The 115,463-nt window shown below is 40.0% G+C and overlaps 3 protein-coding genes across 4 annotated transcripts; all 3 read left to right on the top strand.

Annotated features, from left to right (window-relative positions):
- Positions 1-8,572: 8,572 nt before the first annotated feature.
- On the top strand, positions 8,573-49,229 carry LOC136359957 (transmembrane protease serine 11E-like). Its single transcript, XM_066316841.1, has 10 exons — positions 8,573-8,736; positions 17,204-17,325; positions 18,054-18,172; positions 30,628-30,695; positions 33,867-34,030; positions 42,798-42,836; positions 44,835-45,030; positions 46,548-46,807; positions 47,571-47,713; positions 49,068-49,229. The coding sequence occupies exons 1-10, from the start codon at positions 8,573-8,575 to the stop codon at positions 49,227-49,229; spliced, it is 1,437 nt and encodes a 478-aa protein (XP_066172938.1).
- Positions 49,230-55,589: 6,360 nt separating this feature from the next.
- On the top strand, positions 55,590-83,394 carry UBA6 (ubiquitin like modifier activating enzyme 6). 2 transcript variants are annotated; one of them, XM_066317761.1, is made up of 34 exons: positions 55,590-55,700; positions 55,970-56,097; positions 58,350-58,412; positions 59,315-59,409; positions 60,245-60,273; positions 61,060-61,154; positions 61,667-61,778; positions 62,858-62,938; positions 63,487-63,609; positions 65,330-65,453; positions 66,245-66,348; positions 66,766-66,828; positions 67,281-67,357; positions 68,015-68,081; positions 68,489-68,632; positions 69,312-69,379; positions 69,652-69,730; positions 69,920-70,000; positions 70,363-70,440; positions 71,674-71,855; positions 72,205-72,310; positions 73,015-73,104; positions 73,208-73,288; positions 73,830-73,958; positions 74,810-74,861; positions 74,968-75,031; positions 75,872-75,941; positions 76,575-76,646; positions 77,366-77,483; positions 78,444-78,637; positions 79,793-79,920; positions 80,718-80,805; positions 81,181-81,275; positions 82,505-83,394. In XM_066317761.1, the coding sequence occupies exons 3-34, from the start codon at positions 58,372-58,374 to the stop codon at positions 82,638-82,640; spliced, it is 3,066 nt and encodes a 1,021-aa protein (XP_066173858.1). In that variant the 5' UTR covers positions 55,590-55,700; positions 55,970-56,097; positions 58,350-58,371; the 3' UTR covers positions 82,641-83,394. The 2 variants fall into 2 exon arrangements, with proteins under 2 accessions (XP_066173858.1, XP_066173859.1); XM_066317762.1 differs by lacking the exons at positions 55,590-55,700; positions 55,970-56,097 and adding an exon at positions 58,083-58,226.
- Positions 83,395-86,680: 3,286 nt separating this feature from the next.
- Positions 86,681-115,023, top strand: CENPC (centromere protein C). The gene is made up of 19 exons (XM_066317760.1): positions 86,681-86,753; positions 88,046-88,092; positions 89,250-89,311; positions 89,631-89,728; positions 90,770-90,860; positions 90,963-91,179; positions 92,038-92,241; positions 92,463-92,842; positions 93,540-94,392; positions 94,940-94,978; positions 96,200-96,273; positions 97,348-97,416; positions 99,196-99,300; positions 100,081-100,179; positions 102,766-102,864; positions 103,137-103,291; positions 103,686-103,776; positions 105,216-105,285; positions 114,787-115,023. The coding sequence occupies exons 1-19, from the start codon at positions 86,739-86,741 to the stop codon at positions 114,827-114,829; spliced, it is 2,811 nt and encodes a 936-aa protein (XP_066173857.1). The 5' UTR covers positions 86,681-86,738; the 3' UTR covers positions 114,830-115,023.
- The last annotated feature ends 440 nt before the right edge of the window (positions 115,024-115,463 follow it).

Genomic DNA, 115,463 nt, shown 5'->3' with positions numbered 1-115,463 from the left:
TGCTGGTTAATGAGTCACTCAACTGCTCTCTTCTCCCTCTGTGGTCAGAAGAGGAAGAACTCAGGAGAGGTGATACTGTCCACAGTGCCAAGACAGAGCTGGTCCAGCACGGCAAGCAAGCAAGAACCTTCTTCCAGGCTAGAAAGGGCAAACAGCAGACTTTCAGCATCCTCTTAGTTAGAAGGGCTGGGTGAAACAGGCCCTCACTGATTATAGGATCAGAGGGTCATTCAAGTTGAGCAGCAGTCAGCTGGCAAAGCCAATGGCAGTTCAGGGGCCCCCTCTGGGCTGTGCAGCTCACTGCCAGTGCTGCCAAACAGAGCAGTGATCCCTCCAGAGCAGTGGTAACAGAAGTTCTTTGATTACATGTCCTGTGATCTATTTGTCAGTCCAGAGAACAGTGCTTTTCTAGAGCCTCACTGGAGGTACAGGAATAGTTGGAAGCCCGCAGAAGGTCTACAGCTGTTGTGTGTTTTGTACTTATGTATACCTGGCATTTGTTTTATTTTCCCTCCAGAAACTTTTCTTGTGGAATGTTGTAAGCTTCAGAAACAAACTTGGTGGTTTAATTTCTACACAGGAAATAAACACTGTCAGACTGGTTCCATAGCTGTGAGCCCAACAAATTTAATTTCAGTCTCTTCAGCTGAACATATTTTTCACATATATTACTTGTAGGAGGAAGCTTAAAACTGATATATGACAAATATATATGAAATTTTTTCTTGGTTGTAGCAACCGTCTTGCCAACATGGTGAATAAAATTTTATATTTTCTTCATAAATATCATTACAAAATCTTATGGATTTTCAGTTCTCAAAGCACTTTAGCTATGGTTTTTCAAAGGGTGTAATGGTTTCCCCATCTACTGGATTTCATAGTAACTTGCACACTTCACATTTTTAGGGTTGCAAATACCAAGTTTCTTACTGATTCCCCAAAACAGAAAAGCAGATGTCCAAAAAATAATTTTGAATCTGTGAACTTTCTAATTTGTTTCTTTTGGGTGCTATATCAAAAGCCTTAATTGTTTAGCTGAGTCTCAAGGGCTGGAGTAAATCTCATTCTCCAAAATAGTGCAAACAAAACTTAAAAACTCAACTTGTCATTTGCTTAAGGAACTGCCATTTCTGAGGGTTTACTTGTAGAGATACAGTACCTTATTGCCAATTGCCAGCACAGTGCAGCTAGGAGAAGTGAGGATGAAGAGGACCTGGCATCTACTTGGTGTATGTTTTGTAAGCCTTTATTTTGGACCTTATTTTATTGTGGAGATTCTCATGGCATCTGGAAATTTCCTGTTCCAGTTTCTTCTGGAAGCAATGAGGCCTCTCGGTGATGCAAAGCAGTCCAAATTGTGACTATCAAGAAGAGCATTTGAAGGAACAGACTTCATTCCAAGGGAGTATTGGTGTGGTTGGACATGATGGGCCTGAATGCCTTATTTGTGGCAAAACTACACTGATGTCAACCTTGTCTGGCTTTTCATGGGGGAAATTAAGGAAACCTGAAACCAAATTTTTATTTGGTTTAGGTGGTCTAGCAGACCTGTATTTATTTTAAGCTGCATTTTCACCTATTTGTGAAGCTACAAGCTGTTGTTTCTCTCATATGTGTTTTTAGAGGAATTAGCATCTTCACTCAAGGCAGAAAGGGATATATCTAACTATACAATCATAGATGACACATGGGAATGTAATATATATGTAAATTTAATAAAATATGTTAAATTTACCTTCTGTTTCATGTACTTACTAATTTCCTGCATTACAGTAAGCAGGAAAGGACAGAGTTTACCCATCTGGCCAGCAGTTACCCAAATTTCTGTGCTGGTAACCAGGTCCTGTGTCAACCACTAGAGGGTGAATCGTATTGTACAGGAGGCTTACATCCTTGGCAGCTGGTGGTGCTCTGCTTCAACTCACTAGGGAAGAGCTGGAGGAAAAGGTGTTCCTGCTGCCTTGAAGATGCAGAGATGCAACGCAGTTTGCTTGCAAAATCTGGGGAGGCTGCAGCTGCTTAAATCTGGAAGCTCTAAGAACAGGCATCTGCAGCACTGCGTGAGTTTCAATGCTTCTCCCATGAGAAACCTTGGCATCTGTCTCCCCTCTATGTATGTTAAATACAGTACACTATGGCTGTGAGAGCAAGGGCTGAGCAGGTTTTGTCTGCAGATACATGTCTGTTGTTGCAGATGCAACAACAAAGCCAGAGCTTTGTCCTGTGAAAGAGTAGACTGGAAAGGCACAAAAGGTATTTTTGGCATCGTGGATCAGTTTTCTGTGCTTGTCAGCCTTCTTGCAAACAAGCACAGTAATTTTGAGAACTTGATAGGATAAAAATACTGAGGTTTGCAGTGGCATGCTTTGGTCTCCCATATTGACAATTCCTGATGATTCTTGTAGATTTAAAACACTGATCAGATTTCTTCTTCTCCGTTTACTGTCGTAATGCGAAACTTGGTACAAATTATACCATATTCTGAGCTGGAAGGGAACTACATGTTGAAGTTCATCAATCCTGAATAGCCAGCAGGATGAACTTGGAATTTGAGGTTATTTAAGAGGATAAAAGGGAGTGCAACAGCTTTATTGCAGTATTACAGGACATGCAGTGTCTATAGCCATCTGTGTTGGCTATAGATGGGAAGGTGGCCATTTGTTTGAAAGAAGAGTAGCCCTTTTGTCACATTTTACTGGGTCCAATGCAAGAAAGGGAGTGTTAGAAACAGACTTCTTAAAGGACATAATTTTAACAAATATTTTTTTTTATGGCTTAGAAAACAGCTTTGTGCTGAGTTTCTGACAGAGCCTGTGTTGTGTATGTAACACTTAAAGCATTTATGAGCATTCAGTTATGTTGGTAACTGTGCCATGACCCAAAGATATGCTCAGCTGGCGTGGCTGTATTTGGCTATGTGGATGGAGGTTCTGTCAAAGGGTTTGAAGTGAAGAACTGAAGAGAAGAATAATTCTTGTCATCTTTTGTATGTGTGGCTAAGCAGCATCTTTCTATAAAACAAAGCTGTCAGTATTTCAGCTTGCTGGATATCTCATCTATTACTGCTGCAAAGAAAACTTTTCAAATCTCACCTGGTTAGAAGACGTCAGAAACAAATAGAGCAGGTGGCAGTTAATCTGCTTTATCTTTAATTTTGTTTCTAATTGAACCCTTTCTTAAATCACACTTCCTTTGAAGAATATTTTGTTTGCCATTCATTATTTGTGGCTCTTTCTCAGGTTCCAAAAAATCGTTTTAATTCAGAAAGAGAAAAAGCTTTGAGGAACTTGTCACCCAAAAAATGCAACTCTCTCTTTTATATAAGAATGCGTAGGTCTGAGAAATACAGAGCACATCTCCAATTCACTTGATTAGCTACGGAATTCCTTTCTCCCTGCAGTATACCTGAGTTGTGCTTACTATGAGATGTTTGTCCCTTCTGTGCCTGTGCTTTCCACCTTCCAGTTGTGCCACTGGGCTGTCCTTTACTTGAGGAAGGACCTGCCATCAGCCTGGCATCCAGAGCCTGTTTTAACCACGGATTGTTCTTTGCAGATCAGTAAAAACAAACAGCTATTGTCACACATGCCTGATCTTCATCAGCTTCTTGGGATCATCTGCAGCCTTTGGAGCTGTGAGTCAGACAGTCTGGCACTGTTCTCCAGGCCAGCACATGACCTGCATACCAAAGGGGGCTGTTGATGGCAACATTCTTTCTCCAGTGGACAGACCAGATGAAGGGACTGTGCTAGGAAATAATGTCTCCTAGAACATGATGAAAATGCAAGAAAAAACTTCTTTACTGTGAGAGTACTTGAACTTTGAACCAGGTTGTCAGGAGAAGCTATGGAGTCTCCATCCTGGGAGATACTCAAAACAGAATTGGACATGATCCTGAGTACTGTCATCCTATGCTTGTTTTGAGCAGAGATTTTGCGCTAGATGATCTCCAGAGTTCCCTTTCTGCCTCAGCTGCTCTGTGATTCTGTTCTCTCCAAGTGCCTTAGCAGCTTCAGGGAAAAGCACATGGCCCTTGCTAAGGGGTGGGTACTGTCTCAGTGAACTGACTGTCCCCCTCAGCTGTGTCTGTGACAGCTGAGTGCTCTGGTAGCCAGCCTAAAGAAGCCTGACACCAGGTCCTGTTCATGCTTGACCCTCAGATGCCGTAACAGTGCTGTTGTTGCAAACTTGCCTGCCTGCCATTGTCTTTGAATAATCGATGGGAACAGCAGGGCATGGAGGGGAAAACTATCCATTCTGTGCCACCCAAGTAGAAAGCAAGTTACCTGAGAGAGAGCTCAGACAGAAGATCTCATGGAGGGCAGCTAACCAAGCAGGACCCTTTTTGGTACTCTGCATGTTTCTATCAGAGTGATTGATCTCCTGAACTGTGGCTGAAAATAGAGTCAGAGTTGAAACAGCTGCAGGAGGTCTTGGACATGATTTTCATTATGTCAAACTTAGTCTATGAAGCCTTGAAGGCTAATGCAGTTTATGATAAATCAGGTGACCCCTGACAAGAATGCCATGTAGGATCTTGCATGCTGCTGCAGAGTAAACTAGAACAGGTACTATCTGTGGCAGAAAGCATCTTAGACTCTGGCAGAACCAGGCAATTTAGCTGCTAACAAATAATATGAGAGCAAATCCAAGCTACCTATTTTCTGGGGATGTAAAGATGTAGGAAAAGCCTTGTTTTGCATCTGCGGTCATCTGCAGAACTCTAAGTGCTCTCAGTAAGTCCCTCTAGCACTTCAGATGTGTGAAACAATACTGCTCTTCTTTTGTTCAGTTGGAGTTGTGCCTGTAAAAGATTTATTTGTATTTTAAAGTGCTCCATTTCTTTATAGGCCTTGTCTAAGTCATGGGAAGAACATCTGTCTCTTTGGAGATGCTGTGTGCCTTAACAGGGAGAGGAGGATTCATGCACTGGATGTAGAGAGTGGCTTGTTAGCCTGACAGAAGAAAATGCAGGCTGGCCTGTTTCACTGCACCAAGCAGCAGCTCTGTCTGAGCAGCTGCAGAGGACAGGCACACATTTGCCACCTTTTTGCCTCAAACAGGGCGATGGGCTATGAATTCTATGTTAATGACTCTGGCACTGGGGGACTTCTGTTGTTGAAGGGCGTTGCTGGTATTCTGGGCTGGCCTCCCTGGCTGCAACTCAGACGGGTGTAGCAGTTTCTGTTACAAGGGCCTGGAAAGAGGGACTGTTTGGAAACCAGCCAGGGCAGGATCTAGCATACTTCAGAGCTTGAGGCCATTGCTGTAGCATCCCAAAGTCTCCACGCGCTCAGTATCTCAAAGCCGCATGGGCATGTAATAAAATCTTGCCCCAAATGACTTTTCAAGGCTCAAGATAAAGGCCCTGGCTTCTCTCTCAGCCCTCACATTGGCTCTGGAGAATAATTCTACGTCTCAATGGATTTTCTGCTTTTGTTTTTCTACTTACCAGTTCTTAACTGCCATCAGTTATTAAAAGCCATGGCTGGCATCTCATGTAGCGTAGGAAAGCATGGGATAATAAACTGCTGACCTTTTTCCGTCAAATGAGTAAAGTCATGCAGCATGTCCACAGCTAAAATTAAAAACTATAATGAAATACTCATTTAGAGCTTCTGCTGATTTGTGAAGGCCAAATGCAAGATGTTTTTGTGTTTTTTAGGAGGGGGAGGCCTGAAGCCATAACTGAGCTGTCCAGGTGTGCTGATGGAAAAAGGAGTGGATTTGTCCAAGGGAGGGATTTCCTCTAAATTTACCAGTTTGGTCTTGTCAGATGGTCACGGAGAATCACAGACTAATTTAGGCTAGAAGGGATGTACAGAGGTCATCTTGTCAAACCCCCAGCTCAGAGCAGCTCTAATTAATTCGGGTTGTTTAACATTCAGGCTGTTTAATAGAGTTTCTGTCAGTTCTGTTAAACATCACTGACAGGGACACTCACTTCTCAGTTTAGAAGTAATGATTGATTGCTGTCTTTGGTCTGAAATTCATGGCCTGGCTTGAGTAACTGGTAGACAGTTATGCAAAACATCTTTGCTTGTAAATTCCGAAGATGTTATTGCTACAGGACTGGCCAGTGGTCTTCTCCAAAGGTGTTCCTTGTCTCTAGAGCCCGTGAGGCTGTGTCAGTATGCAAACACAAACCCATGCAGTCTGTTATTACCATTCTTAGGCAAGCAGTCTGTCTGACCGGCTGGGCTGACTTTGCAGGGTTAAACTGAGAGAATGGTCATTACATCTTTTTACACTTTCATTCACAAAATCCTGTGCACCCACATTCTTGGATTTCCACCCCACGCTTTGATAGCTAGTTTCCGTACTGCTTCCCTAGTATTAACCAAAAAAGGTTACTAATTGCCCGGCTTACTGAATGACACCCTAATACCAAGCTCATTGCAACTTGATAATTTATTATGAGGAAAATTATTCATTAATTATTGTCTTTTCTTGATCTGTCTGTACCATTGTTCCTGGGGCACAGGGATGTGTAAATTGATTTTGCATCATCTGAAAGAAACAAGTGTATTTCCTTATTTCACACTGTTTCACAGGACAGTTCATTTTAATGTTTAAATAATTTGCAAACAAAGACAAGCTACTTAAAGTTTTATTAGGCAGGTTGCAAAATATTCTTGATTGTAAAAAAATGAAATAGTTTTTTATCTTTATTATTCATACTCCAGAGTAACAATAGGAATAGTCTGTCATAGTGTGATCTGAAAGTTACCAGAAGTACATTCATGTGTTGTCCAATTCCCTTCCTTTGGCATTTCTTCCTGAGAATCTTTGCAATTCTAATGAATGTTTTTCATTCTTGTTTCAGGGCTCAAGATTTCAGGCAAATGATGTCTCAAAATCTAGTTGTTTACTAAAACCTACTTCTCCTGTAATATGTTTTTTACCTGATCCAGGTGGTCAGAGTTTGCCACTGAACTTCTGCACACATCAGGGAGAATTCTCCTCATCTCACAGGGTAGGCACTTCAAGGGCCACTTTTTCCCAGCATAAAAAAGAAAGAAACAAACAAACAAACAAACAAACAAAAAAAACAAAAAAAAACCCCACCCTCCCAAAGAACAAAAACAAAACCAGCAAAAAAACCCAAACAAACAAACAAATGAACAAATGGAAAAAAGTCCCAACAAGGAATAATTCTGAGGTATTTTCTTGACTCCTGCATTGAATTGATTTGAAATAAATCTCCATCACTGCATCAAGTGCTTGAGTTCCTGTGGGGATGTGTGTGTTTCTGGGTGGAGCTGGGAATCTTTTTTGAGTTTTACTAATTTTGAAAAAGAAAAATAACACGGTGGATGTTGGGAAATAGAAGGTACAGCCCAGGGAGGACATTAGTACTTGTCAGGTACCTGTGTACTCAGTCAAGTAAAGCCTCAGGTAAGGTAGGCAACTGCTACAATTCCCTTTCCACAAGGAGCTCGGAGAAGCCAAAAACCCAGTTGAATTGATTGAAGCAAATGAAGAAATCAATGTTACAGAAACAGCAGATGCAGTTCAGCACTGATCAGCTTTTCCCACTGTCCTCAAAACGGTCTGCACAGACATATCTACAATTGCATTGAAATGCCTGTGAATGGATAACTTTGGGGAAAGATGGAAAGTGACTTGGTATGTTTAGGTCAAATCTTCCTCTTGTCTTTTTTTTTTCTTCTCCTCCCTTTATGCTGAGGCTATTTCTGGAAGACAGTGAATGTTCCAAAAAGAAAATGGCTGAAATCTCGAGACTTCATGGGAAAATCAAATGCTTCAAGCTTTTTGGCACAAATACAAGTGCATCAAACAGCAGAAAACAGATTTGCTTTCTTGTTTGTGATTTTCTTAGTTGGTGATTTTTTTAGTTTGTGATTTTCTATTTTCGATGTAAACGCACATTTTCTCACTAGTGAATCTCCATTTTTCCCCTTTCCAGCTGGCTCTGAAGAATCACATTTGTGCTGGGAGAAGGGAATTCCAAGGAGATTGGTGGCCCTTTTCACAGAGTAAGCATTTTCCACAGGCGGGGTTATGCCAACCATTAAATGACTAACATGTAATTAGGAGCTGGATACTTATAGTTGTCTTGTCCCTGATGCCAAGGGAGTCCCTCACAGCTGTGGATGAGTGAGCACCGAGGTAGATCAGGCTTGGCTGACCAAGCCATTTATGTCCATATTTGTTTTTGTGTTGGCTCTCTCAGAAGACAAGTGACCTAGCATTGTGGACAGTGTGGTGCCTCTCCGTTGTGGGCTTTACAGTGAGCATGTGGTAGAAGGTGCAGCCACTCAGGACAAGGCTTGCTGTAGGGATAAAAGCTGGACAGAAAGGGAGTGCTGGAAAAGGGAAATCTCACCCACTTCCTGTTTCGCTGTAGTGAAGAACAAGTCTTCTTGCTTGGGCCGGTTTATCTGCTCACTCCATCTCTGCCTGGGGAGCTCTTTGATGCGGAGCTGATCGGAAGGTTACAGTCTCCTTATCAACTCCATGCTTACCTCTGTTTGTTTTTATTCTGAAGTTCGTTCCCTCATTTTGCAATAACCCACAGGGTGCTGGGTGTTGCGCCAGCCGTGCCTCAATGAAGGATCTTCATTCAACACCTTTCCCTTCCCGTCACACCAGTCAATGCGACTCCTGCGTTTTCCAGCACCATTCTCTGCGCAGTCCAGACTTTAGTCGAGCCTTTGTTGGTGGGCAGAAAGGCTACCAGGCCTACCGGGACCTACCATGGGATCTTCAAAAGTAGGTGGCATGTTCTAACCTGGCAAGTTTAATTTGGAGGCGTGATGGTGGTAAAGGGTACTGTCTATGGGAAGGACTTAGGGCTTCAAGGCCATAGATCCAGAGGAGAAATCTGGTTTTTCTCTTACCTTTGGTGCTCAGTGCTCTACCTATGCCTCTTTCACCCTTTTAGACCTGGGGTACATCGTGGATCTGTTTGAAATGTGCAGCCTGAAAAGGGATGATAAACAGAGAGAAACTGAACAGGAAATTGCAGGGTGAAAGGGTGGTTTTGGAGGTTGTGGTCTGGATGAAAAGAGTAATGTGGCTGGAGCGAGAAATGCAGAAGGAAATCCTTCTCTAGCACAGCCAGGAGCACAATTATTTACTGTCTGTTTAGAAGAATTAAGTCAAGTTGACACTTATGTGTTCCTCCTCCTGATCATCTTATTCTGCCTGCAGCAGGCTTTTATTGCAGCAGTGCAGAAACCAATAAGCTCTTGTGCTAGTGATGTGATTTTTGAAAAACATGGGGTTTGGTCAGGTGTAGTTGCAATATTATTTCCCCCAAATCTTGCAAAAAATGCTGGTTAAATAAGTGATGACTTAGCATGACTACATAAGGGGAACACTATAGGTGTTCATCATTCTGGTTTTAACCCTTGTATTTTAACGAAGAGGCCATGATTTTTAGGGAGTAATGAGTAATGAGTAGGTGATTTGAATCAGAAAGTATTTTATACAGTCAGAGATGCTGGATAGCCTTAGTTTTATTTTACTATAACAACATTTCAAACAGCACTGGAAAGTTCAGAGTATTTTTACAAAAATAAGTCTTCCAGGTGCAACACTCAACTATTGTCTCTTGGGTCAGAACAGAGATTGGGTTCTAGAAGTACAGGAAACCTCTTGGAATTAGTAATTTCTGTTTAACTCACTGGAATATGGATTAATATGGCAAGAGGGGGATGCTCAGTCTCCCATGAGTTTGGTTTTTGTAGTTGTCTCAGCAGTTGATGAAGGTTAAAAGTATGACCTCAGGAAAACAATTCTAAAGAAATTGAATTATTTTTTAACATCCTAATGATTTGGCTGGATGGTTGAATTTTTGTGTGTGATTGTTAAAGATTACAACATTAATCATCTCTCTGTGTTGCTTTGGGCAAATGGCTGTGGACGATTCCAAATACTACTTATTTTTTCCATCCTCAGTATTTTTAATAATTGGGTTTTTTAAATAAGTTCACGGTATGCTGAAATAAAAACACTGCTTTTGGATGGACAAAACTTATTCTTCATGCCCACTGAAGTGTTGTTCTCATTTTGTGGAAACAATATAATTTCAGTCAATAGTCCTGACTTTGCCAGAAAAGGATGAAGTTCATCTTTTGTGTTCTGTGCTGCTTAGTAGTACCCTGCTCAATATGCAAAGATTTTCTGCCCCATTTAATGTCCATAACTTAAAAGATATGCTACTCTAACTGTCAGGTAAAGAAGAAATTTCCATCAGTTGTGATTACCAGTTTGTGTTTGTTACATTAACAAGGAAAACTAAAAGAGAGTTCACCTAACAGAATGGAATCTACTTGCCATGTTCTTGTGATATCAACAGAGGTGTAAATAATTTTAATGACAGTGTGCTAGAGGGTAGTTAAATGACTTCTGAGTACAGTTTGGTTGCTTCCTACTTAAGGAAGGATTTAATTGTTTAAATGGTTGTTTAAATTACTATAAAATCTAAAGTACATTAGAGGAAATCTGTGTTGGATAGTTAAATATTTACATGTTTGGGAAGGGATGGAAACTGCCTAGTCCTAATCAAAGCCCCTGTGCACCCTGTTAGATGTCCAGAGTACTTTGCTGGGCAGGGATGTGGATCTGAGTGTGTAGCTATAAGCTTTGCTGTTTGATCTCATCCTCTTCCACCTTAGTCCTTTATGGAGTTCACTGTTACCTTTATCCAGTTCCGAGATGCCTCTTTTCAAAGCATTTCAGGCTAAGTTGGAATGTGTGCTCTGTAAAACCCTTCAGGAAGCAAACCTGCTGAGGAAAACTGGGTGGAGTAGACAGCCTTGCTGGTCTTGCCCCACTGTTGTGCTGTGTCCTGCACTCTGGGAAGCAGGTGCAGTGTCCTATCTGCAGCTTCCTTGTGAAGATCTCGTGCCCTGGCGAGGTGAGGTACAGAGTAGTTGGTGTTGTGTATGGCAGTCTAAAAGTGAATATGCAGTAGGAAATGCAGTGCCACTTGCACCAATTTGTCATGCAGTAGGTGGGCAAAATGAATGCAAATTATAGACTGCTGAGGTGTAGCAGGAAATAGATACCAGCCCTGGTGCAAGGACACTCATATGCCACTGGCATTAGTGGGAGTTTACCTTGATTATTGCAGCAGGCAGATGTGGTTCCTGCATGGTGCCAAAGAGAAACTTATTCTGCTCAGTTTGTCCCAGGAAACTCTAGTGAAATACTTTTACTTCTGGTACACACCACACCGGATTTGACTCATATGCAATTGGAACCATTGATGTTTCCTTGCTGATTTCCTTCAGTTTCTGGCCATTTTAGACAGGAAATCTAGAACAAGACAATACCTCCTCCTGAGCCTTAAAATCATGTCATCTTCATTCCCTGAGCAAGCCCCAGTGCAATCCCAGCATATTTTCTGGCCTCTGCTGTTCCTTTTAGAGGCTGTTTCAGAAGTGTTTCCCTTCATTGGTTTTTTTCCATGCAGTTTTATGATTGAGCATTTTGGGTCAGCATAAGTTTTGCAAATCAAGGCATTCTGCTTCCACGCCATACTCCTTCCCTGTCTATGTTTTTTATTACATACAGATCCTCCTTTTGAATGAAGCCAAGCTTGGGATGGCTTAATTTGACATGCTTTTGGTACAAGACAATCTGAAAGCTTCATGTAGTCTGTGGACAGCTTTGGTGATAACAAGGGGACAGATTTTATACAGAATTGAACATGGGAATTATCCAATTTCTCTGCCACTGGAGAGTTGCCTGGGGTTTTAGCACCAGCTGAACCACCTGTCTAGGGAGCTTTCTCTAATTTCAGCAGCATTTTTCCCATGAAGAAATGTGTCCATCTCTATTCAGTGAAAATACATTGCTAGATTACAGCATTTCACTGTTTATCTGCCAGCCTAGCAACAGTTTATTATATATTGTGGTTTAACCTCAAACAGCAGCTAAGTCCCATGCAGCCACTCACACCACATACACACCACCCCTCATCCCAGTGGGATGGGGAGGATATTTAGGGAAAAAAAAGGGTAACAACCAGCAGGTTGAGATAAGAGCAGTCTAAGGATTGAAATAATTAATATTATTATAAACATTAATAATATTAATGATGATGATGACAATGATAATAATAACAATAATAATAATAATAGACAGCAAAAAGACCCCTCAACAAACAAACAAACCAACCAACCAACCAACCAACCAAGAAGGACAACTGATGTACAATACAATTGCTCACCCACTGACCAATGCCCAGCCCATACTACAGCAGGGAATGGCCCCTACCAGCCAACTTTCCCTCTCATTTACATACTGAGCATGAGTCTCTGTAGTATGGAATATCCCTGTGGCCAGTTCAGGACCTGTCCTGGCCATGCTCCATCCCAGCCCTTTTCGCATCTACTCACTGCCAGAGTGTGGGAAACTGAAAACTCCTCGACTGACAGTCAGCACTGCTGAGCAACAACTAAATCATCACTGTGTTACCCACACTAAGCCTAAAACACAGCTCTGTACCAGCTACTAAGAAGAAAACCACCTATATCCCAGTGAAAACCAGGACATAAACTATAAAGCACAGGAATATGTATTATTATCCAGAAATATAAGCTTTTAAACTGCAGAAGAAGGTGGATGGTTTGGGTCATATTCTGAGTTGACATAAGCTGACACAGATGCAAATCATCAGAAGAGCTGTATCAGACTTGCAGTACTCCTTGGGAGTGATGGTAAGCATAGTTTTCATGTACCAGTAACAAGATTTATTTCAGAAAACAAATTGAAGCACATCACTGTCCTACTATTTGTGTATTTTTATATTACATTACATTGTAATGTGATATTAGAACCATTGTTATAATGATTTTGATAACTTATTTTTTCTCAAAGCACCTTAAGAGGTAGGTTCTATATGTACCTTAAAACAGTGGAGAAATTTTGTCAGTGTAAACATGCCTCTCTTATAGGAAGGACTAAAAGCAAAGGACATGTAATAGCCCACAAGAGATCATCTCTAGGTGACTCTTTTGGGTTTGGCTTTTCAGCAGTCTGTCCTGTCAGCACCTTTCTTGAGCAGCCACTGCCAGTGCGTGCGTGCCAAAGCAGAGCCTGTGCTCTCTTTCCTGGTGCATGCTGGCTTAGCTGGACACTGCCTCTGACACAAACCTCACTGCAGGTAAAGGAGGTCTTCCACAGCTGCCCAAATGTGCTTCCAGCCCTGGTGAGGAAAACCTCTGAGGCTTTTCCTCTGAAGCAGACAGTTTTACTCAGAGATGGCAGTTTTAATTCTTCTTCTTTGTAAGAAGTGAATCTAAATTTCAGTAGGTAAAAGACACTAATTTCTTCTATAAACTTCTATAAACTAAGAGTTCCAGGATGCAGTGAGGCAAGTGCATTTATGATTTGTTTAATGTAATGTTTATCATTTGTTTATTAAGCACCCTTAAAAACCTGTGTTAGGATGTTAGGCAATATTTTTAATTTTCCTTTGAGATTAACATTTTTTAAAAATATTCTTTTCTTACTAAAAGTCAGACTAATTAACTGTGTCCTTTTTCTGCCCTCTAAAATGTGTAATGGGAGGGATCTATCTGGCTCTGTATTCATTGGTGTGATCTCCTTGTTGAGGAAAAGTTTCCTGAAAGGCTTCTTTGTGTGTGATGTGAAGGAATCCAAGTACGGAATGCAGGGCTCCAAATCACATACCACTGTTCAGGAAAGTTCTCAGTGGGTATTTCTGGGAAAATGTCAGCTAAATGTCAGTTGAAAAAGCTGAGACAATGTTGAGAATTACCTAAGAAACCAAGAGAGGACAAAGAAGTAAAATTGTTATGTCAATGTAAACAATTCTATGTCAGGAAGTATTTCACTCTTCTTCCTCATTGGAAAAATTTTAATCTGAGACTTGGCAGTCTTCTGTCAAGAGATGAAATCCAGTCCTTGTTTGCAGTGCATTTAAGATTACTGCACAGGCATGGTTTCCTGGGAAAGAGCAGCAGTTTTTTCCCGGGGAAGAGGGAAGGGCCACTTAAGCTGCAAGCAGAAGGGACCTTGTCAGAAAGTCCTCTGAGGTCAGTGGGGAGTTTTCATCCTCACGTATTTGGTTCAGGCATAAACTTCCACTTCTACTCTGGAGGACTTCAGTGACTTTTCCAGCTGGAGTATTTTTAATCCTAGCATGCATTTCTAGGCTTCAGTCCTGTTCCCTTGCTTTGAGCACATGGCTACCATGGAGTAAGCAAAGACTGCATTACTCTTGGTATGAGAAAAATAAATTCACAGCGCTGAACTTTTATTAGCTCTCTCCAGAGTGTTCAAGCCCTGACAAGTCATCACATGGATCTCAGTTGTTTCAATTCTGGCACATTTAGTTCTCTTGTGTGTACTGAATCCACTTGTTTACACAGCGGGACATGTTAGAAAAAATAATTAATTTTTGAGGAATGAACCTTAGAAGGTACAGAAAAGCAGTAATAAAGTTCAAAGTTAATGGGAATAAAAAAAAATTAGTTCAGTAATCTTTGTGGGTTTGTCTCACAGATATTTTTGAAAATCTGGATTAGAAATCCTCTTAGTCTGCAACATATATATATTCAAGACGTTTACCCAGATGGTACAACCTAACCAAGGATATGTTGCTAAAAAATACCCTTTGTTATTAAAACCAATTTTCATTTTTAAAAGAAATTAGGAGCAGAGGATAAAATTTTACAGCTGTTTCTATTTTATGTATAAAAGGAAGGGGGGAAAATTAAGAAAAAACAAGAAAAAAGACATCTAAGTCCCAAACAGCATCTCATCCCCCTGTTCAGTGACTTTCTAAGATGAATTTGTCAAACAGTTTCTTGTTTGAGGAAATTCAGTTTAGAAACTGGTGCTGAGACCTCTCTGCACTTCTTTGAAAGATATTCTCAAACAGGTTTCATGAATTTGGTGAAAGTAATGTGCGTGAGTAGAATTACATGTGTGAGTAACTGTTGTGGACTGGGGCTTCTGTTTGTTAATGATGACATGGAACTTGAAATAGAAGAAATAAACAATAAGAGTTAAAAAAAAATTACACTATATACAAGATAATGCTGAAAAAGTTTCAAATTTGTAGTACTCTATTTAACTGTGTCTCAGCCATGTTATTTCTGGTCTGAAGCTGCTGTTTCACTGATATCATAGGCAGGAATTTCTTCAGGCTCACCTAATGTGGTGCAGAGGTGGCATTCAACCTTTCAAGTGGGCTTCTCCAACCCAGCATTTTGGTTTGTGGTTATGCCAGGATCATTGTAACTGAAAGATCTTCCTAGTGTTTTCCTTCTGTGCGGCTTAATCAAGATAACAGCTTTTTAAATGAGAGTATCTACAAGAATACAAGAGTAGGTTGTCTTAAGTTAAATGCATTTTTGTGTTTGTTTTGTTGGCTTTTCTTGTAACTCAGTCTCATTTCAATCATAATAGACGCATTTGCAAAGCATGTAAGCCGTGCAAAAGACTATTACCCAGAGTGAGGGCAAAAAACGCAACAAACCATAAAACAACAAATGCGGTTGAATGACTTTATGATTTCACCTAAAAGCTACAACTTAGAAATATTCTTGTTAGTGAGGTAGAGTCCTGATTATTTATACTTCCATATTTTTCATTTCTCCAGTTGAAGTTTTATGGCAATTTTCATACAATAGTCTCAGAAATCATTTTGGAGGTGCTCATCTCTGAACTGTTAACGGGACTATTGAATTTCAGTCTTTGTTTTTTGGGGTTCTGTTTGATTGGTTGGTTGTTGTTTTTTGGGGGTTTTTTTGGCATTTGGGGGTGGGCTTTTTTGCTGTGGAGTCACAAATGAGTTTTGATGCAAACTTGAAGAGAGGTTAATGGCTGTTGTACAGGACAGCAGGAGGAAAGGAAACACTAAAAGGACATGTAGAATAAGTCAGAACAGATCCAAGTGAGAAATTATTACTCCCATTTTCACTCAATCACGTACCATGATATTTGGCCTGAGTCAGTGGTTTTCCAAGCCAAAATAGTAAGATTGTAATTGTAAGGCATCACAATGGAATTAGAACGAAATATCAAGATCTGCTTTGGTATTTATGAGCCATGCACAGTTGCTTGCTGTCCCTCTCCTGCACACAGCTGCAGGGGTCACTTGCAATTATTTCACCTTATCTGAATGTATTTAAACTTCTGGTTCGTGAGCTGTGTGTACTTTGTATGTTGGAACTCACTGAGGTGCCTGACACCCTCAGGAGAGGATCCCTGCAGCCTGCTTTTCTGAGGCAGGCTGTACTTAACCTGCAGGTGTCCATGTCTGCATGAGTGAGGTATCTGAAACAGAATGAAGGACTCTTTACCAAGAGTTCTTGTTCTGTGTTTTGTAATGGCTGATAATGTAACAGAAAAATAGCTTTAAGGTTTTTAAGGAGTCTTTGAGTTTATAAACAAAGACAGAATTTGCTGTAACCAACCTTTTTTTCAGGGAAGTTTTTTTAATAATACTGACTGTCCATTAGCTTTCCATGAGTTAATTTGGATTAGTACCCATGTAATTAAGAGCACAGCAGAGAGAAGCATCTGGTGATGTCCCAACTCTCATGTCCTTGTCCTTCTCTGTCATTCTATTACTTCAGCAAATACTGCTTAAAGCAGCACTTATCTTTGTGTTTAAGACAGGAATCAGAGGCTGGCCCTCTGAAATCTCTTTCTCTTTTTTGTTCAGCTCTGTTTTGAAGCCTGAAATGAGCTGAGCAGCTGGAATAATATATAGATATGTACTATACATAGTATGGGGTGCTTCTTACCAATTTTACTGCACAGAGCAGTTTTAGGAGCAAAGGTGCCAGTGTATCTGGTAACTGATTTGCTTAACCTATTGAAAGCTGTATATATTGCTGTGTGAAAACTCACCTAGCTGAAAAACAAGTGTTATTCTTGCAAATTTCTAGTGAGGAGTCACGTTAGAACCTTAATGGGACTCCTATTTGATTTGGCTCTAATAATACTTAAACCCCTAAAACCTGTCTGTGTTCTTTGACTTCTAGCACATCCCAACACCTATTTCAAAATTGTCTCATGTAATTTCTTTTTTATTTTCAGGGCTGTTGGGTGAGAAGTCAATTAATATTGCAGGGAAGAACGAACTAACGTTGAGGGAGAAAACTTCAGCTTAATTTTTTGGGTGGGAGATGGGGGCCTTAAATAGAACAGAATCTCTTAATAATGTCTCTTTTTTCTTATTTTTCCCCAGAATTCATCAGTCAACCATCAAAATCAGACATCTTGAGCCCTGGAAAATTGCTGTAATTGTTATTGGAACAGCAGTGGCAGCAGCAATCACCATTGGTCTGCTAGTTTATTTTCTGGCATATGGTGAGTTTTGCATAATGCATGGCTATTCCTGCGCTTAGTGAATTTCCTCTGTTGTGCCAGATGATGCTGGGAGTTTTCACCCGTCTGTCTAAAGCTTATTTGGTGGAAAAACACCAGCTTCTCTAGAGCTCTCTTTCCTTCCTCATTTAGCATCTTTGCAGATCTAGGAACACTTCCTGCTGTGCAGAGTGATTTAGGGCTGTGGTTTCTGCTGGTTTTTATTTACTTTCACTCGTTTCACATTTTTCACATTATCTATTTCTGGGATGAAGTCAACATGCAAGTGTCTGGTCTCCCTTAAATGAGTGGCAAACAGAGCCTTCTGCATGTCTCTCTGGGGTGTTTCTCTGTTCCTTTCTCCTGATCTTCCTGGCAGGAAGGTGCTAGTGTAGCTAGCAGCTGCACTAGCAGCTTCCTGCCAGGGCTTGGTGAGTGACAGGCCAGGAAGAAAGGTAGCTCAGCAGCAAGGTGCAGCTTGTGATTCTGCATGAGCCCCAAGTGCTGTTGGTTGGCCAGAAACACAACTGCTGGGAAAACCTGGATTAGATCACCTAACTGAATCAAGTGCTTGCTCCTAGCTTTTGGAAGCTGTATTTGAATGGGTTGGATACAGGTAAAGGCTCATCCACTCCCCAGATGTCAGGATATCAGTCACTGTCAGGCGTTTCTCTGAAGTTAATTCATCTTGGTACTTTGAGTATTGCCTATTCCTCTTCTTTCCCTTACAGATCAGAAGCTGTTCTATTACAGTGCCAATGTAAAAATCACCAACATCCAGTACAATAATGAATTTTCCAGACAGTCCTCAGGAAGGTTTAGAGACCTGAGCGAGAGGGTTGAAAGACTGGTAAGTTTGGATCATTGTGCCTTTCCATTAAGGACTGTATGGTAATACAAAAGTCATTAATGTGAACAGCACATTTGGAGACCACAAGGAAGGGTGTACCCTCTGTCCCCCGGCAGGCAGACCCGGGAAATGGACAGCAGGAGAGCCATGATCATACCTGCCAGACCAGGCACTTGCCACTTGGCATCTTCTAGCCTGTCACTCCTCTCTATCTCTGCAGTGGTGAAGTAGATATTTAAAATAATCTCAGCTTCCTCCTGTATCCCTGATCATAGAATCACAAAGTACGCTCGCTGAAAGAGTTTCACAAGGACCGTCAACTCCAGCTCTTAAGTGAAATGCCCATACAGTGATTGAACCCACAACCCTGGTGTTTTTAGCAGCAGGCTCTTATCAGCTGAGCTAGTCTCATCATTTGTGTGTGTTCTCTTTCCATGCCCTGAGCCTGGCTTTGTGATTTATGTCTCATTGTCTCTAAGGAAAGCATTCTTTTACGCCCTCTCCTTTACAGGGTGGGGAACTCTTACCTGTTGGGCTGTTACTGTGTGTTGAGAAAACAACACACAAGCCCTTTTCCTGCGCCTTTGGTATGTTTTGTTGGGAAGCCTTCCTACAAACAGCAGAGGCTGCTGAGTAGCTCTCAGTCATACAGTAGCTATGGAAATAAATAGACACATTGCAATCTCCTTTCTTGTTTTCTCTTTGAGACACTACCCCAGAGATGCTAATTACAGAGTTCAACTCTATACAACAATAAGCATATGATTGTGCTTGTATCTTTTTGTGTTTCATTCATCAGAATCTGATGCATATCTTACCTCCTGTTTGGCAACCATGGCAAACAGGAGGTACCCAGTTAATAGGACAATGCTTTGCTCCCCACTATAATTTAATTTAGGGCAATGTCACTTGTCCATAACAAAATGTGAGCTGTGCTAGACATCACTCTGGAGAAATAGGGTGCTGTGTAGGGACTTTGCAGTGCTAGCATCTCTTCACAACTCCACTGCTGAGGGCTTCAGTGATCTTAGTCAAGTTGTCCTCTTTGTATGTGTCTGTTCTTTTCCTGCCCTCTTTGTCTACCGGGATCTAGACCAGATTTCCCAGATATGCTTTTGGTGAGTATCTGTATGTATGGAGTCTTACACAAGCTGTGTTTGCCGAGGTGCTACCACTTTACAACTATTACCTAATAATTGCAGGCTTTTCACCTTGTGATATAGTACCTTGGAGAGGGAATGTTCTCCTTCACCAAGGAGGCGCTGTGTATTGCTGAGGGGGAAGGAAGGTAAGGACTTAGAAGGAGTCTGAGGAATAACACATCATTGAGTACAGTATCGCTTCCTCCCATTCCACTCCTTCTTCATTTTTTTTAACATGTGCCTCCTTTGGCAAAGAAACATTTATTATAGCTAAGGAGTTCTTTCAGAGTGTCCAATGCAGTCAGATTTCCTCTGAACGTGGCTATCAATTTAGATGCTTGAATGGAAGCCAATGCTTTAGAAACCTCATCTCCTCTCTGGGTGTTGAGCAGTTCTGACAGTAGTGACAGTAAATACCAGTGCAGGTTGAGCAGTGCGAACCATTATATCAGGGCATGTTAATTGTACCTGATAAGTAACATCATAACAAACATACACAGAGCTGTGCTGTCTTTCCTTCATTCCTGTAACTTTTCTTAAGAGCTGTCCTTAATTCAGCCATTAAATTATACGTTCCTCTCTCAAATTTTATGAATTCTTTGCTTATATAAATGCTTCCTAGCATGTTTGACTTTTTGTTGTTTTAGTTCCAGGTGTTCCATTAAAGAAGGATGTATAAGATTGAGAATTGTCCGTAACCTTATTGAAAGCAACTCCATACAGTAGTGAAACAATGTGTTCCTTGTAAATCTGATTTTATAATAGCATAACTCATCCTGCGGTGATAAAAATCAGAGCAATCTTTCCAGACACATGTATCCTCTTGATACCTTGACAGACGGCTGTCTCAGAAAATTTGCGTTTTTATTCTCAGCATCTTCACAGCAACTCTGTGAAAGAGAAGGAGGGAGTTGAGTTCTTTATCACATTTTCTAATTTTTCTGGATTTACCAAAACTCTTTGCAGTCTTTCCCTGGCTGGTGTCAGGGTTTGGATATCCAAGCCTTCCCATTGTCATAGTAGTAAGGATACCTTAAACTCATGTTGTGAAACAGTGAGTCAATGCAGATAAATGCAATGTCTTTCTCAACACTTGGTGTAAAGTGAACAGAAGTGAATCACCTCTGATAATCAGAAGCATTCAAATTACCTGAGTTAGTGCAACTCCCTGCCAAGTGTTCCCTTCTCTGACTCCTTCCTGATGAAGCCCTCCTTCATCTGTCTCCAGAAAGACCCAGAAAAGAGGTCTTTTCAGAGCTGGTGATTCACCAGGAAAAATGTTTTTGCTTCCATATGGAAGTCATACTGTGACTTGGGACCTGCAGCAAATGCCTGATGTTTGCTTTGGTTTCCAGATTTGAATAGAAACACCCATTGTGTGAACAACATTCCTGACTCTTATCTCATTGAAGGTGGGAGGGAATGCAGCCAGATCATGCCAGAGAGCTGATGAAGCTGGTGCACCAGTCAACATCTCAGGGCTGACTGGAAAGTCTGGAAAAAGTCTTCTGGGGTGGAGCTGGGGGGACTGAGGAACAGATGATGAAAGGTCTTTGCTCCTTGACTGGCTTCCTGTAAATGTCTGTGAGTGTTCCCTTTGTGCTCTCTTGAAAAATCAGACTTGACTGAATGCCACTAGGGAAAGAGTTATTCCAACTCACCAAAGCCTCCTCGTTTTTCTAGTTGGACCAGTCCCTCTTCCCTTGCCAAGCTAAAATGCTCTGTGCCAGACTGTCCTCTCTTATACTGGATAAAAAGGACACAGTCACAGCCATATGGCTCCTTCTCCGAGGAGCCTCTACTTTATAGTGAGTTCTCTCATTGTGTAGCTCATCTGCCACAACTTTTGACCACTGTTTTTCTCCATCTCCTTCACCAGACTTGGATTTCTTTTTCTTCTCCCACAAAATGTATTAATTCTTTCAGATTTCCCAAGAATGCCTTGGAGACACTAACTACCCTCTTACTAACAGTATCCTGTGGGAGATTTCAAGGCTCTGCTTTAAGCTTTGCTTCTTCAGCCTCTCTGGCATGCCAAAGAGTGGAGGGAGCTGTGACAATCAGATAGACCTGGGTGACTGGGATGATCCCAGTTGCCTGCTCTGGGCAGCTGCAGGAACTGCCCTGTGTGCAGGAAGGAGGGTGGAGAGGTGTTGTGTCTTGCACAGAAAGTCATCTTTGACCCCAAGGAAAGGGGATGTGCAGTCAGGAGAGCTTGAAATGGGTATCTCAGTCTCAGTGGAAGTTGTCTCACCTGAAGGCTGGCAAGTTTCTAGCTGTGAGAGAGAGGAGGGTATCAAGCAGTCACAGCAGGTCACCCCTTCAGTCCATGGCTGGCTGTAGAATAGAAATAGACATCAACTGTTACCCTGCCTACCAGGGGTTTGTAAATGTACCTGTTAGCTCTTTATTGCCACCATGATAAATTTCTGATACTTCCTCCTAGAAGTGGTGGGCTTTCCCCTCTTTGAGGAGAGCCTATGCAACCCTTCTCCTTTCTCAGGCACCTTGTTGTCTCCATCTCCTTCTCTGGCCAGAGCTGTTCCCAGCCCTGCTGTGTGGCTGCTTCACCCTGTCTAAGTCACGTGTCTCTGCGGAATCTTGTGCTGGACACTACACTTCCCAGCTTCTGGGGCTTTGTCCTGTCATTCCCTACTTGCTCCTGCTCCCATGTGCTGGTAAGCCAGGCTGTGAGCTGGGTGGATTGATGTTCCTCAGCTGTGAGTGTAGCATGGCTCCCTCCTTGGCTGGTTGGGTGGCTGGGGGAGAGTTGAGGTGTTTGTTTTTGCTCCTGGAGTGCCTTGGGCCATGGAACAGACTGACTTGGGTTTTCCCTTTTGTCTCATAATCCAGAAGGCTTCTGGGCTGCCCCCTTGTCCTTCCATCATCTGAAAGCAGCACAGAACTAACTGGCTGGATCTGGGCAAAGGGGTTAGGGATTATATTAAAACAGTACCTGGATGCTTTCCTTGTGAAACTACTGCCTATCCAAATACTTCTATTGAATTAATAGAACTTCATCAAGTATTTTTCACTTCAGAACTCAGCACTGTGTGTCAAGGCATCTCTTTCAGAAACAGACATCTTGCTTCAGCTACTTCAAGTGACAAGAGAATCTTCTATGTCCTTAAGTACAGGTGTTGGGGAAATTTTTTTAATTAATGCAGCTCTTGAAGTTTGTCCTGTCTGATGGAGCTGACTTAGTGTGAGTTTAATTTAATGTCTCCACTGAGTATTGCAGAGGCATTTTAGATTCCACAGTAAAACACTGCACAGCACTTCTGACAATGGTGCCTGTTCTCGGTAGGTTGAAGGGCTCACTGCTGAGTTCCTGTACTGGAACTGGTGAGTAAGGAGGCAGTTTTCACCCTTGGCAGATGATGATTTTAGAGGTTATTAAGACACATCTCTCACTATGAAATGGGTGGAGAAGAAACAGAGGAACAACCTGGTGTCATGCATCTCTTTCCCTGCCCCTAGCTCTGACACCTGATAACCCTCTTTGGTGGAAGGGTTAGCCATCAACAGGATGCCTGTAACTGAAAGGCTCTCTGCATTATACCCAGAGATAAGCTTGCATCATCCCAATATCAGGAAGTATCTTGTATCCTATAAGTTATGAACAGATTACTGTCACATCTGCAGGGCCAAAGGGCCAGTCAAAGTTCTGATTAGGGTTTCCACCTGAGCTGAACTCCAAGGAAGCCTATCTGAAAACACCAAGAACACTAGTGAGTGAGCAGATGAGACTACTTCGCCATTTAGGGTCATATGTGACTCAAGTCTTCCTGGGGAGCAGAAGTGTGTGTATTTGGGAGAGAGATGGTGGTGAAATACAAATCCCTTCAGAGCATGAAGCTGCAAAGCCAGGTGAAACTGTGCATGAGGTGTGTTTGTCACACCTTCCACGTGGGTGTTTAGATAAAGCTCAAAAGGCTGTGGCTTGCTCCATCAGTGCCTTATGATCCTTGGGTTGGGAGGTTAATTCAGCAGGAGCAGATCCCCAAGGCAGCAGGTTTTTGAAACACTCCTGAAGAATATTTGTTCTGGGAGACCAGACTGTGAGGTTCGTTTTAGAGATGATAAGTAAACATGCCCCGAGAAAAGGGAGTGTGCTGAAGATCAAGGGAGTCTTACATGACTCTCATTTTTAAAGCAAATGGAAAAGTGCAGGTATCTACAAGTATCATGTAGCTTCATTTGCTGTGTGAGTAAAACCCCACTTATTTTCCTGTCTTAGCCCCTAAAACAAAAGAAAATGTAATATAAATTAGCCAAATCAGAAATTATGGTATCTGCAGCAGTCAAATCTTTCTAAGGACTTTATAGAGTCTTGCAGCACCCAACCAACTCAGTAAGAATGTTCTGGCTGTAATAAATTTCAAAAGAGATTTGGAAGTGTTTACAGATAGATTTCAAAATCTAAAACCTAAGTCTCTATTTAAACTCCAGTATTCCTAGGCTTTATACATGGTCCCTCAAGTGATTATATACTTGATATAAAGTGAAAAGAGCGGAATTTTAATTGAAAGATTTTCTTGTTTGTCACTAAAGGCAATTTTATTTACAAATGCATCTGCAGTACAAAAGTCAGAATAATTAAGATTTTTTAAATTTAGCTTCTTAGAGACTTTAAAAACAACAGTCTCCTTTTTTTTTTCTTCTGAAAAGCAATATTGTAAAATTGGGAAAAATCTTTTATCTATGTAAAAAAGATTATTTTAGGAACATTTTAAGAAGAAAAATGTCAAAATAAATTTAGGGGATTTGATAATTTTATAAGCTTAATTTTAAGGGAATGAATCTCACAAATAGGAAACATTGCCCTTGGACTAGTGTGGTACAATTGGGGTGCCCTCTATGGGCAGCTGGGGCTAGAAAGAAAGTAGAAAGGATTTTCCATGGTAATTCAGCCAAGGGGGAAGCAGCAATGGATCAGTGGCCAAGATGACAGCCTGGCAACATATTTATTTAGCTCTGGAATTAGAGGTTGAATGCACACTTGACTGTTAGTATGTATATACACAGGTGTGGCCCTAAAGAGATAGGTGAAATGCTCTACAATGACAAAGGAAATAACTCACAGAAAACACCTGCATTTCAATTGTGGTGCTGTTTTTAGAAGTTCCTATTGAAATTAAAAGAAGAAAAAGACCATTGGCATAGGTATATACTGCATAGATTTAAAAACCTTCATGCTTTCTTGATTTTAATCTTGTTTCTACAAAACATGGAAGCAGGGAAAATAGGTCACATGGAAACAGGAAAAACTAGCACAGGAAAAACTAGCACAGGAAATTAAATATTGAAGAAAATATAAAGCACTTTTACATGCTGGTGTGAGTTGATGCAGTGTAGCACATGAAGCTGTGGCTCAGTGCTTTTCATCATCTCGTAGAGCTCAAACTTTCAGTGAGCTCTACCTAAATTTCATGAATTTTCAGGATGAAATTATTAGTTATCAAAAATGTGCCTAATATCCAACTTCTTTTCTCATGTAAAGTCAGTGATCCTTCAACTTGTTTGATTCTTTGACTTACTAATACAATACAATTTTCTCAACTAATAGGCATGGAAGTTGAGTTTTCTTTTTCATTTTTTTTCTTGGTTCATCAAAACAGAAGTAATATGCATGCAGAAATCCAGAAAAATCATAAGACACGTCACCCCAAATAAACAAGTAACTCTAATACTGATCCAGTGTGCATCATTAAAAGCTCTAAAATGTGTACCAGGAGAATGGATGTGAACCTGAGGTGGAAAAAGGTATTCAAAATGAAATAAAGCACAGCTATTGATAGTGTGTGTGATTAAGGGTAGAACCTTATCTTAATTATAGACTCACAATCCAGAATTACTGCATTGTTTGCAAGTAATTATATCAATGAAGTGATTCAAGATGCAAACCAGTGATGAAAATCTGGCTGGTCAAGAGAGTGGCTGCTTAGATCCTGGTGTTGTCCAAAGGGAGAATCCAAATTCAGCACTGAAGTTGCATGGTTGGTGGTATTTGGGCACTTGTAAGCAGAATGCATAACCAATGATCTTCCTTAGATTTCACAAAACTGTTATTTTCCTAAGAGGTATTTGCTCTTGTATTTCAGCTCCTTACCTCTATGTATTGTTTAAAAAAAACCCACAGAATGCACATAGTAATTTTCCTGGGGAAAGTGTGTTATTTTGGGAAGAAGAAAAACCCCAACCACAAAGTCCTTCTCTGGATATTGGCACAGATGCTTTTCTCACCAAATCTGATTTTCTCTCCAAAAATTGGAAAATCCCCCCCTAAGTGGACAAAAATTTAATAGCAGTGTGAAAGTTTTAGGAAACTAATTGCGGATAATTGAAAGCAGGGAGTAGGAATGAGAATACTTAGGTGACCTTAATTCCAGCTGTCACTAATACACATTACTATAATGAAACACTCATGTCATTACATGCCTTTGAAATTGGTTGCACCAAGCATAAGCATGGTACTTTAAATCCTGACGTTATCCCATATATTAGTCCTCTTAATTTCTTTCATCTGAAAGACCAATCTTTTTAGGAACTACTGTACAAGGACAATTATTCCTCTTTTACAGACGTGGCCTCCGGGAACCATCCAGCTGAGCTCTTTATTTCAGTGCAGTTCAGGCAGTGCTCACTCACCCCTCAGCTTTAGCACTCCTGCTAGCTTAAACTCCATAAGAAGTTTGTGATGCCATTTGCTGGTGTTTGGGATCACACAGCCCTTGCCTGCTGTGAGACCTGCTGTCTTTGTGTGTGTGGTTTCTGATGGGAAGGTTTCTGATCCTTTGGCTTGCTGGAGCCGCAGGGACCATTGTACTTGCTCTCCTCCAGGTCTGTTTCCTTCACCTCAGGCAAGGACTGTGGCTGTAGGGCTCTGGTAGGAATTGGAATGTCTGTTTCCAAGGAGAGTGTGATGTCCACATCCTGGTTTGGAACAGTGCCACATTCTTTTTTCTTTTCTTTTTTTTTTTTTTTTTTCTCTCCCTGTCAGTCTTTTTCCTCGTGTCATCTCTCAACCCCTTAGCTGAAATCAGGGCAGTTAAAAATATCAAGTTCTCAAAGGAGCAGCTACTGGATCTGTGTTATGGTCAGCTCAAGGGGTCTCAGCATGCCAAGCTGTAAATTGGGGAGAGTCACTGAATCAAGTGGTATGTTGCAATTAATATTTATGGTCAAAAAGCTTTAAAAATCACTAATTAATAGGCTTTACATCCTAAGTAGCTACTGAGGTAAGAGGAAGAACGTAGTATGAGGATAGCTGTTGAAGGACTAAACGGGCAGGAGGCAAAAAAGCAATACTATTGAGCAACAAGAGGCTTTGTGCTCCCAAGCCTGAACGCTTTTGAATATCCCATGAAAGTAACTCAGTGCATTCAGTAAATATTCCTGAGGAGAGTTCTGTTAAACCAGATTTAAGATAACCTTTTGATAAATCTTGTGACCCAGTGTGTTGTGGCAGAGCAGTGTATGGTGGGAGAGGGCGAGGGCTTGACACAGCCAGCCTTGCTGGGTCACTTCCAGACACAGCCACACATCTGGGCAAGCTCAGCTCATGTCAGTTCCATACTACTCCAGAGTGATGAGATCCCTGTTGTGACCTATTTCCAGAGCTTGGGGTTTTTTTGGGTCCCCAGGGAGGAAGGACATTGTGTGACTCTGAAATCACAAAGATTTTTACAAAAAGAATCACTAAGATTTCAGTAGGTTGCTCACTGAAAGGGCCTTAGAAAGTTGAGCATGGTGCTACACAAGAAAAAGAGTATGATTTGGAGATCTGGAGTTTTTGGGACAGCATAGGAAAAGAAGTCTTGTTCATCGAAGTATAAAACAGCTTCTGACTACAAGGAAGCATTTCCTTTTTGTCTGGGTTTGTACAGGTGGGAATGTTTTGCCCTCCGACTGCATCTTTGGTGCTAGCCATTATTAGTTACTGTATTGTAACTAATGGACCAGCACTCAAGAACACAGTCCAGTTGGTCTAAGAAAATTGTTCTGCATAGAGAGGAGTGTAGTAAAAAGTATAGAGAATGTGAAATTAAACTGAGGAAATTAGAAATGTCATTAAGACAAGCTAGCCAGCATACATCAGCTAAAAGAAAATCTTGTTTGGACAAATGATAAAACAAAGGCTGTCAGTGTACCTCTCACTTGATAGGAGCAGGACTTGGCAGTTGGTTCAGAATGCTCATAAGACCTTGCCTGTAGCAACAGCTGTCACAGTTGAGCTGTTGCTAGACAAGGGCCAGGAAAAACTGTGAGATACACTTAAACAGCAGTGAATTTAGGAGTGTGGTCATGACAGCGTCACTTTTGAGGGACTGTAATCAAAGCAAAACATTTAAAATAAGTGTAAATGCTACTCCCAAGCAGGACCAGGTCACACCTAGTCACTAGAGAAAGTCTTAGTTGTTTTGCTCCCATGGTTGTAACTCAAGTGGAAAAAAAAGCTATAAGCAGGCTGGAGAGAAATGTTTTCTCTTTGGTGTGTGAAAGGCTTCACCAAAAAAAAGAACTGTAAAAATATAAGGCAGAACATTAATCTCTGGAAGTTTTTATCTGAAAGCATCTTCCTACATACTCTCCTCTTACATAAACTCTGTATGAATATTAAGATTACTCTTAATAATTCAGGTTACCAAAATCATGGTTGGAGGAAAGAAGAGATTTGGGTCATATTTGCCAAATGAATTCATCAGCAGGTGAGCGGTAGGCCACAGTGCTGAGGTTTGTCTAGCCTTTCTTTCATGATAAGACACAGTAGATTGTAAAAGTAGAAAATGTTAGCTCATATTTGAAGGTGTTAAAGGCCCTGCAAGGTTCACTGAAAACAAAGCCACCCTTCAGTTATTTTTTTTGTCTGTGGGTGATGTAGTGCTAAGGCAGCTCTTAAGGGTGGGAAAGTTAGTGACAGCATGTAATGGCAAAAGTGTCTACTTTCTCATTAGGTATGAAAGCGTGAAAGAGAATGGAAGTAAAACAAATTTAGTATAATTTTAAATCATATGCTTCCTGTTCTCCCCATGAAAATAACTAACATGCTTCGGGATTGAATGTTCTGAAAACAGTGTCTGTTGCTGATAGTTTAGTTGTATTTGGATTCCATAGATTCTTTTTGTCAAAAGCATGATGTGTTGTTGTGTTTTGTGAGACACCACTGGAATCTCTGTCTCTGCTGCAGCACATGATGTTCCTAATCAGACTGAATGGAACATCATGGAAGTGGTCTAGGCTGAGGAGAAAAGGAGAAAGCTGAACATGTTGGGAGTACAAAAACCATAATCACAGCTACTTAGGCTGTAACAAAGATACACTAAAGAATGGGTGATAGAAGTAAAGACCCCTGTAACTGCTGCAGATGTGCAAGTGGAAAGTGTAGCAAAAACACTTGACATCTGAGACAGTAAGGTATCTTGAAAACATTACTGCCAGGAGGAGATAAAGGATTTGGGAATGCTAAATAGATGCAACCCTCTCTTGCAAGGGATTGCAAATTCTTGCCCTCTGCACTCCCAAGCTGAAAGTCACTCTGCTTTCACTGTACTTGTTGGCAATGCAGCAGCTTGAGGTGTAGCCCAGCTCAAGTCTGTCTTTTGATTGCAAAGCACTCTGCAAAGAAGTCCGTGTCCCAAAGATCTCAAAAGTTCTCAAAGACAATGCAGCTGAAGATAGCACATGTCACTGCATGCCACAAAGCTGGCAGCGTTGCTTAGCCACATGCTTCTGCTTACACAATCAGTGGTGAAGCAGTTAACACTGCAACAGAAATGATAAGCAAATGTTATCATTAAAAAAGGCAAAGCAAAAGTCTCCATTTTTGTTTAAGGGCAACTGCTTCCAATAACCAGGGGAGGTTGTGGTGGAACAGGATGCAGTTACAGGAAATAAAACTCTTTTTAGCTGGATGCATCATAAAATGCAGTGGTAACAGCTGGCAATCTGCAAACCAAGAGGATAAAATGCATATCTACAGCAGCTTGTTGCAGTTGAGATGTCTTTTTCTGTAGAATTTTGTCTGTTTAAAATGCCAAACTAATTGCAGATAACTGCCAGTAAGGGCAAGGTAAAACATCAGCTAACTGTCTGACCTTTAAAAATATTTATTTTTTTCCTTACTAATATATGCTTAAAATCACCTTAAAATAATCATTGTGCAATTTTCATCTTGAAATCATCCTGCTTAAATATCCCTGTGTAATGCCATGAAGCTTCATCTTGTGACACCCGAGGCTGGAAAAGGGGATGTTGTGTTCCTTGGGAGGAATCATCCCCAGATTTCATGCTTACATGCTTGTTTCTGTATCTGACATATTTCAACATACTAGCAGTTTGAGAACCATTATTTTTTCCTTTTCTTTGGAAATTAGAACATCTTGAGATTTGGCTAAAATAGACTGCCTTTACGGGCTAAAAACTAAAAAAGACAGCTTACATGTAGTAGTAAAGCATTTCTGTGCAGTTTTTTTCCTGTAAAGCATTTGATGTTTACAGGATATGTTCAATTTACTAGGTCTTATTGGTAGGAGGAGTTGCTGCATAACTCACCAGTGACTCTGCTATTTCTCAATCCTTCAGTTACCCTGAGCCATTCCTGGCAGAATTTCACGCCATGTTATATCACACTGAGCTATCTTAGACTGATCATGCAATCTTGAGATGACATCTTGACAGGATGTGGTTAAGCAGGAACCAGTAAAGATGTTATTTGGGGATTGATTCCTCAGGAGTCCTAGATTTCCAGTTTCCAATGAGAATTGCTTGGCAATTGTCCAAGCATATGGCAAATCCCAAGGGTGATAGGGGAACATGATAATCAAATAATAAATTGAAATTATTGGTGGATTTGCTATGGATTTCTATAAGACCAAGGGTGAATGCTGTGTCAGAAGGGACCCCTACAAGAGAGGCTGAATGCACTGCAGGGCACAGCATGCTGTATCTGCTCTGTGGGCAGTCTTTAGGAAGCTGTGCTTTGGAAAACTGCATCAGTGTGTTCCAAGGATGTTTATGTATTTCTTGTTACTCCTGGAAGTGGATGAGACAGCACTGCAGTGGCACGCTGATGTGGCCATAGGACCTTTTGAAAAATGAGCTTGCTTTTTGATGGTGTCCCTTTTAGGTTAAATGGGAAATGGTTAAAAAAGGTCTGTGTCAAATGTTACCTAGAGGCTGGGCTGCATTATGTTTCTTGGCTCTTTAAGTCGTGAGTTTGTAACTGAATGCTGCTTTCTGAATGCTCCTTCCAGCAATATGTCTGCTTCCATCCTTTTTTGTTGCTATCTTATATTTTTCTTTTTTCAACAGATCGACAAGACATTTTACAATTCCATTTTAAGGAAAAAATACATCCGTTCACGCTTAATCAGAGTGAGGTATGTGAGATTATAATAAATGCACGCAGCTGAGATAAAATTAAATGTACACCAAGCCCAGCTAGATCTGATCCAGTGAAGTGTATTGTGTGTAAAACCAGAACATAATCCCTAACTGAGCATAATCTGGTTCTGAACCTTGCTCTCCTTTGGATCTTAATGCAGAAGATACCCTTCAGTCAGTCCAAATTCCAACAAGTTTGTGTTCAGATCTTGAGCAAGCTTTAGTTATTAAAGCAGAGATAACTAAAGCTATTTAAAACCAAAAAGGATTTTCAAAACTATTTCTTACACTCTAGTGCAGATGTCATTTCTAGCATTACTGTTGCACTGGGCTTGTCAAGTAAAACTAGGCTGTGCTGGCTCAGAAAGTCCCAGTTATCATTGTGGCTCTAAGAATAGGCATAAGGTGCCCAGGGAACAGTAGCAGTACAACAGATGTGTGGTAACTGCTTCTTGGTATGCTCCCTGCCTCCAGGTATTTACCACTGGGGAGTTCTTGAAGTGATTGTGGTTTGTTTAGCAGCCCTCGATGGAGTTATTTCCCAAGGACTTATCTATTGTCTCCTGGACTCTTCAGCGCTCCTCAGTCCTTTAGGAAGGAGATACTTGTGAAGATCCCTTTCTTTGGATCATTCAATGACCCCTAGGTCTTGTGCTGAAAGAGATGAGGAAAAGTTGATCACTACCCCTCCTCTCCATGCAATTACTGATACTGGACACTCCCATCATTTCCCTTTTCTCTCTTGTATTAAGTAAGATTCACTCTTTTTTTTTTTTTTTCTTTCCCAGTTGGAAATCCCAGTCTACTCAGAATTCTTTGCATTCAAACTGTTTTTTGTCATTCTGTTCCATACATCTCTCAGGTCTGCTGTTCCTGCTTTTTTGAGATGAAGGGGTCAGACCCACAGCTGAGATTACCATTCAGCAACGTGGAGCTGTTTTTCCTCTTTTACTCTCTGTTCAACTGCCAGTAATACATAATGTTCGATTTGATTTTTTTAAACCACTGTTAAGCACTGAAAATGATCATTTTATATAACTGTCTATAATAGTAGTAAGATCTTGTGTCTGAGTGACAGTGCCCATCACTTTGCAAACCTTGAATGTCTTCATAATTGCAGACTAAAGCTGCAAGACTAAGATCTAAAGATCTAATCCTTTTGAATGTGTTTCTCCTTGTTCTTACATGGTTTGTGACATCCTGCCTCTTCCTCTACCTTAGCTTAATCCCCAGTTACACACAAGTCATTATTAGAATCTAGCTTTAAGGATATTTTTGGTTCTGACTAGAGTGTTGCAAGCATAGGCAGGGTGATTTAGGGACCTGAGAGGCCAGTATGTAGGGATAGATGGTATTTTTCACTCCTTCTTGTTCCCAAGGACAGACTGAGGTACTTGTGATGTTTGCTGTGTTGGATGCAAGATTTGTATGCGCCAAAGCTTGTTTGTTTTTTCAGATATACGTTCTTTATGCCCCTTCAAGGGCTCAGACTGCAAGTTCTTTTGAGCAGGGTCATGGTTGTGAATTTACTTGGAAAGGACTGTGCATATCTTCTGGCTCAGTATAAGGAATGCATTAATAATAATGCCCACTGCTCACTGAGAAAGACAATACTAATCTTGACTAGGTGTCTTTGGCTCTGCATCTCTGCTATATAATAAGTGAATCAAGGTGGGCAGTACTTACCTGAGGGTTTCTAGAGGTGTGGTGTGCTTGCAAGAGCTGATACGGTAATTCCAGTGTGGCATAGCACAGGAAGAGGAGTGGGGGGAGAGGCGAGGGAACACCTCAGAAATGCAGAGCAACACCCACAGTTGGATCAGATAATATCTGGAAAATAAACGAAGTGGCAATCACGCTGAAGGTGGAACAAATGGAAAAAACAGTCTGTTGAAAAGTTCACATATGACTTCTCAGTCTCAATTATGAGATCCTTGAGGCAAGGAGTGCATCTTTCTGCTCTCCTATGAACCACTTGGCATGCTTAAAACACATGGCCTCTTTTTTCCCTTCACTGACAATATTAGGAATGTCTTTCAATTTGGTACGTGTTCCTTTCAAAGACTAAAGCCTGATTGCATTAATTCTGGATAAGCTGCCCATCTTCTATTTTTCCTTGATGTAATTACAAATTTCCAAGACAGTGAGATATAACTAGGAGATCTTCTCTTTTCTTTTCCTATCTAAAGACAGAGCAACCTGCTTTTAGCTCTCCCCCTGTATTGAAGTAACTGATTTCATCTGTTGTGGCTTGTGTCTCATTGCTTCTTGGTTCAGGTGGGAGGAGGCACAAGAGAGAAGGTTCCTGGTGCAAGCTCTTACCTTCCCTTTGTGATGACCAGGGATAAGCCACCTGCAAGTACAGAGCAAGATTTACTCTGCCAGATTAGTCAGTTTGATGTTTATAGGCTATCATTCCATCTATTGCAGTATCTGATGCTTTAAGGAAAAAGAAATACTACTACCAGGTAAATTCAACCTGTTCTCCCTTTTCTTTCCTCTGATCTTACATTAAAACTGTGGAATTGTGTGGCTCAATGTGTGTGCTGCTTGCACTTTTCAGTGAGGTGTTAAAGGCCCCTTTTGCGATCCATCTCTTTGACTTTAATAAATAGACTGTGGGTATGCTGCCAAGTTTCATTTATTGTTGCACAACATGAGGTTATTAGGAACATTCTCCAAGAGGTTGCTGTGGTAGAATTTAGGTTGTGTGGTCTCTCCCCATCTCTCAAAAAGGCCCAAATACCTTTTTGATGGTGATTGTAAATTTTATTCCGTGTATGTACAGGGTCTTTGAAAGGTCTGTGTAGATCCCATTAATCATCTACTTCACATTTCTGAAGTGCTGTTTATCCAGCTTTTCACTGCAATCAAACCAGTTCATTCCTTCCTCTTTTCTGTCTCAGGCATACTCTCAGTGATTGCTTTTCAGACTCTATTATTGGTCCAGCCATTTGTTCACAGAAAGCACCATGCCACCTCCTAGCCTATGATGCATTTGACTATTCAGTGTTCTTGCATTTCTTTTGGAAATTCCTTCTCACAAATGTTTGAAAATGTATCTGATCTTTTATGTTACATTGCCACTGCCATTAGAAGATCTAAGATAAAATCTGAGAAATGCATAAATGGGCTGAAGGTAACTAGACTCTTTTGTTGGTTTGTAGCCCAGATACTGATGGTGTGATGGCAGAGGCTTTGCTCACATTCTGGTTCTCCTCTACGGATTCTAGAGAAGCATTGCGGGAAAGAGTTGGAAGGATCTTACGGAGGGGCCTGAAAAGATACACAGGACCTCTGCGAATAAATGTCCGATCTTCCACCATCTCAAGTAAGTATATTGCATTTCTTTTAAAAGTAGTTCTTGCCACTTTCTGATTGATGGGACTTGGTTTTTCCCTTTTGATGATAGCTTTTGGTGTTACTGTGTCTGTGTTTGTGCTCCTTAAGTTAGACCAAAATCAGTGGCAACCCCCGTAAATCTTTAAGAAATATCTTAGATATGGATAAATGGGAGCAGTTACTTTGTGGTTTCACAGTACAGCCTTTCACAGCCTCAGCCTTCCTCCAAACTGCAGTACTGATTTTATATTACTGTCATGGAGCCTGAAAGTGCAGGATGTATACTAGGGTGACGAGGAGAAAGAACCAATGCACTGAAAAAGTAGTATTTGGTGGAAGAATCAAAATCTTTGCAAATCCCCCAGAGGAAAGGCAAAGAAAGGCATAATGTTCTTATCTATATGACTTCTCAGGTACGGATTCTATCCCCTTCTCCACAAAGCAGACATGAATCTGCAGGATATGAACATTAACTGCACTATCTTCTACACTTCTGTTCTGCTACAGAATTTTTGTGCAGGCTTAGAATCTTGTTTCTGTCTTGGCTTCAGTTATATGTAGTCAGCAACTTTTCTGGGTGTCAGACTTTTCAAGAATGAGTTGCTGGTTGACAGGTAGGGCTAGATCCTTGCTCCATTTCTTTTTGCAGAACTGCTTACTTCTAAGTACAAGAGTGAGAGTACAGTACTTAGGGTGGGTGCTTGCTGCTTGCTATTCCATACTGGACTACTTGAACCAGCAGAAATCTACAAAGGTTAGACAGCTGTATTTAGAGAACAAGAAACCTGGGCCAGATTCCATGCTGGATAGATCCAGACTTCCTCCTACCAGAAATGAGCAGAAGCAACTTCTTGTTCCTCCTCTTGGTGCTTGAACTGGGCACACATTTGCATTGTAGTAATGCAATGAAACTCAAATATGAGCTGTCACATCCCCATTGTTTCCTGATGGGCCAACCAGCCTTCCCCTTTGGAATGGCTCAGGATGATAGGTGACATCCCTCTGGGCAAATAATCACCATTTTCCTGCAGTGTTGTTTATATGCCAGTAGTTCCTGTTCAACAAAGTGCACATGTAAATTCTCCCAGATGAAAATAGTGTGTGGGCACCAGAGAGATTCAAAGAGTTTTGCTTTATTTTTACACAGTTGGGTCATGGGTTTGTGAATTTTGAATCCTCAGTTTAATCTCATGCTTTACATAAAGGATAAAGTTGGAAAGAGTACAAAAATTATTGTCAAAAAAGGACTGTGATCTTATCAAGTCAAGCTGCTTTTATTCAGTCTGGTAAATGTGGGAAGCGACTCAAAACTGTTTTAGTTGACCTTGAACTGCACCAGGATTGTTACACTAATGTACTAATAGCTAATTAAAAAAATTGGCTAATACAATTGAATTGCAATGTTTTCATTATATAGTCTCACCAAGAGATGGCATCTGTATTACTTTATCAAAGCTGTGTGACAAACTTTGTGTTGCTTTTCTTGGCTCTCCCAGCCTAACCATAAAACACTGACTACACAGGTCAGCTACTCATTACAGGACATTGTGCAAGTGTTATGAGTGACACAAAGGAACATAAACAATACCTTGGCATTTCTAAGAGACAACAATAAAAGGCTTTCTAAAAAAAAAAATTTAGATATTTTTTTGCTAATGGGATTTCCGAAGTGGTATGAAGCTTAGACAGCTCCTGAATGCCGTTGCCAATTCAGATCGACTCAGGAGAAGAGAGTAGTTAATGGACAGCTCCTGTGCTTTTAGAGGAGATGCTGGTCTCAATTTATAAAACTTATTCCTCACACCAGGGAGAAGGGACAATTTTCAACAGATCCTAGAGGTCCAGAGAAGAATCTAGGTTTTTCTCTCCCCTCCTGAAATATCTTGTCCACCATTAGTATTTAAACCATAGAAACCTAAGAAGCCCTAGATTTTTTCCATGCTCTGCAAGCACCTTTCTAAATCTTGCTTCATTGTACCTTTTTGCCAACTGGAATCCTTATTCATCCTAAGGCATTTTTAAAATGACACTTTTAAGTGGCTTGTAAAAAATCATTAACCTGTTCTTTGTAACAACCTTATGAAAAGATTCTAATTTAGGGGCCACAATACAGCTTAGTTTAGCTAAGCATATCTCACTAGTTGAATAAATCCAGGTCAGGCACTTATCTATACAGCATGCTAGGGGGAGTCTGATAAAGGGAACCTCCTTAAGTCTTCCTCCCCCGAAATAATCACCTTGTTGTTCAACACTATGTCTCAACTTGTGCTTCACTCACAAGTATTTGCCTTGAGAATCAGCTCCAACAAACTCCTCCAGACTGGGTGCTACACTTGGGACCTTCAAGCTGCAGTTCAGGGCAGCACTACAACACTAAGGAGTCTGCCAGACCAGAGGTAGAAATTGTTTGCCTCTGCATTCCTGAGGATTGGGAATAAAGAGGTGATAAAGTCTAAACAGACAATATTTTCTTAGTATTTTTTTTTCTAAAACAGAGAGAAGCTTAATCATACATATGTGAGAAAATGTGCAAAACTTCAAGGAATAAAACATAATACTGTCTCTGGTTTGTCTGTCACTAAACTGTAGATGTTGTTTACAAAAGACTGCAAAAATATTTTTTTTCAGGGTACCTTCAAATGTATTATTCCTGAAGCTCCTTCTTTCTTATTTAGCTAGATATCAGGGTCCCCTGGTCAAGGATGGTTTACATCCAGACATTCCCTTGATTTTGATAGAAAATAAATGCTAGAATTCTCTACATACTTGTGCACAAACCCCACTAGAGGTCCAAATATTTTTCAGAGAACAATTAGCAAACTAATTCCTACCTTCCCTGAAGAGCAGTGCAAGGGCAATCAAAGTGAGATATCAAAGTGTCTGATGGCTTGGAAACACCCATGTTAGGACTTGCTCTTCCACTGGCACTGAAAGAAGGTGTTGCAGTTTGCCTTCTGTGTAGTTCTGGCAATGAAAAGCTCTTCCTACAAGGCTGATATATTTTCCTGAGGGTTTCTTGGTTAGAAGTACAGTCACCTGACAGTCTGGATTGTATTAAGTACAGTGTAGAGCAGCTTGCCAGACTACTTCCCTTTGTCAAGTCGGTTGGAAGTATCCCAAAATGTATTTTTGGGAATGTACTTCTGACGTCAGAAAGCAGCTGGTTGCAAGATCACTGGCACTGTACAAAATGAGTAGGAAGTATTCCCACCTGTTGCACAGCCAAAGGTTTTGACCACGAATAATGAGTCATGAATTGGTTTTGATCAACAAGCCAACTGTTATTGTTTCTATTTATCTGTAATCTGGGGCTTGCTAAAGCTCCTAAGAACTACAAAGTACAGAACCTGGCAGACAGATTCTTACTTCTTTATCAAGCTTTCTGTGGGAGTCATACAGATGAGTGTCTGACAGGCTTGATGAGGAATGCTCCATGTCAAATAATGTATGGAGCAGTCTGGATATTTACTCTTTATCAGCCACAAGAGCATCTCTGGGGAGTGGAACTGAACATGCATCTGTACATTGGGAAATAGTGGAGATCTGATATTCTTCCACTTTGAGATCACTAGTTTGTCACAAGCTGGTACATTTCAGTAAGGGTCTAGAGAGAATGATTGAAATGGGAGGGACTGAAATGTATTTTTAAATTGGTATTTTGCAAAGATATGCTTGTGATAAAGGAATTAAGGAGAAAGTCATCTTGACCTCACTTCTCATGACCCAGATACATTAATTTAATTGATTTTCTCACTCAGACCTTGGTTTTTCCATGCTTTGCCTGCAGTGGTTGAGAGCAATTTGGGCTGCTTTACTGTGGTAAGACATTGATTGCAGTTAGGACATGACTGGAAGAAAAGTAATGCTAGAAATCCTATCTGTTTGGATACCTGCTACAAAACTGGTATGTAGCAGATCCCTCCTCAGGCTGCAGGACAACCAGATGGAGTTGGAAGCATGCTGTGAGGTATGGACAGGATTAAAATGTTGTGTCTGCCCCATGGACAGGATTAAGATGTTGATGGGGGACAGTGGAGGGAACAGAGTTGGGTGACAGGACAACAGAGGGACAAAGCTGTTGTGTCTTCATCAGGTTACTCTACTCTGTTGAAGGAATGAGAATTGCATCACCTGTATCTAAGCCATGTTTTGCTACTTCTACAGGGGTGTATAAATCTGGAGAGGTAATTCCCATGGAGAGAGCAATGAGAACCTTGGAAGATTAGTGGAGAGACATTTCAGGATATATGAACTATGTAACCACACAAGAGCATGCCTTTCCTGCTGAACCCAAGGCTCATGTTTTGCCATCTTTCAGGAAACTCCTGCAGCTTTTAGGTGCAGTTTTGGAACATGACTGAATCTGCTGCTCACTGTTCTCATTCCCATTTCCACTAGTACTTCAGACCTTTGTGGTCTTTACTATAATTAAAGAACATTAGAGTAGAGCTATTATCCCCATGTCTGTCTACACTGCAGGACATGCACTCTGTGACATTCCTCTCAGTTTGCCCAGTTTGGTGACCTACTGAAACTCACCAGTGACCCTTTTTTTGTCTGCATGTGCAGTTGTTACCCTATATAACACTGGGTGAGGCCCTAGTTTCTGATGTAGCTGAGAATTTTGTAATTCTCCTTTCAAGAAAGTTGTTACTAAAATGTGGGAAAGGACAGTGGGAAAAATGCTTTCTCTGCTCCCTGGTGCATTTCCCAAAGCTGTACTTCAAATGTATTTCCAATAATGTGTTGTGAGTATTGAAAAACATACTCTTTCTTATTTTTGTTTACAATCCTTTGCTCCATTCATATTCATTTTAATATAATCTCTACCTTACCTTCACTGTGTGAAAAAATATCTTAGACAAGCAAGGGCTGGGAACTTGATACAGTACAAGATGGAACATGCAGTTTGCTTTTGAGACTAGGGGTTATGTTTTCACCTTTAAAAAATGTATAGGTGTAGAAACCTAAAAAGAAATCCAAGTTTCTTTTACAAATCAATACCTGTGAAAAATTATTTAATTGGTTAAAACATATTTTTAAAGCATTTATCATCTTTAATTTTGCAGCCATCTGTGGCCCTTTATATGCTGAAAATGCATAATATCCCCTAATAATTCATTTGCTTGCCTTGCTTGCAGTATGTTGATCTTATGTCTGATACACTTATGTCACAGAGTTTTGTCTGATCTTTTCCTTTTAACATAAACACTGAACTCTGATAAAATAAATGAGTATAAATAACTCTGATAAAATGAAATGAGACAGTGGACATGACTGATTCCTCTGAGGCAGTGACACTGATACTATTTAGAGATGTAGCAAAGTAGGCACATTTTTCCACAGGAACCTCTGAACCCCTCACAGGTAAGATATCCCATTCACTCTGCAGTTAACCATTTCCTTACATATTTGCTCAAACACATATGTTGAGGAGTAAAAGAGTTCTTTACTGCTAATTTATTAACCTTAAATATTAATTTCAAGTTAATAAAAAATTAAGAACCTAAGTGTGTTTTAGAGTTATATTGTTTAATAAATATGTAAAATAACTGTATTGACAAAATTGCTTGTCCAGGTGGAGAACAGAACCCTCTTCTGAAAGATGGAATCCCTAAGCTGCATTTCAACAGATTGCTGTGATTTTAATTTAGACATTCATTTTCTCATTAAAGTTAAGCAAGCCTGAATTCATTAGCAAGCTCCATTTTACAGGTATTCAATGCAGGTTCAAGTTGAACTTGTTTACAGTAGAAACCTGAACACTGCTTTCCTAAATATGGCACAAACAACTGCTTTTGAAGCCATATGCGGTTGGGACAAGATATGGCACTTTAATTGTTACTAATTGATGCTTTTTCTTGGTAGTGCAAACAACTAGGGCAAATAGTAAGTGAGCAGGGCAGCAAAATTGTCTCTGGTGCCTTACAAGTGATTGCTTCAAGGCAGGCTTGCAACACATTGGCTAGCACAATATGAACATCTGTGCTCTTGAACAGGCCGAAATGAGAAGCTGGTAACAAATGAAGGCAAGCCCCTAGCAAGGTAAACCAGTAAGCAACCTGATTTTCAGTGGTATCATGCAACCCAAAGTGCTCCCTGCCTTTGATGGGATCTGCTGTGGGCTCAGCTTATCTGAAAACAAAGGTCAGTTCCTTCAGTTTTCCAAACACATTCGTGTGCTCTGTGTAGTCTGGGACCCTGCCCTAGTGAATACAGCACTGAATTTGCTGACAGGGTATCACTGGCCTTTTTCCTTCAGCAGTGGGTGGGTAGGAGAGTACAGCACTTGCATCTTACGTACACTGACATTCAAAGCTGTACAGACTGGCAGTGTGCATGTGGAAGGCTTGTTTCTCCAATTACACAGAAGTTGACCCAATGGGTAGAATTTTGCCCATGTGAGGTTTGTACTTTTTTCTAGGTGCCTCACAAAAAGGCAAACAGAGATCTAGACAGGTGCCTTGCAGGGCACCTGTGACTCACAGCAAAACGCCATGCAGTGGGAACATGCCAATTGAATTGCTTCCGGCACTGCACTTGAACAAGCTGGTTGCTCCTTTTGTCTCCTTGATGAGCTTTGCAACATAATGTAAGTGATAATAATTGGCTGCAGGCTTTATAATTATGAATTATGAGGTAAATGTCTCTCCACCCAGAGAAAAGCTAAAAAACATTGTTGTCAATATTGCAATTAAAGGCAAAAGGTCCTCCTTCATTATGAATTACATTGGGTGGTTTCTTACCAGTTTCCAGATATAAAGTATTGGTGTGATTCAGATGATGAATTAGTTCTGAAGGCTGTATGAATTTCTAGGAAAACACTGGCTGCTCATCGTAGTTGACAGAAACAAGTAGGGCCAGATTTTTTAAAGCACTTCTGGCCAATATAAATATATCGGGGAAGGGGTCAAATCCTTAGTACAATTTAGCAAACAGTAATGTTTACACCACTGCAGAATCCCTCTGCTGACCTAGCTTTTGCTCTGTGGTATTATTCCATTTTGATGTAAGGGTTCTAGGAGACAACAAACCGTATTATCCATGGAGATTCACAGAATACAACTAGTGTTACTCAAATGCAAAAATATGTGTCCTGTTAGTGTTTTCCTCCTTTTTTCATATGAATTGAGAAAGTACAGGTGACCATTTTTATTTGGAAGAGGACCTTGGATGTTGTGTCTTGCCCACCAGTGAAACATAATTATCTTCATCATGCTAACAGTTCCTGCTTATAGTGAATAAGACTTCAGTTTCTTCTATAGTGAATAGACTGTGTTGCTATATAAACATCCAATTTTAACTCTCTCCCATCCTTATAAAATAAAGCAGTGGTTGCATGCACACACGGCAGCCCTAGCACTGCCTTTGGTCTGTAACATTCCCTGCAAACAAGGTGCACACGTGCTGAAGTTCTGCTTGTTTCCTTTTGTCTATCATAATCTGCTTACTGTCACATTAAGAAATGAGTGAACACACGTCTGGTGCTGGAGGATTGCAAACAGACAATTCACTCTGCATACCTGAGGAAGTGTCAAGCCTGCAAGCAAAACATGTGATACAAACCCAACCGGTGACAAGTGTGAGCCAGAACCCTTTGCATTCAAAAGAGATTTGTGCTGAGTTGGTGTGGGTTTGGCTCAAAACTATTATTCTGTGTAGCAGCAAATAGAAATGAAGGAAGTGGATAAGGATAGGGATCTGCTGAGAAAACCTATCCAGATACAAAATATGAAGTTGCTAACACTAGTGTAGAATCACTACATAATTTTAAAAAACTGTATTGAAATTGTGATTTTAAAAAAAATTAAAAGTTGTTACAAATGCTGGAAACTACAGTGGTAGGTCTTGTGAAAAATAGTATTCTGGAAGAAAAGAGATAGATTTAAACCTTGAACCAATGCTTGTTATTTTCAGCATGAGCATGCCATATTTTCGGTAAACATACAACATCCATGTTAAAGGAGAAAATGTATTGCTAGAATCTGCTGTATCATGCAATAAATTGCTATGAACTATCTATTTTAGTACTGATAGTGTACCAATAAGATAGGAGAAAGGAGACTGAGCCACTGCTATTGTAAGCTTCCATTGCTGCAGTGAAGTGAGTGTCCTCTGATCTTCAAGAGGCACAGAGTACAGATCTCCTCTGGCCCTCTCTTGGGTGTAATACGTGAACTGGTGTGGGGTTGGGTTGGTTTTTTTTGTTTTTTTTGTTTTGTTTTGTTTTTTTTTTTTTTTTTTTGTTTTTTTTTTTTTTTGTTTTGTTTTGTTTTGTTTTGTTTGGTTTGGGTTTTTTTGTTTGTTTTGGTTTTTGGGGTGTGTGTGTGTGTGTTTTTGTTGTTGTTGTTGTTTTTGGTTTTTTGGTTGGTTGGTTGGTTGGTTAGTTGGTTTGGTTTTTTTTCCAAAAAGAGGAGCTTCAACAATTTCTACCATAAAAATTTCTCCCCAACAAAATTGTAGATCTTGAGTAATACAAGACTTGTTTTGTCTGTACTCCCTTCCAGAAACACTGGGGGCCAGCAGGATGGGCAGGATCAGTGCCTGGTCCTCAGACAATATTGACTGCAGAGGAGGGCAAGAGCCAGCACATGAACATGACCACATATAAGCTACCCTGGTTTTCCTAGCAGCCCCCTCAGCCATGCCTCCATTGTGCCCTGTACTCAAACAGCTGTCAGGGAGATAACCATGAGGGTGGGGAACCTTGTCTGTGCTGGCCTGACCTTACTCTGACTGTTTGCTTTTTGTTTCAGATGTGGACCCAATAAGAGCAGAAGCCATCTTCAATGACAGTAAGTGAGGCTTTTTTTAAACATCAAAAATCTCATCTCCATCTTTTTAAATTAGCGTTAAGAGTCCTTGAGAACTTTTCCAGGCCCTTAAGAGCCTTTTCTCATCCTTCTGTCTAATGAATGTGACCTTGTACTCTCAGAAACTGGGATTATTTAATTTTCTTTAATATGCATTGAAAGGATAAAGGTACCACAAGGAAATGTATAGAAGTTTCATCAGCCTGTGATTAAAATCAAAATGTTCTGGAATTTGGAATGGCTGACAGTATAAAATTGTTCCTCATGGAAATATATGAAAATGTGACTGGTCTTCTCAAAGCATTGCTGTAGGGGTTAGATAGAGAAACTTTGTTTTGTAGAGATGTTTTTTAAGTTTTCAGAGAAAGAAGTCAGCTTGTTTGGAGAAAAAACAGTCATAAAAGCTATCTTTGATTACAAGTTGCGTTTCTTTTAACTCTGAGAAGGTTTGATGTGTTCCTTAGCAGTAAGTTCTTAAACAGTGGAAGATTAAATTACATCACTTTTTGGTCTGATGTAGGTGCTGGTGTTCTGCGGCACTGATGAAACTGGGTTCTTTTCCTGCATTTTGAACATTGACTGCCCAGGTGGTTGATAGGACTGTGCAGTTTTAGGACCAGTTACTAAGGATTACAAGGAGCTTTCAGGAGGGAAATATGTTCGTTCAGAAAGTCTTATGAACTATGGCATATTCTGAAGTTTGTCTTTTACACAAAACTTTTGGACAGGTAGATTTCGATTTCACTCATTTCCTTCATTGTGGTTTTAAATCTCAGAAGAGGGCAGACTCTGCACTGAGCCCATGAACTTCTCAATGCGGTTTAACTTTTCTTTCTTATTCTAAATATATGAACAGCTTTCAGTCTGCTGGGCTATTCCTGCCACTTTTGACCATTAAGTACTGTTAACATAATGTTGTGCAGATCCTAGCAGGGAAGGGATGAGATAACACCCTCTGTGGCTCCAGTTTTTCACTTCTGAGGATTTCAAGGGCCCTGGGGCTGCCAGCTCCTCAGTGATGAATTAACAAGTTCTGCTTTGGCCCTCTCCCGGGTCAATGCCTGGGAGATGAGCTGTGCAGCAATGGTTTGGGTAGTGCAGTCACTGTGCAAATAATTCTCATCTCTGTCTCTTTTTCAATGAATTGGGATAGTCCTGTGTATCAACTTTCCTAATGTCTAGATGAAATTGGGACTTGGATGAAAACTAATGGGTCTTGGTCCGGGTATGATGAATTTGATGCTGTTTGGATGGGAGAAGACGGCTGAAGTAGGTCTGTTCATTGAGGAAGTTTCTAAAGCGATGCAGGAGCTTCAACTGCTCCTGAATATCCTGAGTTTAATAGCTGAAACTATGGATATTTTCAATTTCTCTCTGGGTTTGGATAAAAATGCTTATTTTGTGTCATGGATGCATACCGTGCTGGAGGTATCCATGCCTTTTGTCATCTCTGGTTGAAGCAGTGTGATGCTCTTTGCTTGAAGTGCCTCTCCAGGCCCACTTGCAGACTGCAGTGATCAGTTGCCTGTCTCCAGGTGATATCTTGCTGATGTAATCTGCATGCGTGCATGGTAAAACCCCACAACTTGGATCATTCCCATTTTAGGTTTTGCCTTTTTCATATTTTATCCTAATGAGAAATTACCTGGGACATTAAAGTTGGCATCGCCTCTGGGAATTGTCTTGGGTGTGTGGTGAAGATTTTGACTCCTGAGTCGGGCTGCTTACACAGCTAAGCCTGGATGTTTGACCATCATGACTTTCCATGATAGTCTGTTGTTCATTCAGGCTTCTAACACATGGGTTGTGCATGAGGAGCTCTGATTTTGGGGGGGCTGGTGAAAGGTATGTTTTCTTGTTGATGCTGGTACACTTTTACAGCACATAGGTGGTACGTAATTTCACATATGTTTCCCACAGGCATTTACAGAATTTACTAAACAGACTAATAGCTAATACTCTCTTTGTCCTTTCTGACAGTCTGTGGGTTACGGCAGAACAGATCCGTCAAGTCGATGGCAAAATCCTCATCGCTGCGAATCGTTGGCGGGTTGTCTTCTGCAGAGACCGGGGACTGGCCGTGGCAGGCCAGTCTGCAGTACAATAACATCCATCGCTGCGGTGCAACACTCATCAGCAACACATGGCTGGTGTCTGCAGCTCACTGCTTCAGAGAGTAAGTTGCCATCTTAGAATCTGCAGCAGAATGTGCCCCTTCCGTATCAAGTTGTGTGGCTTTCCAGATTTGCACCACACCCCTGACTCTTTCCCAGAGAAACAATTTTGGAAAAGTCAGGGTTAAGTAGGCCCATCAGCTGGATGTTTCAGTGAGAAATTAAAGACTGGCCCTCCGGAGCAGAACTGGCAATTTTATGAGTGAAAGTCAGTAGTCATTGGCATACTGACCAAAGAAGTGCAGAAAAGCTAAGGTGAGTGAAATGGTAGAGTATTTGTTTCCTGTTAGACATTCCTTAAACATATGCCTTGGTGTTAAAATGGGGTTGTGTGGAGGTGTTAGAAGACACTACACATGGTGGTATCTCATTTGGACTTGGTTGTTTATTATATCTTATCTATGGTACAGACCCACGAGGTGTGAGCTCTGTCTAAAAGGACAAGAAAATGTCTACTTCTACTTTGTTTCAAGGACTTTTAAGCAATAAGCAAAACCAATTAAAACCCAACACCTAAGTTTTTTTTTAATTATAACCCAATTAAAGATCACAGTGCAGTTTTCACTAACCAATTAGAAAAGATCACTCAAACCTGAAAAGAAGGAGGAAGAAGAAAGCAAACAAGAAGGACCCAGGCAATGCCCAAATCCCTCCATATTGTCTCATATATATATTACTATTACATATATATATACTATTTTATATATATATATGTACTATATATATACTACATATATAGTGTGCATATATATATACACTACTAGTGTACTAGTGTATATATACACTACTATAGTGTGTATATATATAGATATACACTATATATATACTACTATATATATACTCATATATATTACTCTTCTATATCCTAAAACCCTTAACCTTAAATATTTCACCCTGTGACATCACTCACTTCTATATAACTGCATACACATACTCTTAGTGCTATCACTCAGTTTTGGAAGCCATTCCCACAGCCTCAAGTTAAAGGCAGTACCCCTCTGAGGATCACCACCTGTCAAAGCAGAAAGCCTGATACTTTCAGCATCCAGGGTTCCAACAGGGTTGCTGCCACTGCAGACTGCTACCAGCAGTTATCATCTCATGTTCCTGTCCCTCTGATCAGCCACGCACTCTCAGCATTTTTTGTTTAAAGCATGGCAATTGTGAAGCTACAATGTGGAACTGTTGATTAAACAGATTATCAATGTGCAAAAAAGTAAGGGAAATGAAGAGTTTACAGCGGAAGAGCTTTTGGATTTGATGACACACCCTATGGCCACACAGTGGTTGGATCAGGGACAAGGAGCAGGGGAGGAGTACAAAACCATGGCTATGGAGAGAATGCAGGAGTGTCCTCTTCTAGAAGCAGTCCACAGTTCTGTTATGGAAAGTGATGGAAGACACAACTGTCTAGTAGGGAGCTGGTTTGAAGGAGTTTTACAGTAAAGGTACTCTGCAAATTTAAAGTCTCAGACACACATTTACAACAAAATACTTACAGCACTCTTACCTTTTTCAGCATGACACACCCTCAGAAGTGGACTGCTACTTTTGGAGCTCTTTTGAAGCCACCAAGCTTGAAGCGATCAGTCAAGACAATAATTATCCATGAGAAGTACCTCTACCCAGAACACGACTATGACATTGCACTTGTGCAGCTCTCTAAACGAGTTGAGTTCACGAGCAGCATACACCGTGTCTGTCTGCCAGAGCCATCTCAGACTTTTCCCTACAATATTTATGCTGTCATCACAGGCTGGGGAGCTCTCACCAATGATGGTGAGTCCTGAGTCCACCAGGTGACCTGTATGGTCCATAAGCAGTGGCTCTGAGTGAACTGATGTCACTTCTGTAGCCACATGTGATGTGACAGCGAGCCTAATGTTTGCAATAGGTTTGTTTAGTTGGAGGCATCAGTTTCTTTTTCTAAAACTACAGTGGATGAAGACAGAACTCCAGTCCACTGGAGCAAAAAATAAAAAAAAGGACTCTTCTGTTTTTCCTGTCTTTCCATTTCATATTGTAAATTCTTAAGACAGGTAGTCTAGCAATGCACGTGTTTATATGGCACCTAAAAAGCTATTTTACCAGCACTAGTCAGAAGCTGTGAGCTTTCAGGTAAAGATGCAGAATGAGCTGTGAATTACTCAAGTTCACACTCTCACCAGACCACACTAAGAGTAGATACAGCAATGGAATCAAGATGTCCTCATTTTGTATCATCTGCTCAAATTGCTAGGTAATTTGTAAATGGGACATGTAAATTATGTTATATGGAACACGTGTAAAAGATATGGCTTTACACTTACAGCACTATGTACCGTGTGATCATTACTTCAGTCTTAATGGTACAGTTCCTGAGTGAGTCTGTGATTCTCTCTACACTCTCCTTAAGGGCCTGACCTAGGCAGATCAGCAAGCAAATGCTTCACATTATACCAAGCCAAGCCAGTCCTCCATAAGAGGACATTAAACACTCGCTGTATATTAACTACTGCAAAGTAATTTTGTTGATAAATGCCCAAATTGTATTTTCACTCAGGTCCAGCCCCAAACGCTCTTCAGGAGGCAACAGTGAAACTTATTGACTCAGACACTTGCAACAGAGAAGAAGTGTATGATGGGGACATAACACCCAGGATGTTGTGTGCGGGATACTTGGAAGGAGGAGTAGATGCTTGTCAGGTAATTGTAGCTGAAAATTAGAAAGGAAAACTATTTTAATGCTGACTGCGGTATCTTAATGGTTGACCAAATCTTCATGGACAGTGTATGAGTCCTTTAAATAGGGTCCATTCAAACAGCAATTTAGTTGTAAAGTGAAATAGCATTTAGTACACATAGTTTAGCACTAAATGATGTTATACTAATTATGACCTAAAAATTGAATATCTCAAGTAGCTGACACCAGACATCTGTAGAGGTGAGAAGGAAGAAGGTTAAGAATGTTAAGAATGTTAATCAGCAAAAATGCACCATCACTCACTGAAATTAAATTCTGGACTGGATCACATCAAAACAGATTTGTTCCGATGTGATCTTCAGTAACAGACTTGGCTCAGTGAAAGGAAAATTGTCTGAAACAAAGATAATTATAAGGAAGGTAGGTGTAAAAGAATGGGAAGGAAACATCCATGCTGCAGGTTTGCAAATGTTGCAACGAAATGCTTATGTTAAAAAAAAATCCATAGTGATAACTTTAAAAAGCATAATTTCTATTTATGTTATTTTTGAAGATTGTACTCTTAAAGTGCTGGTTCAGACTCTTCCCTTAATCCCAGTCCTGCAGATTTTTGCCCAAAGACAAACTCCATGCAGAATGAACCTGGGAAGCTCATTCCTCTGTTCCTGGCTCCTCACTGAAAAGCCCTAAGCAGAAGGATGCAACTGCTGTTTAGTTCAGTAAATGATTTTGGTGAAAGTTGGAGAATTTGGTCTGATGTGTGAGGATTGTCTTTCAGTCTGCAAGGTTTCCAGTTTAATTATTATTACCATGTCATGTTATTAACAATATCAGAATTGAGCCTTACAAAGTGGGCTCCAAATACCTCATGGAGATATCACCTAACTAGAAGACCAAGTTCTTGATGAAAGCTCCAAGCAAAAAGGAGCTCTAAGCTCCTTTTTGAAACATTATTGCTGAAAGTGACTAAAATTATTTATTTTAAGAGTAGCAATTATTATTAAAACCTATTAAAGAAAAGGACCCTGCTGTCTTAGGTTGCTGCCTATACCAGTGTTTCTGTACTCTGTATGAGGAAGAAGACAAGGCAGGTGGGAAGCAGTGTATTACAAAACAGATCAGAAGCTTTTTGTTGGATTTTTTTACTGAAACAGAGGTCAGGAGGTGCCCTGGCAAAGAAGAAAATGTCACAGACTTCTGACTCAAGTTTCAGAAACAGCCTGGATTCAGCACAAATGGCTGCTCCTGAAATACTGCTTGTTAACTTCTCTTATAGGATAGACCCTCCTGTCTATGGAGAAAATTGTATTTTCTCTTCTGATCAATTAAATATTTTTCCCCCTCCTCTTTTTCTAGGGGGACTCTGGGGGACCACTGGTTACTCCAGACTCTAGACTGATGTGGTACCTCGTGGGAATAGTGAGCTGGGGAGATGAATGTGCCAAGCCAAACAAACCTGGAGTTTACACACGAGTAACTTATTTCCGTGACTGGATTACCACAAAAACAGGCATCTAATTCCAAAGTAAAACATGGATTTAACTACATAGACTACACGTAACTCATATTTGTCTGTAATTCTGAAAGGCTATTTTTTTAGTATATATATTCCTATGTAATTTTGGTTGAAGCAACCTTAGTCCACAGCAAGCGCTATCTCTGCTGTCAGAGATCCTAACCCCTTTTGAATTCATGCTAAATGTATGAAACTGTCTGCCTCATCTTTGAGTGTGAAACTTTCTCCCTTACCAGAAATTATGAACTGACATAATTAAAATTATGTTTAAAAGCTACCAATTTACCTGCTTTATAAATCCAAACATTTTCCAGGGGAAAAAAAAATTTTTTTTCTTTAGCCATGGGCAAGATCTGCATCTGAATCTTCCTCCTCCAGTGAAGCAAATGCTGTCATAGCTGTGTTTCTAGCAAAGTGGACCCTTGATGATTATTCTTGTTAAAGACTATCATCTGCACTGACTCCAGCTGAGAACCTGGATGCCCACCTCGCTCCATGGTCTTGGTAACTCAAAGTGGATCAGCAGGACTCAGGTTAGGTCCTAGCTAAGGAAAAGTAGGATTTCTGTGCTTGCAGCAGGTTGGAAGGGGAAAGAGAAAAGCTTGGTGTTCTTATTGCAATGCACATTTTAAACAGGAATGTTTTTGTGGATTCTGTGAAGTTCAAGTTGCTTGAAGTTGCTATTGTGGAAGTGTTTCATCACAACACTGTGCTTCTACCCCTGTACCTGTTGTCTTCTACCTGTTCAACACACAGTATGCTTAAGATGCAGAAACATAAGCTCTACCCAAACTGTTTTCTTTTTTAAAAAATATGCCCCATGAACAACCTCTCTAGAAAGAAATATGGCATTTAAATTTGTTCTAAAGGAAAAATAAATATTCGCCACAAATGAACTGAGAACTACCTTTTTTGGTCAAGAAACAGCATGCTTTTCCAAGGCATGCCAGCCAGTGGAAACCATCTCACTGCAAAGAAAGTGATTACTGATACTTCATTGATGGATTAATCTCTGCTATGAATGAATATGATCCTGAATATGAATATGTCTCATGAGGATGAAGAGTAATTTCATACTAAAGAACAGTCCCAATAAGAACTTCAGAGTAAATGCAATCCTTACACATTGATTAAGCTCTTTTCCTACCTCCGTGCACAACTTCTCACGGACTGCTGGTGGAAGGGGGTCCTCTAGAGCCGAAGCCTTCAATATGGGGATCCAAAATGTCACTCTAGTACTGTCACCTGTATTATTCAAATGGCCACTGGACTGCTTAGGCTCTGAATGCAGGACTCACAGGAGTCTATACGAATGAAACTGCGAGTCCCACAGCTGCACCTACTACAGCTGAAAATTCTGCTGAAGCATCCTGCCTCCCCCATGCTCAGGACTGGATCTCTCCTCAGCCTTCCTACTGTGTAAGCTCTCCAATAATCAGCGTCCCTGGGAATGACATTTGGCATTTCTTGAAAACTCACACCCTGAATAACAAGTCTACATATGAATGGAAAAAGACTATGTTTAAAGCTGGGTAGTGTAGGAGGGGTTGTCTTGTAATTGGGCTACTTCCAGTCATTCTGTATATCTTTTGAATTTTGGTAAAACACAAGTTGCCTTATCTGAGAAAGAAATCTACTGAGGATTTTAGATTAGTTTTAGTTTCAAAATAGTAGTACCTTTATTCTGATTTTCCATGTAATTGCAAAAATGAAAGGATCTTGGGACAGTTAGGAGGATAGTTAGATGCAGCAAGTCCATTTCCTTAATTTACTGATGAAGTTAATAATTTATGCACTTTTGAGTTGCTGCTATTTTTCAATTAAGAATTTACTCCAGGCTGGGTTTAGTTACAAAACAGAAACTTCATGGAGCTTTGAATTAGATAACTTGAACACACTGTTTTCTTCTAGTGCTCAAGTCCCCTTTTTTCAAAGGCATCATTTGGGGGGGTAAAAAAAAGTTACATCTAGTTTTTTGTGCCTTTTATTGCTTTGAAGGTGAAAATAATGAGAAGTGTCCTTTACAATCAGCTGATGAATTGTGACTGAAAATAAACAGGAGTTCACTTTCATAGACAGCTAAGGCTTTGTTTTGCACTTAAATCTCTTTTTGTATAGCAAATGGAGGGGCAACAATAAGGAGGTGAGGCCCAGATACAGCCCCTAGAAACTGGTTCCTACCTCACACAGCAAGTGACATGTAAATGCAATACCTTTAAAATGAGAAAGGCAGATATTATTTCAGATTTTCTCATGAGTGGCTAAATAGCCAAGAGGTGTGTGGGAGAATGTCTACCTTACTCAGGGAGTCCTGAGCCAGCCAGATGCACTTTTCATAAACTTTTTAGCAAACTGTTTGGCCTGGGTTGGTCTTATATTCCATGTCAGTGTTTTATTTATGATGAGTCTGTTTGTCTTCTGCCTTAGAGTAAAACAGTGAAGCTACTATGTGAATAAAGAAAAGGTTTTTTAAAACCTTTTGTTATTGTTGATGTTAAGATTTGGCAAGGATTTAAACAAAATAAAGGCAATATGTTTCGTAACATTAAATGTATTTAAAAACAACTAATTTTTTCTGTCCGTTTTCTTTGCATAATAATAATCAAGCTAAAACCTGAATAGGACACAAAACAGACTAATATTCCTTATTTTACATAAAACTATTCTAAAACTACAGCTTTCTGTCCAATCCCTGTCCTAGGAATTGTTTTGTTATTAACAGCGGTTGAACTTTATAGGTGTTTCAGTGAAGACAAGGTAAGACATTTGCTTTTCTAAAATACTCAAAAGGTGAATTTCAGTTAAGATAATTCTACGCAAATTTGAGAATGGATCTGAAGCTTCATTCAAGAATTCACCACCTTGCTTCTGCCCTTGTGAAAAAACCTGTGTCTGATGATGCATCCTGCAAACTGCCTATGGGGAGCTCTATGCAGCTGGTACCAACTCTCCTGAGATTTACCAGGTAGATTTAAAGCATCAAGAAACGTGTTCCAAACCCCTGGTTATTCAAATTGAGTTGTCTGGGGCTTTTCCAATGCTAATTTTCAGCTTTGAGCCAAAGTAGGAAAGAAAGAAGAGGCTGATTGCACAAGGCCTAATCATGTGAAGGAGGTCTGGTTGAATGACATCAATCTGTCATCAGGATTCCTTAAGTAAGTAAAGCCTGCAGAAAATCCCATTCTGTATCTGCTATTCTTGTTAACAAATTAGATGAGCTGAAAGCCAAGAGTCATTATTTAACCCAATGAATGTTTATCTGGCAACTTGTAGCTGTGATGCAGATTCACAGGCATAGAAAAGCTGGCTCTTGCTTTTGGAAATACATTCATACACATCTCAGTGTGAAATCAGTTTAGGTAATTGGTGCCCTAGTTTATCTGGATTTATCAACATTATTAAGGTGGTTTCTAGGAAAGTGACACTTGCTACAGCAGCTTTAAGTGGCAAGATCCTTTGGCCCACCCTGCTGGGAAGCTGGAATCCTTTTAAATATGCCATCAAAACATTCCTACCCTGCATGGGTTGCCAAAAAGAGGAGACAAAGCCTTGCCAGTCAGCACCTTGCTCCTGAAAGAGCTGAGGGCAAGCCATAGCCTATGGCAGAATGTTTGGAAACCCACTGAAAGATGAAGTAGATTTATGGTAACTTCTGGACTGGCCTGTGTGCTAAACTGAACTGTGTTTGCCTTAGTATTTTCAAATAACCCTTTTTTAGGGAAAAAATTACAAGAGTTTTGTCTGCTGATTGCTTATTAACTAAATCAGTCAGGGAAACAAATGTATGTCCCCAAATCTTCACCATGAAATCCCCACTAAGAATGTGAAATCACACCTGTAAACCAGGAAATTAAAGACTAGAAATACCCAAGTGACTTGGATTTTCCCAGCAGGCTCAAAGGAGATTTGCAGCTATTTCAACTTCAACTCCTTTTGAAAATACTGGCTCTAAAGATGTATTCAATACCTGGATACAGAATGAATTTACAGTGGTGCACATAAACTGAAATTGCAGAGTTTTGGGACATGAATAGACTCAAGTCTGGAGGTGGTGATGTTCTCCTGGCTACAGCCTCATCCTACTCCTTGCTTCAGCAAGTCTGTAAACTGACAGCTCTGCTTCCTACCTCAAAAGTTATAGCTGACTTTACCATGATGCAAATATGGAGCTTGACTGCCTTTAAAATTAATTTGTTTAACCAAATTTACTAACATTTTAATGTCATATGTATTTTTTTAAGACGATGACTATGGGGGAAAAAAAAGGTCAAATGATTCCAGATATTTCAAATTTTGCAGTCTTAGAAAGGTAGGGAAACGCCTCCTGGGTGTTTTTTTTTTTTTTTTTTTTTTTTTTTTTTTTAATTTGGTACCATCAGCCTAGAGAGTTCCTGAGTACATCTGCTAATTGATGCATTTGGGAACTTGTTTCTTTGGCTTGTGGGGTAAACAGAATCTGTCCCTTTCTTTCACTGATGGTTAGTGTTTGTCTGGTTACTGTTAAGGGGTGATGTGGGAATTAACTGGATGTTGCTGTTTCTCCACTTAGGCAAAAGGGTTGTCAGTATTTGCTGTGACTATGCAAAATCTGTTTCATGTGAGATGGCTGTATCAAAGTGGACTGGGTCTTGATAAATGTAATGACCTGGACACAAAGACGTTAAGTAGCAGATTTTTTAAAATTATTATTATTCGTAACACATTTGATGGGTAAGTGCTTGAAAATATAAATGGTTAGGTTACCCTTTTGGGGGAAAAAAAAAAAAAAAAAGTTGATTTTTAAGGAAAGAAACCACAAAAATAACGGTAAAAATCAGCGACAAGACTAAAAATTATGCAAGTAACAAAACTGAAGCTGACTTTTTGGGGTGTCTTTAAGCTCTTCTTCATTCTCCCCCACCTCCGTTTGTCACTGGGAGTCCTGTTAATTCCGTTCATTAGATACATGCACTGCTCTTTGACGTTATTGTGTTGAAATAATGAAAGTAATTCCTCCATGTTCTCATTTTTATGTGTTAGTAAAAAAGCAACAAAGCAAATACCAGGCTTAGCATCAATCCCTTTACTGGTAAGGGTTGCAGTCGACATCCCGAACGGCGTTCTCCGATTATCCCGTCCCTGAGTTCGGCATTCCAGGCTTCTAGTGGCCTCTAGTGGTTCTCCGAAATTTGCCCACATCTTCTCCAATTATATCTGCGAGTGTTAACAGCGGTGTAGCAGACAAAAACCTTCACCCTGATCCTGCCAAAGCCCAGCGCAAGTTGGAACGAGCAGTGTTGTCCAGCTGTTCTTAATCTTTGTTACTAATCAAGTATAAAGGCTGTGTGCGCTCTTGGACTGAGGTGTAAATCTTGAGAGTAGCTAGAACTCTGTTAAAAGCAATGCCAAAAAATGCACTGGATGTCCCACAAAGAGCACAAAACTTGGGTCACCTTACCCTTACAGGCTCCCCAAGCCCTAATCAAGACAGACAAAAAGCTTCCCCCCCCCCCCCCCCCCCTTGTGTACCGCAGGATGCAGGTAGTTGGTCTGTTTTAAAGTTATAAATATTTTAAAATACAAGGTGACTATTCTATATTCACTGGGCAAGGACACTTCTGAGTGGTTGAATCCCTCTCATTCTAGACAAGATGTGCTAATGGTATCAAGAACGATTTAAACTCATCTCACCTACTCCAGTGGTCGGGTAACAAAAGGTAAAGCAGGGTTCAAGGTGAAGGGAGATTAAACTGGATGATGGGAAGGTGGGCTGTGCTGGGAGCTTAATCAAGATTTTGGGAAATGGAAGATAAAATACTGACAGGAGGAGATGTTGGGTTTACGAGGTGGTGTGGTGCTGGTGGTGGAGGCAGCGCCGTGGCTGCCATGGCTTGCTCTCTCCTGCTTCATCACCACCAAAGCAACAAGAGAAAAGGTTTCCACAAGCCTATAAACCACCCGGCACGGGCTGTACTTTGGTTTTGATAACTCTTTGCCAAATCTCCTCTACGGCATTGGCTACTATCTAGTGTTTCGCAGCTGGCTCTCTAGACCCTTTGAATGAAATTCATCCTATTTGTGTGGTCGGTGGCGGCCTGCTGGTGCTCTCCTGCGAGACACAGAGGCAGGTATCGCAGGAGCAGGGCCCGGAAGCGCTCTTCATCGTCTAAAATGGTCATGCTTGAACCTAAGGAGGATTTGTTAATTTTATTATTTTTAACAGCACGGTGTGTCACTTTCCGGGCAGAAAATGGCGGGGATTCCCACAGCTGTAGCGGCTCCGGGCGGGCAGTCGCAGCGCAGCCCCTTCCGCTGCCGAGTCGCGGCGGACGCGCCTCCTGAGGGCGGCGCCGGCCCGGCCCGGCCCCTCGTGTCGGCGCAGGCGGGGAAGCGCCGCGGCACCGGCGCTGCCGCTTCCCTCCCCTTTCCTGCCGCTTCCCCCGCCGCCGCCGCCTGCGCTCGGGCCTGGATCGCCGCGGTAAGGCCGCCGCGGGGTGAGGAGAGCGGGCGGCGCCGGGGCCGGGGCCGGGGCGGCGGAGGCGGGCGGGCGGCGGTGCCCGGCGCCGCGGGAGCGCCCCGAGAGCCGCGAGTGGGGCTGCAGCCGCCGGGCTCTGCTGGGGTCGGGCTGGCTCCGGGGCAGCCCGTGAGCTCTGTCGGGGTCCCCGCCGCAGATCCGAGGTGTCGGTGTACGCGCGTTAGCCCGGCTGGGCAGGAACTGGGTTTGAGCCTCCTCTCTCTCTCTCTCTCTCCGCCGACTGAACAGGGAGCCTGTATCGACTGGGATCAGCCGCTGGAAACTCCGGGTAGGTGGGATGAGTCCAGGCCTCCGTCCCATCCCAGCGTGCTAAACAGTGAGTAGTTCACACTGCTTCAGCCTGCGCTGACTGGGAGGTAAGAACACTGTGAAACCAGCACACCGCTACAGCTCCGGTGCCTTTGCTGCTCTTCAGAGCATCTTACTCCTTCTTGGTAATATGTAGCATCTCGGTTTGTCCCTGGGTTAGGTCATGCAAGCAGCTAGGCTTTAAAAAATTAAGAACATTACTTAAACAGTGAAATATAAGGTTGACATTGAAACTGAATGTGTTGGCTTTTAAAAGGAGACAGGCGAGAGTATAAATGTTGAGCCTCTGGGAAGAACTAGGACATAATGTTAGAATTACATTTTTAAGTGCGTTTCTTTGGAACAGATTCAATACGGTGGAACAAGAATGAGAAATAACTTGGATGCAGAAATACATTGACCAAGTTTGACCTACAGTCGCTTGACCACAGTGTCATTAAATCCTCCTTGTAGGAGGAGGTATTTTGCTCTACCTGATGGGTGCACTGGCAGCATCTCAGTGCTGTAACTATGACTGCAGGTGGAGAATGGGGAATTAAAAAGTATATTGAAAGAGTCACTGTCAAATGAGTATATGTGAAACAGGTGGCTGAGTTTCTCTTGCCAGCTGAGTGCACGTCCTAGTTGTTTACAAAAGACTGTTTGGGAGGGGACAGAGATTGAGATGGCTGTCAGCAACCACAGCAGTGGAAGCTGAGCATTTTTTATCCAGGCGTGGGTCACTATCCCCATTTTAGTACCACAATTATTTTATGTTGTGTAGTCCCAGAGTGCCAGTGCTGTTTGTGGAGGGTGATTGTGGAGGAGCAGAACAGCTCTGGTCTGTTAAAAGATGATGCTGGCTTGCTTTGAGGGGGACTTCCAGTCTTGTGTCTCAGGCAGTGGCTGAAATAAAAGTCCTTACTTAAGCAGGGACTGAAGCCTGTGACTGTAAGATGTGGGGTGTTGCACTCTGGCTTGAGATCTGGCTCTAGTAAAAGGGTCATTGCTTGTCCTCAGCCCATGTGGTGTCAAGGGCATGGGAGCTGCATGGAAGTGGCTGATGGTGTGGACTGTGATAGAGCTGTCTCATGCTGACTGCCTTGAGTGCTAGCTGAAGGGTAGGAGTTAATATGCACACTGTGGAGAAGAGCTTTGGGGATGAGATTTGTGGCCTATATCTGATATAACTCTGTTCCTTGCTGTGCTTTGTCAAAAACCAAAAGGATGAATTTTGGGTGAGAATGTTGCAGTCTCGACGTTGTGACAGACTGCAGGTGCCATACTTCAGAAATGTTAAAATGTTTGCCAAAGTAACCTGAACAGTGAATAGGAATTAATTTTTGGGCAGTTTTGAAAGCTGTTTTAGGGTATATCTTTGCTCTCAAAGAAAAAAAAAAAAAAAAAAAGAAGTCCTTAGTATATCTGGGCCCTTCCTTTTCAGTCTCAGGAGAGAGGGAGGGAGGGTTGTCAGCTATGTGTAATTTCCAAGGCAATTTGTAGAAAGCTGAAATAAGTTACGTGACCCAGAACATCAGTTCCTATCACTACTACAAAAGTCCACACTGTGTATTTTGGTCATCCTGTGTTTGGTGGCAGTCACCTGCCAGGTTCAGGAAGCACAAGTTCCCAATGTGCATAAGTAAGAAACAAGGTGCCCAGGGGCAGCTTGTTCCTAATCCTGGTGCTTAGTTATCACCAACTTAATAATGAAAACATCCTTGTTAATGGCTAAAGGCCTTAATAGCATAAATTATGTTTTTTCTTACCACTGTCTAACTGCATGTCTTAGTTAAATGTTGCAATAATTCGTATCTTTGGGTGTTGGTTTCTTCAGTTGGTTGAAACATTTGTTTCTTAAGGCTTTTCAATTAACATAGAATAAATGCAGCATAAATGCCTATTTTTAGCCATTCAGTGATCTTCTATCTTTTAAAAAAACCTCAATGATCACATAGATGCAAGTTGATCAGCTTGGAGCTCTTCTTATAAAATGAAGTTGCTTTTTCAGTAAATCTAACTGTGGCAAATATAAAAAGTAAGTCTTGCATTTCCTCAGTGTGGAAATTAATGTCTGTTTGTATTTTGAAAGCAGTTATTGAGAATTTGGGGGTTCTTGTCTTCTGGTTGGTATGTGTTTTCCTTACCCAGGTGCTGGGGTGTTCCACAGGCTGCTTAATGTTCAAAGTCATCCTGTGTAAGATCACTTTTTTTTATTTTTCAGTTCCTTTAATGAAGACCTGAATGGGGTGGAGAGGGAGAACCAGCTGTGAAGTTGCATCCATCATAACCAGCTCATTTCTTTTTGTAACCCTTCTAGTGGAAACAAATCACATTGAATCATGGCAGCAGACTCTATGGAAATTGATGATGCTTTGTATAGGTAAGATTGCCTGTTTTTGTTTTTTAGTGTTGCTCCTGACTTTTCAGGAACACTTACATTTACATGCAGTATTGTTATAATCTCATTAATCCCTCAATCTTTGCTTAGCTTCTCAGTCCTCATCACCAATATCTCTGTTACCCTCCAGACTTCAGGGTGTTGGATTTTTGACGGGTTTTTGTAGATTTCAAAAGAAAATATTTATTTCTTTTGGTTTAGTTGTAGTTTAATTTTTTAGCTGGGAGTGTCTTGAGATCACTTGGCATGGTAATAGTTCAGAAGGTCTCCACTGGGACAAATGGTATCCCTGTAAAAGCGTGGTGGGATAAAAAACTTCTTTGTATATCAAAAAAGAAAAAAATAATTTAAAAAATGCTTGTATGCAGAACAAATAAAGCTTCTTTTTAATTCAGTGCAATACTTCTGGTGTTGTGTCACTTTACTTTTTGTCAGTAGCCGCATTAAAGTTGTTCTTTTTCTTTGGTGAAAAAGGTGACATCTAGAATGGTGGAAGTTTAATTGTACAGTTGGAAGTTAGGACTTCTCCAGATTTCAGGATCTGACTGCACAAGCTGTGTTACCCTGTTTTGAAGATTTCTGATGACAAAGAAGTTCCTATGCATGCTTGTGTCATTAATAGTTAATTCCAAAATCTTTGTTTATCTTGAAGAAGTTTTGCACTGATTTAAAAATATAACTTTATTTATCTTCTCTAAAACCTGGCACTGACAAGGTCTGTACTAAATCCATTTTGCTGTATGCATTGTGAGTGCAAATCTTGTGTTTGTTTGATAAACATTTGAATTTTTAAGAAAATTTTTAATGAAGAGGAATTCTTGACTCGCTTCAATATGCTCTTGACTTTGTATCTTGTTTTGATCTGAATTTGTCTTTTGCTGTAGTCGCCAGAGGTATGTTCTTGGAGACACAGCAATGCAGAAGATGGCTCAGTCCCACGTGTTCCTGAGTGGCATAGGTGGCCTTGGTGTGGAGATTGGTAAGTTAGGTAACACTAATTTAGGAAGACACAAGTTGTGTGTAAACATACTGTCCCAGAGTACTTGTAAGCCTTAAATTTAAATATAATAAGCATGTCGGAACTATCTAAGTGAATGTATGTGTGCATGATTCATATTACTAACATTGCAGATGTAGGAAAGATCCTGGACTTAAGTTGTCATTTTACTAGAGCAACATTTCAAATTTTACTTTAAAATGTGCTTCCATGAGCCCAGATTGCTTTACCTAAATCTTGTGTCCTGGATGAAGGTTTAGGGTAGGTAATCCAAACTACTCATTTAGGCATCAGAATCAATGAATGTATTATAGGAATAGCTATAGCCCAAATTTTTCCCATGTATGAAATGGGAGGGTGTGTAGGAGAACAGAACTATTTGGTGAAAATGCATAACTGCCCTGATATAAGAGACTCCTTAACAAATTTCCTTACTCCTCATGAGCGAGACTTGTTTTGGCTGGTTTGTGCCTGGGGTATTACTCCTTCAGTTGGCTCTAGTGGTTCTCTGCACTAGATGCCAGAACAGAGTTGTGGGGTTTTGCAGTTTATTGTCATTACTATCTCTGTAATCACAATTGTGGGATGAATAGCTGACAAATGACAAATGTACAGAGTCTGTTTAACCTTGCTTATGTTATTTTGCTTTCGGGGGTGTTGTAGGAATGCTTGAGCCAAATGTAAAAGAGTAAAAACCCTTAAGCTATGAAGTTCTTAACAATGAAATACTGTCATTGTCCACCTGAAAAACTATGCATTTACAGATTTGCAAGTAATCTGCAATCATCCCTCTCTCTGTTTTGCTTTGTTTTTTCAGCCAAAAACATCATTCTGGCTGGGGTAAAGGTATGTAAAACAGTTCTGTTGTTGGGTATTCTTGGGTAAGCGTGAGAAAAAGGCAAAATGCTACTAGCTAGTTAATCTAAAGTTTCTGAATCTGTTTTTCAGTAGAATGGTTGCAAAACATTTGAGAACTTAGGGGTGAAAACTGGATGTTCTAGTGGTACAGTCAGAATCTCACATTAATGTCCACTGCACTCTGAAATAGTTCATAAAGTATTTTAACCAGCTGCTGATTAGATACTGAATCCTTTTGTACAAAGTGGCTTCTCCTAAATGGAGTGGTCCAAATTTGAAAGCCAAACTATTCAAAATACGTTATCATATTTTGTCATCCATTAGAATCTTTTTGTGTAGACATTAGAATGGTTGGGTGTTTTAATCCAGCAACTGTTTTTGTGCTGCTGGGATTAATTTTATTAGCAAGAAGCCTTTTAAAACTCTTTTTTCCAATAGAAAAAAATCAAATGAGTCCATAAATTTTCAGATCACAATTGCCTCTGTATCACAGTCTGGCAAAAATCATCCTTGATATTTAAGTGCTGTCTGTTACCACTGCAAATTGGGAGGAAAACACTGAATGAAGTGCATGTTGCAGATATGTTTTGCTCTCTCAAACAGTGAGAGTTTTCTTGGGAAAAGAGATTGGAAGAGCTTGTACTTAGGTGTGCTACAACAAAATCTTCTGCAGTGTTAGACCTCCAACATTTTATCTGGGGCTTAATCCATGCCTTTGGGGGCTGTAACCTTGTATATTTCTTCCAGCAAATACTTTTTGACCAACTTTCTTAGGCTCTTACAGTTCATGACACCAAGCACTGCACAAAATGGGATTTGGGGATCAACTTCTTCATCCATGAAGATGATGTTACCAGTCAAAGGAACAGGTTAGTGAAGTCTTTGGAGTGAGAGAGGACTGAGCTTGGCAATCTCATCAGGATCAAAAAAAAAAAAAAAGCAGTTTGTTGTCCAAGAGCTAGTAGTACATATCATAAATACCTGTTAAACCCTTTCTCTGGAGTTGCTGGCTGTGAGTACAGTGCCCAGGTAGATATTAGAGGAAGTCTAGACTGGGACTGAGGTTCAGAGTCACATGTGTCACTGCTTGTAATGCAAATTTAATAGCAGGGGCCCGCATGCATTTCTTCCTTGGGCTTTCTCAGCCCCTCTACAAGACTGGACAACAGCCATGACAGCAGACCATCCGTGAGTCCTGTGGGCTATTGGACACAGCAGTTTTCCTCAGACTTGCTAGGAATTGAAGTGTGAATAAATTAGTTGTTGGTTGTTGCCAGGAGACATTATGAGGGTCTCTTGTAGGGCATATGAAGTATGAAATTCTGTATTGAAAATACAATTTTGTAGATGCATAAAAAATTGAAATTTGCTTTTCTTTCAGGGCTGAGGCCACACTTCCTCGTATTGCAGAGCTCAATCCATATGTCCATGTAGCAGCATCTACTGTGCCACTAGATGAAACCACAGATCTGTCTTTCCTAAAGCACTACCAGGTATGTCACTCTTAAAGCAGTTGTATGTGTATTTGTGTATTTTGCTCAGAGCATACAATTTGGATTTTTTATGTAAGTAAATAGAATTACGAACTTTGAAGTTTATTTTGAGATGGTGTAAAGAAAAAAGTAGGTCTTGTAGTTGGACAGATGAAGTCTTGTACTTGGTTTTTTTCAAGACTGAAACAGTCGGTTTGTGTTCCCACCACGTTCTTAGTACACTTACTATGGAATTTGCTATGACAATAAATAGCTAAGTGGGGTCACTGTGCAAAGCTTTTTTCTTTGAAGCTGAAACTGACCTTTCTTTGCAGCTACGTAGCACAGATGTTCTACATATATTCTGTGTGCTGTATTCCAGGCAGCAGAAGCTCAGGCTATATAATTAGATCGTTCATGTATGTATGTAATGAAATGTAAGTGCCTCTTGGTGGAGTGAGGGCACTTGCAGTTGTTCAGTCAGCTGTCTCCTGCCTGTGTGCATGGCTCAGTCTGAGTGGCTTACTGTATGGCTTACATACAAGCACACCAAGTTTCTTAATGTCTCAGCTACAGCACGCCATGTGTAACTGAATAGGTTGTTGTGCACGTGCCTTGGAACCCAATACTGTCCTAGGCAATAAAGGAATGCGTGTAGAAATTCTGTGTCTGCACTCTTATGACCACAAATACTGGAAGCCTATGCAGACTTCTTGGTGTGCACTGATGAGTATTTTTTTGTATTTGCTAGCTTTAATCCTAAATTTCAAAATCTACATTTTTGCTGAGATTATCCATAACTGTTTTGGTAAATATTCTAATTGGGTTTTGAGTTTCACAGCTTCAGTTAGAAAAAAACCCCAAACAAGCCAAAACCTGGGAATTTGCTGTTCCTGCTCTTACTCATTTTGTTTCCAAAAGTTGTGAGGTAGCAACCAATCTGCTTTAATGAGGAAACTTCATCAGGACTGCTTTCTCTTAAGTGTGGAGGATAGGAGTCAGGATACCTAAGTAACTTACTTTAGGTACTAAGTTTTCCCATAGCCTGAAGATACTGATTACTTTCAGTGTCTTAGAAGTATTTCTGTTCTTGTTCACAGTGTGTCATATTGACTGAAGTAAGTCTGTTGCTGCAGAAGAAGATTAATGACTTCTGTCATGCTCAGCAGCCACCTATTAAGGTAATAGAAAAAATGCAACACATGAATAATCTGTAGAGTGGGTATTCTGGACCTCCAGGGTGTTCTTTCCAAAGATGGAGAAAGCTGGTTATGAGTACATTATTCAATGCAGATGGCATGTTGATGGAGCAGCAGGAGTTTTGGGAGTACAGTGCTGCTGCTGGTATTATCTGGATACCAGCACAGGTAACCACAGCTTGGTCCTTAATTAAAAAGCAGTTGTGTTGAAGAAATAGTTTGTATTGTTAACTCAAAATGGTTCTAAAAGAATGTGCTGAAGGACATGCTGAGGATGGATGTAAGGGAAGTAGAAATGGCAGCATTTCACAGTGTGGTCATGTTACTCCTGTGTTGTAAATGGGCTCAGAAATTCTCCTCTAGGTTCAAAGTCTGTTGTCAGTGCTGTGCTGTGTAGTCAGTGGCATGAGTACACAACAGATATCCACTGTAGAATTAAACCTGCTGGCCTTCAACAAGGTCCATTGTGAGGTATCATCTTTGGCTTGTGCTGTTCTAAGGATACTCACGATTTTTACTTTCTCTTGTAGTTCATCAGTGCAGATGTGTATGGAGTATGTTCACGTTTGTTTTGTGACTTCGGTGATGAGTTTGAAGTGCTGGATACAACAGGAGAGGAGCCAAAGGAGATCTTCATTTCAAATATAACACAAGTAAGGGATAAAAGTTATTGTGTTGCTTTTACTGTTTTTGAAAGCACTCATTATTGGCCCTTTGAAAAGGAGAGTGCCAGAGTGCTTCACTTGAGCAGCCTGCTAATCAGTGTAAAAATGGCACTATAGGAGAAGCAAAGCTACTTTGATTACTTTGTTCTTACCCTTGCCTCCTAGTTGTTACTTACTATGTAACACACAATACCGATTTTTTTAATTGGAGAGAGAGAGAGAAAGAAAATGAGATGTAGAAAGAAGAGGAAATAATTTTGGTGTGGGAATAGGGTAAACCTATTCCTTAGAGGAAGTGTGAAAATAGGTGTGAAGAGCCCTTTTAATAAGAAACTGCAGCACTTACAGATGGGTTACTGGAATAATCAAGGGCATTGAGAAGATATTTTGAAAAGAAATTTAAAGTTATGTTTTAACCTACCAAAGCAGAGGCAATGAGAAGGAGATATTATTGCTAGTACTTCCAGTGCAGAATGTTAGGATGTCCATTTAATCTTGTATTATTGTTTTATAAAGGGAAATTCCTTCAGGTTCTTTTTTCAGTTCTGGAAGTTGAGACAGTAAGCTCACTCATCCAGCAGCAAATCTTTTGTCCTACCTCCAGGCTAGATATAATAATAACCAATTTAGGAGAGGTTGTATAGCGAGTTGAGTTTGGTCTGGACTAAAGCTTATGGTATGATGATTTGGGTAGCCTGTTGCCTGGTGCCTTTAAAAGGGAATGGATGACTTGATTGTTCTCATTAATTACATAAGGAGTACATAACTTGAGTTTCATGGCTTGTGCTGATTACCTGCCAAATCAAGAAATGAATATGTATTTGTATATATGTTCTGTGTTTAATAATCTGATACTTAAATTTTGTTATATCTCCTTCCACTCTGAAGTGTAAAACTGATGAGAATTAAAACTCAGTGCCGTCAAGTGGCTGTTCTTGTCACATAGACAGGGTCAGGGTGGCACTGTGTTCCTAAATGAGAGCAGAATTTTCTCCAGTCAACTCCTTTGCCCTTGTTCATTGTCTGTGGTCTACTGTGATTAAGTGCTATGCTTAACTGAAAACTTTTTCTTACACTGGGTACTCAGGAAGGGATGAGGGAAGACTTTGCAGGCCAGGCTTGCTTGCAGATCCACCAGGTTATAGCCTGAGGTGCAGCACAAGGTCTTGATGAGCTGTGTTCAGACTGCAGTGAGGTCTCTGTGTGCATGGCAGATTGCCATCACATCCCAGAACAGGATGAGATGTTGTCTGAAATTCCTGCAAGTGTAAGCTTCTCTCTAAGGGTATTGGACAGAAAGGAAGCATAGAGTAATAAGGACCATTCACAAGACTATTTTTTAATGCCTCTGAAAATTTCTTTGCACATAGGGACTATTTTTAGTTTGGGAAAAGGGGATAAATCTGCTAGTATTTTAGAATATAACAATGGATCTGACTGATAAGAACTAGCAACTGCAGTTTGCTAATAGACTGAGAGCTGGAAACAGTGAAAATGAGAACGTTTGTGTTATAGAAATAATGTTAAATTGAAAATCATAGGACTGGAAAAGCTGTCATAGGTAACTCTCTTGCTGTGACAGGAATGGGATGTTAAAAGTATTAGAGACTGCAGTTTTAGTAGACAAAAAGCTGTGTGCCTGCAATACAACATGACCCCTTTGCACGGGACACTTTCTTCCTTGCTGACTGTTACTTTTTTATTTCAGTCAAATCCTGGTATTGTCACTTGCCTTGAAAATCATCCACACAGGCTTGAAACAGGACAGTTCTTAACCTTTCGGGAAGTTAATGGAATGTCCTGCTTGAATGGATCCACACACCAAATAACAGGTAAACGGCTGCTGACTCATTTACAAGGTACTTACTTTCTGTCCTGATTTAGCCACAGAAGTGTTAGTTGGTTCCTTTTGGATGCTGGGAATTTTCTAGTTTGCACATCTGAATGTCTGTTTGCTTGGAGCAGAAGAGAGAGCAAGTGGGTGGAGGTTGTTTGTGTTTACCTGTTCTGTGGTCTGAGACAAAAAATAGTACCCTTGAAACATGTGCTTGAATCTGTTTCCTGTGGGGCCTTGCATTTTGCTAGAACTGATGCTGCAGTCAGTTCCTTCCTCCTGTTCATGGCTTAGCTTTTGGTTTTAGTTTTCCATGAATTAACAATTTTTCTGTCTTTTTGCCCTGCCTGAATGATGCGTCCCATGTATGAGGGGGAAGATGTGACAAAATGCTCCAGCTGCCTTTTTGGATTGCCTGTATTTCTCATCACAGGGCTAAAATCCTACTCAGAGCAGTTAATACTGGACACTGCTGTGCACAGTCTAAAGAAAACTAAACGTGATTTCGTTTTTGTTACAGAGCTGTGGTCATCAGAATTCCTGTCAAATCTGCTGCCACTTAAAAAAGCTCATTTCATAACAGATCATGTGAAACTAATACTTTGTCCCTCTGCCAGTTTCTGGGTTAATCCTGTTAGGAGGATCAGCTGTGCTTTTGCTTTCAAAACAAGGTTGCCTGCTGCAAAATTGCAGCACAAAAAGCAGTGGCAAACCACCACTTCGTTGTATACACAACTGCAGCATCCAGTGACACTTTGAATTGTCTGTCACTGTTTATTCTCTTTTCAGTGGTGTCACCTTATTCCTTCAGCATTGGTGACACGTCAGAGATGGAGCCTTACCTGCATGGAGGCATAGCTGTACAAGTGAAGACGCCCAAGATGTGTTACTTTGTAAGTGTGTACTTGACAGAGCTGGGTTCTTGGGCTTTAATGCTCTGAGCACTGGAAGCAGAGTTCAGCATGTACATGTTTTCTAGAACTGTGGAATGTCCTTTGTTTGGAAGGGACTCACAAGGATCATGAACTCCAGCTCCTGGCGCTGCTCAGGACAGCCCCAAGTCACACCTGTTTAAAAATGAATCTTGCCACTAGGATGTAAAACATCTCTCTGACCATTTTTGATAAAACTTGCAGCAGATAATTATTTTTAGCACCTAGTGTGGTATGAATAATGAAGAGAGCAATGGCAATGCTAGTCAGAAAGGATATTTATTTCTTAATCTCTATAGGAAGAGTATTGTTTTGTCAGTAGCAGTGGCTGTTGTGTTCTTAAGTAGTGTGTTGTTGTCATGAATTCTGTTTTTCCAGGAACGGCTCGAGAAGCAGATTACAAACCCATTATGCCTTGTTGCAGATTTTAGCAAGCCTGAGGTAATTAGCATGTGGGGATTTGGGCATAAGTGCTGTAATAGTAGAAATACATGGATTGTAATCTGTAGCTTTATGTTTAGAATAATGTAATTTCTACTTTTTGCCTTTAATGCTGGGCTTTGTTATTGATGTTTGGCAAAATGCATTATAATGTCTAGTTAAAAGCAGATTACTGCACTTGCCAATTTCAGCTTTAAATTCTTTTGGAGACTCTTCAGTTGGACTTAACTGAAGAGGGTGCTGAATGTGTGTGAAGGATGTTGCATTACTGAGCAATAGTATTTAAAAAACATTGATAAAAGTTTTTTCCAATTTACTTTTCAGTGTTATTTTAAAACTTTTTTGAGCACTGTACTTAAAAGACAAGAAATAAAAGAGTTCAGATAGTTGTTTCTGTGTACTTCATTTGTCTCTAGTTTGTAACTGATCAACAGCTATTGTTGTCTTAACAGGCACCTTTGCAGATCCATGTTGCCATGCTTGCCTTGAACCACTTCCAGGAGAACTTTGGTCGCAGACCGAACATTGGGTAAAGCAGCAGTTCTGTGTTTGCCAAGCCTTGGAGCAGACAGATCTCTCCTTTGTGTGTAGTTACTGGCTGGCTGTGCAGCATGCTACCTTCCCTGTCTGGTACCTGATAGACCACACAGAAATGGAAAGATAAAAAATGTTACCTGATGTGTGTCTGGGTGTGTAACAAGGCTTTCCCAGTGCAGCTATGACACTTTCTGGGCCCAGGTAGACAGAAGATACTTCCAGAGGAACTAACTTTCTCTATTCTATTTTTTTCACATTGTGGGATTGATATGGAAAAGTTGTTTCAGTGATCTTGAATTATCTTGTAGTTCATGGATTTAAAAAAAAAGATTAAATAATTTGGGTTTAATTCTCAGTGTTTTTCATTCAGCTGTAGTTTGTGATGTGTGTAATTTTGAGTTAAATGAGACAAAATTACTTAAAAAATAGGAATCTTAAGACTGTATTTGTACATGGGCTTTTCCACTGAGACTCCTGTTCTTGAGCTAACCCTAAAATTTAGAAGTACATCTTGAATGCTCACTGTTAAGGATAATGTGAGATTCCAAACTTCCTGCTGTATCCATTGCTTTTTTCTTCCATTGATTGTGTTTCTAGAAGAACTCTGGAATGTTTAAGTCATCATTATTGTTTCTACCCTGGTGTCTAGATGCCTTGAAGATGCTGAGGAAATGCTGAAAATAGCCATGTCTATAAATGAAACACTGGAAAACAAAGTGAGTAAGGAATCATTGTCATTTTAAGTCACTTTTTAATGTGCTCATTTACTTGCCTAAAGGTCATGCTTTAGTTGTTGGTCCTTGTTCTCGCCTTTGAATCCATCTTCAGATGGATCAGCTGGCTGTTTGAAGGCCATGTGAGAAAATAGAATTGGATTTCAGCATGGGTTCAACTGAATGTTGACCTGACATGTAGGCTGATCCTGTGGCCATGTGAATCCAATTTTTAAACAAATGCATATGACAGATACAGGGTATATGGGGGATCTGTTTTGGCTGGAAACTTTTCTGCTAGCCAAGAGTGAAATAATCTGTCTTTTAGTGAAGAATAATGGTTTGTGAAACTGTCCAATACTGACTTGTTCACTGAGGGGGTAAACCTGTTCCTTTGTCTTACTTTTTAGCCTCAGGTGAATGGAGATGTGGTGAAATGGCTGTCTAGGACTGCTCAGGGATTTCTGCCTCCTTTGGCTGCAGCAGTGGGTGGTGTTGCTAGCCAGGAAGTCCTGAAAGCTGTAACAGGAAAATTTTCTCCATTGCAGCAGTGGGTAAGGCTGTCTTGGTTTTTGGATGGTTATTTTGACATCTTATGAATGGATAGTTGTTTGTAAATGGTGTATGATCAGAGTAATCTGAGCAACTTCTGTAACATGAAACTAAAAAAAAGATTGGAGACTATATTTAGAAAAAGTAGTGGTTTTATATGTACAATGAAAGTGCAGCCAGTTTTAGTTAAAATTTTTGGTTTGGGGTTCAAACAGCACATTGTTTTTCCACACTAGCAAAAAGAGCGTTGGCTTCTCACTGCATGCGTGCAGAGGCATGATATAGTGCAGATACTAGCTTAAGCTACTGTACATAAGAGCAGGGCTTTCAGACTCTCAGAAGAAATGTCGAGTACAGTTGGATTAAAAAATTCACAATCTTCAGAGTTTCCTATGGAGGGCTAATATGCCCATCAGAAGTCAAAAACTTGCAGCAAACTCACCTGTTTGAGTGATGTTTTTTTTTCCCTCTGTGTCTAAGTACTTTCTGCTGTCCACTAAAATTGTCGAGTGAAGTGTAGGGTACTAGATGCTGTGTAGTCTTCTACTGACAGTAAAAAGTTAGTGCTTCTAAATTTCTAGACTCTGTTGTTCATACAAAGTAGTTTTAAAATTAAAACAACATGAATGTTTTTCACAGGTTTTTATTTGATTTTTTTCTCTTTTTTTCCATTTTTTACAGCTATATATAGATGTGTTAGACATTGTAATGCCTCTAGAGAAGGTGGGCTCTGAGGAGTTTCTCCCACGGTAAATATAACTACAATCTGCTGGCTTATTTACTGCTCACATCTGAGTCTCAAGCAGGCATAGATGTCTTCTAAAGTTAATTCTGTGCTGTTTGCTGGAGGGGGCAGGTTTGAGGTTAAGAATGTGTGTCCTATTTCAGCATGGGATGAACAGAAATTGTAGACTCTGTCTGACTTCCTTAGTTCACGTCAAAGTGCAATTTGGCATCAATGGTGCTGCCATGATAAATAGCAGCTTAAAGTCTTCTGTTTTTGTCTCCTGTACCTGCATAGGGGAGATAGGTACGATGCCTTGAGGGCTTGTATTGGAGACTCTCTGTGCCAGAAGCTCCATGATTTGAATGTTTTCTTGGTGAGTATGACTGACAGTGTTACATGGTTTGCAAATGCTTTGTTGGTACAGCTAATGCCCACTATCCTCAGAATACATGAGGGCAGCTCTGACATGTGTCACTGCAAAATAAATGGTCCAGAATTGTAGTGGGAATGTCTTTGTGGTTTCCACTTACATTTCTGATTCTACAAATGTCATGTTCTTTAGGTTGGCTGTGGAGCGATAGGCTGTGAAATGCTGAAAAACTTTGCACTTCTTGGTGTTGGTACTGGGCAAGAAAAAGGATTGGTAAGTCACCTGTTAATCTTATTTCTCATTAGAAATACTGTGACAAGGAAGAATTAAATAAATGGACTACTAAAGTTGTTAAAAAGCCTAAGACTTCTATCAAGTTGATCTCTGCAGAGCATATAGTGGCTTTGGAATAGAAGGGTGTGCAATTAGAAGCAGAATACACTTGGAGCAGTCCTGCTGTATTTTGATTTTTAAAAAAAAATTAGTCAGTCAGTATATGCAGAGCTTTGGCCACAGTGGATGCCAATAGCAGTATTTTGTTTGGACATGTGTCTGTAGCAGTTTCAGCAAGATCATTGCTCCGTGTTACATTTTAATTGTAACTTCAGCTGTTGCTTTTGCCCCTTCTGACTTAGGTTACAATTACAGATCCAGATTTGATAGAGAAATCCAACCTGAACAGGCAGTTTCTTTTTCGACCTCATCACATACAGGTAGGCTTTCTTATTTAGTAATATTTCTCTGCTTCCCTGTCCTGTGTCCCCACAGAGGTCTGAACTTGTGAATGTCTGTATTTCTGTACAAAAAAGACTTAAAAGCTGTAATGAAATGTAGGGGGTTTTTTTAAACAGTGCCTAGAACTCCAATGGCCATCCAACTCATCACTACTATCAGTTGAATAAAATTGGCTTGTCTAATTTGTATTGGTGTTTTTGACTAATGAAATCTCTCAAATTTGACAGTTGGATGAGTACTGTATTGCATAACAGCCTGGTGTGGATTACTATGTCAGAAATGCTCCACTATACCATTGAAATTTGGGGAAAATAAAACAACAAAAAATAGACAGTGGTGGCAGAAGTGTTAATGATAGAGCTCAGTAGTGCTGCTGCTGCTGCTGGAACTTTACCAAAGTCGGTGTCTTTTGACTTAATTCAGTTTTCACAAAGCTGGTAAATAGCTTTGAAATGCCCAACATGTAAATTCAGTAAATGCATATGACACAGAAGCTGTTAATTCCTTAGAAGCAGAGAGAACGTCCTCTTACTCACAAACACAGTACAAAATAAAAAAGGTGGCTTAGATCTTGACAACAATGTGGAAAAAGGTTTCCCCTGCCCAAAAGCCAACAGTTAAATTTTCTGCCTCCTATTTATGTGTAGTAAATCTGGGAACAGATTGCACTTTGGATGATGGGTAGATAAATGGAAGGTGAACCCTGCGAGCTTTCAGAAGCCACAGGCTTGAGTGCTGATCCCTAGATAATTGTGGTATGGCTAGAAGTGTCAAGAACTCTATTTCAGTTTAGCTTCTGAAATTGATTTTGTGTGGAATACCTTGCAGTAATGTGATTATTCACAGGTGATTGATGTCTGTGCTGCACAGTTACTAATGGGTTTATCCTGAGGCAGTCATAAACTGCTCCCTTCTTTTGAAGACATTCTTATGAGAGGCACCACGTGGCATCAGTTTCAGTTACTTGATAAACCATTTAAGCACTTCTACCATGTGATCTCTGAAATACTAAATAAAACAAAAAATAAAAGTAGATGAATTAGATGTTTATCGGTGAGGGAAGTATATGATTAAATATGTAATTTATTGTATGTTTTGCATACTAACATTTCTGTCAGTGGATTTTGTCTGATCAATAAATGAAGTTGGTATTTCTGTGTCCCTGATGTTCTTTGTCTGCATATTGCTGATCTCTGTATTTATGCTTTCAGAAACCTAAGAGCTACACTGCAGCAGAAGCAACTCTGAACATCAATCCTTACATAAAGATTGATTCAGATATTAATAAAGTTTGTCCAGCCACTGAGAACACTTACAGTGATGAATTCTACACCAAGCAAGATGTGATTGTGACTGCTTTGGACAATGTTGAAGCCAGGAGATACATTGATAGGTAGGGGGTGGAAGGGGGAAGCAAGGGCAACTGTTAACTTCTGATGAGGGTGAGAATACTCTGGCAGTTTAAGGCTGAATTATTTAAGCATAAAAATACGTATTTAAATATAAAAGTAGAGGTATTGACTTTTACAGATAATTTCTAATGCTCATAAATCCACACATGCTGAGGCGTACAGTATCCTGGTCTAACCTGAATAGTTCTTACTTAATCTCCTTTTTTCCTGTAAGCTTTCCACTCTGCTGAAAGTGCCTAGAGACACCTCTGGTTGCACTCCAGTAATGTTTGCAAGGCAAGAACGTAGAGATTTTTCTGTACTCTGATAGTCTGTGTCTTTCCATGTCAGTCGTTGTGTAGCAAACCTGCGTCCTCTTATAGACTCTGGAACTATGGGAACAAAAGGACACACAGAAGTTATTGTGCCCCATCTGACAGAGTCCTACAATAGTCATGTAAGTCTTTCATTGCTCACCTTCTGTAGCTTGTCCCGTGATGCCCTCTGATTCTTTGATCATTTTTATGTGTCTTTCTAAAATAAGTGGCCTATTTGAGCTGCTGAAGAGCAGTACTGTTAGAAAATAATTACTTCCTTTCTTTCTGAAGAAAAACTCACAGGAAATAAAATTTGAGCAGTTCTTTGCAAGTGTGCATAAGAGTTCTGCTTGAATGGGAAAGGGGAAAATGAACCTTCAGGCACTATCATTGGTAGACACTACCTGCAGTGTCTCTCAGTTTAAAGTTCTTGCGGAGAAATTCACTGGTTAATACCACCATGAAATAGTGCCATGTGGACACAGAGACAGGATTTTCAGCATCCTAGTTGTCTTGTTAGGGTCTCCATAACGAAGTCTTTCTGGGTGACAGGGCATGTTTAATGTTGAAAGTGTACATGCAGGCCAGCTGCACATCTTGCAGAAAAGCTGGCTGGCAATTTCACCTGTTGTTTATGTTTCACAGTTCAGTTTTGCTTTCCTTATAAAAGAAGAATTGACAATGCTAGCTAGTGTTCATAAAACAGATTTCTAAGCATAAAAAGCTACTTTGTATTTTATAAGAGCAGCACTTTTTAACTTACATGATGTACAAGCTCTTGGTGCTAGTATTAGCAATTAACCTGGATAAACCTGCATTGACATGCAACCCTCCTTAATTACAGCGGGATCCACCAGAGGAAGAAATACCTTTTTGCACCTTGAAGTCTTTCCCAGCTGCTATTGAGCATACAATACAGTGGGCAAGAGATAAGGTAATGGCTTTCTGGCATTCAGCACAACTCCATGTGTGTTTGGAAAGGTGGGCATCTGATATACTTCTTGCATAATGCCACGTTTGTTCTTATTATTTTACAGTTTGAAAGTTCATTTTCTCACAAGCCTTCATTGTTTAACAAGTTCTGGCAAACCTATCCGTCAGCAGAAGAAGTTTTACAGGTAAGGGAATGTTGCCAGGGTAAAATATTGATGCTTTATGGATTTTGTTTGTATTTATTAAGGCCAGTGAGATTAGGGTTAGTTTCTGACTTTTTTCAGAAAACCTGAAGACTTTCTTGTCCAAGTCAGTAGTTGATCATGTGAACAGTATTTCTGGTGTGTCTCATAATTAAAAGCTTCTCCAGTACATGATGTAGAAATACCAGAAAGACACTGCTAGTGGGTGATTAGTGTGTGTCACACTAATGTGTAACTAGCTGGGAAAAATGAAAGTAGGACTGAATTTGAAATTATTCAAGTAGTAATAAATTAGATTGAAATTGTTTACTGTCTTTTTCTTGTGAGTCTGTGATGGCCTGTGGTCCAAAGTGCTGGTCGAAGCGAATGGGGCAATAACCCCAGTGGAGAGGAGCACGTAAAAGATAATATTTCACAAAGTGAACCTCTGTTTTTGCCTGTGAATTACTAGAAACATATTTACTGTTTGAGTGAATTAGAAGAAATCTTGTCTGTTTTAACATTTCTATGTTTCTTTATCTAGAGAATAAAATCAGGAGAGAGCTTGGAAGGCTGTTTTCATGTTATTAAAACGCTCAGTAGAAGACCCCGAAGTTGGACTCAATGTGTAGAACTAGCAAGAGTAAAATTTGAAAAGTATTTTAGCCATAAGGTAGGTAAGACCTATAAATGAGGTAGCACTAGACTGATGAGGATTTTAGAAAACTTGGTGGCCCTAATAACAAGGTGTCCAAGTCTTTGCACTCACTTCCATCTCTTCCTAAATAACAAATTATATTTGAAACTTAAAAAATGCTGCATCCCATTTTACTGTAACACTTCTAGGTCTGGTTTATTAACTCGCTCTTAATACTCTGTTCAGTAGTCTCTATGCAGTTTCTTGGCATTTTTTCCAGTGTTTTCGAGAGTATCAGGATTATCAAATCTGATATCAGTTCCAAAGTATCAGTCTTTTATTAGGCAGTGGGTTTTTATTTCCCACACTGTACTCCCGTTGCTGAACTCATCTTTGTACCCTGATTTTCTCAAAGATTTTTCTGAAATAAGAGCTGGTCTTTCTGACAGTGTGATTGACAGCATTGCTTAAAGTATGTGTGTAATTCTGTAGGAAAGATAAGATTGGGATGCTGTGGATTAATAAACATTCCTGTGCATACAGAATTCCTGGTGGTAGTTGTCACATTGAGAAAATACTGCATTCCAAGTTGTGAATCCGTAAGCAAGAATCCTAAAGTGACAGTAAGGTCACTAGCAGAATGCTTTGCTTCCTGGATTAAATGCCTTGCTTGAGCTTTGTGCAGTTGAGGCGACATTGTCATCTCTGTTCTGTGTATGAAATGGACAAGTACCCTATCTACTAGTACTTGTCTTTAAGCTGTCCATCTTGACAAAGGTGTTCCATGATTTTCTTCACTCTTTAAATTACTTCAGCTAGACAGGCTTGATTAAGTGTGGTCATGTCAATCTATGTGACAAATTACTAAAGATTCTCTTTTCCCCTAGGCTCTTCAGCTCCTTCATTCATTTCCCCTTGATACACGATTAAAAGATGGAAGTAAGTACAAATGCTCCTTTATGGCTCTTGTAAATTCATGGCATATGTGATGTTGTTGCTGCTCCTGGTTCCTTAGGATTTCATCTTAGGTCTGTTTTCCTACCAGGTTTGTTTTGGCAATCACCAAAGAGGCCTCCTTTCCCAGTGAAGTTTGAATTTACTGATCCTTTGTAAGTATGGTACTGTCCCAGATGCACAGTATAGCACCCTATAAAACTCACAGCAGGAAGTGCAAGGCAGTGGCTTTACAGCCCTGGCAGTTGGACTGGAATTGATAGGTGTTAGTGCACAGTCTTATCCTGAGGCAGATTTGGTGAGCAAATATTTTCACTGCAGATAATTTAACTTTCACTGACATGGGATTGGAGGGTGCTGTTCTGACTTCGTCTAATGTGAAATGGCTTAGAACAACCCATTTCATGTCTTATAGGGCTGCATAACTACTGAGTTCTTGCTGTCACACCTCCCTGCCCCCACTGTCCACATCATAAAATGCAATATGTGCCAAATGACCTAGTGAAGGGACTGCTTTCCTTGTTCATCACAATTTGGGTCTGATCTACATGCCTTGGGTATTACAGATAATTTTAAAAATTGATGTGGTTGATGGATTAAGCAGCTTTTGTCTGCTGTATATCTACAATTGCTTTGAGAAACTGGATCACTGTTTTTAGTTTGAGTGAAAATTGACATCAAGGTAAATATCAAAGTAATTCTGAGATTAAGCTTTTTATCGTATTGATGTTCTGTGAGTATTTTTAATTGTTTGCTTGACTGCAAAGGTTAAGGAGATATGATTTTCATAAAATAACTCCCCATTCATCAAAATTTGCTTAGTTTTGGGGACAACTTCTGAGTCACTCAAAATGTGCTATTTTATACTGTGTACACTGAAGGATAGAAATTCTGTTTCTCAGTATATTTGTTCAAGATCTTGAGCATGACTGTAAGCCTTTGGGCAACTAAAGTAGAAAAAATCAACCAACCAAACAGAATTCTTTTTTCTTTAGGCACTATGGCTTCATCGTGAGCACAGCAAAACTCTTTGCAACAGTGTACTGTGTTCCTTTCACAGAAAAGGTAATCCAGGCTGTAACAGTGTTCCCTTAACTTAACTCAGTGTTCAGTTTTAGCTTGATGTCCAGCTGCCAGTTCTTTTTAAGAGCTGATTAAAGTGATTCTTACAGTAATCTGTCCTTCAGCACTGGCTGTTTGGCGGCTGCTTACACTCATTTTCTTTATTTAAATCCCTAACCTGGAGAAGAAATGATATTTTCAGTAAGCACTGAACTTGGGAATTATTATTTTGATGCAATATAACAACTGAACTGAAAGAAAACCGCTTTAAGGCTTTTTTAAAAATTAAGTGTCTTAGGTATGCTGTGGGGGGGTTTACTTTTTACTGCTTTACACTCTCTGCATTGCTTATCCTTTATTTTTTTCCTTGTTTGTTTTCTGATTGGACTTTCCTGTAAGTCAGGTTTACACTTCTGTTTAGTTTTCAAGTGCCAGGCACTTCACACTGCTCTGGTTTGCTGTGGCAAATGAATTGTCACTTGGTGTTTTAGTGATGATATTTGGCTGAAACATCACTGAATATCTGTGGGACTTTTGGGGTCTAGCAGTCTTTGAAATCCTATTGTATTTGCAGTCTTTTTGTGGAGGCCTTTTTCAGTTGATGTGAATTTAAATTATTTTTCTTTAAAATAACAGGACTTGTCAGAGGAAACCATTTTGGGGATTGTTTCATCTGTGAAGGTACCAGAGTTTAGACCTTCAAACAAAGTAAGTGTGATATTTAATTTAAAGAAAAAAATATTCTGCAAGCAGTGTCCCACATTTTCAACTACTGCATTGATGCTAATGAGAAATTAACACAAACTGTAATTTGTCTTTTGGAGAAATAAGCATGAGTTAAGGTTAGAGGGAACTTCTGAAGACCACCTAGTTCAATCCTCTTGCTTAAGCAGGGGAGCTAGAGCAGGTCATCAAGGATTGTGTCCCATTGGGTTATGAGTATCTCTGAGAACAGAGACTCCACAGCCTCTCTCTGCTACCTGTGCCACTGTTCAACCATCCTCAGAGTTTTGTCTCGGATGTTTTAGTTTGTTTCTTTTTCTTAGAAGTATTTTTGTATGTTTCTTAGGGAATTTTATGTGCTTCAATTTGTGCCCTTGTGCTGTCACTGGGCACAATTAAAAGAATTTGGCTGTGCTCTCTGTACTTCCCCCCCAAGAGATACTTGTACACATTGATAAGATCGCACTGGCCCTTGTCTTCTTCACTCTGAACCATCGCAGCTCTCTCAGCTTCTCCTCATATGAGAGATGCTCCTGTCCTTGAATGTTCTTAGAAACTCATGGCTAGAGTTGATCCAGTAAATCCATGTCTCTTGATCTGGGGAGGAAAGCCTGCAAGGAGGACAGGAAATTTACAGCACACCTGACACTTGTTCTGTATAAAGCTCATGTATTTCATTACTCAAACACTGCACACACTTGCAGGTTGTACAGACTGATGAAACTGCAAGAAAACCAGATCATATTCCCGTCAGCAGTGAGGATGAAAGAAATGCTATTTTCCAGTTGGAGAAGTCTATACTATCCAATGAAGCTCTGGAAAGTGAGTAGTGCAAATCAGCTTCATAGTTTAGTAATATCATGCATTTGCATTTACCACTAGTGACATTCAGGTCTTTGGATGAAGCAGTTCTGGAGTTCTGCAAGAAGTAAGCTGATACCTAAAGCTTTCTGAAGTGCCGTACAGATACCTGTCCTGTTGCTTGACATTACCCTGTGGTTCCGTATTTCTGAGATTCCTGGAAGTTTTAGGGCTTTCTGTTATGCTTTTTTGTAATTTTACAACACGGATGACAGCAAGCAGGCAGCAGTGGGGAATAGAACTCCTAAGGGGGAAGGGTGCTGGCTGGATCCCAGATGGACTGCATGTGATTTGGGCATAAGAAGGCTGAGAGTCAATACTTACAGCTCTCAATCTGAAATGACCCAAAATTGTAAAGGCTGTTAAAAGTCTTCCTCAGCATCTTCTAGATTTAAAAGGAGGATGCTCACATCCCATTATTGTGCCTGGCCACACAAAGGGGTAACTGGGCAACAACTACATGCAAGCTTTTTTAGCCCATGAATCCAGGAGAAAGATTAGTTTATCCCTAACTCATCCCATGGAGTGTCAACCCAAAACGCTGATTCCAGTGCTACTGAGTCCATATTTTGAAATTTTTGCAGATAACCTAAGCTTTAAAAGGGAATTCTCACTGGAGGGAGCTTTAGTGAGATGGGGTGTATGAAAAACATCCCTAGGAATATTCAAAATCTATTCTTGGTGGTGCAAGGAGAGTAAAATTACAGAGCTCAACTGATGTTTATTTCATTATTCACTTTTAGCAAGTGGTATTGAGAGGGGCATTTCCTAGCATAGGAAAACAAGTAAGGCACCAAGCTCTAGGATGTGAAATTTTTAGTTTGCTAAGGTTCTAATTCCTTTAAATTTTGTTTAGGACATCTTCAGTTTTCTAATAACAATTTTTTCCTTTTTTTTTTTTTTTTTTTTAATAATGAGCAGCTGACTTGCAAATGAAGCCCATCTCCTTTGAGAAGGATGATGATAGTAATGGGCACATAGATTTTGTAACAGCAGCATCAAACCTGCGAGCCAAGATGTACAACATCGAGCCAGCAGATCGGTTCAAAACAAAGCGCATTGCTGGAAAGATTATTCCTGCCATTGCAACAGCTACTGCTGCAGTATCAGGGCTGGTGAGATTGATTTTTAAAATGCATATTTCTTTTCTCTTACTGTTTCTTGCCTAAAACTGCTGTCTGTTGTCTGGGTATTGATTACTGCTACCCTGACAGAGGCTCATTTAAAAAAAATGGATTTATTTCTTGTGTACCAATAGCAAAGATCATGCTTGGTTCTAGATGTGGTTGTTGAGGAATACATATAGTGCAGGTAGCTCAGTGTGGAGCTGCAGTGCCAGCCAGAGACTGGGCTCGGGGTGGGAGCCTCAGGCAGAGGTTGTGAGCTGATGCTGACCATTTGCACAACAAAGGGCACAGGGAATTGTGGCCCAGCCCAGTGACTGGACACCTGTCTCTCCTGAGAGAGACAGCAGGAGCCAAGGATGCAGCTGGAAGACCCTGGACACAGGGTTGGGCACACAGACTGTAAGGGTACAAAAGCCCAGGTAGTCCTTTGTTCAGGGCCCCTTGTCCAAGGCACCAGCTTGAGTTGTTACTCTGTTGCTACACCATGATAAGATTACTCAACAAAACCAAAGTCTGAGACTCAGCTGAGGGAAACCCAGGGTCCAGCCAGCAAAGAAGCCTTGTCTGGCTGTGAGAATGGGATGAGTGGCGAGGCAGTGATTGAGAAGCTGCCCATTGCGAAGGGGATCCAGTCCCAGCAGTGAAAGTCTTTGGTGGTGTGAGTGTGGCTGCTGGAGTGGCTCCTGAATGGTCAAAAAGGGAAATTTCCTTAACACGGTGAACCTTTGGTGTTTTTATTTTTGATTTGCAGCACAGAAAGATGGCTTGGAATTCAGCATTTTGGTTTCTTTTTGGACATTAATACTAATTTTCAACAGAATGCCACTGCCAAGAGTGGAAAGGATCTGTTCTCTAGTAGTTCATGTTCATGCAGAACAGAACCTCATGCTTTGTGGAGACTGCATGAACCAAACAATTTTGGAAGAGTACTACATTAAGAACAGTTTTGAATGTTTTAAGTATTTCCCTTGGCTGCAACAGAATTTATTTCTGTGGCATGGTTGGTTGCATTTCCATGTTATTTATTCTGCTGATTGGACAAAGGCTGATCCCATTAACAAATTCCTTGGTAGTTGCTGGCCTCTTAACTACACTAGAGTTGATAATGCTTAAACCTAATAAGTAAATTCTAATTTACTGCAGGTTGCACTGGAACTCATCAAAGTTGCAGGTGGTTACCCAGCTGATGCATTTAAGAACTGTTTTCTGAACCTAGCCATTCCCATAATGGTCTTTACAGAAACTGCTGAAGTAAGAAGAACGGAAATCAGGTAGGAAGAACAATGTCAGAAGGGCAAGGACAGTACTTAGAAACCTACTAATTGATGCTTAGAACTTGCTGAACCATTTCAACAAATGTGAAGTTTGAATAGTTGCTAAATCCAGACAGCCACATTAAGGCCCTATGTAGTCAGGTAGCAGAGCTGTGATGGAACCACAGCTCATGGCCATACTCCAGTTAAGCATTCTAGATGTTCAAGGGTATTTTTTTGTTGTTTAAACTTGGAAGATGATGAATTGCTTCATGCTTGCTATCAAACTCTGCTGTCCACTTAAATGTGTACTGCTAGAGGTGTAAGTGATCCTGGTAATACTGCCAAGAGTGTCCCATAATGCATTGCCCAAGAATTTCCTGTTTGGAAAATGCAGTTCGTATTCATCTATCCTAGTTGAAAAAATGGTGGGCTTAAGGTCTTAGTTTGGTTTTCAGTGGAAGCCGTTACTTAAGAGACTTTAAAAATCTAGAGAAGGTAGATGTGTGTCACTGTTCTTAGGAAACATCCCGGACACGCTTTTGCATCTTGTTCAATACAAGTGCTATTTTCCAGTAGGTCTGAAAAATCAGTAACTTCATTGTCGGATACCACGTTCACTTAGATATCTTACTGTGTCTTGTGCTTAGCAAGGTCAGAGAGCTGGAGAAATGGCAGCAGAGAGGGAAGAGATTTTTGCTGAAGAATAAACAGTAGCACATTGCCAAGAAGACATGGCAGTTCTTTAGTACACTTTTAAAAGGAGTGACTGAGTTCACATTCTAAAAGTAACGACCTTTCACTTTTTAAAACAGAAATGGGATATCATTTACCATCTGGGACAGGTGGACAATTTATGGGAAAGAGGATTTTACTCTGTTGGACTTCATAAATGCTGTCAGAGTAAGTTTTCTACAGTCCGGGGTTAATACAAGACAAGAGGAAAGGAGTTTCTTGTTTTGGGTTGTTGAACTCTGTTCTGTTTTTCTTTTTTATTTCCATCAAGTTACTGTTCAAACCAGAATAATTTTAGTAATAATTATTGTCAATGGTGATGTCTTTAAGTAAAAGCATCCAAGCCCGTTTCCAAATTCCTTGTTAACTCAGTTGGCTCAAATGTATCTTAATAAAACTTTCTGTCAGCATCCCTGCATTAGCAGCTTTTCTGGTTTGGATCCTATGGATTTGAAGAATTAGCTGTAGTATTAGCAGCAGTAGTATCTGCTGGTTTGGGCAGCTGTTCTAGTCTTTTAACAAGTTTCAATTTGTGAATTCCAGGAGAAATATGGAATTGAACCAACTATGGTTGTACAAGGAGTCAAAATGCTCTATGTTCCTGTGATGCCAGGTCATATTAAAAGATTGAAGTTGACGTAAGTATAACTGGAAAATTGATTTAGAGATGCAATATAAATTATGTTCATTGCTTGTATCAAAAGGACGTGTCTGACAGTAGTATTTTCTCTCAAAGTGGTTTCTAGCCATTTATTCTTTGGAAAGAAAAAAGACATTTTCTTACTTTAAAAAAAAGAAAATAAAAAAAGAGGAAGTAAATTAACTTCTGTGATGAGGAGAGGAGACTTGCAAAATTCTGCTTTAGCTGTTGAATACCAGAATGAGAAAGCTAAAGAAGTCTGACAGTAATTTTTGCAGGGGAAAGAATGGTTCAAGCAGAGCAAGACTACTAGAACCTTTTGAAACTGGCTTAAAACTGATGCTGATGTTCAGCAACTTAGCTCTGAAGGAATAATGTATTGCTTGCAGTTTAAGATTTATGGAAGTCTGTTCAGTTATAGTAATTGCTTGAAATTCTACATCACTTCAGCCCTTTTAAAAATTATGACATTCACAAAGGCTTTGCAATACTGCTTACAGACAGGAAATGGAGGTATTTCACCCTGGCAGTTTGGCAGGATGTGGAGGCAGGACATTGAGTTTTGACTGAAGGCCTTTGCAAAATAACAGCCAGATCTCATCCAGGTTTTGTTCTGCCTTACACCTGTGGATTGAGCTACTTTAGCTCAAAATCTGTTCCTTACAGCTCTTGTGAAGTGTCTGCTAGTCAGTGCTCACAGGCTTTGCTGAAGCAAGTGGGTGCAATGATCAGTACTGTTTTGAAGGCCTGCCAGTAGGTATCAGGCAGAGAAGTATGAGTAAGCTACTTCAAACTCCTGGGAAGAGAAGAGCTGCTAAGCTGTAGAGTGCCTGGCATACTAAGATGAGAGTTTACAGCCTGTCTCCAAAAACATTGCTTATATGCTTTCTCTTACAGCTGTGTAAATTATATTGAATGACGGGGGTATGTAATGAAGTCAGATTCATGGTATGAAGCCTCCTTCTTCTGAATATCAGGATTTTTTACTACTCTGAGACTTTATTGGGCTGTGTTTGTCAGGAAAATGGAATACGATTTTGCTGAAGCTCAGGTGGAGGAACAGCTTTTGCGTGCAATATGGAGGTGGCTTATTCTCTATTTTAATTTGGTCTGTAGTATGCTGGGCCAGTACATATTGCTGGCAGTGAAATTCTTCCTAGTCTGGTCCTGAATTCTCACTGCAAATTCTCTTGGTACATTTTTGAACTGTTCTTCATTTCTTTATAGGATGCAAAAGCTTGTGAAACCATCAGCTGATAAGAAGTATGTGGATTTGACAGTATCATTTGCTCCAGAGACTGATGGAGAGGAAGACTTGCCAGGGCCACCAGTGAGATACTACTTTGTGCAGGAAGACAATTGATGGTAGAGACACAAAAGTCACTCGTGGACCATTTCTTCTGGGAGTGTGCTAATTTTCAGCTATTAAAGATGGTACTATATATTTCTTTTTGGTGAAGCCTTAATTAAATGGTGAAAATCAGTGGCTTTGCACTGAAGACAAACTGGATTTGTTTCTTCTGCTCCTGTCTTCTTCAAGCCTGTTTGCTCAAAGGAAGATTGGTCACTCCATGAGATGGAATGTCCAGTACAGTCCTTACCTTAAAAGCAAGATTTATGTTGAGGAAAGCAAGAAGAATGGTGAACCTAAGAAATGGTCTCCATGTGCAAATTAGGCAATTTGCATTTGCTTAGGGAAGACTGCAAAAAATAGGAAAAGCACCATTTTATGATACTCCTGGTGTTCTAAGAACATCTTAAATTCCTTTCATATGTTACTTTACTCTCAAACAAGAATTCCATTCTTGCCATCTACACATGAGATTTAATCCATCTGAAAGCTTAAACTCCCACTTAAAAGCAGAAGAACTGCTTTCTTTTGTGGCTGGTTAGTGATGCCATGGTCAGCACAGCTGTCTTGTGTCTGTCTCAGCATGGAAAATAGGGAGGGAGTGTAAATTGTCAAAACTCCCCTGAAGTCCAGAGAGCTGGAATTGTTGATTATCTGCACTAAGACTGTTCTTTGTGGAATACTGCAGTATGGTGAAAGTGAAAACATATCGGAGAGCCGAATTAGCACTTTCAACAATAAAACTTGGTCTTCAACAAATAGAAAATGTGGTCGAGCCTTTCTCCCCTCACCAAATTAAAATCACTGTAGCACTTGATGACGTTAAAAGGGAGGAAAAGACTGATATGACCTCTGGATGGTCATAGCAAACTGTTACCTCAGCTGCTCTTTTTGGTACCATTTCCCTATAGCAAATTGTTGTGCTGTACACCTCTCCTCAGAACAAGTCTGAACTGCACTGAAGAGCAAGGGTTTTATCCTCATTGGTCAGTTATTGGGATATCTAATTATAAAATTTCTGCTTAATTGGAAATAATTTTGGACTAATTTTGCTGCTGTGGTGAGGCAGAGGTGTGTTAAAGAAACATCATCATCATTTAACTCATTTAAACACTGGATACTTGAGGTGGTACTTCTTTTTTTCTCCCCATCACAGTAGAGCAAGGCAATGTTAGAGTAAAAACTTACAAACTGAAATACCTTCTCATGTGTTTCAACTTTAGCGAGTGTTATTGAACATTATGTCCTGCAGCTGTTGCAAAAGCTATTAACAACTTAGCTGTTTATCCTCAAACATAATTTATTAAGTTTTAGGGATGTCTTCACATTTAATTTAGTGAAGAATTTACTAATTACTAATTAGCAGTAAGGATCACTTAAAGGTTTAAGTCAAGTTAAAAACAGTGTCACCTCTCACAGCTGGAGGCTGGGAAACAAATGAAAAACTTTGAGTAAGTGTACTCTGTTACATTAGTGTGGTGTTAACATCATGCTTATGCTTTTGAAATAAGCCGCACTTAAAGTAAAGTCTCAGAACAATTTTAGAATGCCATATGACTGCCCTCAGGGTTTGAAGTAAACTGTCAGATACAGTTCATGCAGTGGGTTTTCCTAATGACAACGTGTACACCTTTGAGAGCCTTGTAAAACTTCCAGGTCAAGGCTGGCAGGGATCACAGCCAGAATTTACAGATATGGCTGTATCTTTATGCTGCTCTTACTGTGTGTGTCTGCTGGACGGAAAGGATGCCCTGTGGATGGCTTCTGCTCAGTTAAAAAGTTGGGTATGGAAAAACTAAAAATGCACAATGGCTCTAGATATTTATTAGCACGCCTTTAAAAATTTTGGATATATTTATATCCAAATCTAGGTAAAATGTCCCAACTAGTAATTTCAAGAGGACTTTCTGTAGAACTTGACATGTCAAGTGGCTTGTTCAAACTGTTCTTCATGCTTTAAACCTTTCTGAAGTGCTGATATGGAGAGTGAAGGTGTTTATATGGAAGATTATGGAGTGCACATTTCAAATTCAAATTTCAAATTCAGTGTGAATTTGAGTTTGATAGAGCCTGCTTCTCAATCTGTTCCTGCTTTTTATCAAAAGTCTCTGCAGGTGTTCAGCATGATCACACAACATAGGCTCTGTCAAACTGGGTGAGTGAATTTTGGGTTGCTGATATTCCAAATCTCCAGTGTTGTCACAGTGCTACCAGGCTAGAGGTTTGTAGTGTTACCTGGAATCTGAGAACTGCTTTTCTCTTTTTCCTTTTTTTTTTTTTTTTTTTGTTCATTGCATTGAAAGCTTGTGTTTGTCTAGGACTGTTTGATGCACAATTCCTGTGGAGCAGCTAAAGCTTGCTGTCTTCCTGCAACAACGAAGAAAGTGTCTTTTCATTAGAGCACTTCAAATAGCTTTCTTTCAAAATGTTATTATTTGAGAGAGCAGTTGATTTGGAGGAGTGAAGTTTTATATCAGTAATGAAGATCCTTCTCACTCAAATGCTTTCTTGAAGAGTTTGCTCATATTTGCATCAGCTTTCTCTGATTTTCTATCACTCATAATAGATGCAGCGTGCATGCCAAGTGTTAAGCAGCCAGATCAACTTTCCTCTGCTTAGTTTTAAACTTGTTTAAACTAGTTAAACATGTTTCTTTAATGTTAGGAGTAGTGAGGATTCTGTGTGAGGGTCTCAATACTGTTAACAAGACTGCTTTGATGGATCAGATGGATTTAAGCTTTTATTATCTATACCACAAGTAAAAAGTAGATGTTTCCATATTATTTTCCCACCTTTTTCCTGTGTATGGTGAAATATGTGACTCCTTATTAAAAAGATAAAGCTATTCAAGCATAGTTGCATATAGGAAGAACAACTCTGGCACCGGTTGGGCTGTCACCTCTTCATGGTTTTTCACATCCTGAAATAATATGGGTTTGAGCTAGGCAGAGAGTTCATACTTCTGTCAGACTTATCATCAAATACAAGTAAAGATTTTAGATATGTTCATGATCCTCATTTTTGTAATTTTTCCTTGTGTCTTTGAAACAATGTGGATGTAGGCCAGTTTTTTAAAGAAAAGAGCTGAATTTCAGCCAAAAGCTGAAATTAACTTGAAAGTTTATCAGTCCCTGTGCAATTACAGAAAGCAAATGTGCAGCACAGTGCAGCAATCTAAACCTTTGTCCAAAGGTTGATACATTTGACCAGAGACCTTTTGAATATTTATTTTAGCAAAGTTATATTGTGTGTGGTTGATGAAGTAGCTAGTGCAGGTGCTTATCCATGGTCCACAAAGCTTATTGAGGCTCGAGACTAAAGGTGCCGTAAATTCGCGTTGCTGACAGCAGAACTGTGTTGCTGAAGAGTATCCTTTTGTATGGCACAGGTGAGAGACAGGGAAGAAGTGTTGAGTTACCACTTCTCCCAGCAGCATGTAAGTTTCCATTTCATAGGGGAAGAGCTGCAACTCTGATTCCATGCACCCTGAGCAGCACCCTCTTCACAAAGCTAGCTGAACCATTTTCATGGAAAGTGCTAACCTCTCGCGTCATTATGTACTTTTAAAATATAATGGGCCTTCCCCTTAGTGGTCAGAAAGAATAGGAATAAGGAGACCTGGTGTTCAGTGACGAGCGTGTGATACAAAGCACCACTTAAAACTGTATTTTTGGGCAGTGTTTTGCTGGCACTGTAAGGTACTGCGGCCTTATGGTCTCAAGCAGTTGTTTTTTTGCTCGTTGTTGAGTTCTTCAGTAGAATTTTAAAGAAAAAATGGCAACGCCCCGTGGTGACGAGGGATGTTTCAGAGCGTTTGGAAACCAGGCGATTTGAACTGGCGTTTCCCACGGAGTAAATAAAAACGAGAAGCGTTCCCCGCCCGTCCCCTCAGAGAAAGGCGCGCAGGAAGGCGGCGCCGGGGGCAGCCGCTATTTCTGCGCAGGCGCGGCAGCCGAGTGCGCCGAAATCAGCTGCCCTGCGTGGCGCGCGCCGGCCGCCGACCAATGGGACGGGCCCGGGGAGGCGCTGCCGCCCGCACGCGCGCGCCCGCTGCGAAAGGCGCGCGAGGTTTGAAGGCGGCGCGCGGAGCCGCGCCCGCCCCGGTCTGGGATGGCGGAGGCTTTGGTGAGAGAGCGCGGGAGCGGCCGGTCTGTGTGTCCCTGTGTGCCTCTGTGTGTGTCTGCCTGTCTGTCGGGTTTGTTGTGGGCTGCGGCCGGGCCCGTCCGTAGCGCAGAGGCGCGGCCCTCTGCGCGCTCCTGAGGGGAGGGGCGGGGCTGGTCCTTCACTTCCCCCTGAGGAGAGCGAGGCTGGCGCTCGGGTTCCCCGCTCGCTCCGTGTCCGGGCTGCTGGCACAGATATTTGTACGCTGAGGGCTGGTCTGTCGGCAGCCCCGTTCCCCTCAACGCACAAGTGTCTGTGCCAGAGCCCGTTGCCCTCAGGTGGCCTCTGGAGAGCCGACTTACGCGGGCGAGTGAGCACATCAAGAGCAGGACACTTGTGCAGGCACGCTAGAATCGTGCTTAAGTTTTAAAATTCTTCATGCGTAGCGCGACACGAACGCAATAATAAATGAACTGTTAAAGGCTCTTTTAGGTCCGTGACAGGAATTCTTAATTTCTTTAATGCGCAAGGTCACTTGCCAGTGTATTGTGCTGCACTCTGCTGCGAGGGGAAGGGGGTTTTAGCTCGAGTGCCGGATTGACTGCGGAGTGTGTTTCTGCAGTTTCTGAAGTGGTGGCTTTTGGTCAGTTGTTTTGCTATGTCACTTGTAACTTCCTTCTGCCGCTTTAAACCGATGTTGACAATTTCCGGTGAAATCAATCCGTATGGAGTTGGGTTATTTTTGATACCAGAAGTAATATCCAAAGGGGAATCGCGAGGAAGTGCAAAGTACTGTCAGTATGGCAAATTTCAGAAAAAACGTGCTGAATTCTCCTGTTAGGATTAAATAATCTCCACACTGAATATACTCTTTAAATTTACACGAATTAGGAAGAGGTTATAGTTGTTTTTCTGCTAAACATTTACATTTTTTTGAGATGTTTCCCTATCACTTTTGTGAAGAACTGCACTCTGATTTGCTGTTGAATTTTTCTTGCTCTTTCTTCCCATTTCATCCTCTGCAACCATTGCCAGTTCCCAGGTCAGTGGCTTGTTATTGGATTTCACAGAGACTGTGCTTGAATTATTACTGCTCTAGTTGTGGAAAATTACTGGAGTCCTATCTGCTGTTTGAATGACTTTGGTTATACTTGGGTTTTAAGTGTATGAAGAGGCACTGTGGCATTCTAAGAAAAACAATGCTGCAATAACTCCCACTCTCCCACTACTTTATGATGTCTCAAGAATCCTCAAGATCCTATTTTTCTGTCAAGTGTCATCATGCTAAGTAAAAATTGATTCTTATTTCTTCACAGAATCATTTAAAAAAAGACTACAGAGCAAGATTCTGCCATGGAGGAGGGTAATTTGCATTTAAACACCTATTCTTAGATTCTGGAAAACTTAACTGGATTTTTATCTGAGAGCTAAATGTCAAAACTCCGTGATATACCTTATTAAATTGGTCATCTGGTGTTTACCAAATTTCTTGTATTTCTCAATGGTAAGAGGAGCAAGCTGGGTGGGGGGGCAAGTCTTCAAGGTTTTCCTTTGCTGAGGCAGCAGATTGTGGTGTGGCTGTACCCGAAGGTACCCCTAACTGGGCTGCCTGAGTAGGGAAACAGTAATCTGTGCAAACATGTTGCCTTTCAAGGAGTAGAGAAATGAAGCCCCTGCAGAGTTCCAGCATATTTGGACCTTGCTTGGTAAATGTTAGAGATGAGTTTGAGCACTTGCAATGCTGTGATATTCTTTACATGTGTGTTAGGAGTCTGTGGAGGTTTTGTTACTGAAATTCATTTTTGGACGTAAGTTTCATGAGCTTGCTAAATCTACCCAATTAGTTGTTTTTAAAGGTATATAATGATCACTATGGGAGTAGTACTCCATGGCTTTTCTAGTGTTATTTTGGTTTTGATCAAAACTGTCTGGCTGGTGAATCACTCACTTCTTCCGTTTTCATTTGTGCTGGTTTGAAATAATAATCCAACCAGCTGAGCTCTTCACTTGCTTATGGATTGGATACCTCAAGCCAGTACTTGCTGCTGACACTTTTGTATAAGCACAGAAATAGCTTCTTTTACAGGGTAACTCCCTGTATGGAGGGATAGATGTGCAGCAGCACATTTCATTTCTAGGTCTGCTGTGACGGCATTACTGTGCAGGCAACATAGCTCAAGGTCTGATTTATAAAAAAATTATTTATTTCAAGTGAGGCTGTAGTCAGCCTAAAGGCCATTTACCTCAGGGCTGTTGCAGTAGTTGCATGTTTTCTTTTATGTAGAGAGAATTCTTCATTCTTATTATAATCTGTGGCAGTGAGGCTTTTTCCCCTGGAATTTACTTAGACAAATTTCTTTGCAGATATCTATGCGTAGAAATGGCAGGTAAAAATATATTGAAGTTGGAACTAGGGGAAATAACCTAAAATATTAAGAAGTAAAACTTTGCTACTTTAATATTTGAGATAAGAGCATTTGGCATTTTTGATTGAAAATATTTTTTCCTTCTTCTTTCTAGAAATAAGATTGATCTACGGCCAGGTCAAAATGTACTGAAAGTCATACAGGATTGTTTTGAAAGTAAGCTCTTATTTGCTGTTTTGTTTGATTTGCTGATAAAAGAAAATTGCTATTTTCTTCCTTGTGTTATATTTAGTAGTAAGTAGATAGAAATAAAAAATAGGGATAAAATGGATAAATATAGTATTTCTCAGGGTTTTTAAGAACAGCCCCTTCTCAGCTTTTTAAAATTCTCTTAGCTGTCTTATGATCTCTTTCTCAAGCAGCTGATTCCTTTTGTGTTTGGATTTAAATGACCTTAGTAAGCCTTAGAATTTGTTAAAATAAATGAAACCTGGACAATTTCAAGATTCACATATTTGCTGTTTTTTCTTCATAGGTTGCAGCAGTGACCTTACAGTAAACTCTCCAAATTGCTCAACCTTTTTTCCAAAAAAGAAGAAGAGGACTTCAGAGCAGAGACAAAGGATAAGTTCTGTCAGTGTCATAGGGCAGCACTGGGACAGGTTCATGTGGGTACAAGTTCAATTATGCAGCATTTAGTTCTGAATGAGCACCTGTAAAAGTATATAGGTTGTAATTTAACCATCTATAATAGTTGTTGAAAATGTGGGTTTTTTCTTAGTTTGTTTTATATAGTAAATATTCTATGAGTGGGATTATTTAATAGCTTTTTTTTTTTTTTTTTTCTTGGGTTTTTACTAATGAAAGCTTCTTCAGCTATTTGTCCAGGACAGTTAAATTTCTCATAGCCTCAGGCTGAAGGACATTGCCTTATTACTGGTGGTGGGTATGGCTGTCTTGGATTCCCCTGGAGTTGGTTGTGGTCACTTGGCTAGATAAATGGACACAGTTCTTAGCTATCAGATGGACAGTTAAATTTAAAGGTGATTCACGTAGAAAAGCAGCTGGTTAACACCTGATAGTTATCTGTATAATAACTTCATATGTCTGCAACTTTGTTGATGAGTGGAAACAAGTTGAAGGCTTTGTTAATGTGCTGCCTGAGAGGATGATGCCAATAATCTAGAATGTATATTTAGTTTTAATATTTTGATGTTTTCTTTTAAGTAGGAAATTTTGTTAATGGCAGGGTTTAGAACAGGCAAGCTTATAATGGTGTTTGTTTAATTTAGTCTGATGTTAAAATATAATCTCAAGTCAATTCTTGCTAAATCTCAGCCTGTCTTAGTAAAGAGTAGTTAAATAGTTTAAATGAATTAATTTTAGTGACAGTAATAAGTAGTTTACCTCAAGATTAGCAGGATGTCTGGTTAAAGCTAACATATAGATTCCTACTGTACACACTGTTTTACCTGTTGTTTAAAATTTACAGTTGCTTTTAGAAAGTTTTACACAATAGAAAGTGTTTAGGTAGAATAGAACTGTGATTCAAATGAGCACGAATTAAGGGAAGGAGATTTTATCTCCCTCTGTAGGGATGTATATTCCTGTTAAAATCCCTTTGCTTTATCAAATGTTTTACTTTGTCTCGTTATTTGTTACCAACTGTGACAGCCCAAGGCAGGGTCAGCCAACTCTATGAAAAGAGCCCGTAAGTCTGCAGAGCCCTCACCTGCACCACCGCTAAAACCAGTCAGCAGCAGAGGTTGGTCACACTGTTACTGAACTAAGGTTTTTAAAGTAACTATTTCTGGGATTTTGTAAGGTTTTAAGTAAAACAATTAAGCCTATTTTGTATCTATGGCAGGACAGTCATGTGAATCACACCTGAAGCCTGCAACACCTGATCACGTAGCTGCTTCTAAAAACACAGAGTCTCCTGTGTGTAAAAGTGAGAAAAAAAATACATTAAAAGATGTTGAAGCACTAGGGCAGCATCCAGACGTGCCTTTGGACTCTGAGAATAATCGTGGGTCTGTTGCATCACCTGTTCCTGTGGAGAAAGCCAAAAGTTCTCCTGTAAAGTAAGTAGAGCTGAACATGGTTGTGGTGTCGTATTCCATGTGTGTCCTCCACTTCAGGGTAAATCGAGTTTTGATTGTGAACTCATTAAAAATAATTCCGAGCTTTTTTGAAAGTTTCTATATCTGGGTTTAGAAAGGGCAAAATTACTTTTTATTTAATATTCTGGTGATAAGTGCAGTACCCAAGTGAAGGAAACTTGTCAAAGTAGATTTAAACTCTTTTTTCCCAGAAAGTGCACCTAAGTATCAGCTTCTCAGATTGTCTAGGCTTATTCTAGACATTCTGTTGACAGTGTTGACTTTAAAAGTTAACAGGAATTTGTTAAAGCAGGAATGAGCAGTCATTGTTCCTCTTGCTCTGAAAATACAAATACTTTTTACAAAGTAAAATAGCTTCAGTTGTGATTATCTCCTTGTTGGAAGATTTGAAGCTGAACTGCAGCACTGGCCAGTGTCCGGGTCACAGTTCTGCTTTCCTAGAGGACTGAATCTCTGAGGTAGATCATAAAGATGAACTGACACTGATCCTGTTGATAGAATGAGATCGGAAAAACAATGCACCTACAATCTAGGAGAGCTAATAATTTCTCAAGCATATTCTCCTGAAATTAGGAATTTGTCTTGCTGAGCAGTCTTTACTTTGATCAAGAATCGCATGCTGACTCCATGTTGCCTGTGGACACTTGCTACTATGCTGGAAAGTAGTACTGCTAACCTGTGTTGCAGCAAGTTTCTGAAGGGAAACTCATTCATAAGAAGTGAGATGTTGTCAGCAGGAGCATTTGTTCGTCCTCACAATACTTTATTGTGCACTCAGGATTTATAGCAACATGTTTGAATGCTGTGTCTGATTCATAGGTTCCCTTTTGATAACTGGAATACGCCAGCTGCAGCAAAGAGCCATGGAGAAGTAGAAAATTTGGAAGGCCCTCAGCCTGGGAGAGATGAGCAGGTTGCTCCTGTGCAAGGAGCAGGAAGTGTTACCGCATCATCTGCTAGGCCAGAGAAGTCTTTCTCTTCAGCTGTCTTAGCAGCTGTAGCAACAAGAACACTTGGACAGAGGTTTGTTTGGAGGCTTAATATGGAACATACAATGGATGAGCTTTATAGTAATTCTTCGGAGGAATGTTCTGTACTGTGTATAGATGTTGGGAGATTTGGAAGACTGGAAGTCAGTTCCCCTCCCCCCCCCCCCCCCCCTTCCCCCCCCCCCCCCCCCCCCCCCCCCCCCCCCCCCCCCCCCCCCCCCATGATATGAATGTTTTTTTCCTTCTATTCTTTAGATATTCAACCTTGATATCACAACCATCACCTTGTCCTGTGAGACATCAAGATATAGAGATAGGAAATGAATGTGAATTTTTAATTGATGAATCAGATGGTGCATCTTCTACTGGTTGGATTTCGATACCCACTAAGAACAAAAAATCGAAAAAGGATGGCTCTGCAACTCTCATTTCTAAACCTCAGCTCACTGAGAAGGAAAAGAGACAGAATAAGGAAGTCAAGAACAGAAAAGTACAGGCTAAAGCACTTACTAAACAGAAACTGGATCATCTGGATGTTGGAGTTTTTGACTTCAAAGAAATGTCAAAGTCAGATCCAATCCCTAATAGTGAAGAAAATATCCTTACATCTAAAAGCCAAAAGAGTACTCATATTGGTAAGTTATTTAACAACTCTTCAAACTTTTCCTTCCAAATCACATTACTGGATTATTTTCTGGTATATATATAAGGAAGTTATAATAAAGCAGATGATAGACATCAGTGGATTCCTTTTTGGCATTTCAGTTGCACAGTTAGATTTGGGTGAGACAGAGAGGCAGTGAGACTGTCTTCACTGTTTTTGTCACACCCTTTGCCTTTCCTGTTAGGACATTAAAAATTAAATTAGCAATGTTACCTTCTATTATGAATAGTCACAGAAGGTAGGTACCCAAGCTTTTGTTTCTCTCTCCATAGAAAAGTGGTTCTGTCCTTTGAACAGAAAAGGAATTGAGTTTTAGGAATGATTTGTGAGGGTTTTGTAGGACAAAACACTGAAAACTGGAAAGCAGATTGAATGTAACATTTCTGCCACCCTTTTTTAATAAGAAAATATCGGAAGTGCACCAAAAAGTTTTTTGTAGACTATAGTGAAAGCCTTCTTTTAGCCAGTGGTGATAAAACTGTTTTTGTGATAGCTTCCTTTCCCATTTTGATTCTTTGGTTTGTTGGGGTTTTTTTGATTTGGGGGGGGATGTTTGGTTTTGTTTGTTTGTTTGTCTTGGTTTTTTGTTTTTGCATTCAGATGTCAACATATGTCTTCAGGTTTAATGGGAAAAGGTATTAATGTCCAAATATTTTTTGTCTTGACAGCAAAGACTAAAAAGGATGCACTTCGACAGGACTCTCCAAACCAGGAAAAGAACACATCCCGCAAACCAGTAGCTGAAGGACTGATGCTATCGTGGTCTGGATTGGAAATGGAACCATCTGATGAAGAGCAGTGTAAAACGAGGATGCTGCCAAGTGAGGATTTGCCTATGCCCTCATCTGGGCATCAGGAAGAGCAGACTGTGTCACTAAGAAAGTTGCTCAAGTCTTCTAAGAATCTGGCCAAGAATCTGGCTTCTAAAGCTTCTCAGCATTTAGTTAAGAAGGAACAAACTGCTAAGCAGAAATTTTCGAAAGTCAAAGTAGCTAAGAGAGGGACAGTAAGTCCAAGGAAGAAGCTTAAAAATTCTGTCCAGAAAAGTAGTAATAAAAAGCTTCAGTTACAAAGAGAGGAGAGTTCTGACAGTGAACCTGGGGAAGATGATCTTGAAAGACAGCCTGTAGAACTGAATGAAGTGTGCACCACACCCTTGCAGCAGAAATTAGATACTCCTGTGATTCAGAAGTTGACTAAGTCTGAAAAGCATAGAAATGTACTGCACACATCAGAGTCACCTGGTGGTGCAAATAACAGAACTCTAAGAGCACTCCAGCATCCCATGGAGAGTGGAAAAAATCCTGAAAAGAAATTGTTGTCTGCCAAGACTTCAGGAAAGATAACCAGAAGGATTCCACGTAGAACCAATAAAGCTCTTTGCTCAAGCCCTGAAGATGCTGATTCTGAAACAGATTTTGGCAACTCTTCTGTACACGACATGACAAGGAAGGAACAGAAGTTATCAAATGTAAAAACAGAAAGTAACAAAAGAAATCATAACAGGCAGCATGAACTATTGTAAGCTTTTTGTGTGATTCCTTACAAATGTGTATAACTTGGTAGATAATTAAGCACATCTTGTCAACTTTCAAACAGTGATGGCCCAGTTGAAGTGAGTGACAGTTTGAGGCTGGTTGAATAGTGAATAGAGAACCAAGCAGTTTAATCAACATTCTTTTCTCAAAGCTGGGTGCCATGTTTAGTGTATCCTACATGAGGAAACTTGTTCTAGTTAAAGTGTTCTTGTGAGACTTGCATAGCAGATCCAGTTTAACACAACCCCACCATCCACAGAGAGTAACTTCTCTGTCAAGTTTGTTCTTTTCTAAAAATAGATTTAGAAAATACAGCATTTAATTTTTCAGCAATATTTATGTTGTCAATCTAAAGACTAAGTTCAAGTGGTCTAAAACCTAGTTTATAATCATTGGTCTCTGCACTGCTTTTTATTTTTTTAATGTCTTTTTTGTGGTTTTGTTCAGGACATAAAATTATTGACCTACACATTCCTTTCATTAAGTCTACTTAGTACCAAATGTAATACGAATAATTTTTTCTTTTCTAGGGATTCCATTGTATCTGAGAAGGTTGTGACTTGTGAAAGGTAATTTCCTGAGTAGTCTGAAAAATGTTAGTTTAATCCTACTTGTGCCCCGCTGAGACCCCCTGAGACTGGGCAGCTGGTACAGCTGCTGTGTTCTGTGCCCTACTGGTGAAACACCAAGTAGAACAGGATTGTGATTTTGCTTCAGGGCTTTAAATACTGTTTTAATACTGTTAATAAAATAATTCAATTTTTCTTCCTGTCATGAATAAGGGGTCATAATAAGCTTTTTGCCTTTGGGGATTTCTTTCCTTTGAGACTTGCTTCCATATTAGTGTGTAATTTCTGAACAGAAAAACTAGTGCTCCTAGAACTAATGACAGCAGCACTAATAAAATTTATGTCAGGTAGGGTATAGAACTGTATCTACAATCCGAACTCTTTGTGCACGTACACAGACATGCATCTTCCCCTTTCAGGAGGTGGGAACTTAATAAAAGCACACAGGAGTGGCATAATTAAATTCTTATGCAGTCATTCTACTAACATGCTGGGGCTTTGATTCTAAGGGAACCTGATGCAGACTGACCTGGACAAATTTGTAGTGTAGGCTTGCTAACTTAGGTGATTGAAATATATTTTTGGAGTTTCGGAGTTGAGGTAGGTAACACCTGAATTTCACTGGCACGGTAAAAGCAGTGAAGCACAGCCTCATATGGGGGAAGAAGGAAGGTCAGAGGTACTGATGCTAAGGCGGTAGGAGAAGTTCTATTACAAGTGGCTTGATTGCTAGAGAATCTCTGTTGGAGTTATGTGTGTAAATTGTTGCCATTTTACGGGGCAGATTTCATGACAGACTATGTATTAAAAGCTGTTTTACTGTCCTTTCCTTAGAGCATGCAAAACAATTCTTTAAAGCACTTCTGTAATTATGGTATATGGGAAATTGTTCATAAGGTAATGTTACAGAGGCGAGGAGAAGGTCTGTTCTGGAATGGAGAAAAAAGAAAAAGTTTAAGAAACCTCTTTAGAGAGGAGGTATGAACTCTAATTGTCTGCCTGATGGCTTGAGTAGAGCAGTAATTCATGAGCTTCTGACTTGTGATTTCTAAGGAGTAGTCATTTGCTTCAGTGTCTAATTGGTATACACTTGTTTAAAAGCAAAATATAATCCAGCCCACGTGATCTGAAAAAAAAATTAATTTCACTATTCTAGGTAGTGCTGTAATGTTCCTTTGACACTTAACGTGTTCAAGCAGGTGTATTTCTTTTCATTTGCAGTGGGCCTGTTCTAGAAGATTGTGATAACTTTGCTCCCAGCACTAAGTCTCCTGAACAGGATGATACGTTTTCAGGTAATGTTAAAATACAATATTTCCTTGAATTTTATGTATATGCTTCTTAAAAACTGTAACTGACAGTTCACTAATTTCTGTTGTATTCAGCTTGTCCAGAGCAAGAAATGCAGATTTTATTGGCTCTGGTTACATTTCTGTCCAAGTGTCTGGTAGAGCATGCCAGCTTTATGTTGTTAGCTTTGGGAGAACACAGCTATCCATAGTTTGGCATCTTGCCTGCCAGGATAAAGTTATTCTTTCCAAAATACTTTGAACAAATTTTTCAGGCTCAGTTTGTACTGGTTTGATGTGTTGCCATGTGATAGTCCTGTATGCAATCACATCAGGCAAGCCTGAGCCAAATTACAGCATGATAGAGCCATGGCCTGTTCACCAGAGAATACTTTGGTTTAGTGGGTTTTGGGGAGGATTGTATGTTTGCTTTGTTTGTTTTTTTTCTGTTAGGACGATTATTTGTTTGCTTTGTTGTGTTAGGGGGTTTCTGTTAGTTGTTTGGTTTGGTGTTTGGGGATTTCTGTGTGGGGAGGGTTATTATTATTTGTTTGGTTTCAGTTTTAAATTTCACTTCGCAAGTTCCATATGTTGTCATAATGAACATGAGCCCTGGAGATACAATTTCTTTTCATTACTGTTTCAGTGCCAGATGTGAATATTATTAGTCCATGCAATGATTTCTTCAGATACCTAGTTTTGTGTGTGTTCTGGTAAAAAAAAAATGTTCTAAAATTAGGTTTGAGTGATATAAATCTGAGTGACCTTGCACTTTGATTAATAAAATGATATGGTTTATAATTTGTTAATGTTCACTTTATCAAGAGGAATTGGTCTGAGGAGTATTTCCTTGAATATATCGTTTTCAAGTAATTTTAAAATTTACTCTGTTTAAAACTAATTACAGATACTGCTTATCTACACTGGATTTCATATATGTTTATAGCAAAAGGTGTTAGTGGAAGCACTATCCTTGGGACTTCTGTTTGTGTTACTTTTGGTTGCATCTAGTTGGCATATTGGATAAAAGTCAGGAATAATAAATGCCTTTGGTGGTGGGGTTTTTCAATGTGTTTTCAGATAATTCTGAAGACTTGAATCACAAATTCAGACATCTGTTGTCAGACGAAATAGCAAAGCATAAAATAGGTAAGAACACTTTAAAATATCATAATGTAAGTGTGTAAATGCAAATACATTTTCAAATTGATGTAAATGTTGCTGAAGGAGACGCAGGCAAACACCTAGAAATAGGTTCATCTGTTTGTATTTACAGATAGGGTTTGTTATTTCTTCAGGTATAGCCCTTCTCTTAATTTAAAAGTTATTTTTAAAAACTTCTCGTGTTTCTTTTTTTATTGCTCTGTTTAACAATTATCTTTTTAACTGCCTCACTTCCGTTTCTCATGATATTTTGTTAAGGAAACTTTGAGGTCTGACCATCCAGGAGTCACTCTGGCAAGTCACATTCCCACCACCACAGATTTTAAGTCCTGGGACTGAAACCCCTTTACAGTGGGTGGCTCCAGTGCCCTGACACATGCTGCATTTGACTTCCTTCACAGCCAGACAAGGTTTCCTTGCTGGCTTCACCCTGTGTTTCCCATAGCAGAGTCTCAGACCTCTGGTTCCTTTAAGTAATTTTATGGTGTAGCAACAGCTTTAACTGGAGCAAAGGACTATCTGAGCTTTTGTACCCTAACATTGTGTGTGCTCAACAGTCCGGGGTACTGCTGGCCCTTCCTGCTGTGTCCCTGGGTGTCCGTCACCGGGCTGGGCCACAGGTCCTTGTGCCAGTTGTTGTGCAAAGGGTCAGCATCAGTTCATGACCTCGTGCCTGAGGCTCCCATCCAGAGCTCAATCTCTGGCTGTCGCTGCAGCTGCACACACAGCTACATGCACTGAACATATTCCTAAAAAATGGAGTCAGGACAAGCTCTTACTGTTCAATGAGAACAGTAAGAGTTTGAATTGCTTTTATGCAGTAAAACTGAGGGGTTTACTGCATAAATAATAAATAACCTGCCTTCTGTGGTGGTCTGAGTCTGGATAGAATGGAACAGTGGGCATGCAGTCAGTTGTAGTCCCATGCTTGTCTGTTTTATATTGTGGGTTTTTTTATTGGCTTCATTATTATTTTATGCACTACACTTTAGTTGTCTACCTTCAAAAACTGTTTCACGAAGTGTTTCATATTTACCATTTTTTGACATTTAAATATTCCTGATTAATTTGCTCTGAGATCTTAAGAGGCTTTTACTTTTTCTTACAGAAAGAGTAACTTTCTGTAAGAAAGTAACTACAAACACTAAAATATACTGTATTCATATATGGCAGCTTACACAACTTGAAGTTGAGACTATGTGATTAGTACATCTGAAGATAAGTATCTGAGAAATCACGGAAATGTGTGTAGTTTCTTTTTGCAAAAGTGCTGCTTTTCTGGACTCTAGAAACAGGACATCTGAATCTGTAAGAGAAGGATGTCCTTATGCAGTCTCTCTTACCCACCCCATCCCATAACTGAGGCAGTGCCTTTTCATGGTTGCTAATGAAATCCCCTAGATTCAGGCAGGCTTCTTCATCTGCCAAGAGCTTTGTCTTCACAGGGGTAGCATGTTTGCTGTCCTTGAGCTTGAGCTCCTAATGTCTGTGTATCATTGGTTCACTAAGACAGAATGAAATCTAATGTCAAGTTACGGTGGTGATTGTTTAAGAAAAAGGAGGGTGAAATACTGATGTATGCAAAAGGAGATATTTGGCAATACTTGAATCTTATTTTCTTGTCACGATAGCAAGGTGATGAAAATATCAGCTGGGAAGTGCTGATCCTTTTGTGGTACAGAACAAAGGAAAGAATACTTAATATTTTCTGTCTCTTTATTTTTCTTTCATACTTAATGTGAATGACTTCATCCTTCAAATCAGTAATGCCTTCCAACACACCTAATGTTCGTCGGACAAAGAGGATACGGCTGAGACCACTGGAATATTGGAGAGGCGAACGCGTAAACTATGCTGTGGATCGTTCAGGTATTGGTTCCAAAATACCTATTTGCTCCTTTCTGGTAGAGCAGAAAAGAGAAGTCTGTGAGTTGATCTTGTGCTGTGCAAGCTTTGAGATGCTTATTATTGGGTAACTTTTTAAAAAAAGATTATTTGCGGTCTCCAGATATTTAGTCATCTCTCCACATAGTTTTATTCTTTTCTGACACTCCTCTGTCAGCTGTAAATAATATCAACAAAGCATTTTAAGTACTTTTGCCTTCACTATTGAAGGAAGAACAGAACAGTTTCTCTGTGCTAGTGGGTTTTTTATGCCAGAGATTGTGTATGATACTGGAAAAAGAGGCAGTTTACTGCATCATTCATTGTGAGGATTGTTTTCCAGAGCAGTTATAGTCTCAGTGTTAAATTCTCTAAGTGAGGAAATAGGTCTTGTTCTCAGGAATTTTTTTATTGACAACTCAGCCTAATTTAGTCTTTACCTAATTAATTAGTTTCCTTAAAAATAGTATTTTTTTGTGTCCCTAAAAGTGATATTTTATCTTAAAAAATATTTACATGTCATGGTTTTCTGAAATATTCTTTGACTGAAATTTGATCAAATAATTTTCAAAATGTCTCAAGTTGCATTGCGCTCCAAAGTATGTTGAAAAGCCTTTTTGTTTGTTCTGGCTTTCTAAAGCAATCTGAAAAGTTCAGCATCAAGGAAGTGTATTCTCAATTGAAATGCTGGTTGGTTGTGCAAGTTTGCATTCTTTTAAATTTACTGTGAGCTGGTGGACTTCATTTATCTTCCTTTTGTTTCAGGAGGGCTTGTGATTAGTGGACTAGTGCATCCAGAAACAGAATGTCCCAGGAAGAGTAAAAGGAGGAAGGATCCTCCCAAGCGGACAAGAGATAAAACAAGTAGGAACACAGACTTTTTTTCCTTTGGATACTTGTAAAAGTCTCTTTATTGGAGTGCTCTACTGCTCTAAGATTTTTCTCCTGTAAACACTCAGTTCTGTCTCTGGGTGAAAATAATTCTAAAGCATAATTTATTAATATGATCTGATGAGGGAAAACCTGCTCCTACTAGATCTATTGCAATGCTGTACCTTCTTGCTGTAAAATTATTCACTTAGCATAAGAAAGGAAGAAATGCTGGACATACACAGAAGTGCTGTTGTGCCTTTAAGGCAGGGGCTGCAGAAACTAAACTGTACATATTCTATGTGCACATGATGCTAGTGTGCACAGTTAAGGTATAAAAACTTATAGCCATTTTGCTGATACCTGTAATAACACATCTAAAAATGAAGCCGAGAGTGCCAGTAGGGCTTCAAGTTGTTGTAGTTTAGATACAAAACCACAACGTGGTAGGTGAAGAGAGAGCTTTAAGGACAGTGCATAAAATGGTTAAAAGTGGGCCATAAATCTATATTTAAACAAACAGAGACTCTCTGGCCAGTAGATACTAAATATGTAAGTAATGTTCAGAAAAGAGAGTCAAAGTCCAAAAGCTAAATTGTTTTTGCTGTGCTCTTTGGCAGATGTTTTAATGCTAAAAAGCCTTTCTTTATGGGGATTGTCTGGAGCTTTTGCTTGAAGCTGAAACATTTCTCTGTGAAGTTATAGAAATAATAATAAAACAAGTGCTAACAAACATATAAACTGCCATGTGGTTCTAGCACTAAACTAATCAGGACTGACGTAATCATTAGAGAAATAAGGATGAAAACAATCACTGTTGGTACCAGTTTCTGATTCTACATGTGTTTCATGTAAGTTTTATTCCTTACCTCAAAAAGAAAGTGATAGGGCTAGAGAGGGTTATGGGAAAGCTCATCAAAAGCCTAGAAGGACTTCTGTAGTGATGACTCCTCAGCCCTGAAGAGAATACTATGGAGGCCTCTAAAGAAGAGGTCTAAAAACACCTCTAAAACATGGAAAAGGGAAATAGAAGTAAATGGTCTTGTTGGGGTTTTCTGCTTATTTTATTAAACACAAGAAATAAAAGGTATGTAAGGAAGACAGTGAGAGCTGGGTTATTCAGCAAAATAAGATGGTTGTTCTCACTGTGTGCTTCCTGCCCGGAATATTGTACATAAAAATATTTATGTAGTTTCAGGGCAGGAACCTGAAGGCTACATTAACAGGAGACTTAACAGGAGAGTTAATAGCTCTAAATAAAGTGTGTGAGCTCCAGTATTCCACTGAAGTGCCAGTATATTATTATGGCATTTTGGGGAATGGAAGGAATACCTGCTTTGGGCCACTCATGGGAGACAGGACCCTGGTCTACATAAATATTTGATCTAAGTACAGTTTATGTTGTAATAGAAATCATTTGCAGCCCATGAGAACCTGAGCTGATAGTGACTATTCACACTGTATCTTACAAGAACTATTGGTTGTTGCAAGTGCCTTTGAACTGTCTTCCAGAAGTGATTGATTTCTTCTGTGACAAACATTCATCCTCAGAGACAGTCTTGCTCACATCCTTGAGTCTTAGTGATGCATGTAAGGCCTGTCAGCCAAGTAAAATTTCTAGCAAAAATTCTTAAATGTTATTGATACAATAAAAATTCTGTTCTTATAGAATATAGCTATAGAGTTACATCTGTTGCTGCTTCTTTTTATACAGACATGGTTATGTTGCAACAAAGCTGTTCAAACACAGTAACTTTCTTCCTCCCTGATTGTCTTGCTGTAGGGGTATTTAAGCTGTCATGAGTCCCTACAAAATGCTTTAACTTGCCTTTAGCATGTTTCTTCTGTCTGTCTTTAAAGAAATTTCCTGTACACTGTAGAGCTAAAATTGTCTGCTTAAGAGAATTCTGCAAGAGAACTTGGATATTTATTCTGCCATGAACATTCTAGAGCATCTCTTTTCTGTCTGTAAAGCACAGTGTTGTCATCCATTCTTAGGGTATTTCTTTCTCTGGAAAAACCCTTTTTATTGTAGCAATAGCTCTCAGATTTAGAACTTAGAGTGGGATTCCTGTAATGTTGTTTCTTGAGAAAAGGAAAATTGGACATGTACTTGTCTTTTCAGTGCTTTCTCTTTTAAGTCTCCTGATGCCTATCAACAGTAGGTTGAGCAAAAGCACTTGTTCTTCACACTTCACATGTATTTCATATTCTCTCAGCATCTGTTGCTAGAAAAACTCTTCTCTCAAAACATAGAGTTTAGTTTTGGGTAAATACCGTTGTTAATAGCATAGGATAAATAGTTGGCATTTTCCTAAGAAATTCCTTAGGATTTAGAGAGTGTTCATCTCTTAGACACAGATTTTATTTCAATGAAAAAGACATTTTCAAAGAATTGTTATGGATGGTTTTCTTTGTTTGAAGGAAGAGTATTCAGTCTATTTAGTCACTTACTAAAGGAAATGTAAGTACTTAATGTGTGACGTTAGAATTGTAGAAAAGTTGTGGTTAAGTGCTTAGCTTTTAAAAATCTGTATTGATTACTTTTCTGGTTTTGTTTTGTTTTCATTGTATCCTCAGGTAGAAAGGAGGAGCCTGTAAGTTTGGACCACATCCTAGCTGATGCATCTAAGCCGACCATTGTAGTGGACCCAGTAACAGATAAGGAAGTGCATCTAGGTGAGTTGAATGGGCGTGGCCAAGGGACTTCCTGAACTAGGTCGATTTATGAGAAAAATAAGTGTTCATGCCACATTGGGCATAAAAAGGTGAGGTTTTGAAATATTCATTGTTCTTCTGGAGAAAATTCTGAGGGAAACACAAGAAGTGTCCTGATTTTTCAGCTAAATATTGAGTCTAGCTTTTATGGAACAATATGTATTGCACTGAGCATGTAACAAGAATAATTATGTGGTAAGCATTAATGTTAATCTCCTGGACATTTTTTGTAGATTGTATAAACACTGCAAGAAGTCCCTATTACGTCTTCAAAGATGAAGCAGTAGAAATATACAAAAATTTGAATACGTCTCTTTTTGCAACTGGTAGATTGATTCTGAAACCATATAAAGAAAAAGGGCACCAGTTTGTCCACATGGATACAATAGTAAGTGTGATTTTTAAAAAATTTTTATAAAATGAACTTTGTAAACAGAAGATCTGTTGGGGCAGTTGGAAATAACACATAAAGTTGAGAGGTCCCCCCCCTCCAAAGCAAATAAACATTAATGAGTAGTTTGCTGAAGGTACTTTGCATGCACATTGCCCTGCTTTGCATGTGCTCCTACTTTCTGGATCTTGCAGGCAAGAAATATCAGAAAAATAAAACTGGACCACATCCCCTTTTTGAGTTGTGCATCTTATTTTTCATCAGTGTAGGGAAAAGAGATTGCAGCTCTGCTGGCTCATTTGGGTTTTTATTTTTGTTAGGTGTATGAAAGTGTTTTCTTGGATATCTTCTTAAATGTTGCTAACCTTAGAACCCTTTGACTTCCATTAAGGCTTTCTATATTATCAGTGGCAAGGTTGTTGTAACATTACACAAGACATCGTATAGCCTGACTGCAGGGGACTGCTTCTATGTTCCACCAGGTGAGTCAAGTGTCTGGGACCCGTTTGTTGGGAGGTGCAGGAGACTAAATTAGCATGCTAGGAATCAAAACCAAACAGAATGATTGACTAGAGAATGGGACAGTATAGGGTGATGAAGAACAGAATATGACACAACACTGAACATTGATGATCTAATGGTTGAATGCATTACATTATATTATCGTATGCATTACAATACACATACCGCTTGTTTTTGTGCGTTGGCCTCAAAGTTTTGATGACACTACTAAATTCTAAGAGTAAACTTTTCTTGGTATTCTGATTCTGTCACTAGCTGTAATGTTGGGGAAATATCACAGCCAGCCTAATGTTACTAGTAATTAATATAATTGTTTCCATCACCATATGCTTTGTGCATTTTTCCTGTGTAGATTTATGAAAATCCATTTGGGTCAGTTCACCATATTATGTTCTTGTATGTAGAAGGTTCAAACTATCTTGTTGAATCATATGAGGTTGTAACTTCATATGAGTTTTGAGAATTTAAGATCTGATTTTGTCCTTCTGATATAAAAGTGACATGAATTCCATATGGGAGGCTGTTCATCAGTGGGTTAAGACACTAGTCCAGAGATTTCGTAGTAGTGTTAAAGCAGGCTGTTCATGAAGCGGTAGGGCTTTTGTACAGCTTTCTTGTGAAGCGGCTTATCTTTAGAAAATAAGGAATTAGCCCTTTTTTTTCTTGTTAACTTTTCAGCACAATGTGTTGACTGAACAGTCATTGTTCAGTTAATGCTTGGTGCTTTGAAGCTGTTTTTTGATGTTTCAATTTTAAAAGTCTAGTGGGTTTGCAGAGACAATCTTGTCATTTGCTTTTTGGGAAAGCAGATCATATAAAATGCTGAAATTTTTGTATGACCATAAGAATCTACACTTCTTTCTTCCCTGCTTCCTGATGGCTGGTGTCAGTATGGCTGGATGGGCAGTGCAGTGTTAGTGACAGGTGATCCCTGTAATTCATCGTGTGACTGTATATAAGTGTGAGGAGGTTGCTCATTGCCAATGCTCAGGGTGGTCATGTTAGAGCATTTGTGGTCATGTTAGTGTGCAAATCTGAAGTGGAGATCTGCAGAGAAGTTTCCTTGTGCAGTTTTTATTGATAGTTTCTGTAGGAAGAAATTAAAATAAATTCAGTCACCTTTGAATTTTATTGTGGGTTTTGAGAGCTGAGAGCTCATGCCTGTTATGTTCTTCTCAGTAAAAATCTTCTAAGCAAAGATCAGAGTAAATGACACATTGCTATATTTCTTGTAATTTCTTTGAAATGCACTGACCTGCCTGTAAAAGCGACATTCTAGATTAAGAGCTAATGTTCTTTCTGTTAAAATGTATAAAATTAACTATATTTGGCTGAAGACAGAAGACTTCAAAAATTACCAGTGGCTCCTAAGGAAAACTTACTCTGTTTTTATTTGCAGGAAATGGATATAACATACGTAATCTTCTGAATGAAGAAAGTGTCCTTCTCTTCACACAACTCAAAGACAGGTGAAGAACTTTCTGCAAAGAAATTTGCTTAAACACCTGTCAAATTTTACATGTTCTGAAGTTCTTTTTACGTACAAAAATATTTGAGCGGACCCAGCCTGACATTACAAATGAATACATAGCAGCCAAAATTAACATAAGAAGAGTTGAGAGAAAAAAACCAGAAGAATGTTGGTAGTTTTCTGTCAAACTGAAATGACATACTGAAGGGCTTTGCTCTGCATCAGTAACTGGTTTTGTGCCATCCAGTGACAGAAAGATAAAAGTATGAAATGTGTGGGTATATTTATTGTTCCAAATTGTATCAATATGCTTAATCTCCCTAAAGATGCTTAGCCCTTGAAAAAACCCTGGCATCTTCAGCTAACATCTGATACATAGTCTTAACGACTGCCTGGTACAACCTGCTTAGAATAATCTCTGTTTAAATGACAAACCTGCTGTTTGCATTCCAGTAATTGTTGTCTAGGAGATGGGCTGCTGCAAGGCTGCTGTGCTGGGGTCCAGCTGCCTTCTCATATGTTAACGACAGGCACCCCTTCCTTGCCTGGCAGCTGGATGATTAGTGCCTTCAATCTGAATAGAAAATAGGAGCTCTTAAGTAGGAGCTTATCAGTTGTGTCTTTTGGGTGGAAGCTATGGCCTGATTAGCTCTGAACATTGTTGATAGCTTTATTTTGTGTAACGGTGATAGGTCATTGCCAAATATATTACTTTAATATCTCCTTTTGATTTGCTTGCTGTGTTCCTGGATAATAATGAGGACCTTTGGGAAAGCTGTAATTATACTGTATACTCCAGAAGCCAAGTCTAGACAGCAGATGGTATACATAGCATTTGTCTCCCAAGCTCTTCGAGGTTCCTTCTGGCTGAAGATAAGCATAAACTGCAGCTATTCTTGTATGCTGCTTTCTCTCTCTGGTCATTGCTATCCTTGAAGAGAAATATTAATATAAGGAGATACAAGGAATAAGGAAAATTGAATTGGAATTGTGAATTTTAAAGGACTTGAGGGTTGAACACTAACCTTGTAACCAGTCTTGGCCGTGATCTTTATGCTAAATCTAGAGTATACATTAAAGTAGGAAAGAGCAATTGGCTTTTAGATGTCAGCTAACTTCCTGTGTCTGTGAAAGGGCTTGGACACCAAGATTACCAAGTCTCTGTGAAAGATCCTTTGGATTAGGGAATTTGAGCTAATACTTTGTCATTCTCTTTCAAGCAGTAGTACCTATGGTTAGTGCATATACAGACTGACAATGGAAGTACTTGGTAGAAGTTGTGTGCTGTCTTTTCATTCATGGCTAAGTCACGTGTAACTCTGAGCAGATGAAACAGGAACATGCCTGTTGCCATTTAGTTCTGTCTTGAAACAAACTATTTACTGTCAGCATTCAGACTACACTGAAAGTCACTTTTTTTCCAGCCTCAACTTTTGTGTGCATTTTAAGAGTTAAAAAGGAAAAAAGTCATTTAGTTACTAGATATAAATTCCATGGCAGCTTTTGCAAATTTTGGGCTTGCGTTTGTCTCTTCAAGGTCAGCAAGATTAAAATAATGTCTTTCCTGTGCTGGAGCCATACCAGCTACCAGATGGGCACACATGCTGTCTCACTGCTTGAGGGGATCCCACCCACTAAAACGTTTAGTTTTTAAGTCTTTCAACTCCTCAGGCCTACAGAGATCTGGAACTTTGCCACTTGGAAAAAGTACAGGGCTAGGATTAAACCAAAGACTCTGCTTCTAACCTAAGCAGGTCTCCCAGCGGTCAGGCCATGGATGTGATGTCTCTGATCCCAGCAGCAAATTGGTTCCAGTTGAAAATCAGAACAAGAAAACTTTTCAGTTATGTTAATGGCCAGGTAGTTATGAAGAAAAATATTCTGCAAATTCTTTTCTGTGTTACCTGTCTGCAGATTGGGCAGCAGAAGGATGGATACTTAAGGGGCTAGTGTAAGTGACTTATGTGGATGGACTACAAGGCTCGCGGTACTAAAGGAGAGTGTGGACGGAGCTGTGGCACGTCAGGCACTGATGTGTCTTTGTCCACTGCAACTTGGCAGCAAGGTCATGAGTGGGTTTTCTTTAGGGTCGAGAGAAGTAAGTCCTTCAGGATGGTTTCTTCAGCAGAGTTAATGTGTGCAGACCTTTTCCTGACACAGGCTGGAAGTTGCAGGTTTCATGTCAGCGTGCCTGTGTGTGTTTTCCTAATTTTGTGGCTTGGAGTGTCGAGAGAATAGGGCAGATTTGGTAAAGTATGTCACTTTTTAGGCTGGCTCGTTTTGTTGCTCTCTGGCTGGTTGATTTTTTGAGAGAAATGTCCTGTGTAGTTTGCAGAGAACATTTTGTAGCTGGACTACATCTGAATATGTTTGTGGTTTGCTTTTTTTTTTTTAAAGAAGCAGTATCAGGTTTGCCACAGGACATTCTCTGGAATATTACTCTGTTTTAGGAACAATTCTATTATTTGTCAGTAGATGGGGCTTCAAGCACAGCTCATAGTCCTTTGCTGGCTGCTTTGCTCATTAGGGTCTGGTTTTTGAAAGGCAGGTAGAGCAGTGTGTTACAGGTGGAGATAAATTTAGTTGAATTCTCTTGCAAGGAGATGTAGATCACTTGATATTCACAGTAGGATTTAACTACTGAATGTTGCTAAGCTCATTCAGTTACATGGATGCTGTACTTGTGCAGCCACTGTGCAAAATTGTTCTTTAAAACATTCGTGCGCAGCAGGACCTGGGTTGTTCAGTTTGGTCTGGATCACATTTCAAATTTTGTTCTTCAGCTTGGCACTTGTTAGACATTTGCTGCTGTGTGATTAGCCTAAATATAGTGTGAGGAGGTGCAGGAGAATGTTCTGAGTGCCAGGACTCCTATGGCTGCTGAGATGCGCAGTGTGTCAATCAATTATCAGTTGTTAGTCAGAAGCAGCTGATGTTTCACCTCTGCCTGGTCTTGTTTTGGTTCTTGCTTCCTATGTTTTTGTGTACAGCAGGACAAGTAAGATATTGCAAAGAAGTAAGCATTTTCTGAAATTTGAGAAGTAGTGTTCTTTCTGCATATTTGTGAGTCTTTTTGCCAGACTATTTTCTGCTCTGCTGAATAATCTCACTTCCACTGGCCACTGTGGTTTAGCCAGGTGTTTGTGGAGCTAGGCTGAAGTTGGTTAACCGGTGTTACCTGTTCTGGAGTGAAGTTGGGATCTTTGTCTTGAAAGACACATGGCCTTTTCTGTTGTCTATGAGATACACTTACTGTTCCTGGAGGATACATATCCACTAGGATACCCTAGTGCATAACCCTGTTTCAGTGTTTTATTTAATTAATATAATAAATGAATTATTACATTATTGAAAAATAAATATTCATTGCTTTCTATCAACAATAATTGAGAGAGCTGGAAACAAAAGCCAAGTCACATATTTAAGCTTCAAGTTAATAGGTTCATGTGTTCTATACCAGGTACTATGGTAACATCCAGGGGCTTGTTTTAAGAGGCTTAACTGAGAAGCCATGTCACAATAAAAAGTCAGAGTTTTGAAGGCTTTGGCTCTCTCTAAAGAAATTAAAGGTTAGTAGGTTCTTTTGCAAATCTATCTTTTTGTAGTTTCATTTGGTTAGAAAGCTGTTCTGTTTTACTAAACAAAGCTTTTTGAAGCTTAAATTAGCAGAAGAATGATTGCAGAACAGTCAGATGTGTATGCACATTCATATTTGTACAACTCTGTAAACATAAAATAGGAGACTGTGAGCTGAATAATTACAGACAAAATAAACAGGACCAATAAAACAAACTGCTGAGGCACATATACAGCTTCTTCTCTTTTTCAAGTGCACAACTAAATTGGTTATCTGAAGATGATTTTAAATTAACATTTGGGGAATGCAATAAACCTAAAGAGCTATTTCCTCATTTCATAACAGCTGAAAAGGCATTTCAGCATGAAGGAATATTTCTTGTATTTCTACTGCTGTATAGATTTTGTATGATGTCTTTTGTAATACAGGATTTACTTTTAAGTGGTGATTGATTGCAGGTGATACATCTAACTGAGGAGCATGGACCATGCTTCTTTAATGGTATTGACAGCTGTTTTAACTGAATATCTTAGTTTTTCCAAGCTGCCACATTTCCTTAGCAGAATCCTGTCACTTCCCAGGTGTTCACAAATATAGTCAGAAGAGATCTCAAAGGCAAACTTTTTGGGTTGCATGGATGAACTTCAGTTAGGATTTGACAACCAAAGTGAGTCCTATGATCCAGTTCTAAGATGAAAACATGGTTGATCATCAGCCAGAACAATAGGCTGCAGATTATTAGGAAACAAATGTGTTAAAAGGTTTGCCTGCAGAGCTGTTCTTTGTTTTTAGCCCACTCACAAAGCTTCTGTTCTGATCCGCTTCATTTGAGCTTCCTTGCCCAAGTAAAGGTACAACATAAAAGTTGTAAAACCACAGGTACTCTGCACTCCTTCTGCAGTCCTGTTTGGAGCACAAGAGCAACTGTGATTGAAACAAGGAGCTGGAATAAACAGTGTTTACTTTGTCAGCCTGACTGTTGAGATGCAATTCTAAAAGTGTTCACAGAAAAGAATGTTAATGTCTAGAATAAAATTTTAATTTCTCTTTGCAGTTTGATAGGTAAGGACTTTTAAATTTGAAAACTGAAGAATTCCAGTACTCTTGACAAATATTTAGGAAGTTTATTAAATGGGTGTGATAGCTATCAACACACAAAATTTCATGTAGCTTATTAAATTTTTTTATTGTGATGGTGTTTAAAGATGCCTTTTCCTGTGTTTTCAGTAACAGTATCTGAAATGAGAGTTGATAAAGATGGCAGATGCATGGTAATGCTGTGAGAGTGTCTCCTAGAGTCAACGTGCCATAAAGAGGGAGAGGAGAGGAGTGATATGAGAGGTGTAAACACAATGAAACACTGTGTTAGTGCTCTAGGTGTTAGAGACTTGACTGGTCTAGGTTATGCAAAGCATTTTCAATGAAGGTCAATAACTTTTGGAAAGATTGATATGGGAAAGGTTTTCTGGTGGTGGTGTCACAAGGACACAGCTGTGTCTGCTGGTAACCCACACTCCTGGTTTGGGATTCTAGTACTGATCTGAACACTTGCATTTAAGAGCATTATGTCATCATATCTAAAACTATGGGATTCAGCTAATGAGCATGATGTATAATCCACTGAAGAAGGAGCCTGAATTTAATGAATTTTACCCTTTCTTGCTGTTAGCAACACTTTTGTGTTGTAGTACAGTGGGGGTAATTACAAGAATTGAAAGTTAATTACAAAAAAGTTTTTTTCAAACATTATCTGAACTTGAAATTTTATTGCTGACAAAGAGGGGGCTCCCATAGGATGCAGTAGCCTATACATGAAAGAAACTGAGCACTTCTGTACTTCAGTTAGTGCCAAGTGAGCTCTGAGGCTAATTAATCAAAACAAATTCACAATTAAGCCCAGTAAGGAAGACTAATTAAGTAGACAGTTAAGAAAAGTGCTGAAGAAGGGAGCAACCTTAAGGGGAAAGTATGAGACTCCCAGTACTGGCCCATGAAGGACAATTAAGTGATAATTGCAGAGGCCTTTTTACATCCAGCAAATGTTGTCTGCCTTTTATTATGGCTGATTTTCTTAGTAGAAGCAGACATTTGCCTGATGAGTAACTCAGGTTTACTGTGCACTCTTAAGGTAATTCACAGGTAAAGCAGAGAGCACAGCTCTAAATTAGAACACAGCTCCCAGACTTTAACAGTATTTTAGGTAGTGAAAATGCCCCATTGTGTTTTAAAGAAAAACTAACTTTAAATGTTTGCTTTATGTACCTCTTAATTTTGTGGCATACTGAGTCCATGTTAGCATCTTGTTTAACCTCTCGAACAAATTGCATGGAGTGAACTATCAGAATTTAGAATAGCTTCATTTTGTTCAGTTGCTCACCCCACTGAATTTCACAGAATGATTACCTTGTCATGAAATAGCTCCTTCTGCTGATGTCCTTGTATTGGGTTTGTATGGCCAGGTTTTGATAGTGGTGGGGAGGTGGTTACAGGGATGGCTTCTGTGGGAAGCCAGTAGTGGCTTCCCAGTGTCTGACAGGGACAATGCCAATCAGCTCCAGTGCCAACCTGCCACTGGCCAAGGCTGAGCCCACCAGAGTTGGTGGTAACTATTCTGTGGTAATATTTAAGAATGAAAAATATTACTGTGCAGAAGTAGTTATTGCCAGAGAAGAGAGAAGGTGAGGATATGTGAGAGAAACAGCCCTGCCTGCACCCAGGTCGGTGCAGAAGGAGCAGGGATGAGGTCCTTCAGGCACTAGAACTGAGATTCTCCTGCAGCCTGTGATGATGGGTGAGTGATCTCTCCCTGCCCTCATCTCAACCCAGGAGCTTTTCCTTATATTTCATCTTGCCTGTCCAGCTGAGCAAGGAGAGCGATAAAGCAGCTTTGGTGGGCACCTGGCATCCAACCAGGGTCAGCCCACAGTCTGCACTCATGCTTCATGATATATTTGTAGGTTTTGGTGTAAAAAAAGGAGGAACCTACAACACTAGTATTGTTTTTACTGAAAATATTTTAAATTTTCTTCTGAAGAACTTTTTAAGTTAGCAAAGCTAATCTCTGATGAGATGCTGAGGCTTTTAGATGAGGCACAAGCCCCAGATCCCTCCTTGCTCATTTCCATTGACCTGTGTTGCTAATGAACTACAAAACCTCTCAATTCATTTGACCTAGCTTGGGCTAAAAACTTGCAGAAGTGTTCCCTTTTTTCCCCCCTTCATATTTAGAATTTTAATTATTGCAGAAATTATAGTGGAGAGGTTTCCTCAAGTATTTATTGAAATGTTGATAGTAATTTCCTTTTCTTCATGAAATTCCATTTGAACATTCTGCCACTGTGATGTACTGCATCTTTATATGCGAGTTGGCAGTTGTCTTCTTGAAGTATCTGTCCAAGGTGTGCTTTTGTCTCATTTTCTCGTTCTTCTCTTGGAACAGGCTGCAGGATGAGGCATTCACCTGCTGCTGTTGCAGCTCAGCTGTTCCATCAAGTTTCAGTCTGCTCTTTCATTTTTTGTCTTGCTGCCTAAACTAATTTCCTGCCCTATTTGGATGCATTTTTCCTTACCAAAGATTTCTTTTCTGTTGTTTTGCCACTTGCAAGGATTGAATAATTTTTTTTTTTTAGCTCAGTTCCAGCTGTTTGAATTATTTCAGTAGTGGTCTTGTGCCTGAAGGTTCCTTTGCTACCTCTCCTGCAAGTTTTGTACAGGGCCTGGCATAGCTCCCAATTTTCACCCTCAGAGAAGTGATGCAAAGCTTTCTTTGGTCTCTGTTCTTTAAAAGACTTTGTAGTTTTAATCCCAAGAAGGTTGGCTTAGGATGTCACTGGCAAAGTGTTTGTTATTGTCATCATCTGCTGTTTTTGTGGCTGCAGAAGCAGAACTGAGACTGCTTTAGGCCCAGTTGGTTGCCCTTGAGCCTCATCCATCTGTTGAGGCTGGCTCTGCAGTGCTGGAAGAATCCATTTTAGCACCATTCCCCGTGGCCAGACTTACCCTGGAGCACCATAGCATTGTGCTTTTTGCTCCTCTCAGAGCACTAATTCAGCATGCTGGTGACTTCCTTTGCCTTGGCACAATCTTGATGTACGTCTGCCATCACTTAGGCACCACGCCATACCCTAATTTTGTATTGGCAGGCTAGTCCAGGCATTCACCTGCTCTTACATCTTCATTCCTCTTGCTAGTAGGAATGCTGCCTGGCACCAGCTGGGTTTGGCACAGAGGTGTACCCACTGCTGCCCCTGTGGGTGTGGATCTCTCATGTGCCTTCTCACACCCTGTTGCTGCTTGACTTTTCTGGTCAGTTCCAGGAGAAAGTAATCTTCCTGAGTTTTAGTGTTTCTGTGGTGTCTAAGGGGTCTAGACTGAAAGAGCTGTGAAGGTTGGGTGGCCCCTCAGGACCAGCTTTATACATTTCTCTTGGAGATGGAGCTGAGACCTGGCCAAACACGTGGGACATACCCTTCCATGCAGAACAGTTCCGTCCGCAGAGTTCAGATCCCATCATCTCCGTTTTACCATTCTTAGTGTCATGGGGGTGGGAGTGTGTGTTTGCAAAGCACATCAGAGTGTTGGTGTACACACTTGGCATCCTCATTCTTATTGCTGTGGTTACTGCAGAGAGGTCAAGAGGTACAGAAGAGATCAGAAACAGCAGCTCATTTGAGGGGAAAGAGCTTTTCTGAATCCAGGACAGCTGGCTCTCTGTGGTTGTGCTTGAGCAGAAGTGTTGGATCAAATGACTTCCAGAGGTCCCCTCTGGCCTCAGACATCCTGTGAAGTTGCAACCTGTGCTATGGAAGCTGCTCTTTTATAAGTTTAGTTCATGCTTTTGTTGGGAAGACCCTTATTTCTGTACCCCTCAAGTGGAGAGCAGTCTTTTCCGTGTCACACGGCAGCCCACCAGTTTTGCCACCAGAGTGTGGGGTATGCCTGAGGCCCAGCCACTGCCGAACAGCCACTGCTATCCCTTTCTCCACAGTTAAGGACAAAATGAGCATATTAAGGAGAGTCACAGGTGTCAGTTTTAACCTCCCCTTTCTGGTCTTGGCTCTGAGGAATCCTTCTAGGGCAGATACATACCTGAGTTTGATGAGAAGCCCACTGCTCAGTTTGGGTGAATTAGCTTACAATTTTCTGCACATACACCCCAATACATTTTACTGTGTTTGGATAGTGGCTGTTTTCACCTGTAAGTCTTAACAGCAGTCTTTATTCTGTGCATGGGCTTTAAACCAGTTGAAAATTCAGCATCTTGTGCAGTCTAGGCTATCAAGCGTCTGCTTTTCCCATATAACTCTACAGGTGGAGTAGCAATCCTCAGCTGTCACTTGATATGGGGAATTGGATCAGATATTATTGTCTCAGCAAGCATTTTAGTTCCTGGTTATTTTCTGTACTGTCAGCAGCTTTTTGTGACCTTTGGAACTGCGGACCAGAGATTGTGAACCATTTGTGTAAACCTGAGTTAAAGAGAATTAAAATACATGCAAGATCTTTATAAAAATTACATGAAACTCACATGCACATTAACTACTGAGGCCTCTTGGTCCTTCACAAGATATATTTCATATTTGAAATAGCTTAAGAAAATACCCGGAGAGCAAGTGTCAGTGCCACAACCAGGTGTGGCTTTGACAGCTCCAGATTTTGCACAGATGAACCCATTTGTCAGAGACCACTATTAGTTAAATTAAATTAGGCTAATGTGCTCTTTTGATCATATTTGAAATGATGCTAATGCTTTTATTGATTTGCCACTGGAGTAGGTGGATGCTCTGATGTCCTTGCAGCTGTGAGTACAATTTGCAGACTTTACTAGACTTTACTGTCTAGTAACTTCCCAATATTATGGCATGGGTAGGCCTATTTTTGACTGTGTGAATTTGAACTAATTGCTGGTTTTTTATAATTTAGAACGAAAGAATTAAATGAGTTGTTGGACACCTCTTCCCCATAACTTTACCTGCAAACTGAAGATGATCTAATGCAGAGGAAGTTCTAAAGAACACTGAACATTTTCATCTGACACCCCAGTTTTAGGGGCATGTTGTTCCATTGATCTTAAAGATCTTTCTTCAATGTAAATGGTAAATACATAGTTTGTTATGAATAATCTTTTCTTTTGTATCAATAAATATTAAGCAATGCAAATCAGTTTTGAGTTCTTTGATTTTAAATAATTTTAGAATTTTTCTAGCAGTCCATGTGGTTTTGAAAGTGCAGGTAATTACATGAGTTTGACTTGTAAATATTTATGAATAAATATGTAAGTTATCTTGAGTGCCTTCGAAGACATCATGAACTGTAATGTTTTGCTGGTTTTTTGGAGTTGCTGAAACATTCAAAGAATGTTAGAAAGTGAAATAATTTTCAAAGGACAGAGTGATAGAATTGTTAAGGCTGGAAAAGACCTTTAAGACTATCCAGTTCAACCACTAACCCAGCCCTGCCAAGTCCATCACTAAACCATGTCCCTAAGTGCCATGTCTCTTAAATACTTCCAGACACAGTGATAACACTTCCCTGGGCAGCCTGTTTCAGTGCCTGGCCACCGTTGCAGTGAAGAAACTTTTGCTAATACCCAGTGTAAA

This window comes from Sylvia atricapilla, chromosome 4, assembly GCF_009819655.1.
Source record: "Sylvia atricapilla isolate bSylAtr1 chromosome 4, bSylAtr1.pri, whole genome shotgun sequence".
Lineage (NCBI taxonomy): Eukaryota > Metazoa > Chordata > Aves > Passeriformes > Sylviidae > Sylvia > Sylvia atricapilla.
Note: the sequence above shows the minus strand (reverse complement) of the source record. Positions and strands in the feature narration are given on the sequence as shown.

Bases quoted from the DNA above. Each gene is read 5' to 3' on its own strand.
- LOC136359957 (XM_066316841.1), top strand. From the start codon at position 8,573: ATGAAGGATCTTCATTCAACACCTTTCCCTTCCCGTCACACCAGTCAA. The intron at 30,696-33,866 runs GTATGTGAGATT...GTTGGTTTGTAG, and splicing joins TCACGCTTAATCAGAGTGAG to CCCAGATACTGATGGTGTGA. The intron at 46,808-47,570 runs GTGAGTCCTGAG...ATTTTCACTCAG, and splicing joins GGGAGCTCTCACCAATGATG to GTCCAGCCCCAAACGCTCTT.
- UBA6 (XM_066317761.1), top strand. From the start codon at position 58,372: ATGGCAGCAGACTCTATGGAAATTGATGATGCTTTGTATAG. The intron at 73,959-74,809 runs GTAGGTAAGACC...CTTTTCCCCTAG, and splicing joins AAAAGTATTTTAGCCATAAG to GCTCTTCAGCTCCTTCATTC. The intron at 79,921-80,717 runs GTAGGAAGAACA...TTTTTAAAACAG, and splicing joins GTAAGAAGAACGGAAATCAG to AAATGGGATATCATTTACCA.
- CENPC (XM_066317760.1), top strand. The intron at 91,180-92,037 runs GTAAGTAGAGCT...TCTGATTCATAG, and splicing joins GCCAAAAGTTCTCCTGTAAA to GTTCCCTTTTGATAACTGGA. The intron at 96,274-97,347 runs GTAATGTTAAAA...ATGTGTTTTCAG, and splicing joins ACAGGATGATACGTTTTCAG to ATAATTCTGAAGACTTGAAT.